Source organism: Heloderma suspectum, chromosome 4 (assembly GCF_057233095.1).
Source record: "Heloderma suspectum isolate Gila_16-S chromosome 4, 16-S_ref, whole genome shotgun sequence".
In the NCBI taxonomy this organism is placed as follows: domain Eukaryota; kingdom Metazoa; phylum Chordata; class Lepidosauria; order Squamata; family Helodermatidae; genus Heloderma; species Heloderma suspectum.
The window spans coordinates 239,697,919-239,841,751 of NC_139461.1; the positions used below are offsets into that span (position 1 = coordinate 239,697,919).

At 44.9% G+C, this 143,833-nt stretch overlaps 5 protein-coding genes across 9 annotated transcripts in view; 2 read left to right on the plus strand and 3 right to left on the minus strand.

Annotated features, from left to right (window-relative positions):
- The window catches only part of AMIGO1 (adhesion molecule with Ig like domain 1), an 8,147-nt gene extending 6,832 nt beyond the window's left edge, over positions 1–1,315 (plus strand). The window contains exon 1 of the mRNA XM_084852870.1: positions 1–1,315. This exon is cut by the window's left edge and continues 6,832 nt beyond it. The gene's annotated coding sequence lies outside the window, so the exon portion shown is untranslated.
- A 19,817-nt stretch (positions 1,316–21,132) lies between these two features.
- Positions 21,133–36,932, minus strand: CYB561D1 (cytochrome b561 family member D1). The gene is made up of 3 exons (XM_084852871.1): positions 36,782–36,932; positions 27,223–27,260; positions 21,133–23,761 (listed from the first exon to the last, which is right to left on the minus strand). The coding sequence occupies exons 1-3, from the start codon at positions 36,909–36,911 to the stop codon at positions 23,258–23,260; spliced, it is 672 nt and encodes a 223-aa protein (XP_084708997.1). The 5' UTR covers positions 36,912–36,932; the 3' UTR covers positions 21,133–23,257.
- Positions 36,933–40,032: 3,100 nt separating this feature from the next.
- Positions 40,033–68,957, minus strand: ATXN7L2 (ataxin 7 like 2). Of its 3 annotated transcripts, XM_084852872.1 has the most exons (11): positions 68,204–68,957; positions 64,558–64,626; positions 61,726–61,830; positions 59,032–59,239; positions 56,113–56,411; positions 54,573–54,655; positions 51,465–51,709; positions 50,809–51,001; positions 49,814–49,935; positions 46,232–47,099; positions 40,033–40,180 (listed from the first exon to the last, which is right to left on the minus strand). In XM_084852872.1, the coding sequence occupies exons 1-11, from the start codon at positions 68,601–68,603 to the stop codon at positions 40,166–40,168; spliced, it is 2,607 nt and encodes an 868-aa protein (XP_084708998.1). In that variant the 5' UTR covers positions 68,604–68,957; the 3' UTR covers positions 40,033–40,165. The 3 variants fall into 3 exon arrangements, with proteins under 3 accessions (XP_084708998.1, XP_084709000.1, XP_084708999.1); XM_084852874.1 differs by lacking the exon at positions 61,726–61,830 and having other exon boundaries at positions 40,044–40,180; positions 68,204–68,388; XM_084852873.1 differs by lacking the exons at positions 40,033–40,180; positions 61,726–61,830 and having other exon boundaries at positions 45,327–47,099; positions 68,204–68,388.
- An 8,992-nt stretch (positions 68,958–77,949) lies between these two features.
- On the minus strand, positions 77,950–105,097 carry SYPL2 (synaptophysin like 2). Of its 2 annotated transcripts, none has more exons than XM_084848302.1 (6): positions 104,791–105,097; positions 96,738–96,809; positions 92,232–92,356; positions 86,652–86,856; positions 84,931–85,122; positions 77,950–82,180 (listed from the first exon to the last, which is right to left on the minus strand). In XM_084848302.1, the coding sequence occupies exons 1-6, from the start codon at positions 104,851–104,853 to the stop codon at positions 82,052–82,054; spliced, it is 786 nt and encodes a 261-aa protein (XP_084704428.1). In that variant the 5' UTR covers positions 104,854–105,097; the 3' UTR covers positions 77,950–82,051. The 2 variants fall into 2 exon arrangements, with proteins under 2 accessions (XP_084704428.1, XP_084704429.1); XM_084848303.1 differs by lacking the exon at positions 104,791–105,097 and adding an exon at positions 96,997–97,338.
- A 19,788-nt stretch (positions 105,098–124,885) lies between these two features.
- PSMA5 (proteasome 20S subunit alpha 5) overlaps positions 124,886–143,833 on the plus strand; it is a 22,241-nt gene continuing 3,293 nt past the window's right edge. Inside the window, exons 1-8 of one of the 2 annotated variants that reach the window (XM_084852879.1) lie at positions 124,886–125,362; positions 128,589–128,655; positions 131,153–131,279; positions 132,806–132,873; positions 134,868–134,975; positions 135,082–135,140; positions 136,682–136,784; positions 137,661–137,747. In XM_084852879.1, coding sequence (XP_084709005.1) covers positions 125,334–125,362; positions 128,589–128,655; positions 131,153–131,279; positions 132,806–132,873; positions 134,868–134,975; positions 135,082–135,140; positions 136,682–136,784; positions 137,661–137,747 — 648 coding nt within the window. In that variant the 5' untranslated portion in view covers positions 124,886–125,333. The remainder of the gene's footprint in view (positions 125,363–128,588; positions 128,656–131,152; positions 131,280–132,805; positions 132,874–134,867; positions 134,976–135,081; positions 135,141–136,681; positions 136,785–137,660; positions 137,748–143,833) is intronic. The other variant, XM_084852878.1, reaches the window with a different exon arrangement.

Sequence of the window (143,833 nt, forward strand, 5' to 3'; positions counted from 1 at the left end):
TGTAAACGAGTGGCCTAAAGGAAGGATCTGCCTGCTCTCCGTGTGGTGCCAGAACCATGCGTCTCTCAGCAAACCACCTGCTTGCACCTGCTGTCTGTGTGCAACATGCTTAGAGTCCCCACTGAGAATCTAAATATGCTTTGACTCCACATTAAGCTGCCAGGAGAGAATTCTCCTCTTTCCCAAGATGGATTAGGCACCCAAAAGGAGCATATATATAATGGAGGTAAGAATAAGGAACACAACTAAAAATAGATCTGTTATGGTTGTAGTTACTGAAGTATTTCCTAGGATCATCCATTGGATCTGCTCTTTGCTTTAGTGCTGATAGAAAATAATCCCTTGCTCCTTTGATTTCACTTCCTAGCTTTTAGAAGGGAGTTCCTCCCACGTCCATAATATGCCATATGATCCTGAAACCAAAATAAATAGTCCTTTGCCCACTTAGTGTGACCTTCTGGCTCACTCATAAATGATTACTGTATTTGTGGGTTTCTAAGGCACATTAATGTTAGGCCATTTTAGAAGGTTCATATATTTCAGTTAAGACATGCAAATGAGCACTATTGATTTTATTTGCTGCTTCTCTGTCAGCAAGCAACTTTCCACATGTGCATCTTGGACAAGAAATCTAGTGGAGACCACCGAGATGGATGCTGAATTTTCAGTGGTCAAATGTGCACCTGACCTGCATGCTTTGTGCTGCCCGAATCTGTCTGCCCTGCTGATGAGATCAAGTGTAGTGTGTCAGCACAGCAGGGAGAAGTTAGGCTGCACAGCACCGCACTGTTCCCATGTTAAAAGGAACCACTGGATGTGCTCCCCATTCCTGATACTTTAGTCAGTGCATGTGCAGGATGACAGTGCAGCTGCAAAGGAGGGAAAGAAGGGGGAGCCACGGGTTCAGACTTTGGAAGCGGGGGTTTCCTTAGGAAATTATTCAGTATCCCCCAGAATCTCGGAGCAAAAGGACAACATGGAGTAGGTCTGTGTGCGTGTGTGTTTATTTTTGTGAGAGGAAGACTAGCATCATGCTCCCACTGTTTCACTGTACCTCTTTGAATCCATACAACCACACAAAGATAGCTCCTCTCGCTCCACCAAGAAAGGTTACGAGGTGCTTATAGTCCAGCATGGCCCCATCTGCCCCTCCCCATTCTGTAATCTGCGGGTCAAGCAAAATGTTACGCTAACCTGCAGAGGATGCATATCTATTCCAGGCAGAGACAACAATCCCAAAGAGCATCTGGGCGACATTTCTCTGTTGAGTAGTTTGTACTCTCCAGCATAGACATAGACATGAAATAAAACATGTTTTACGAATAAACACCCACAGTATCTCTGTCTGTTTTCTTGTTTTCACCGGCAATGTTAAGAATGGCTTGAGTATTTTCAAAGTGGGACCAAATGCCCCACATGTTATAGATGCAGACCATGGCCACATATTGATGCAAGTAAATGTGACCAGGGTAAGATGCTTCAGGACAAGCTCTAGCTCATAGCATAGTGTGCCACTGCAAAACATGATAGAATTGCCAGGTTAAGGATTGTCAGTTTTTCCTGGCTAATCAGCTCCCCACTCCCCATCCCAATTAAAGGGGTGCAGTCAAGACATACATCCTGTGGGTACTAATAAAAGTCAAGTTCCCAGTACTTGCCTGAACACAGTCCCTGTCTCTTTATACACTTTGCAGCACAGATTAAGCTGCTGTTATGCTTCATGTTCCATTGTTCTCTTTGTCCACCCTCCTACCTGCAGCGACCAAAACTGGAGTCATCCTTGCAACAAAGGATGCTTACTCTCTCTGGGTGTGGAGACATAAGAACATAAGAAATGCCATACTGGATCAGACCAAGGGCACATCTAGTCCAGCATTCTGTTCCCACGGTGGCCAACCAGATGCCTATGGGAAGCCCACAAGCAGGACATGGGTGCAATAGCACCATCCCATATGGTGCTGGTGTGATGAGTGTAGTGTGCAATATCCTATTACAATGATATGGGAGCTGCCTTACCAATCCCTTACCTGCCATCTCTAGAGCACTGAGTGAATTTTAGTTTCAAGGTCAAATGTGGGTCTCCTGCTAAATTCTCTCACATATGCCACAAGTACTATACACTAGCCTCTGCTGGAAACCCCAAGCACCAAATACACTCTGGAAGGTGTAATTAATTCATAGAGCAACTCTAGCACAGTGGCAAAGCCCATGCTTTCTGTGTATAAGGTAACAGTTCAATTAACATCATCTCCAGGTAAAAGTCTCCTGAGGGTGAGGCTTGGAAAGACCTCTGCTTGAAATCTGTAAGATCAGCTACTGCTTAGGGTCCATGGTACTGGACACAAACAATCACTGGTAAGCCAGCTCCCATATTTTCGTATAAAGATATGGGACACCACATAGGGACCATAATAGGATTATTGCTGACTACATGGCAAAGCCAGGGTTGCCCCCTATTTTTCTGACAAAGGCCTTGTGCCTTTAAAAGCTGCAGTATGCAGAATTCCAACAGATACAGTTTCCCTTATCATTGCACCTCATGCAACACCATTCCATTTTTCTGCCACACAGGCAGCTGTTAATTGACATGCTCCTGACATGTTACTTATAAACCATCCTGAGAACTTCTGTTATTGGAATGCATGAAAAAATAAAGGCATAAAGGTGGGAGCAAGTAAAAGATGGCAACCTGACCCTAGACATGCAGCACTATAACTGGATGTAAGGCAATGCAACATGGTTTCCCTTGTTCAAAGCACAGGATGCTGGGAGAGCAAAAGGCTCAGACAGTAAAATACACCTGATCTAAAACGAGAGGAACACACACCCAAGGGGTAGTTGCATTTGTTCCTGCATGAAGGCGTACTTCATGGGAAGATTATTGTGCCCGCCTGGGCTTTCCATCGCTAACGTATGATCAGCCACTAATGAGGTGCATCCAGAAAAAGCATTTCCTTTTCCCACTCGGCTTACAGAAGAGATTGATCTGAGCAGACAGTACCCTGGCTCATTCAGTGGGCTGCTCAGGCACTCATGGCTGGGTTTTGCCATGGGCTAAGGGATCAGCATGTTATACGGTATCTTTTGCAGACATTAAGATAAAAAAGACAAGACTGTTGCAGGCAATAATGTGTGTGCTATGAAAATTAACTAAGCTAGGAATTTCCTTTGGAATCTCTCATATTAGAGCTCCCCATTTACTTCACTGTTCTTAACCTTGGTTCAGCTGGGCAATTCTTGCTTCCCCATTATGAGGGCATTTTGGTCACCGGTTACTCAGAATATCAGAGACTATACCTGTGTTTACTTTTTTTGTCTGCCTGCATATGGGTCTATGTAGAATAGATGTAGACCAGTAGTCTTCAACCTTTCCAGACCCAGCACCCACCTTTAGCCCAAAGATGGGACCCACTTCTTCATTTTTAACCATATGTTTGAATGGTGGTAGTGCTGCTGCAGCAACTCATTTTGGGTCAGCCTGTGACTCAGTACTGGATCTAACCCACTGGCTGAAGTCTAATGATACAGACAATAAACTATTCAATAAACTATATGCTACCCACGTATTCATCTCCAAAATCTAACACAGGTTTTCGCCAGCACTTCTAGGTCTGTTGCTGCACCTAAAAGTGAACATTTAAGCTTGGGAAGGGGTATATGCCACACATAAACACATGTACAAAACCACCCTAATTAATACTTATTGTACACTGTCCCAGTAACTGTAAGGATATCTTTTAATAAATAAAACAAATAAAGGTGGCAAGCAACCTTTTTTTCTTACACAGATTGTAGGCATAGTAGATCAAAGCAAAATGAAAGTATATTGTGTGTGCATGTGCGTGCACATGCACGCATGCACACACACACACACACACACACACACACACACGTATGCACATGCAGGGCCAGCCCTACCATTAGGCAGAGTAGGTAATCACCTCAGGCGACAGTTGCCTGGGGGCAGCTATGGCAGCCTCCCAGCTGTTCCTCCTGTACTCCCTGGATGCTCCCCTCTGTTGGGGGACAAAGCTGTGGATGCCACACAACCTGTCCTGGTCCCACTAAATCAGCCTATTGCCTCAGGTGTGGTGAAGGACACTATTCCATCACTATTATTGAAGTAAGGTTCAACAGCCAGTCAGCTGACTTCTGTACATGGAATGGGAATGGGGGTGCTATCTTGTTCTTTGTCTCAGGCACCCAAAATAACCTGGGCCAGCTCTGTGTGTATGTATAGATATATGTACTGGGGAGACGGAGAGAGACAGAGAGAGAATAAATATATACTTCTTCAGTAAATCCACTTTTAGTAGACGATTTTCAGTGATAGAAAGGAACAAAAGCCCATTTATTCATACCTAGCTCTGCAAACCTCACTTTTAACAAAGGGATCTGAAGCTTTAAAAACCAGGCTTCCCCTTCAGGAAACACTTCTTCAGTAAAGTATAATTCCAATATCAAAATGGTTTTCGCAGTACTCGGATAAGATTCTCCCATGATTCATTGCAATTCCCAGCAATTGGCTCCATAGGTAGCAAATTGATAAAGGCCTTGATAAAAATAATAGAGCACTGATATCCACAAATATGATTCTGTCTTTTGTAGGCCATTGCCAACAATTGCACATACTTGCTATACACTACATTCCTATCCCTGTCAGTAGTGCAGCTAGGTCATTTTAGGCCCTGGACTTAGGGCACAATCCAATGCACGTTTAGACAGAAAAAAGTTCTACAACTCCCAGCACCTTCTGGCCAGCCATGCTGGGTCTGCTGGATCCCCTCCTCCTTTAGATGGCCTTGAGCAGTTGTGACGCATGCAACTAACATTTCTTCGCTCCTCCCACTCCACAGCCATTCCATGCTTTACCTCTGCTTCTACATTCCTGATACGTTAGAGCAAAAACAAAACAAAAAAACACTTTTGTCAAGCCAGATAAAAAGAGAAATACCCTGGGCATATATAGTTTTTGGAGGCAAAAGCTTCTAATCTCCTCCACTCATGTGTGAAAGAGGAGAGGGGAGGGGAAATGTGCAAGCCCCAGACTTGCCATAGCTCATTCACATAGCATGGAACCATGGTTTCCCATGTCAGGACCAACCCTACTATTTGGTGGCTGAGGTGGCCACCTCAGGCAGCTGATTTTGAGTCTCATGGAAGGACAGCAAATTGTTAGTTATGTAATTTATTATGGTTGTATTTTTACTGTCAGAGGGAGAGGCATTTGTGAGATTTTCTTCTTAGGTGCCAAAATAACTGAGCCAGCCTTGAGTACTATGTACCCTGATTGGGGAGGGGCACCATTTGCTGTTCCACATCAGGCACCTAAATGTCTTGGTCCAGCCTGGCATCTGAACTGGACCACTAAGTGCAATAATACACATGTTCACTAGATTTGGGGTAGGCGACATGGTGCCCACAGGCACCAATGCGCCACCAGACATATTTCTTGGAACTCGCCAAGGGGCCCTACCTCTCCCACTTTTTTTCGTAATTAACACATTTTCTTGGCAGCTGGGATTGCTGTGAAATAGGTTTCTGTTGGTGCTGAAAATTATGGGATCAAATAAGTTGTTTAGTGTGTTTGGGCTCAGACCCCACCTATGTCTTGTATTCAGTCTTTTGGCCAGGTTATATGTGCTTTGCCACATCTCCGATGGCAGCCATTTTGTGGTGATGCCCATGACAGTTTCTCAAATTGCCAAATGTGCTCATGGCCCAACAAGGTTGCCTATCCCTGGACCAGATATTATCAGGGAGACATGTGGGTCAGCGGCAGCCACATGTTCTCCATAATGTCTTGATAGTCACTACATAGTGTAGCCACTAAGGAATACCACCAATAGTGTTTAGAAGAGGCACAGCAGCTGGTATAGTGTTAAAATAGGCCAGTTGTAGAAGGAAGAGTAAAATGCGGATGTCTTCAGTTAGGGATCCCCACTGTGGCCACTTAATCCATTTCTCCCTTTCACTAGGCCAACTCCCTCATTTCCTAGGAAACGGGACTGACTGAAATCCCTCCTTACCTATGCCCTGCCCCCCCCCTTGGTGCTCAGCCTGCACGAGTGCCTCTCAGCAAGTAGTCCCTGCTCCCATCTCAAAATGTGCAACACTTCCCAGATGTCAGAGGCAGGCTGTGATTTTGCAGTACTGCTTAACATCTTCATTGTCTCTTGAATTTCAGGTGTTCACTGTAGATGGGAGAGATTAAACAGATGCTGTCAGCCAGTGGAAGCATAACATTTAATTCTGAGAGAATATGCAGAAAAGGTGGTGGTTTGGAAGCCCTATTATAAGGAAGCTCCCCTCAGATAGACAAAAAAAGGTGTGCGCCTGGAGGCTTTTCTACATGAGGCATTTATCATGTGCTTGTCATTCCCTACTCACAGTTGTTTATGGGTTCTTTAGGTGATGACGTGACCCTCCAGTTTCACTTCTGTGTCTAACTAGCACTTTCAGCAAGCTTTTTTAGAACAGGGAAAATGCGGCGTTTAATTGTGAAAACAAAAGAAAATGCAATTTCCTCTTCTGTATTTGTGCTATTCCACCATACCACAGTGCCTACTAGAGGTTATGTAGTGGAAAAACAGGAAAGGAAACATTCCTCATGTAGTGCTCGAATCTCAGTTCTGCCAAGAAACCAAAAGTAGATACAGCGGATTAAAAGGGGATTAACAGGATTCTACAGCCTTGTGTAGAAAAGCTCTGTAACTCTCTCAGAATACTGGCATGACCTGAGGCCATCTCTTTCACTCTTGCCAAATGTCTCCTCAAAACTACCAGGGTTGTAGCCACAGCCTGCCCCCTTCAAGAATGTTCCATTTTTAGCTTTCATTAAAAAACAATATTGGCATGTTTTTCTGAACTAGAGTTTACTCCCGCAGTTGCATGAACTGTTATCCTCCGTTGATTATATAACACATACATACATAAATACATGCACTGGAACCTCTGGGTTATAGTATATATAGATAATACAGTATTATCACAATCACTGCTGGTGGTTATTGTGACTGGGCCATTCTTTTATTATCCTGTATGCATTTGTGCTCTGCATAGAAATGTTACACCCCTTGCATTGCATGGCCTTTTGGCCCCAATGTTTACAATCCTTCTCTGCTTTGTTTGTATCCATGTGTATAAATCTTCCAGCTGATGATAACATCTGACAACATGCACTCTAGTTCACAAAGGTTTATGCCACAATGAATCTGGTAGTATTTAAGCTGCCACAGGATTCTTTGTTGAATTTTCAATTTCTACAAAGATTTATATTGTATGAAATTCCCACCATCTCCACTAAAAGGGCCCTTCATCATCCCTTCAGCAAAACATATCTTCCCGCCTGCCCTCAGTATATGTCAGTTTTAAGGATTAAATAAAAGTCAGCTAGGTGTTTTTTTTAGTCCACCCTTCCTCCAAAGACCTCAAGACCGCATACCTATTCCCGCACTCACAACAACCCTGTGAGGTATGTTAGACTGATAGTTGATAGCCCAAGATCTCCCAACAGCCTTTACAGGTGAGGTGGGCTTTGAACTCAGCTCTCCCTGGCCCTTCGAAACATTTTATTCACAATAATGTTGTGGCTTCTGTGCTACACTCCTTCAGGCACATACCGATATGGAGCAATTGTTTTACTACCCTGTCATATAAGAGTGGTAGCACATTTCCTTATCCACCTGCCACTCACAATCATTCACTGAAAACCATGCACAACAAGCAAAAGTGTAGTTCTTGCATATTGCAGGAACTGTAATGAGCTAATGTACAATGGGAAAGTAAGAAAACTTGATTTCTGTCTTCCCAATTTTAGTTGCTCCATAGAAGCAAAATAAGTAAATGAGTAAAGCATGCATGCAAGCTTCCATAACACATACAATTCACAGAAATAAACGGGCTTTTAGTAGTACTTCAAGGTAAGATACCCTGACTTTCCTCTGGGTGGCATTGGTACTCCAAAATCCCCACCCACAATGTTATGTTTCACAGTGGTTCTTAGATGGCAAAAACATTGAGCAAGAAAGTCACAGGTGATCTGTCAATCAAAAGAGACCTACTTCCACAAAATAAGATACACCAGGATGCAGATCAACAAAGCAAGAGCTTGAAATGACAAATGGACCTGTTTAGAGTTTGCATTGCACTCCTTCCCAGTGAAAATGCCCACCTTCTCTGGTTTCGGCAGAAGTAGGCTTCTTCAAAAGCTTGCAAGAGGGAGGTGGCGAAAAGGGCCACTATAGCAAGCAAAACACAGGTGAAGCTTCTCAAGATGGAATAACACCCTCTGCCTCTGACTGGAATGTACAAACACACAATCTTCCCCTTCCCAAGGAAACCGGTTTGATGGAAATGGATTGGAAGATGCCATAGTGAGGCCCTTCGGCTTGTGCCAGGCCAGAAATAGGTTGATGACAGCCAGTTCAGAGCCCACACAGCGGCCTGTGGCACTTACCAATCCCCCTTATTATCACTGCTGTGATCCTGGGGCAAATGCTTCTTGCCTTGACTTGTATATAGTTCCCCCATAAGGGACAAACTTATGTTTTGTACTGTAAAGTACTCTATACTTGACCAAACACCATTATCTTGCAGACATAACATATTTGCATACACTGGTGAAATATGTTATTATGACAAATGAGGAAAGGATTCTAGGGACTCCTGTGGGCAACACACACCCCTCTACCATTTTATTTATTTGAAGTATGTAAATCCAGCCTCTTCTGTGCCCAAGGCCGCTCACAATGATAGTTTAAACCGTAATTCATCAATAAAGCAAGAAACAACACACACTTGGACCTCCCTTGTAGAGTTTCTGTGAGCAGGGGCTGGGCTGGGCTGAGCTGTCCTATGACAGGATATGGGGACATGCTGTTTTCAGTTTCCCAGAGTACACCTGATTACTTTCTCCCACAGAAGTGAATAGCAGCTTGTGGGGAGTGGTGGGGAGGAAGAAACATGTTCCCTATCTTCCCCTCTGTAGTCCCTCACACACACACAAACAAATGCACATGAACCGTCCCTAACCTGCTTATTTTCTCTCACAGAATTAAATGACAACCACTGACTTCTATGGGAGAAAGTAAATGACATTGCTTCGCATTTGTTTGTTATATTTATATCATGCCTTTCCTCAAAGAAGCCAAAGGCAGTGTACATGATCCTCCTCCTCTCCCTTCTCTTGGGGTGCTTCCAGGCAAGGCTTTTATGATGCCGTCGCCCTGCCTTATTCACAGAATTGTATTGGGGTTTGGCGGGGTGTCCAGACGTTGCTGTCTTCCACTCATAACCTTCCCATGTTTTCCAACCACTTCTTCCATCTTTTTTTTGTTTTTTACTGCAGAAAATCTGTTAAGGAAAAACGACGGAATTGCCACACAATGCCTTCCAGTTGGTAGCACTGGGAGGCTTCTGTGCGAAAGCACCCTTGGTTTGGCAGTGTTTGCCCGGGGGAGTGAGGGGCCTTTGGGGCCTAGAGAACAGGAGGGCACAGCACATCAGAATCCTTGTGACACTAAGGTTCAGAAGCCAACAGCTGGCTTATTAATAAGATGTATGCACCTCAAGTGGGGAAGAACTTTTAAACAAGGCCTGAATACCCCCTTTACCCAAAGCTTTTACCATTTGAAATATATGCTTTACTTGCCTGTGTTTTCCATTGCAATCACCCCCTGCCACTGTTATTCCCACTTAACAGTGGTTTGCCCACAGCCTAAGAAATCCTCAGCAGAAGTAGGACTTGAACCAATGTATTCCATAGGCCTACTGACTGGCTTTCTGCATGAGAGCTCCTGTTTCAAAGCCACAAGAGCCAAAAGGCTGAGAGAGAGCATCAAGAAAGGTCTCCTCTCTGACCTCTCTTGAACAAGAGACAATAAGGTGGTCTTGGACAGGAATTATCTCATTAGGATAGAGAGCAGAGGGGCTCCATCACAGTCTCCAGCCAGGAAATGGGGTGCTTGTGTCCAGAATGCCATTTGAAAGAACCGCAAAGTAATGCATACAGCCAGCGAGATATCTCCCCACACACACACGCCGCCCCCTGCTGCCGCCGCCTTTCCGTGCAGAGATGAAAGTGATTTAGAACTTCCCGATGAAACAGTAAATGCCTTCAAGTACCACTCAGGAGTCTACAGGTCTGATGAAAGACAGCCAGCACATACAAGAGGGAGTAAAAGATCAAAAACACAGTGGCCTCCCCAGCATCACGGCTTTAATTCAAGGCTGAAAAGAAGCTAATGGGCAAGCACCAGTCACTTATGGGAAAGGCCCTGCTGAGCACCATTGTCTGGCCATCTGTCACTGCATGCATCCAGGGTAACTTGTCAGCCAGCGCAGCTGAATTCCCACCTGACATCATGCTGTGTGAGGCAGCTGCAAGGCAGTCTGGTTCCATGGATGCTGGGAGAGGGAAAATAGCAGCGCATTGTAGGGTTGTGTGTGCAGGGAAACAGAGATCTTTGTGAACGGGTGTGAAGAAAGAATAATCTAAAACTGTAAAGCTGCAACCTTATACACACTTACCTGGAAGTAAGTCTCACTGAACTCAATGGGGCTTACTTCTGATCCGGTGGCCATGTGTCCTCTTTTACAGAGGACAGTCTTCTGTTTGAAAGTCTGTCAGAGGACTGTCTTCTACTTTGAAGGTGTCCTCTATCTGAAGGGCTGTCCAGTCTGAGTCTGGTTTAAAGTCAAAGAACCCTTGGAAGTAAAAGCTAGGCCTTGAAGGTGTCAGTCAATAGCACCTGGAAAGCAGACTTTAAACCACAGGTACACAGGACATCTGGTCAGTCTACCACACTACGGTGATATGTACTGTACTCCTATTTAAATCATAAGAATTATTTCTAAATTTGCATCTATACATATAAATTAGCATATCCACATTTTATGCAAATTGGTGTCCTCTTTTTGGCAATGCATTTCCTCATTTTTGCAATTCATAAGTGGCCATCAAAATTGCCCTGTAAATGTACCAGGTATAATATCTACTCAGTACTTGTTACCCATCTTCAAATTCCTGTATAAACCAAAGGCTCTTACAACCTGTCTTTTAAAACAACAAACAAAGCCAAAAAAAAAAAGAGAGAGAACGTTGGTATCACCATCCTCTGCAAACCTTTTAAACCACTACAAAAAGTGCAAAAATCTGTTAAATTACCTTCTTTTTTAATGTTTTGATTGGTAATAATTTTGTAGATCCTGGTGGACTATTAAATAGTGGCAGATTGTTGGTATGATGACCTGCTTTTTTATTTTACAAGTGTGGGCTTGACACTGAGACATTATCTATTCCTGTGTTTTATATAGGGTTTTTCCCCTTGCTAAGGTCTCTCTTAGCTTTTGGATTTTCTGGCCTTCTCAAATGTGCACACACACACACAGACACACACACACTTAAAATTCCTTTAACAGGCACATCATGGTGGAATTTATTTAATGATTTGGCTCTCCCAGATAATTTTTCAGGGTTAACCACGGAGCAGATTGTGCTTGCTCAGAAACAGATTTCCCCATTTGTTCTTAGATCAGTTTGCTGTCCACATATAAAAGTTAATGCTGAAAATGGGTAATAGTATTTCACCAAACATAAATTGGTCTCTCACCCTATGGTATTGCTGAATTAATCTGAGAGTGATGATACAAATCAGATGGCCTGTTTGGCTGCCAAGGAGATCTGTGTCTATGAGAAGGGTTCAAAGCTCAGTGGTAAGGGACATGCTTTGCATGCAAAAGGTCCCTGGTTCAATCTGTGGCATCTCCAGGTAGGGTTAGGAGAGAATCCTGCCTGAAACTCTGGAGAGCTGCTGTCAGGCAGTGTTGACAAAACTGGGCTAGAAGACCAAGGGTCTGACTCAGTATAAGGCAGCTTCGTACGTTCCTTTCTATGTTCCTAAGAGAATAGCTTGATGGCACAATCCTATACATGTCTATTCAGAAGCAGGTCCCATTGAGTTCAATGCTTATTCCCTGATACAGGATTGGAGCCTAAAATGATCACCTCCTCAAAAACAAATTCTAGAATACAGACCATTTCTCTTTACATTTATTGGGTAACCACCATCTTCTAATCCAGCCTTCCCTAACCTGTGCCCTCCAGATGTTTTGGACTACAACTCCCAGCTCTCCTAATCATAAGTCATGCTGGCTGGTGATGACTCCTCTTCCAAAGCATCTGTAGGGCACCTGGTTTAGACAAGGTTACAGTATTTGGGGGTTTTTTAGTTTAGAAAGAAGTAAGGGTGGAATGATAGAGGCGTACAAAATTATGCATGGTGTGGAGAAAGTAGATAGAGAGAAGTTTTTCTCCCTCTCTCATAATACTAGAACCTGGGGTCTTCCAATGAAGCTAAATGGTGGGAAAGTCAGGACAAACGTAAGCATAAGCAAACATTAGTTCTTCACATAGTGCATAGTTAAACTATGGAAATCAGTTCCCACAAGAAGTAGTGATAGCTGCCAACTTGGATGGCTTTAAAAGGGGATTAGGGGGGTGTTTCCACCAGTGATTTACTTCAAGCTGGCTGCGTGTTGAGGCCGTTAGGGATACATAATGTTGTGGCCATCCAGCTGCCACCCCGATGCTTATCAGGGAAAAACCAGATTTCCTGAGACTGCTTCAAGACCGATTCTTTTCCTTAAGACGGGTTCTCCTCAGTATAGTTGCTGTGTGCCCCGGCCCCCGCATTTACCTCGGGTGTGCTAGCCCTGCCCAGGGGTGCGCCTTTCACCATGGCCCCTGTCGAGGGGTGTTTCCTGTGTGTTTCCCGTCCCTGTACAAACCCATTAGTGTCTCCTCAGAAGTAACTCCCATTGTGCTGAATGAGGCTTGCCCTCTGAATGCCCACATCAGAACTTACAGAGATCCCCCTCAACTGACATGGCACAGTTTAAAGCCCAATTTCCTAAGTGCGGTAAACCATGATCATTCTCCTTTGTTTGGTTTATTGCCTTACCTTAGGAAGTAACTACTTTGCACCTTTATTATAGAGATCCTGCTGGATAAAATGGGGGCTGGTTTCCCATCTTTGTGTTCTCTCCCCCCACACACACTTTTTCCAGCATAACCATGTGTGTATCTACTCAGAAGTAACTCCCATTGTGCTCGATGAGGCTTGCTCCTGAAATGCCAGTGTATCTGGACTTTCAGGGGAAAGGAGAAAGGGGGGAGGGGGGGAAGCCTCCCTTATTGGTTGAGCAGCCCCTGCTAGTCAGATGACGTTCATTCCAACCCCCAACCCCACCAGGAAGTATGTTCTGTGAAGCAATTTTTACTGGTGCGGAGAACCTGCTCATCGATCCCTGCATGGACCAAAGTGCAGCAAAGCTGATTCCTTTTTTTAAAAAAAATCCGGTTCTCCTTCTTTTGTTGTGGAAACACAGCCCAGATAGGGATGTCAGAGAATTCCGCCACGGATCTCAGTGAGGCGGAATGCCAGTGCATTCGGCCCCCCAAAATCTGTGGCAGAACGAAGCCCCCCACCCCACCATCCCGCGAAAGGCACGCGAAACAGAGCACTTACCTGGTGCCGTTCGCACTGCTTTGCGAATGGCGGCCGCATCTGCGGCCACCATTCGCTCCCCCATTTTTGCCGTGATACGCTACATAAATATTTATGTAGCCTATCACGGCAGAAGACGGGGTGCAAATGGCGGCCGCTACGCCATTTGCACCCCTGTTTTTTTGCCGTGATAGGCTACATAAATATTTACGTAGCCTATCGCAGCAAAAAAACAGGAACACAAATGGCGGCCACCGTAGCCGCCATTTGCATCCACAGGCTCAGCACGCCTGCGAATGCACCTGGCCGGCAGCTCTGCAGAGTTGCCACAGAGTGGAGCCGGCCGGGTTAGGATTTCGGGGGGAGGTGCAGAGCGCCTCCCCCCCACCGCGAATCACCCCCTTCGAAAAGGTAAGTGACTTTCGCACATCCCTAAGCCTAGAGGAATTCGTGGAAGATAAGGCTATCTGTGGTTAATAGCCATGATGGCTATATATTGCCTCCAAGATCAGAGGCGGTATGCCTCTGAATACCAGTTGCTGGGGAACACAAGCCAGAGAGTGCTACTGCACTCAGGTCCTGGTTGTGGTCTTTCCATAGACATCTGGCTGGCCAACATAGGAACAGAATGCTGGACTAGATAGGCCTTTGGTCTGATCCAGCACAGCTCTTCTTATCCATTCTCCCAGGCAAGTTTAGAGTAAGGCTTGCTACTAACTGAAGCATAACCAGTCAAGGACAACTCTACAACACAAGAAAGTACTAATATTGGAGAAGGATCAAATAATGTGTCTATTCAGACCTCTACAATAGTAGCTTTAACAAGAGCCAGCATTGTTGAAATTGAGAAGACAGACCATTCAGAACACGGTGGGATTAGTAATCATTAGGATGAAACTAAAAGGACTCTGCAGAAGTTTAGTTCTAAGGGTGCTTTCAGATGGAGGACTCTTAGCACTAGCAAAAGGCACTGTGGAGCTATTCTGTTCTTTTCTCCTTAACAGATTATCTGCATTGAGAAAAAAGATGGGAGATGCAATGAGAAAACACTGGAGGGTTACAAGTGGAAGATGACAATGTCTGCCCCCCCCCCCAAACTTCCACGAATGAGGCAGGGCGATGGCACCATCAAAGCTAGTTGGGAAAAAGTCCTACATTCCCCAGCCAGCCATGCTGACTGGAGAATGTGGGAAGTTGTAGAACTTTTTTTCCATCTAAACATGCATAGGATTGTGCCTTAAGCCAAGCTGTTAGAACCACTGTACATATTCATGCAGCTCTGGCTGAATAGTCATGGCCAGAAGTACTTCTCCCCTCTGTCAATGTGCTTTTTTGACCTTCCATAATATCCTCAGGAAGGATTGTGAGAAGCCAGTTAAGTTACCAGAGGATATCTATATTACCATTAAGAAATAGGATGAGCTACTCTTCTTACTTAGGATGATTTCACATATTAGGATATCCTCTTTAGCCTGTACTACAGGGAGTGGAAAGGTAGGAATTAAGAGAAGCCAGAATCACGACTACTATTCAGAGACAACCCCCACCCTCCGAGTACAAAAGGTGAATATTATAACAGAGCCTGGATCTTTTCTCACTTTAACAAAGCCCCGCAGCAGCACTGGGACATCAATCCTGACCTCATGTCATGATCTTTGGCTGCCTATAACTCACTCCAGTGCAGAGAAACTAGTTGGGCAGTTGGCTCCTAATAAAGCTCTGGACAAGGATGGAATACCTAGCAAGATCCATCGAGAATAACCTATGCTGATGGGTCCCTGTGATAGCTCAGCTGCTTGATTTTATTAATTTTATTGGCTGTATCCCCTTTAGATGGAATATAAACCCAGCTCCTAGCCATAAAAAGATTGATGGGAATTCCTTTCCAGTACTAGTCCTATTCATTTGATTGACATTCTGGGTAAATTTTATGCTAAACTTTTACTATCTAAAGTAAAGCAATGGGTCCTAATAAAAAAAAATGGATTAGAAGTTTGGAGTTAACAAAAATGATCCACTGGAATGGAAATTTTCCAGAATAAAAATTATATTCTACAAACAGGGCCCTGCAAGTAAATATTGCAGTATGCATGTCTGTTACCTGAGCCTGTGGTAGGGACTGCAAAAACAAAAGTTGGCATGAAAGATAGGAGTCTTACCTCATGTACAAAAAATATTTACTTTTAAAAAAATGTTGACCATTTAAAAATTGCAACCAGTCTGCATGCAAGTCAATGGAGCATGAGATGTCTCCAGGCAATTAAGTGTTTGATTTGGCCTGGGAGGTCTGAGGGGGGATCAATCAATTGCATATCTAAGATTGCTCCATCATATGCCATGATAAAGTCTAACCATGGGAGTGAATACTATTTAATAGAATCTCTATGAACTTCTCAGGAGGAAAATCTTTACTTCACTCAAATATTGAATAATAATAGTCAAACATTGAATAATAGAAGTATTGTTCTATTCTGGTAAAATATTTATTTTAATCTCTCTGCCACTGTATTTGCAGAGTGTTCTAACAGATACCCCATACTGAATCTTTCATTGCTTCAATTCCAAAGTAGTGAGATAAAGTGTTTCCTGATTACTGCTGGGGCAAGCTCATTGGTCGATTAAAAAAAAAAGGGTATTTACTTGCAGTACAAATAGAGAACAAATGGTTATTTTGCTGTGGCAGCAGCAAAATGTCACCAAAGCTACTTCAGTGCAACATGTAAAGCAAACTGTAAATTGGACAAGTAAATTCTCTCTAGTCCTGGTATTGCAGCTGCTTCACAGGCACACCTAAGCTATATGAATATTCAGGTCTGGGGAAGGCTTTATATCACCCATGTTATATGGAGTGTGTGTGTGCATGTGCGCGTCTGTGTCAGCAATTCCACTAGGATATAGTAGAAACAGAATTTCCAGTTTCCAGGCTGTGGACTGTTCTGACTGAGATTTTGACTTCTATCTACAGGAAGCCTTTGCAAGTTGCCCCCCCCCCCTTGTGGATTTCTTTTAATGAGTATAATGCACCCGGTGGTTCTTCTAATCCCAGGTATTTGGGTGTTAAAATGGTGAGCACATTCAGAGGCACCCACACATTGAAGCGATGCTGCCAGCCCTTGTGGCAGGTGGGGAGCACAATACATCATGTCGCAGAGCCACAGAGTCAGACTTGCATAGTTGGATAACAACATCAATGACATAGCAATAACACAATATGCCATGCCTTGGCTGTAAGCAGATCTATTTGACACAGGACCCCCCCCCCAATGGTTTGTGAGGGGCAGATGCTGCTTTTCCTAGAGCTGTTTCAGCATAACTCAGTTTCATAAGATTTCACGTGCGATAAATTTTCACTAGCAAAGTTTTTAAAAGTGAGCCCTGATATACTAGAAAAGCAAAGCATCATTTAGCTTTGTGTACATCCCCACTGGCTGTCGGGAGGTCGCCCCTGCTGCCTTCTGAAATCCTCAGGTAGCCAGAATCAACACGCAGACAATAGGGCTCTTTTCCAAGGCTTTATTTCCATTCAGCCTAATGACACTTACAGATGCTAACTGCTTGATCCTACAAGTGAGACTTAAGAGAGCTGCCTACTCAAGGGTTCTAACTTTAGGAATCAGTTGATCTCCGTTTGGAGGGGAAGGCGGGAAACCTCTGAACTTATGGGCTAGGAGGAGAGAGTCCACCCCTTTCCCGTGGGGCATCAGGGCGCCACTGTTGCCGTCGCGCCAAGCAGGCTGAGTGCCTCCTCTCAGCGCTCACCATCTCCCGCTTGATGCTGCGCTGGTGCCTAGCATCCAGAAACTGCTGTTGTGCCTCCCTCTCCCTGCCAGGGTCACTATCACTCTCAGGAATGTGTACCAGGAGGGGCTATCCCCCTGGCTGTGCCTCTGAACAGCACATGGGTTCCTCTCCCATAGTTTCTACCTCTTCCTCAGAATCAGAACTGCTTTGGGGCTCTCTGGGCTCTGATCCAACCCTGACATCGGCACATTCAGCTCACCAGTACAGGCTGGCAGCTCCAATGTCAGTGGGGCAGTGAATCCACTCTGGTTTCAGTCAGAACTCTAAAGGAGCTATCCGAGGTGCTGAACAGATGCACTGCCCCATGACATTGGAGCCACCAGCCTCCACTGCAGCTCAGTTAAGAGGGATGCCATTTTGTTCTTGTTGTGGAGCATTGACTATTTTGGGTCCTACTTCTAATTATCTCCAGAGCACCCACATGTAATTCAGGAGCTGGTTAATTGCCAAGGGGTGTGATCGGCAAGTGACAGTTACCCACTGCTGCATTATGTCACTTGGTTTTTCTGCCCACGCTTCGCCTTAACTTGCACCATGGAAATAGTCAGTGATATGGAGGTCTGCTGACATTCCTTTATTTATTGAAATGGCCCATCTTCATACCAAAGTAAACACATTACCAAGTTTGCTTCTCAAGCATCTCAGGGAAGTAAACAGCCATTGCTATCAACACATGTTTCTTGGGATGAGGATACTCTGCCATTTCAGACATGATTTTTTAAATCACTCCACCTAATCTTAACAAAGCATGCAATTGCTCAATCTCAAACTCACTGTAGCTCCCAATGTTTATTCTCAACATTCTGGAGCCCTTTTTAGGCATCACTCATGTGTTCGGGGAGAATTTCTGCAGCGGACAGCCTTTTCTATTCCTCCCTGTGCGATTCAGATTTCTAAAGGAGAGACTTCACTCAGGGAACCTCCCCTGCTACAGAAGACTCCCAGTGGCAGAAATAACTCAGATGTGGGCTAATTATGCAGCCCTGCAGCCCCGTGTACACAAAGAACGCCTGACCAGGGCTTAGGCCTTAGGGGGTCTTATCTTTCAGTCTCTAGTTTGTTTCTTATTAATGAGCTTTTTGTCTCAGACCCACAGCTATTGGTATCTAGCAAATTATTTTCATAGAGCTGTTTTCTCCCTCCCTCTAGTTTCTTAGCAAACTCTCTCTCATGCACCCAACCTGGACTCTTTGCTATTTTCAGCCCCCTTCTGCTTCAGTTCTCCACCAGTGGCCGAGAAATGAAGGATACCCTAGCCTGGAAAGCATTTCCTCTCCACAGAGGAGGAATATTCATCTCCCCTGCCTCCCCCCCTTCATACTGCCTTCTTTGTATCCTCATTTGAAACTCATTCCTCCACAGTGGCTCCATCTAGAATGGGGGACTTCACAGTGCAATCCTATATGTGTCTACTCAAGAGTAAGATCCATGAGCACATAGGATGGCAGCCTTAGCTTCAGAGTCTCATTTCTACAGAGATATCTGTGCTAACATAAATCCTCTTCATTAAACTTGAACAAGTGCGTGCGCACACACCCACACACCATCTGCATGCTCAACAAGAACACACATGGGGCAGCAGAGCTGGTACTGAGTAGGCTTTCATTGTTAAGATGTGAGAACTCTGTGGCCAACTCATTTGTTTCAGAGCTGTTTTCTCTAAATCAAACACAAAAGCATAACAATGACAGGCCAAGAATGCGGATATGAGCAAATGGTAGAACATTCTTTCTCTAAGAACAGCCAAACAACTAAGTGAATGCGGGAAGCAGGGAAAGCAAAGAGATGTATGAGAAGCAGCAGACCTGGGGCAATCCAGAGAGCTAGGAAAAGAGCCCTTGGTATGAGAAATAAGATACCTGGTATCAACATCCTACACAGTGTGATCAGAAGCTTCCGCGGGAATGAGTACATGGAAAGTTTGCTCGTTCTGCTCTAGTTCACCTGTAATCCTCACCCAATGTGGTGATTGTTTCTAAAGGAAAGTGAATTAGCTTTTAGTCCTCTCTTCAAACATCAGTAACCAGATGGCCAACTCCTTTTTCCATTTTCAGAATCCTACCAGTCTGATGCTGATGCTTATCAGAAATTTCCTCTGGTTCAGAACAGTGCAGGAAGCCTCAGCATTGTTCATCACCAGTAGAGATGTACACTGACCACAGAATTTGACTCGGACCCCCTTTTGGTGCTTTGGAAAATGGCCAAATTCTGCTCTGACTGATTTGGAGGCAATCCACTTCAACTCTGGTACTGAACCCAAACTGAAATTTGGAAATCCAAGGCTTCATGCCTCCTATTGCCTATCATGGGAAATTGTAAAAATGGCTATACCTTTTTTCTGTTATTCAAAAGTTGTTGATACATGCATAGTATCCCCTTATGAGGAGATTAAGCCTACCAATTATCAGAAAAGTACATGCAGTGGTTTTTGCGCTACACACCTTTATATTTTGATCTTTTTAAAGGGAACTGATAAGCTTTTTATTGCTTGGCAGAACTGGATGAAATCTGCAGGGATAGTTTCTCCTTCTGATGGGACTGAGGCTGCCAAACTTCAGATGAACAAGCACAGGTGCTTTTGTGCAACATCAGCCTTGACATTTTGAGGGTATCTCAAAAGGGACACACTTATCCCCCAATGTTCCTTGTGGAACATTCTTCTGAAAATGACAGACAGCGTAAAGGTGTCCCTAAATAAGAAAAATGCAACGTTTTAGATAGGTGTCACAATTTATGTGAAAGGCGAGTCCTCAAATCTGGAGGGATTCACTTCCCCTTCCCTCACCCTGGGTGGGTTTGGGCAGGCAATTTGTATGAAAATGGCACGTATAATAAAGGTGTCTCCAGGCAAGAACCCTGAACAATTTCAGAAGGATAGCTGCAGGGGTTAGGGAACTGTGATTGAAAACCAATTTAAGGCTTTTTACATAGGGAAGCTTGGTAGTGCTGGAAGAATGTCCATCTCACAGACCCACCCTTACTCTCTCCCAAAAGCACAGGGATTGGAGAGCCACTGGTAAAATGTGCCCCATGATTAGAAGGTCGGTCATTGGTCACTCAGTCAGCAAGCCGTTTGTCCCTCCTTTCCCTCATCAGTGTTTCGAGAAACCAAAGCAAAATACACTATTTTTGGAGACAAACTGTTTACCAAAGCCAAATTGCTTACAAAGTCTTGTGCAGGCTCCAGCTTCTGTTCTGGTCACTTTGGAGGGTAGCCCACTTTGGCTCTGGAAGCACCAAAAACTGTTTAAAGGGACCCAATTCAGCTTGAACTTCATCCAAATCCAGTGCACATCCCTAACAGTGTTACAGACACTACCCAGCAGAGACCCATACCTTTCATGCAATGGTATTCTACACAGCAAAGGCTACATTATCTGGTGAAACAATTTGATTTCCCCAGTCACAAATCATTGCTGTTTCAGGGCTGAGAAAGCAGACTATCCCTGCAACAGATGTGCAATAACCTTAAGGAAAGACATCTGGATCCTATTCAACAAGTGAGAAGAATGTGTCTTTATTGTGCAAGATACTGATCATGTAATATGGAAATATGGTAGCTGTAGGATGTGTATGATTTTGAGTTTTACTCAAGTCTTCTGTTTCTACCCAACTTGCCTATTTCTCAGCTGGAAATGCTTTGCATGACACAGACCACCCTAATAAGGATTTCTTCCTGGCTAAAGGAGCTTAACTACCTAATTGACATGATCCTAACCTCTAATCACAGGAATGTGCCTTTCATTTAATCCGGTGAAAATAAATACAAAGGAATCCCATTCGTTGTTATTAGATACAAATTAAAATGGATCCAAACTCATTCCAAATTACAATTTTATTCTTTGAGATTTATTTCATAATTATTTTCATTTGGAATTATTTGCTTGAATGTCATAGATTGTTTCAGCTTCCCAGCTGCCAAGCAATGCAACGTGTCAAAATTTCAGTGGGAGGGGGGAAGACACACAGCCAACTCTGAAAGCAACAAGGAATTTCTCCAATGTCCTCTGAGAAGGCATTTGTCTCCTTTTCATCCCCAGATATCCAGATTGGTATTTCCCACATCACCCCACCACAGAATGTTTTCCTTTGCCTCATCATTAAGACATGAGCTAGATAAAGAGAGCTGGGTCTCTCATTAAATGTAGGGGTTTTGTTTTGCTTCTAAATGAGAACTTTTTTTCCTTTGCCCATAAAATGCCAGGGACCTCCTGCATGCAAAACATGTGCTCTACCACTAATCTGTGCAGCCTGCCCATCCTGCTTCTTGATGCTAAGTGAATGGGGAGGCAGTTGTTGTTGTTGTTCAGTCGTTAAGTCGTGTCCGACTCTTCGTGACCCCATGGACCATAGCACGCCAGGCCTTCCTGTCCTCCACTCTCTCCTGGAGTGTGCTCAAGTTCATATTCATTGCATCGGTGATGCTGTCTAGCCATCTCATCCTCTGCCGTCCCCTTCTCCTTTTGCCTTCAATCTTTCCCAGCATCAGGGTCTTTTCCAGTGAGTTTTCTCTTCGCATTAGGTAGACAGAGAAATGATCTGCATATGCTCAGGCACACTCAAAATATGTCTGATTAAGAATTCTCCACCATTGATTCACTGACTGATCTTGAGAACTTCAATATTCAATGCTCTCTAGTTTCCTTGTTACTCTTCTCCAGAATGGTATGCATGTGCGTGGCAGGGGGAGAAAACCTCCTGGATCAGAGTGGCAAAGCTTGCCTACTTCGGGAAAAGATCCTACATGTGTACAAGAGACACATATATGTATGTAGGCTTATCTGGCTGAATTTTTTCAAGGTTCCTGCTCATGCACACACATGGCAGAATTTATTACCCATCATACACAGACCCGAATCTAGATGGTAGGAGCACGGGTACTCTGTTTGGATCAGGTCGCCCTTTTTAAGCAGGTGGAAAGGGCATGTCTTACCTCACACAGGGTGGCCCTGTAACCTCTTTTGCAGTCTTCTATTTTGAAGGGCTGCCAGAAGACTGTCCTCTATTTTGGAGGCATCCTCATCCAGTCCAAATCTGGTATAAAGAACCATCAGGAGGAGGAATTGGGCCTTAACGTTGCCCATCAGCAGTTGCCACCTGGACAGCAGACTGAGCAGGCACACTGGTCACCTGCTCAGTCTTCCACACGATGGTGAGATGTACTGTATTTCTATTTAAATCATAATTATTTCTAAATTTGCATCTATACATATACATTAGCCTACGCACATTTTATGCAACTCAGCACCTTCTTTTAGGTTTAGGCAATAGGTTTCCTCTTGTTTGGTGATTCACAAGCGGCTACCCTATACCTCAGTATGGAGATGAGATAAAATGGCAAGATGGTGGAGGCAGAGCTGGGGAAAGGAGTGATGAAGAAGGAGAATAGGAACTGATGGGGAAGTGAAGCAAGCAGGGCTTCACTATAGGAGCTACGAGCTGGGCAGGTGAGGAAGAAGCAGTGCCAGTCATAGAAGCCAAGTGAGTATACCCTATAAAGGTTCTAGCTTGTGGATGGATGCAGGCCTAATTACTGAAGGGAGTTTACCATTTCAGAATGCCGTAAACATTGCTCTAAACCCCTACGCTTCTTTGCCTCTATTAAAGATGACAGCAAATTGGTGATCCTTTTTTCTGCATCTAGAAAGCATTGCAGATCCAATCATGAGGACCAGCTAAGCATCTGTGTTTACCTGTTCAATGAGCTGGAAAACAGAATCTGCATATTTTCAGAATGTTGAAGTACATGCATTAGCATGTGCTAGAAACTCAAAACAAGGAGAGAGACCATTTTCCCAAATCACACACAATACAGAGCTATAGAACAAAAGAAGTAGAGTACACAGGAGATCAAACTTGATTGTAATAAAGACCTCCCAAGAGTGGGGAGAGAGAACAAACAATGGAGATGAAATTTTGATTCCTGAGGATCCCAATGGGACCAAAGTTCAAACATGCTGCCTCTTCTTTGGCAAACAAGTTCTAGTAATCTGGTTCACGATAACCAAGGCTGGACAGAAGGGCAAACCTAGGCAGAAATACCAAGCCGCCCCTTTAATCTGGGCCTGAAACCAGTCAGAATAAATGCCCAGTACCACAGTGAAGGTGGCTAAGAGGTAAACAATCAGTCCATACATAGTGTGGTACAATCGGATCCGAGCCACAGATGAAATCCTCAACAGCTGTGGAAAGCGTAGGCAAAGTCCGCACAAGACCTGCCCACAAGTTGCCAGAAGTGTCAGGAGACCCAGAACACTGTGCCAGGAGGTAAAGTGTGGAAGCTCACTCCGGTTCTTGCTAGAGACAATGAAGGCCAAGCCCAGGGTTGCAGCCACAAGCGTCAGCATCTGTGCAGTCCAGTGCAGTCGCACTTTCACTTTGTGGGAGCAGGAGCAGAAGAGGGAGCCCTCCAGTGAGAAGATCAGGATGCCCTCCATCAGGCAGAGGCAGAACTGAGAACACAGGAACCCATTAGCAACATGGCAGCTGTTCACTGGCGAGCTTGACTGCCGCATCATCTCGGGTCCTACCCCAAGTAACAAGCAAAGCCAAAGCCTTGGGACCACTTTTTATGCACAGCCAAACCAAGTGTTAAAGCCTTTCCTGGACTGTACCACTTCAGACAGGTGATTTTTTAAAAACATACATGGATTTACACCCTGCCCCTTTCATTCCTGATAGGTTCTTCAGGGCAGCTGTCAAATAGCAGCAATGCTCTGACTTCTAGTAAACTTCCTGCACATATATAACTAGCATGTCAGGGGGAAAAGCTCAGCCTAGACTTCTTCCTCACATGTTTTTCTACATGCAAGGAGGGGTTTGTTGGGGGCAGGTTGTTTTGGAAGAGCATTCAAACGTATAGCTGCACATTTGCAGCCTGACGTGACATAGGCCCAGGGAAAAATTATCATAATTCCATTGAATTGAATTGGCTATGCTAGCTAACGCTGATGGAAGTTGCAGTCCAACAACATTCAGGGGTGGGGAGGGAAGACATTCCCCACCCTGGGTCTACAGTCATGAGCTTCCACCGAAGCTCATCCACATGATAAATGGGGGGACAGCACTAGACGTACAGCCTGCACAGGTGGCTTCTCTTGAGACAGATGAGCACAGGCATAGGTAACCTCAAGTCTGGATGACTATAATGCACACTATGTGGGGCTACCCTCGGGTTTGGTCCGGAAGCTGCGGCTGGCGCAGAATGCAGTAGCAAGGCTGCTAACTGGGGCCTCTTTCCAACAGCAAACAACACCCTTGCGAAAAGAACTGTACTGGCTGCCAATAAGCTGCAGGGCCAAGTTTAAGGTGTTGTTGTTAACATATAATGCTCCAAACAACTTGGGACCAGGTTACTTTAGGGAGCCCCTCACCCCTTACTTTCCTGCCTGATTGCTCCGATCATCAGAGGGAGCACTTCTGAGGGTGCCACACGCACCCAAAGCTCACCTCGGGAGCACCTGCAGCAGAGCATTTCATGCTGCAGCACCCCCCCGCAGAACACTTTACCAATTGACAGTAGACAGGCCCCTGCAGTTCTGATGTTTAGCCGTCTTCCTGAAACTCATCTCTTCACACAGGCTTTCCTTGCAGTGTGACCCAGCCAGTTATGGTTGGTATCACACAGCAGAGCCTGTGATTGTAATGCTGATCAATTTGTATTGTGTTGTTTTTATGATTATATTTGTTGTTTTGATGCCATTGTATTTTATGTTAATTTTTGTGAACCGCCCAGAGAGCTTTGGCTATTGGGCGGTATAGGAATGGAATGAATGAATGAATAAATAAATAAATATGTTCACTGCTTTGATACCTCTGTGGAAAGTGGCATACACACTTAAATAAAATAAACATAGATAAGCATCCCATGGAAAAAAGAACCTGCGTTTGTCGCCTCGACTTTTTCTGAACTTCAAATTTAGTCCTAAAGTGCACAAGCAGGAGTACACGCAGAAGTCATACAGACCTGGCCTTATCAATCCCTAGCTCTTTTAAAAAGCTACCATTCTTGGGATTCTTTGATAATATTTCAAACTTCCTCCCATCAGAACAAGCCATGAGTAGCCCCCACTCCCCAACATATGGCTCTCATTTGACACGAAACCTTATTGGTTCCTGGCTAAGAGCAGAACATCTACAGGGCAGCTTTGATAACAGTAGAACACTTCCTTTCCATCTTGGCAACAAAAGACATCTTTGAATCTACAGGCACAGCATATCTGCTGAAGCAAAACTAAAGGGGCCAAGCTGGGAGGTGCCATTTTGCAACAAAAGATAGAGGTTATTTATTGCAAATGTGCACAGCATACTAGTGTCAAGTCTTGCTCCAGTCCAAGGTTCATTTATTTATAAAACTATTTTTATCCCGCCTTTCAGCTCCAAAAAAAGAACCCCTCAAGGCAGCTTATATCAAATAAAATATAAATATAGAAACAATAATTTAATACACATTTTACAGAGTTTCATATTAAGAGAAAAGAGACTATCTGCTAGCGAAGTAATGGAAGCAACCAATCTGTTCAGAGGCTAAGAACAGATAATCATTTTTCAGGGGAATGGGAGTATTTTTCTTTGCTCTGCAGCGGCACAAGACTCAGTAAAATGGGGTGCTTCCAGATGAGGCATTTATGATGCAATTGCCCTGCTTCCCTTCACAGCATTTTATGGGGGTCCAGGCATCACTGTCTTCCATTTGTGATCCTCCTGTGTTTTCCCACTGCTGCTGCTTTTTTCTTACCACAGAAAATCCATGGGGAGAGCAATCCTATGGCCCTTAGACAGCATCTGGGGGGCCATAGGATAGTTTGGATTCCTGGATCCAAGGCAGCAACAGTGCTCCAACCTCAGACCCAGGAGTCCGAGCCCCCTGCCCCTCCCCTTCACAGCTGTCATGGAGAGAACCGTGCAGGCGGCCTGGGAGAGGGCAGGAGAAAGGGGTAGTTCTGTGGGTGGGGGTAGGGGGACTGGGGAAATAAGCTATCCCCAGTCTTCTTCCCTGCCCCTTGGGAGCCCTAGCTAGGTGGGCAAGAACGCCCGTCCGCGCTCCCACTCTGCATAGGATGCCTATCAGCCACTGAGTTTGGAGGCTGAATGCATCCAGATAGGACTACACCCTAAAGAAGGAAAGACAAAACAGCTGTACAATGCCTTGGTAGCATCAGGAGCCCTTTGTCCAGAAATACCCCTGATGTTACCACTGTAGAAAGGCAATAGGGGAGGGGAAGAGAAGCTTTGACACTTATTTGGTTCTTTTGTTGGAGGAGGGGAATCCTCGCAGATGTCCACTTTAGTCCTAGTCAAGGGACATACATTTTATTACACACACATAATGTAATACATAAAATAATGTATTTTACATTATTTAATATGTTTTATAATATATTATTTAAAATATATTTTAAAAGATGGATCTTGAAACAGCAGATAGAAAAAAGCTCAAAGCTTTATTTTCATTAAAAAGGAGCAAGACACACACACACACACACACACACACACACAAACACAGTGTTCACCCTTTATAGAACAAAAAAGGGTTTAAAGCTCTGGGTGTGTGGGGGAAGTATGTTGGTCACTGTGAGTCATGTCACAAGTATTACCCAGTTAGCACTTGGAATATTGGCGCAATGAAAACACACATCTGTTTAGCAATGTTGACTGTGTTCCTGGAGACTGTTTTGGGTTTTAGTTGCTATCTCCTGAGGCACCACAAACACCTGTTTGACCATGACAGGAACACTGGGGGGGGGGAGGTGTACTGCTGCCAGCTGCAAAAGGAAGAAAAAAGCACTTCCACCTCTCTAAGATGTGAATGTCTGTACATAGCCCTAATCTTTATGTTACACTCTCCATAAGCAAAGCCTAGTAAAAACAGACAACATTCCTGGATTCACTGAATAAGCAGAAAATAACTTACTGCTATTGACATGAACACAGGGTGCCAGGAAAATAAACCTAGAAGAGAGAAAACAGAACATCACTCAGCTTTGGCTAAGCAAACTAAAAATAAACATGGCTTCAATAACCAATTTGATGGCAGCAGACCATAACAAAGGAAGTCTGATCTAAGACAAAACTGTGACTGCAGTTAGAGGCAGTCCTATGAGAGCAAGGAGAATGTTACTATCACCAGCTATGGAATGGGAAAGAGGCCCATGACTTCCACAGCAGACAATGAGAATAGCATGCACATGAAGGATTCTGGAGAATAGCCTGTGCATAGTCATTAATATTTTCCATTTCAGGAGTGAAATGAAAAACGCTGTGCTTTAAATGCGATTCTCACACAGCCTACTTTCTATGGCAATGCCCCTCTCCAAAAGTTCTGTATAATAGTAGATATATGCTATGTCATTTGCTCCAATGGCAGAGTTTTTCATATTTTGGCAAGGACAGAGATGATGCTAGGCTACATTAAGCATGATGTCTTAGAGATTCCAGGAGGCCTTGGGCAGGACCAAGGGTTATGCAGCGTTCCCATCTCCCTACATTTAGAACCCACACCTAGACTGCCTCTACTTTTCATGACCCTTTTAGCAAACTCTTATCCTCACATTTACAAGGTTCTTTCCACAAATATTTATCTTATTTATTTAAATATGTAAGTGCTAGCATCATTCTTTCTTTAAAGAAACCTGAAAATGCAACCCAATTCCATACTGTAAGAATTTCACACTACATTTTTATGGGCTTGGAAAATTACCAAAGATTTTACACCTACCTTTCTACTCCTTATTTCCTATATTTCAGGTGTAGTCTGCATTTCATGTATAGACCCCAAAACTCAAGTCTTCAAACAAAATCCAAGAAGGTTTCATGCTTTTTTGTATTTGAACAAGAATAAGATTGGCTTGCCAGAGAACATGCTGGCTCAGGAATGTTGGGAATTGTAGGACTTATTTCTGTCCAAACATGCTTAGGATTGCACCCTAAATCTATTTCCTACAACATGTGGCATTTGATTCTTCCACAGAACACTAAAAGCTGAAAGCCAAATATCTCACAACCAGTTCTAACAGACAGGCACTTTTTTTTCCAGTCGATATCAAAGCATGTCACCAGGGCTGACCCAAGACATTTTGCTGCCTAAGACAAAATGGTGCCCTCCCTTTTGATGTACAGACACCAACTGGACTGGCAGTTGAATCTGACTTCAACACCAACGATGGAAGAACATCCTTCACCATACCCAAGTACAGCAGGCTAGCTTACGAGTGCAGGGTCAGCTGTGTGACACACAGAGCATCTACTGTCTGAGGCGGCCGCCTCACTCTGCCTAATGATAAGGCTGGCCCTGCATATCACTCAGCAAAGGGTTGTCCCAATCATTTGCTCACTACTGCAAGCCTTAACATAGGCTGAATCATAGGAAGCAAAAATCTGGACGCTTCCAGATGAGGCTTTTCTTGCACCATCACCCTGCCTCGTTCACAGAATGGGGGGGAGGGGCATGGGCAGATGGTGTTATCTTCCACTAATAACCCTCTCATTCTTTTTCACCCCCTCTTCTGTCTTTTTTCTTACTGTGGAAAATCTGTTAAGGAAGAAAAGATGGAATAGCTGCACAATATCTTCTGTTAGTGTTAGGACCCCTATGTTTGAAAGCACCCTGTAACTTAGAGCTTTTCTACATGAGGCTGTTAATCCACTGTATCTACTTTTGGTTTCATCACAGAATTGAGATCTGAGCACTACACAACAAGCAGTTCCTTTCCTGCTTTTCTGCTACATGACCTCTAGGCAGCACTATGGTATAGCAGAATAGCACAATTACATAAGTGGAAAGTTTTTTCTTCCACTCTCACAAATAATTCTGCATTTTCCCTGCTCTAAAAAAACTGACTGAAAGTGCTGTTTAAAAACAGATATGAAACTGGAGGATCACAACGTTGTCTAAAAAACCCACAAACAACCATGAGTAGGGAATGATGAGTGCACAATAAATGCCTTGTGTAGAAAAAGCTTTTACTCTTATTACTAATGAGTCAGATTATGTTTTCTGTTAGCTTGGGCCATTCTGGGCAGCCATCAGGAGCTCCTCAATGGAAGTCAGTAGTGGTAAACAAGCTTTTCTGAAAGGCAGCTTGCCCACCACTGCTGCCCTCCTCCTGCTTTAAACAGACACGGAGGATGCACTTTCAGTTTAAAGAATCCAGCTTAACTCATCCTTGACTTGGGTTCCCCCAAGCCCAGTGATACCTCCCACTTGCACTGCGCATGGAGGGTGCCATTTTGGCTGCATCCTAAGGACCATCACTCTGAGAACTGAGATTGCTCTTAAAACATATAATACCCAAGAATCAACAGTCAGGGGTTATATAGCAGAAGTGTGGTGTTTCCTAAGCAGTCAAATGAACATAGAAAGCGTTCCCCAAGGATAGGAAGTTTTACAATGTCCACTCTGTTAGCGTAAGAAAACCTCTCCCCCAAACCATACACACCGGCTAAGAAGATCACAATCACTTCTAAGCACTGGCATCAATGTAATGGTATAGACAGATACTGCCATATTTGGTAGGAATGCAAGGAGAGCCAAAGTTTCTGGTTATAAGCTTTTACGGCATGTAATAAAATTACTAAAGCTAAGATAAAAATGGACCTGAAACTTGCTTTACTCTCCATATTTTCAAATGGCAATTTGTCCCTTCACGTAAAGAAATAATTACATTCATGATGGTAGCAGCTTGACAAGTAATTGGATGGAAAAAAGAGACACTGCTGTCAATGGACCAACGGTACCAATACCTGTGGAACAGAAAACTCACAGTTAAGGATATGAAGAAATCAGGAAGATACTGACTCATTTGCCATCACCTGGTTTTGTTTCATCAGCTATGTACACCATAATGGGTGTACATAGCTGTCACACAGAAGGATATGGGTGGACATCTTTAACTTTCAGAATACATGATCTATTGGTTTATACCACTGCAATGAAATTACATAGATACTCAAGCATTTGATCTTCAATAACGCAATAATGAACCGGCTGTTACCTAAATTATTGTTCTGGTTTTAATGTTTATTATTTGTCTGTTACAACAAAAATTAATTGAAAATATTTTCAACCCCCACCCCCAAGAATCAATTTTAGACATAGGACTAGAGGGAAGATGCTGTAATTCAAACGGCTGAGGGAGGATCACAGTTAAAGGTCATTTTCCCTTTGCAAAGTAACAAATCAATCTATTCTCAGCCCAGTCTCTGTGCAAGCCTGAGCTAGTCCTTTCTAACTTTCAACTAGTGTTCAAGCAGAAGAACCAGTCCTTAAGAGTCACCCAGTACAAATTGATGGTTGACTGCATTTTAATTGCAACGAACTCACTAAGCACAAGCCAACTCCAGCAATTTTAAGCCCTGTTGATTTCAGTGGAAGAGTTAAGCACATGGTTTAATTCACTGAAATCATGCCCAGTTATTAGAAGCATTAAAAAAAGCTTTCATACTGAAAGCAGTTCTAAACAATGAAACACAGGCAGACATAATCAGACTGCCAGATCAACATTTCAAAAATAGAAGACTTCAGAGATCTGGTGTCCATCCTACAAAGTTCACTGAAGCTGCTGGATTCTGAAATAAGAAACATTCATTGTGTACTACACAGCTGTCACAGTCTAAAGAATTCCAGCAGCCATAGCAGAATATAAAAACCATTCCAGACTAGATAAGATATACAAAACTACCCTTACTGGCTATTATTACATTATAAGAGGAAACTGTGGTGTTTAAATCAGGAGTTTTGATCTGCAGGATCTACTTTATTTTCCACTAGAACACTGAAGTCCATCAGCCAGAGCCAGGTGCAAAATAGTGGCTCAGGAAGATGGACATAGATTTGCAGCAAGGTGCTCCTGAGCACATGCTCAGCCCAGGAATATGCTTTCAGTACCAGGATTGGAGCTCTGGCACAAACCCTTTCACACAGAGATCCACTCCTGATCCTTCTCCCCCGCCCCCTGCTCCAAGTGTCTTGATTTCAGCAGCCCAATTTAGGAGGTAAAATACTTTTTGCTTTCTTTGTTATACCACTGAGAGTCAGGAATCCTTGATGATCTACAGCAAATCTCCCAGAGATCTGCCAGTAGATCCCAATCTACCTTACGTTCACCCTGGTTTAAATGATTGAAGGGTGTGCTGCATTGAAATATATGGGAACAAACCTGAGTAGCAGTATTGTATTATGCAAATATGTCTGGCAAGAGTAGAAAATCTGAAAATACCCTATCCGTTATTTTAACTTCCCACTGAAACAAATGGAACTAAACTGGAGACTTAAATACTTAAGTATTATACTTCTCACACTGGGTTATTGCAAGCATTGATTTTATAAAGCCAAAACATGCCATCAGACCCTTACATGACCCTACAAAACAAAACCTAGATTAGTTTCCTTTCTCAACCATACATACCCACATCACAGTAGTCCAAAATCCTGTGTTTCCACGAAGGAAAAAGCATGCAAAGCCATATGCATATTGTCATATGCAACAGGTAAGTAGCACCTGACTTTTTCCTGCATGCCTAATGCAATCAGAAACCACAACTGGCATCAGCTTCTCAGCACATGTACAGAACACAAAGTGAAAGATGCAACCCTACTTCATTGTAGTGCTTTTCACACAGGAAGTTAATAACATTTGAAGCAGCTCCAAGAAGTAACTCCATAAAGCGTGACAGGCATACATAGTCTCTCAATATAGAGCTTTCCAAATAGATGTGAAAAATGCTCTTCAATCTAACAACTAAACGTTGCATCACAGAAAGTATGTAACTACTCTAAAGCAAGCTACTAAGGCTTTGGGCAAGTGATTGCTTCATGGAAATTACTAGGCAGCACTCAACTTAGAATTACCTCTGCATTATTTAGATGTGGATACAGTCAAGTTCCCAGAGAAGGTTGTGTCTGTGGCTCTGCGTGCATTCAAGAGTGTAAAATCACAAATGAAACAAAGAATGAGGCATTCCAGGATAACCACTATAAATATGCCAATGCTATTTGATTTTTTTAATTCCTTTTGTGTGATTCTGAGGGTCTCTCTTTTCCATCATCCATCTTGTGTAGTGTAGCGCAGCTCACCTGTTTGCACCATCCTGTCACACATTCCTTTCCCTGGATGAACGTCTGGCATGACAGACCTTGCAGTTTCCAGTTGTCTGCTTGTGTTATACAGTGACATAGATGTGGCAGTCATCTGTTAAGGTGTTTCATCTATTAAACTGTTTGACTACATTACTGTCAGGTAACTTCCAGACAAGATACACAATCAATCATCTTCATTGTATATAAAAATACGGTAGCGTAAGGCTTATTACTACAAGACTGATTTTGCTCATTTTTAAAAAACTGAAGCTTGAGCAGTGTAGATGTGCAGAAAATGTTAAAAGTTTGAAAAAGTTCAAAGCTGGAGTTTTAATAGCCAAACAGTATGTTTCTGGGCCCTGGCCAGGAGTCTTAGGTAGTTGGGGAACTACAACTCCCACGCAGCTCCAAGCCATGCAGGGAGAAAAACACAAAGACAGGGACCGAGGAAGGGCCTCGGGCTTTGTGAGTCGAGCACACTCTCAAAGTGGCCTTAATGGCGGCAGAAATGGTGGCAGAGGCAGCGGTGAACGCTCTGAGAAGGTGGAAGAGGAGGAAAAGAAGTAGTCCTAGAAAAAGCCAGGTTTTAAAATGTGGGGGAAGAGGGAAGAAGGCAGGCTTGAGGCCTGAGGGGAAGAAGTGATTGTCAGCAACGAGGGATATGAGGAAGCAAGGGCCAAAAGTCCTTGGGTGTATTGAAGGAAAGTAACCTCCATGCAGCTTCTGGAGGACTGACACAGCGGGAATCAAGGAACAGTATGTTTCGCCCTCAGACTACTAGTGACATGGCAACATGGGCTTTACACTAATTTAACAAAGAATAATTCTTCTTCGTGGTCTCTGTGCATCACACATATGGGGCTCTGCACCTGCGACGAGTCTCATTCAGGAAGATTCTATAGCTGAGGAACATTTTGGCAGGAACCCTCCCCCACCATCCACTGTGCATGTCCAGAGGGTTCCCACCCGTTCCCTCAGTTCTCTTTTGTCTGCCATAGTGGACAGTTTTGTTCAGAGCTTACTCTCTGTTAAGAAAGAGAATCGCAGCAATTTTTCCCTCTTTGCTGCCACTGAGGACTTGTGTTTTTTTGTGTTTTGGCAGACACCCTAAGTCGGGTGTACCAGTTGCCTCAGAAGTGGCAGATGTCGGCTTCCGTTCTGGATTGTCTCATTCTGAACTGGGGCCATCCCTCAACAGACCTGCTTGTGACCCCAGTGAATGCCATGTGCCCTCACTTCTGCACGAGAGCAGGGATTGGCCGATCGTCTTTGGGCGATGCATTCCAGATAAATTGGTGAGGGGAACTTTTTTTATCTGTTCCCGCCATTTCCTCTTCTCTCCATGGTACTCCAAAAGATAGCACACAAGACGGAGTGCATTCTAATTGCTCCTTGGTGGCCTAGAAAGCCATGGTTTCTGATTCTACTGCCTCTGTCAGGATGACAGTTCTAGTGCCTCCCGCAGGTTCCAGACCTGATTTTTTGAGACTGAGGCAAGATTTGTCACCCTGATCTCGACACTCTGAAGTTAACGGCTTGGAGGATTCAACAATAAATATTTTTCCTCAAGGTCCACCTGGGGTTCAGGCAATCCTGGATGCTGCTAGGAAACCGGCTACCCATCAGTCCTATGCTGCAAAGTGGTCTTCTGTTGTGGATTTTGCAAATCTTCATGTGTTCGATCTGCTTCATACATTGGTTGAGAATGTTCTTTTCTTTCTGTACAGTTTGTTTCAAAAAGGTTTAAAACTTTAGTCCATACGAGTTTATTTGGTGGCTCTTTCTTCTCTCAGAGGGCCAGTTCAGGGTTTCTCCTTTTTTACTTGCCCTACTGCTCATCAGTTCCTGCGGGGTCTAAAGAACTTGACTCCTCCGGTTCAAACTTTGGTCCCACAATGAAGTCCTCCTGGTGTCTTCCATGCCCTTCTCTTGAAGCCCTTTGAGCCACTGGCCATGACAGACCTGCACCTGTTATTGTGGAAAGTTGCCTTCTTGGTCGCTATCACATCCTCCCAATGTGTAAGTGAAATCTCTGCCTTGTGAGTGGACCATTCCTACATGATCTTCCATAAGCACAAGGTTGACCTGAGACCGGACATTGACTTTCTCCTGAAAGTGGACTCTGATTTCCACATCAACCAAACCATCTTATTACCAGCTTTCTTCCCAGACCGCTCTTCTGCCCTGGAGAGGAAGTGCATGCTCTTGATGTCAGGACAGCATTGGCTTTTTATTAAATCCAGGACAGCACCATTCCGTACCATGCAGCACCTTTTCGTTTGCTATGGGGCTCCAAGAAAGATTCTCTTGTCTCCTCCCAAAGATTAGCTTCATGGATTGTGCAAACCATTGGGCTGGCTTATGAGTTATCTGGGTTGGAGCACTCATTGTACATCAGAGCACACTCTACTCGAGGAGTAGCCACATTGACAGCCTTCACAAAAGGCTTACCACTGTCGGACTTATGCAGGGCAGCAACTTGGTCAAAACCATCTACGTTTGTGAAGCACTATAAAGAAGATGTGAAAGCACATTCCGACTGTGCGTTTGGGGAGCCGTTCTCTCTTCAGTCTTAGCGTAAGACACCTACCCACCACCGGTAAGTGAGCTTGTTAATCACCCATATGTGTGATGCACACAGACCATGAAGAAGAAATGCAGGTTGCTTACCTGTAACTGTAGTTCTTCGAGTGGTCATCTGTGCATTCACATAACCCTCCCACCGTCCCCGCTTCGGTGTCAGTGTCGAATTCGTTGTTGGTACCAAGGCGTGATTGGTTTCCCTCAGGTCCGAGGTCTTGTTAGGCAGTCTCAAGGAACTGAGGGAATGGGTGGGAACCTCCTGGACATGTGCAGTGGAAGGTGGGGGAGGGTTCCTGCCAAAATGTTCCTTAGCTATAGAAGCTTCCCAAATGGAAGCTCTGCAGGTGCAGAGACCCATATGCGTGCATGCACAGATGACCACTCAAAGAACTACAGTTACAGGTAAGCAACCTGCATTTATCCTGTAACACCATTTGGGCATCATGTCATATCACTTGTACACTGCTAATTATAGCATCTCTAGTTCTTCCAAAGATTCGAATTTCCACCACTCATATGCAGATTGGAATGTCAGGGAAAATCCATCCTTTTAACACTGTTTAGGTTCCTTGAGAGAACAAAGTACTTAAGAGCACCTTAACACTTAATAAGTGTTACATCCACTTGAGAAATGTGCCATACTTACAACTAGAGGAGTGACAGAGTGCTGAAATGTGATAGTACCTTTTTGACACATGAAGTTATCGCCAGGGAAGAAATACTGCATGTATCTATATAACTGGATACAGTCTTTCTAAACATCCATGTGAACATCACCTCCTGTACATTTGCAAGAATGGTTTCTTTCCATTTCTCACATCACTGTTTGCTTACATTGTACATAAAAGTCAATATCCTATAAACGATATTAACTTTGTTTTTTAAAGCTGCAGTTTCCTTACGATCCAAGCACAGGGTGACAGGAGAAGCAGCTGAAGTGTACTTTATTTGCACGGCTGTATAGAATGATCCCTCTCTCTTCTTTCCATCCATTTGCATCCTCCATGTCATTCATTCCAGCCTCTTTTTGTCACAGTGTAAAGGAAGAAAATAGACAAATTAAAGAGTTGAATTGGAACCCGGAGATGAGGAATGAACCATGAACCAGAAGAAGGGTTCAGGCATAAGCCCTCTCACACTTATTTTTACACTGCGGTAGGAAGATTTCCATAGGATTTGTCCTTTATTAGGTTCCTGAATAGTCTCATATTCTAAAACAACAACTTCCCCACACATCCTGAGAGCCCTCTAGTTTACACTCTAATTTGCTCCCTGTTTTATGGTCTTGTCCTTACTGGCTCCTGGTTTGTTACACTAATTTTAGGACAACTACCGCCATTTTTATAACTGCTTATTGTCTACCCGAATGCACTTGTTCGCTGCCTTGTAACCCACGTAACCTCCCCGCCCCCAGGCTGTATATAAATAACGTCGTTGCTCAGGTGCAGACAGTCAAGTCTGTTGTGCGCCTCAGACGCTTCATCCGGATGGCGAGCTCCCCCTTCCCAGGCAATAACAACATGCCTGCTTTAAAACCTAAAGGCAGGCCGGTTACTGAGTGGTGAAGAGCTACAGAAGGTGGCGGCGGTAGCTGCGCCAGCACAATTAAGACGCACAACAAAAGCTCGTCCTTGTGCAACCGAGGAATCGAGATCGCCTAAAAACGTGGCTCTGGGCACCTGCCGCCTCTCTGTTCTGCAAGGAGCCCACCGGCCGGGCGGAGGAGCCCCGCGGGGCCCTTCCCGAGCACCACCTCCCCCCGCCCCGGCGGGTCTCCCGTGGAGCTGGAAGGGGAGGCGGGAGCGTCACTCACTCGTGCCAGGCCTGGAGAGCAGCAGCAGGAGACCCGTCAGGCCCAGCGCCGCCAGGTGCGCCAGGGCCCCCCAGCCGCGTCGCAGCCAGCGCAGCGCGCAGCGGCCCGCGCCGGCGGGGGCGTCCGACATTGCCCACGTCGCCGCCGCCTCGGGCTCTTACTGTCGGAGGGGAAGGGCTGGAAACGGCGTGCGGCCGGCGGCAGCGCCCACACCTGGCGGGGAGGGGGCGGAGCCGGGCCAAGGGGCAGGGCGGGCCCCTCGGGGGGAGCGAGGCCAGGGCGGAGAGAACTTCGCGGGGGACGCGGCGTTCCTTGGCTCCTTTCCAACTCGGAGGCAGCCAGCAAGCCGGTCCTCTAACACCAGACTTCCGATGTGGGAGGGGGAGGCCGGAACCAGTTTTCGGTCCTGGAGCTTGTGTGAAGAAATGGTCGAGAACAGAGCGACTTTGACCATGTGCAGAGTGCCTCCCCCCGAATAAACACGACCCGTCAGACTTCGAGGAATGCGGCGTTCAGGAAAGGGGGCGCGGCAGGTTCCAACGCCGGCATTTCTCATCTCACGTTAGCGATGGAAGCGCTGGTTCTACAGCGGGGAGAAAAAGGGACGCCCTGCCCTGCGGGCCTGTGTAAGTCCCGTTTCACCCCCGTGGGACTGGGGCTCATATTCAGGTAATCAGGCGTAGGACCGGGCTGTTAACGTGATGTGAGCTTCAGCCCTATAACTTCCCAGTTCACACGTGCAAAACAGCTGCGTGCCTAGCCCCTTGAAATGCAACCAAAGGGAAGCTCGCCGAAGTGCTTATGCAATGGCTTCCCTGGCAGTTTCAGCATTTCCCACTATGCAGTCTCAACCTGATTTTTATTTTAATTACGTGGCTTTGGCGGAAATGGCTAAGATCATGTGGGCAGGTGTGGCCTTGGGCTGAATTTGCCATCTGGAGCAGTCTCTGCCCATCACTGCATTTCAAGCAGCCACCCCCTTCTAGCCTGCTCTGTGAAGCAAGCAGCTGATGTTCCTTTCTGTGTCTTTAAAATGGGAATAAGGTCACACAGGAAGGGCCCATTCACACTTTCCTCTGTCAGCTTCCTTACAACAGGTACCAGAGACACACATAGCATCCTCAGTTGTGAATGGCAGATGGAGATTTCAGTGGCTGTTTCCACTCAGAATAAATACAGACGCGTGGTTGCCATTTTTTGTCGGTTGCCATTTCCATGTTTACAGCAGCAACATTAGCAATTTAATGCCATTCGCAAGTGACACCACCACACATGTAGTTTGTGATTTAAACAAATCTTGTACAGGAGTTCAATATGCAAAGTGAGATGTATGAATTGGCTTTAAATCGGGGGCGGGGGGCTGTGCACTTTGGCATGTAATGGAGGCTGCAAGCAGAGGCGTATTTCTCTAGGGGGAAAAAATGGACAGGATTGGGCTAGAAGGACCTTGTACTTCCTCCCACCCCATGCTACGCAGAGAATACAGACAACAACTTACATATAGATGTAGCCACGTGGTAAACTAGTCAATTGTATCATCCTGCTGCTTGGTGAGAATCATTTCTTGCTTCCACACCTGATTAGCAAAGCAGGGCACTCGGATGGTTCTCCTAACCAAGGGGTAGGGAAATCTATTTGGACCTGAGGGCCACATTGCCACCTTGGAAATCGCCCAGGGCCTACTCTTTAATCCCCCCCATACCATTCGTACATGTGCACTAACCCTGTGTACATACACACCCACACACCTCCCAGGAGCTCCTCAGGACTGAAGAAGCCTTGTGGGCCCAAGGCTCCCCATGTAGTGCACAGCCCTGGTGCTACACTAGAGAGTCTGCTTCTCTCCCAGCCTCAAGGATGAGCGTCACTTGCACGCTAAAGGTCAAAAGAGGGGGCGGTCATGCGTAGAATCATAGTGATGGTGGGGTAGCAGAGGAAAAACAGGGCAGTCGTGTGGAGCAGTAAAGTGGGAAGCCACCACACAGTCATTATTTGCAAGTCTGTTTAATCCCCACTAATAGAATCATAGAATAGTAGGGTTGGAAGGGGCCTTTTAAGACCATCGAGTCCGACCCCCTGCTCAGTGCAGGAATCTTCAGTCAAAGAATCCCTGACAGATGGCTGTCCAGCCTCCTCTTGAATGCCTCCAGTGTGGGGGAGCCCACCACCTCCCTAGGTGATTGGTTCTGTTGTATTGCTTTAACAGTCAGGAGGTTTTTCCTGATGTTCAGCTGGAATCTGGCTTCCTGTAACTTGAGCCCATTATTCCGAGTCCTGCACTCTGGGATGATGGAGAAGAGATCCTGGCCTTCCTCTCTGTGACACCCTTTCAAGTACTTGAAGACTGCTACCATATCTCCCCTCAGTCTTCTCTTCTCAAGGCTAACCATGCCCAGTTCTTTCAGTCTCTCTGCATAGGGCTTTGTTTCCAGGCCCCTGATCATCTTAGAATCATAGAATAGTAGGGTTGGAAGGGGCCTACAAGGCCATCTTCACTGCCTTCCTCTGAACCCTCTCCAGTTTGTCTGCATCCTTCTTAAACTGTGGTGCCTAGAACTGGACACAGTACTCCAGATGAGGCCTAACCCGTGCTGAGTAGAGGGGAACTAGTACTTCAAGGGATTTGGAAGCGATGCTTCTATGAATGCAGCCCAAAAGAGCATTTGCCTTTTTTGCAGCCACATCATGTTGCTGGCTCATATTCAGCTTGTGATCTACAACAGTTCCAAGGTGCCTTGTAGTACTGTTGAGCCAAGTATCCCCCGTCTTGTAACTGTGCATTTGGTTTCTTTTTCCTAGGTGCAGAACTTGGCATTTATCCCTATTAAATTTCATGGTGTTGTTTTCTGCCCAGTGCCCCAGCCTATCAAGATCACTTTGAATTCTGTTTCTGTCTTCTAGGGTATTAGCTATATCACCCAATTTTGTGTCATCTGCAAATGCTCTCACTCGGATAGATATAAAGGTGTTGGCATCACTTCACAAAGCTTTTCAGTGTTAGGGTCCCTCTTCCCTATCCCCTGGAACATGCACACACTTTGTTTTAGAACACACCGCAAAAATTCTTTTAAAAGATCATCCCAGTCTCATTATAGGTTTCTGGCTCTTCCATCTGCAACCAAATCCACCAGCTGGAGATTTGTTGCATTTATATCAGTGTTTCTTGTAGCCAGGTTCTCTCTCTCCTGCCCACCCCACCCCACCCCACCTTTAAAAAAAAAAAATAAGCAGAAAAAGAACACTAGGAGTCTTGAGGTATTTTAGAGGATTTTTTTTCTTTAAAAAAATACTATAAAGTTATAAAAAGCAAAGAGGCTTTGAATCGGGCCCAAGGGCAGAGTTCTCAGACTGTCAGCTCCTTCTGCAGAATGCAGGCACTTGCCATTAATGCGCTTTTGACTGTGAAAGAAAAGAGAGAACAGGGTGTCAATGAGAAGATGACAGTTTACGTAGCACCATTCACAGAAAAAGGTGACTATTACAGCCAGTGCTGCAACCCCCATTATTTGAAATGACAAAAGAACACACAGCCATGTTTGTTATTTGAGAAGGATTATTATTATTATTATTATTATTATTATTATGACAACTGTTTATTAATCTGAACTGGACTTGGTATAAGATTGCATAGTACCATGTAAACAATTATTTGTAAGCGCAAGTTAGATGTACGAAGGTTCTAATAAGAATAGTTGAAAGTTACACGCTCCCACACACCTCCCTGCGCAAAGTGAACAGATGAGGCCATCCCATGATAAATAGTGCATAGCCCCCTGCTGCCCTTCTTTTGTCTGGGGTTGGACAACTTGTGGCCCTGGAGATGTTTTGGTCTTTATCTCCCATTATCCCTCACCACTGGTTATGCTGGCTAGGGCTGATGGGAGCTGTAGGCCAAAACATCTCCAGGGCCGCAAGTTGCCCTGCCCTGCTTTAGAAGTACATAGTGATCTGTAAGTGACCCAAAAGAGAACCCCTTTTATAAGTTACCACAGAGGCGTACAAACAACTTCCATGTACCTTCTCCCCATACAGCTGCAGGAACATTTGAAACCTGGAACCACATGGGTGGCACCAACAGATCCTTCCTGACTAATTGTTGCTCAGTTAGGAGAGGAACACCAAATTGGATGGGAAGGATCCAAAAAATTCTGGTGTTTACAGTTTTAATTACAGCAGTTTAGGGAGGCACCCCAAAGTCTGCAAGGAGCCTGTAACATTTGTGTAGAAAGGGTGTGTCATCCTGAGATGAAAAATCCTGAATTCACCACCTCCTCCAAGTTGGCTACGCACCCAAAGCATGGATCAGTGGTTGAAACCCTGCTCCTGACAACATCCGGAGTGACCTCTCTTTTATTATGGGATCACTGATCATGACAGCAGCAGTGCTGTTACCTCCCATGGATGTAGTATGTACTTCCATAGACAAATACAATGAGCTGATCCAACCTAGTCTGGAAGGGAAGACTATTCCAGAGTAGTCAAGATATATTCTAAAATTTCCTTTTTGCATTGACAGAAGGTGGCCGTTTCATGATAGCCACCCTCCTCTGCCCAAACTCTATATCCTTGATTAGTTGAAGGCACAGAGACCAGTTCCCTCTCCTTAAGACTTGGGAAGATAGCCACTTTGAATATAAGCGACAGAAAAGCAGTTTACAAATATATCAAAGTAAATAAATCAGATGGCAAGAAGAGCAAAAAGAAGTGAGATTTAGATACGAAACTGACACTGTCTTTGGACACAAAACAGGGGTGTGGAACTGTCCAGCCCACTGACCTCTCCTTTGAGGCCCTGTGACCTGGTATGGTTTACTGTTGCTCCCATGCAATCAACACTACCAGCCATCCTTGAGCAGCTCCACTGGTCCACCCACATGTTCCTGTGCACCACCACTCCTGCTCAGAAGTGGTCATGCATTTCCAGAAACACTTGGTTCAATTAAGTGCTCTTCCCAGAGACAGAGAAAGAATAGAGAGAGAGCATTGGAGGCAGGCAGGCAGGCAGGCATATGAAGTCAGAGGGAGACAAAAGCCCAGAACTAAGTACTGAGCCATGTATTAGGGACAAGAACACATGTGAAAAGGAGGAAGCAGGATAGTGGAGGTGGTACCTGGTAAACTGCAATATTCATGGTTTATTATGCCTATATATTAATACACCAAGTATGGAAAACAAAACAGGAGGAACCTGAAACCCTAATATGGGAAGGTAAGTACAATCTGATAGGCATCCTCGAGACTTGATGGAATGAGACTCAAAATTAGAATATAGCAATTGAAAGGTATGCCTTGTTCAAAAGGAAAAGAAAGGGAGGGGGAGCCATGTTATATGTAAAGAATGTACACATCAGCAAGGAAATCAATGAATCTGAGAGTGGGAGCCCTGTCGAAAGCATCTTGGTAAGGATAGGAGAGAGAAATAGAAGTGATATTGTTGTGGCACAATGCTACAAACCATCCAGCCAACTAGAAGACATGAACGAAGCTTTCCTGAAACAGACGATAAAACTTTCACAGAAGCAAGCCATAGTACTAGTGGGGATTTCAACTCTGCTGATATGAGGGAAGTCTAACTGTGCTTGGAATGAAACATCCAATAAGTGCCTTGCTGACAACTTAATCTCTTAGAAGGTGGAGGAAGGAACAAGGGGATTTGCTACCATGAGCTTAATCCTGACCAACTGGGAAGAACTGGTTGATAAAGTGAAAGTGGCAAAAATTCTGGGAAAACATGATTGTGTCATCTTGGAATTTGTTATAATGAGGGATATGAGCATAGTCTGATGTATTCTCTGGAAAGCCAATTCGAAAGCAATCAGAGAAAAGTTGGGTAGGATCCCACGGCAAGAAATTCTGAAGGAGAAAAGAATTCAAGAGGGATGGAGGAGTCTGAAAAGTGAAAAACTGAAGGCACAATTGCTAACTATTCCAATGAGAAGGAGAAATTGGAGACATCTAAAGAAGCCACTGTGGCTGCACAGGGAGCTCTCTGGTGAACTGAGACCTAGGAGATGGAAGGAGGTGTGTATAACTAGGGAGGAGTACTAGAGTGTAGCCCAAGGCTGTAATGATAGCGCCAGGAAGGCTAAGGCCCAGAATGAGCTGAGCATTACGAGGGATGCTAAAAGCAACACAATGGACTTCTTTGGCTATGTCCGGAGCAAGAAGAACAAGGAAGGGGTTCATCTGCTGCTTGGGGAAGATGGTGAAGTGTTAACAGGTAATGGGGAGAAGGTGGAACTACTGAATTTATTTTGCCTCAGGCTTCTCCTGCAAGAGGAACTGTGTTTGACCTGAGAAATGTAGAACAAATTATATGACGAATTTGCAACCCAGGATCAGAAAGGAGATTATTGGAAAACACCTGGATTCTTTAAATGAGTTCAGGTCTCCAGAGTCAGATGAATTACATCCCACTGAGCTGAAGAAGGCTGTGGACATTATTTCAGAGCCACTGACTGTAATGTTAAAAGAATTCTTGGAGAACGGGTGAGGTGTTGGAAGCAGTGGAGGCTGGTGGCTCCAATGTCAGTGGGACGGTAAATCTGCGCTGGGTTTTGGTCAGAACTCTAAAGAAGCACCTTGGATAGCCTCTTTAGAGTTCTGAGTGGTTCCACCTGAAACCTGGAACAGATTCACCACCCCACTGAGCTCGGAGCTACCAGCCTCCACTGCTGGGCTCTCCACTGGAAGTATTTAAGGAGAGACTGGTTGGTAATCCGTCAGCGATCCTGTTGTTGCAACCTGCATTGCAGATCCTGCATTAAGGAGAAAACTTGAACTAGACAACCTCCAAGGTCACTTCCAGCTATGGTTCTACTGATATGGATCTTACAGACCCTTCATACTTGCAAATCAAGACTGACATTTCCCCAGATCAGAAGTGTGTGTCCAACGCAGCTAAGATTAATCTAGGAGATCACTGCCAGGTTGACCTCCTGTCACCCACCTTCTGTTTGGTCTTCTGTAACATTGTTCTAGAAGCGCCAACTACTTTTCGTTACATTTGGGAGAACCAAGCAGGATATATAGCTCACACCCAGCCCTAAAGCCTCTGTAATGGTGCCTGCCTGAATTCAACTACCTTGGATTCCCCGCTTCATTTTCTTAAAAGTAAGCTCTTAGCTCTTTGGGTTTCAGAAAAGAACATACAAACAAGTTAGCAGTGCCTGGTGAAACCAGAAAAGCAAGAGGGCAGAAAGTCAGAGGGCTGCTGGCAGTAAGGTGGGGCTTCATCTCCTTTCTAGATAAATCTGACCAATTCACAAGGGTCTATCAACAGTCCTCAGTCATGAAAGCTCAGTGGAACACCCACATTCAGAGTCACGCTCCCTCACTGGTTACTGGATGCTGGGGACAAAACAACAACAACCAAGGGATGGTAATCTTGACTGTGCTCTGCTTGTGAGCTTCCTGGAGCATCATTATAGGATCTTTTTAAAATGGATTATTTCATCACTTCTCAAAAATAAAAAAGTAACCAAAATGGAGTTAAATGATACCAATGGTTTGCAGCCAGATTCACTATTGTTATCAATTAATCACAACTGTCTCTTCCACATCGCAATGCAGATCGAGCATTTTTCACTGCAGTACTTATAAACAACATTTTACATTTGACACACACACAACACCCCCCGCCCCCCCCCCCCAGAATAACTAAGAGCAACATTACAACACACTGTGTTAACACAAAACCTTATTGCATGCCACCCTGGGAGGAGTTGTTTTTTTTTGTATTGCTAGGCGACATAGAAATATTTTAAATAAATATCACACATTACCATTCCCACTCTTTCATGGCTGCAAGCAGAGTGAACAGGGAAGCATCATCCTAAATTTACCCTGAAAGCAGTTCCATCTCATTCAAATCAGCTCTTTACCTTACCTAAGCTTTGCTGATGAACCAGATTTTGCCTTACCTCCTTCTCTACATGAGACCTGACTAATACTGGAGACAGAAATATGGTCTGTAATAATTCTAGAGTTTGTTTGCAATATATATTGTGCAATCCTCTCCCCTCAGTTTTATTTATGGGGATTTGTGCAAACTGGTCCCTCTGAGCAATACCTGACTGTCTTCAATATAATTAACATAGCTCCTGCTTAAACATTTCTGCTCCTGCATCATCAAATAACCCTTAGCTAAGATTGCTATCTTTCTCCTGCTGAGGATCTGTGTCTAACAGCTGCTTTATGGAAGATATTCAGCAGGTGAAGCTATTTTCCTATGACTGCACCTTCAGGCCAGGAAAAATCTGCTTGTGAATTTATGCCTGTTATGCAGCTCTTAAAGGCAGACAACCTCTGCCAAGAAAAAGGATGGGGTCGTTCGCATTGCTCTTTAAGACTGAAGAAGCAGAAAAAGAAAGGTGGGAACACTAGCTTATACATGGTTTCTTTTTCCCCACTCCCTCTGAAAACATGCAGGAATGGAAAAGTGTTCTTTGTCGATTGGAAGCTTGATTCTAGCATTTTAAATATTAGTTCAATAAAAGCATCAACTCACTTACCCTGCCTTTTTTTTTTTTTTTTTTTTACACAAGTAGTCCCACTCCTATGGCTGTGATAAAAAGTAGAGCTGTCCAGTAGAAATAATCTATGTAGTGGATTATTTGACTTTTCATTGATTGCAAATGTATTTAAATTGAATAACATTGGCAAAATGTCTATACTAGATGCATTTTAAATAAAATTGATAGCCACATCAGGAGACATTTGCTACTGAGTGGTATAGAACTTTAATAAATACTTTATAATGTAATAAAACAAAGCTCAAACATATTGTTAGGGAAGCCCATCCTTAAAATCTTGTTTTTCATTCACTATTACACCACACCAGAATCAAAATAGCCTCAAATAGCGCCCCCCCCCCACACACACACACAAACACGTGTGTGTCCTTAGCTCTCTGACCACAGATGAAAACTGGCCCCACAAATTAATCAATCCAAGGTTTAGTAGACAAATCCACTGAATAAAGCTTACCAACCTAATAAAAAGTATGCAGCTTTAGAAATTAGTGAGAGTTAAGGAGGAGTTCCACAGCATTCTCCTTTCTTGTTGTTTTCCTTTGCAAACATGTTACAAAAGCAAGCATGTCTAGCAAAACACCGCAGTTGAACACAGATGACCAAAAGTATTTTAAATGTCACTTGAACACTGTCTGAAACTCTTCCTACAGGCTGCACAGTTTACACATATATCCCACCACACAGTGGGATGTATGTGTGGTGATGTAAATCTTAACTTTTAATTTGTTAGATCTCGGGGGCGGTATATTACGGAAAGTCACAGTTAAGAAGCAGCCAGCCTTGTGACAGCCAGCGCTAGAAGGCAGACTTTGTGGCCCAAGGCTGGTGAGGGAGAAGCAGCAGCCGACACAAATCCCTTGGTGGTGGGAGAAAAAGGTGAGCTGTACACTCGGGACTGCACAAGACAACAACTTACCTTCATTGTGTTCTGCTTCTCCTCAAAGCCCAAGGAAACCACTGGCTTCTTCCTTCTGACAGAGCCACCTAAATCAGACGAGGAAGAGGAAGGCAAGGGAGAGGGAGAGTGCTTGGCCTTCACCGGCCTACAGTAGGTGGCTGTGTTCTTGCGTCTCTTGGCCTCCTCATCGGAGATGCAGTTGGCCTGCAGTGCTTTTGGCCCGTTCAGCGAGGAGCCCCGGTTCTCCAGCTGTGACGCTTTGACTGGTGCATGGCTAGGAGCCCTGCAGTCCAGGTGGCTGACCCGCTTGATTCTGGCACCCACAGAGACGGTTCCGTTCAGGGAAAGCACGGAGGAAGAGATCACAGATGGCTTGGCCTTGGCAGGGGGGTGGGAGACCTGGCAGCCGGCTGCCTTGCTCTTGCCAAGATCCAGAAAGCAGGTCTGTTTGTACGGTGGGCTAGCGGGGGCACTGGGAGACAGCTTGCGCTTGCGGGCCAAAGCCTCTGGCTCCAGGTTGCCAGCTGTCTCCTTGGCTTTGGAGGATTTGCTGGCCTTGGTCAAAGGCAACCTGCTGAACGACGGTGAAGGGGTGTTGGCTGGGAGCGGGGAGGTGATGGACTGGCTCCCCCCCAGGCAGTCAGACTGGCTGCAGGCGGCCGCTGCGTGGGGAGAGCCCACTGCATAGTTCAGGCTGTGGTGACTGCGGCTGTCCCGGGAGGCCACCGTTGCTGACGCCGCACAAGACACAGAGGCCCTGCCTGGGAGGCCATGGGGGAGGCTGCAAACCAGGGAGGAGCTGCAATTCTGGGAAGTGCTGGAGAAGCCCAGAAGCACAGGAGGTGGCGTGGAGAGAATCTGGTGATCAGCAGCTGGAGGGATCCTTCTGGTGGGGCCAATAAAGGGGGAAGAAAGAGTTAAGAAGTGGATCCTGCCTCCCTCTCTCCCCATACTTTTTAGATCCAAAGCCATCCTCTTTGCCCTAGTCTGCTCTCAGGTCCAAATACCTTTACAAACACACGTCTGAAAATACAGCCCCCCCCCCCCCCTTCATCTCCCTCTGGGTGTTTGCCTTCCCTTTGTTCAGATGTGTGTTCCTTGTCCCTCAATGAAGGAGGCATCATCAAACCCTGGAGTCCAGTGCCACCTACTGGAGAGAGTGAGGCTAAAAAGCCCAGCAAAACATCAGGGACTAACAGGTCAACTGAAGGAATAAGAGGGTTTTACCAGCCATGGCTGGAGCAAAATGATAACAAAGCTGTAAAAGGAGAGCTTCACTGCATGGTCTGCTCCCTTCATCCAAGCACTTAACAAGTGCTAAACATATATCTACATACAAGTTAACATTTATTTGTACATGTCTTTAAAACATTGATTTTGGCTGTAAATCCTAGGCACACTTACTTTGGAGTAAGTCCCAATGAACTCAGTTGATCTGCTCTTATGCATACTTGCATCTGAGTAAGTGTGCATAGGATCTGGATGTTGGGGCCTTTCTAGACTTCTCCCCTCCCCCCGCCCCCACATGATAAATGTGTAGTTGATCTTCAATGAGTGCCAAGGATCCAGATGTGTTCTCCGGATACCACTTCTGTGGAAGAGATGGCCTTTTTAGTACCAACTGAAGACCTTTCTATTTTCACAGGCATTTTAGGAACTGTTTTTTAGTGTTTTTAGATCTTTGCACTGTTTTATCGCTGCTGCTTTCATTTTATTACATGTATCGCTGCTACTTTCGTTTTATTATGTGCTGCTGGTGGTTTTATTTTCCTTTTAACTGACCTGCTTTATTGTCATCATTTTATGGTCATCTTGTATTTTATGTTTCTAATTTGTACACCAACCAAAGAACTTCAGTTACTGAGTGGCTTAAACAAGTGGTTAATAATTAATTAACCACTTGTTTAATTAATTAATTAATTAATACTGCTGGAGTTTCCAAGGACCCTGGTAGGTGGAGGTGTCAGTTTTACATTGATTTTGCATTTTCGACTTGCCTAGCCCCTGGGCTGAGCACATGATGAATACACGGGCTCTTCTCGTGGTGTAGCAGTACCGTACCTTTGGTCCCAGCAGAACACAAGGAGACAGGGTAGGCTGCTCTACCCATTAACAACTTACAATCTAAGCTTGCTTACTCACAAAGAAATCCCACTGAATTTCATGGAGCCAGAGTGGTATAGTGGTTAGAATGTTGGACTGGGACTGGGGAGAGTCCCCATTCAGCCATGAACCTCACTAGGTGACTTTGGGACAGTCACTGACCCTCAGCCTAACCTACCTCACAGGGTTGTTGTAAGGATAAAACAGAGAGGAGAAGGAGGATCTTGTATGCTCCTCCTTGGAGGAAAGGTGGGATATAAATATAACAAATAAATCAGTATTTTCATATAAGTGATCATGACCTCAATAATTTTTCTAACGTGTCTATCTTGATGAAAGACTCCTAGATAGGGAAAAAGAGAAATTCTCCTGGACTTTGAGCACACATTATATCTTTGTGGTATTTTCCCCAGGATAGTTGCCAACTGTTTCCAAGTAAGATTACTAGTTGGTTCCCCACCCATTCACTACCCTCTCAGTTCTCCTGTCACTGCTTAGAGCAGGGGTGGGCAACTTTGGGAACTCCATGGGCCATTTTTGTCCCATCCTCCCCCATGGGCCACACTCCTGCTGCCACCAGCCTGCAGAATTTGGTGGCAGCAAAAAAAAAAAAAAAGCCTATTTGCCATCAAGTTTTGGCATGTCCCCATTCAGTTATTTGGGGTGGAGGGACTGCAAACAGGGGCAAATGCATCTGCAATGTGGCAGGAGCCCTCCTCTCTGAACTGGCTTTAGGTGTTGTGATCGTCACATTGGTCTGATCACATTGCCATCACGAAGAAAATTGCACTGAAGCAGTTGAAAGGCTCAATGAACTGGCCCCAAACTGTAGCTATTTGTTTTCAGGGAGCATTTCCAGACTCTAATAAGCCTCTTTTAAAATCCAAAATCATCGTTCTGCAGCTCCAGTAGAGAGCAGCAGTTACCTCTTGGTACAGAAACCAATAGGTAAGAATGTATGCACAACTGCTTGTTTATTTTTTATTATTTATTTTATTTATTGCATTTATATCCTGCCCTTTTTCCTCTTGCAAGGAACCCAAGGTGGCCTACATGATCCTCCTCCTCTCTGTTTCATCCTTACAACAACAACCCTGTGAGGTGGGTTGGGCTGAGAGTCTGTGACGGGCCCAAAGCCACCCAGTGAGCTTCCATGGCTGAGTGGGGACTAGAACCCGGATCTCCCGGCTCCCAGTCCAACACTCTTGCCATTACACCACACTGGCTTGTTGTTTCTGGTGTCCATTTTCTACCCACTAGACAAACAAGAGCTGCAGCACAGAGTGGGGCCAGGAGTTGCTCGATCACGATCTGTGTCCAACATGCACTTGAGACTACATAATTCTGTGATCTGGGAATGACATCTTCCTACATACAGATAGTATGGTCATCTCCCAGGGCATATGCACAGGCATGTATGCAACTGTGCGCAAGAGCATTAACACACCCCACCAATTAATGCCGGAATTTGATCTGTGTTCCCCTAGGATAACTTACTTCCACATGTGTGAGCTGAGATGTCTCTCCAGCATAGAACTGAGTGCAGAGCAGAATCGATCCAGCCGTCGACTGAACACATAGCACCCTGGGCTCACCAACCTGCTTCCAAAAGTGCAGAACTGTTTGGAGGAGGTGGGGGGAAGGGAGGATGAAAGCGTTAGGAATACAAGCAGCATGCAAGAAGCACGTTCTGTAGTCTTACCCAGGGGTGGGTGGGAAGCTGCTAATACAAAGGAAGTTATCCATTCTGTCTACTTTATCTTCCCAGCTCCAAATGCAAAAAGTTATCAAAATACTCATAGGGCTGAAACCAGGCTAAGTTAGTTGCACTTGTCCTATTGTTTTCAGTGGGAAATTAACAGTCTGGATCCAACCCATAGGTCAGCAATAGAGCATATGCTTTGCATATACATAAGGCTACAGGTCCAATCCCTGCCAGTGGAGGCTGGTGGCTCCAGCGTCAGTGGGGTGGCGCATCTGTTCCAGGGTTCTGTCAGAACCAGTCAGAACGCAAGAGGAGCTGTCCAAGGTGTGACGCTCCTTTAGGCTTCTGACTGGCTTGGACTGAAACCCGGAGCAGGTGCACTGCCCCACTGACATTGGAGCCACCAGCCTCCACTGTTCCCTGGCGTATCTACTTAAAGGGATCTCAAGGTGGGGAGAAGACCTCCTCCTGGGGCCTTGAAGAGCTACCATCAGAGCAGACAACCCTGGCCTAAGTGCACCAATGGTCTGACTCGGTAGATGACAGCTTCCTATGTTCTGGGGTCCTACATCCCACTCCCCCATGGCGTTCCTTTTGTGGCATTTGGCGTACGTATCTCACCTCAAAGACATAAAGGACCAAGTCTGTACAGCAGCCTTCCCCAACTCGCTGGCCTGCAATCGCCATGCTGGCTGGGGATGATGGGACCTGTAGTCCAACACAATCAGCAGGTGCTCGTTTGGGGAAGGCTTCTAGAGAGCAGCCCCGGTGCCAGTCTGCTGCTTACCGCCTGGGGGCGTGGCGACCGTGTTGCATAATGGCAATCCAGCTTGCGGGACTCCTCTGCTCCGTCATCCTCACTCTCCTCGCTCGAAACCCGGCCGGTGTTCTTGGGTGCTGGGAAAGAGTAGAACCGGTGGTCGACTTCGCGAGAGGTGGTAGGCAGGTCGTCGGGGTCACTCTCTGAGGAAACCCAAGACCTAGAAGCAACAGAGGAGGATAATGGGGTCAGGAGCTCCAAGAACAGGATTTCTTCAAACTGTGGTAGATATATTATTGGCTCCACGACTAGGACATTTAATATCTCTATAAAAATACTCACACATATGCATATATATACACACTCACTCCAGCGGTGGGCAATTTGTGGTCCTCCAGATGTTTTGGTCTACAACTCCAACCATGCTGCACCACTGGCTATGCTGGCTGAGGCGAATTGGAGGCCTAAACATCTGCCCATCCCTGCTCTGTACTATGTATCTGTGGACAAAGCCCACTCCTGAAAAATCACCAAAGAAGCATCACCCTCCTTCAAGGCCTTGTCACGTTTGTGGTTGAGCAAGGAATCTCTAGGCCGCTTGAATTCAAAACGCACAGGCTCAACTTCCTCCTAGGCCGCTTGAATTCAAGACGCACAGGCTCAACTTCCTCCCCCTGCTTTACCTTGAAAGCGCACAGTGGGAATAGGGTTGCTTTATGCAGCAAGGAGAAGTGCTGGGCAGGACCAATGATGTCTGCGACAGTGAAGAGGAGTCCTGCGAGAGTCGTTCAGAGGCTGCTTCCTTCCTCACTGGGCTCTTATCTTTGGGAGACTCCCCTTTCCTGGCATTGGCCTTCAGCTCAGCCACTAAGACATCAAAGTCCTTTGCACGCCCCTGCACCTCGCGCCGCTGATGTACAGAATGGATCTAGGGCACAGGCAAAAGAGATGGGTTAGATGCAACAGCCGAAACACGTTCACCACCACCCTGCACAGGATTTCGCAGGACCTGCTCACGCGTACATGCCAAGAGTGTGACAAAATCTACCATCTCAGAGAGAAGGTTCATTCTCAAGCCTGCTTTATGAGAAGGTTCATTCTCAAGCCTGCTTTATGAGAAGGCAAGCTTCAGTAGGGGATGTGATTTTCACATGGTGGAGGCTTTCAAATAAGGAATTCTCCACATGAAAAACTAGGGTGGTATGGTCCTGTGAGAAGATGGCAACATTCTCAATTCGTGAACGTGTTAATAAATCTGAGTGGCTGATTGTCAAACAAGTGTCGGATGGACAGCTGGGCAGAACACTATTTGCACCAACATTAAACAGGATTTTAAAAAGAGGTGCATCTGGACTAAAACTAACTTATTGTTAAAAGAGAGAGAAAAGCTTTCATCAACATGGATGCTTTACTTGCAGCGGCTGCAGCTGAAGTACATGGTGAAATTATCCAACGTGGTGTCATGGGGATCTGTTCATGCAGCGTGTTTGGCTTGCTTATACTCTGTTGTCCTGACTGTGACTTTTGTTCTGTGATGCTTAGATTCGACTAGTAGTGTTTTTTTTGTGGCAAGTCTCTTAAACCATCAATACACTTTCCCCCTCCCATTAATTCCCTTTGACTAAACTTCAGACTTCTGAGTTAGACATGCATAGAACTGAGCTGTGCTTTTTATGCTTGGCAGGAAAATGTCCAAACTGGTAAGAATTATATTCCTGTACATGTGGGTGCATGTGCAGCTCCCAGCCACCCCAGGTCCCCCAGATGTGGGGCCAAAAAGATTGCACATCCAGCAAGTATCTTGAATGTTTGGAGCAGAGCTGCTTTTCCCAGTCTTCACCTGCGTGTACACTTAGCTGTATAAACACAAAACTGTTTTAATATGGAGCCCTGAAGCCACCTCGGGACATGTTAACTTGAAGCCTCAGTTCATTAACCACCTACAGATGATGCTTGGTTCAGAAAAAAGATAAGAGGCATGATGCCTGGGAAAAGTTATCCTGCACAAGCTGCACTGAAATCAGTGAGCTTGCACAGAAGAACTCCCCAGTGGATTATGCCCTAGGGCAGTTGAGGGCCATATTCCTTCATGGGTAATCTGTTGGAGGCCACATGTTGGTGGCAAGCAGGGCCAAAACCATTGGTGGGCAAGGCCAGATCCAAAAGTGGGTGGGTCACCCCTTTTCTGCCACCTCCTTTTTATTATGCCGACCCCCTTTCTCCCTGTCCCTTTTTTTCCTGCTCAGTAGGTTGTCAAGGAAGGGGAAGATTGCTTTTGCCAAAAGTCTAAACTGATCACATGCAGAGGCCTTTATAATTAAGCAACATTAACTTGCCATCATCATGGAACACACCACAACGTGACAATGCGAAGGAATTCGGTCTCCCCGGTCCAATTCAGGTGCTATATTTTGGCTGTACCAGGAAAGATGAGGGGGAGTTTCCTCATTCCTTTAGCCTCTTTCCTATTGTGCTAAACATTGGAAGTGTCTTGCAAACCACAGGCCCAAAGGTGGGCAGGACCTGTACACTTATTGGTAAAATTCGCAAAGCATGCTGGACATGCTGGCTGGGGATGATGGGAGTTGTAGCCCAATATATCTGGAGGGCGCCAGGCTGGGGAAGGCTGCTATAGCCTTTCCTCATAGGAACGGTGCTCCACCCTGTACCTGCTTGCAGAATGGTGGCTTTAGTGGCACTGAATTAGTGTGTACTATTTATCGCAAAATCTTTTCCCCCTGAATTTTACTATGGAGGCTGTGCAACTTCCTCAAGGTAGGGCTGCCACTTTTTCCTCTCTCTCTCTCTCCCCCCCTCTCCCTCCCCCCTCCTCTCTCTGTAACTGGCCCTGCTCTTATGCCTTTAACACAGCAGCCTGACACTCAACTATTGAGCAGGCAGGCACATTACTGTTAATAGGCAATATTATGACATTTAAAAGAGAACAAAGACTTTGTTGCCCTAGAGGGCAGCATTAGATCTAATGGGTTTGTCACAGGAGAGCAGATTTGGGTTGAACATTAGGAGACAACACCTTAATGGTAAAAGTGCTTCGAAAACGGAACCAATGACTTGGGGAGGAAGGTTCTCCTTCATCGGAAGCCTTTGAGCAGAGAGCTGAGAGCCATCTTTTGGGAATGCTGTAGCTCTGGATTTCATGCATCGAGCCCAGGGTTAGACTAGAAGGCCTTCAAAGCACCCCTGGACTCTTATGATGCTATGGCACAGATGTGGCAAAGCCATATTGCAGCACACAGTAGTCTGGTTGCCAATGCAGGAGTACTCTTTCATCAGGGACTTGTTCCCCATCATTCTAACCGTCTTTTAAAAGGAAGCTCCGGAGCATGAATAAAGCTGGTAGACCAGCCTTCCCCAGGCAGGGGCCGTCCATGTGTTTTGGACTCCCAATTTTGGACTGGGGTGAAATTCCACAGCTCTGCAGAAAGGCCTGCTGAACACTTGAGAACCACGGACGCTCCAGCAAGATCTGTTTAACAGTGAAGGGAACACCACAGGACATGCACATGGGTGGAGCCTCGCTCCACTCTTGAGCGGACGAAGCCTTTCCTAGCACAGAGGTAACTGATGGGGAAAACTGGGGCTGCTAAATTTCCACATGTCAGGCTACCATTGAAGGCAAAGGAGCAGGGGCGATGAAAAGAAATGGAAAGGATACCACCAGGGCTGTGAAAGCAGAAGTGGGCAAGGTCTCCTGGTCGTATTGCATTATTCTCTTGTCCCCCATTTCCCCCCAATTTCTACAGGCAGCTGGCTCAAATGCAGCACCGTACCTTGCAGGTCAGTAACCGAGTGCAAACCTTCTTGGTTTCAGGGTTCACCACCCCACATTGCCTGTTTAAGTCGCATTCTTTCCCTGTGAGGACAAACACATAATGAGATGCAGAAGGGAAAACTGAATTTCCAACAAGCTCATCCCTCCATGCCTCCTGGTGCCTGACTACATGCGAAGCTTCCCTCCCAGTGCCTCAGTTTCCCTTTTCTCCTTTAAGGCAGCCCTCTCTGAAAAATTCTACATTTCAAGAAACTCCCAGTCTTGCAGTCAAAGTTGCAGAAACATGTTAAACAGACTTACAAAATGATCTGAGCAATTAGTTTTGTATAACAACATTTCTTTTCTTGCAACATTTTGTTGTATGTTATTGGGCAGCCTGCATACACAGGTTCTTGTCTTTAGGGACCACAACATAGATTTGTGTGGTGGCCTTCTTGTTCTGGCCCAGAACCGTGACCAAAATAGTGTTTATTGTGCTGAGAAGACAAATGCTTTGGGGTTGAAAGAGCAAAGGAAAAAGGAGACATCAGGAAACCTTTGCTTGTCACCCTAGCTTAAGTGAGCCTGAAGTAACAGACTACTTCCATGGCTCCCTTGAATCCACTTCCTCTTGTGGCTGAGTGTCTCATACCAAGCCTGATTCTCATATGGTATCCTACCATCTCTTGGTCCAATGCAAGAAACTGTGGTGACACACACAGTATGCCCTTCCTGCTCATCCATCCAGTGGTCGGTGCTCAAACCAGATAAATGCCCAGCCACATGGGGTGGATTCCTAACTGGTTGGGAACATATGGCCCCTTGATTCCTAACTGGCTGGGAACATATGGCCCCTTGAGTCCTAACTGGTTGGGAACATATGGCCCCTTGAGTCCTAACTGGTTGGGAACATATGGCCCCTTGAGTCCTAATTGGCTGAGATATATGGCTGCTTCTCTTTCCCACTGTACATTGCCAAGGAAGTACAGGGTAGCACAGGGCTTCCACCCAACTTTGTCTTAGCCCACTGGCAGACACACCCAAAGATTCCAGGGCAATAAGTCCAGAACACTGAGTCTGATGCACTTTGGAATCCATTGCCCTAAAGCTACAAGAAACATTTATCCTGGTGCCTCAGATAGGGATGGATTGCTGCTTGGATAACTATCTCTCAGGTGAAGCTTGGAACAACCCATATTTTGGAGAGAGGTATGCCTCGGCAGTATAACCCTTGACACTCCACTTTTCCAGAATCTGGGAAACAAAACAATGCTGTGTGCAGAAATACTACCAAATCAGATTTTACCCTTATGAAACCAAAAGCTGGGAAGGCACCAGTATGAAAGGGAATAAATCAGCCTTCCCCAACCTGGTGCCCTCCGGATGTGTCGGACTGCAACTCCCATCATTCCCACCAGCATGGCCATTTGGCTGGGAATGATGGGAGCTGCAATCTAACACATCTGCAGGGCACCAGGGTTGGGGAAGGCTGGAATAAAGCACGTGCCCCCCCATGGCTTGAGTAAATAAAAGGTGATATACAGTAAGGCAGGACTCACGTGCCATCTTTTTCAGAGATTTCACAGTGCCCGGCTCCTTCTCTCCCAAGGTAGAAGCATTCTCCAGTTTCCTGCTGAAGCCATCAGCAGGTATAACAGAGCTGCCCCCTGCCTTGGCCGATGTTAGGGCTTCTTTTGGCGACACCACCAAGGAGGGCTTGCCCAGGACCTCTTTTGAGCTGGCAGAGGACTGTCGGGGGATGGTGGAGTGGGAAGACTTTGGGGGGGCTTTGATTCCATCTCCGTCTGGCTTCGGAAGGCTCGAGATCTTCTCTAGGTTCACGACAGGCATAAACAAACTGGGAGAAGAGAAGAAGCATAAAGTCGGAAACCTTGAAAGAATGCAGGATCTCCCACTTCAGTTGACCAAGGCTACACTCTTGTCGCTCTGTTGTACTGGGTTTTATATCATCCAAAGCCTTAGAGGAAGGTATCTGGAGGCCTTTGTCAACAGGGTAGCTGAGTCCCAATGGAGAGATACCTTGGACAACTTTGCAAACAGTGTCCATAGACCCCTAACAGGAGGTTGGGCCAGTGCTCCAAATGTGTGCACCCAAAGGCCATCCCAAAAAGAAAGAACCAAGAAGGGATAGGAAAACAAGAGGAAGACATGACAATCAGGCACAGTGCCCATATGTTGTATAACAGGTGTGGGGAACCTCTTTTGACCTGGGAACCAAGCTCTATTTTGGAGACGCTCTCCGGGGCCACATTCCAGTGGTGGGTGTGGCTGAAGGCAAAAGGGGCATGGCCCAAATTACAAGCATATTGTAGCTTAAAGCTGTTATGGCCAGGGACTCAGCCTTAGGAGAGGCATTTCAAGCTTTTAGAATGGGGAAAAACTGCACAAAAGCTGGTAAACCATGAAACAACTGGCGGTCAGGGAAAGGGGCGAGGCCATGAGGTGAGGTCAAGGAACCTAGAAAAGCAGAGGGCCTTCACAGCTACATGCCACACGTCCTCCCGGTGCTTAACAACAAGCTCCCAGCTCAGCTTCAGTCATCAGCAGTAGGTCAAGGTGAAGGAAGGAACCTCTCAAGTGCCTTCAGATCACCTTCCGCTAGTACTCCAGTAACTACCACAGGATGTAGTGATGGCCACCAATTTGGATGGCTTTAAAAGAGGGGTGGATACATTCCTGGAGGAGAAGGCTATCAGCGGCTACTAGTCTTGATGGCCATGTGCTACCTCCAGTACCAGAGGCAGTGAACCTATGTACACCAGTTGCTGGGGAACATGGGTGGGAGGGTGCTGTTGCGCTCATGCCTGGCTTGTGGGTCCTTGGTTGACAGCTGGTTGGCCACTGTGTGAACAGAATGCTGGACTAAATGGACCCTTGGTCTGATCCAGCATGGCTCGTCTTATGTTCTTATGCCCCATTAGTAGCCACAATAGGGCTGGCATGATCCCAGGATAATACCCATCTGTCCCTCATGAGACTCTAGAAATAGTTGCAGTAACATAATCTAATGCTAGCCATTACATAAACTAGTAGGTACTGTATATACCTGCCTGGACCCTAGGAACTTCTTCAGGGATCCTTCTCTAAGAGCCCCTGCCAAAGGAAGTGAGGCAGGTGGCTACCAGGAAGAGCGCCTTTTATGCTGTGGCACCCCAGCTGTGGAATAAGCTCCCTAGAGAGGTTCGCCCAGCACCTATGTTGTACTCCTTTTGCTGCCAGGTGAAGACCTTTTTATTTTCCTAGCATTTTAGCACTCTAGTCTTTTAGCGCTGCTATTTTAAATCTGCATTTTAAATTTCTGAATTGCTGCTAGGTTTTATTCTGGTTATACTTTTATATTGTAGTTTTAAGCTTTCATATTTTATATTGTTTTATGCTGTACTTTGTGTTTTTAATTTCTGTAAACTGCCCAGAGACCTTCGGCTATTGGGCAGTATAGAAATGGAATAAATAAATAAATGGATGGATGGATGGATGTTTATTTAATATTTTCCCTACTTTCATCTACAACATGAGAGGGCCAAAGTGACTAACAGAAAGAGGTCATAAAACCATCAAAAATCATATCATGATGGGATCAGATTGTATTCCTTAAATAGCTTAGAATTTTTATGGTTAATTTCTTACTACTCATTGTTGGATTACAACTACAGTAGAAATCACATCTTGAAGGAAGAAAGGCAGAATACACGTTTTAAAAATAAATCAAATCTAATAATATATCAAAAGCCAATGCTTTAAGAATCATACCTAACTGTCCCCTCATAAAAATAAGATCTACCATTCAGTTGATTATGTAAATTCGTTGTATTTTGTGTTATTAGTATTGTACACTGCCTAGAGTGGTTGGGTAGCCGGCCAGATGGGTGGCTAATAAATCTAATGAATACCATGAAATAAATATATAAATATAAAACCATCTCAAAAGCAATACCCTATCCATTGCTAGGTCTGTAGCAATCTAGAGGTAAATTTAGCACTTATCTTTCTATACAGAGAAAAAAAATGAAAAGAAAATGTATATGCATTCCCTAGAACTTCATGCAGATTCCCTACTATGTCAGAAAATAGTGAATTTCACGTGGTTACACCTCATGCCCTGAAGGGGATTACTTTTCCCAATCTTTCCTCCACTCCAACCAGTCAGAATATAGTTGGGATGCTTCCCCCAAATGGGGGGGGGGGACGGGACGAGAGAGAGAGAGAGAGAGATTCTGTCCAGTCCAAGAAGGAGTGCTTGAGCTGTCCAGAAAGATCCTTATCCAACAAGGGTCTCAAGGACATGATCTGAAGGCACGTGAGGTAACCACCTTACTGACGCTAAGCAGGTCTGGATCCAGTCAGTGCTTGGAAGGGAGACCACCTGGAAACTGCATGTAGCCATCTTGAGTTCCACAATGGAAGAAAGGTGGGATTTAAATGTAATAAATAAATAAATGAACCCAAACCCCTCTTACCACAGGTTGTCCTTCGGCATCTTGTCTGTCCTCTCCAGCATGTGCTGGGCTTGACTGCAGGAGCTCTGGGATTTCTCACGCCAGGACCTGGAGGATCCATGCCCCCCACTGACAAGGGATCGGCCATTGACTGCTGCATGGCACTTCTGTGAGTCGGAAGACGCCTGCACCCGGCCGTAGAGCTTGCCGAGAGGTCCATGCCGTCTCTCTAAGTGGGAAATAAAGATCCTGTTCACCCAAAAGCTCACGACTGGCTAGCCAATGCAGGAATCTCTAAGATGGCAGCCCCATTGCCAATTGCAGGAAATGGCCCCGAGTACAGAACTGAGTAGTTCCGACAGCAACCCAGTAATCGGGGGGTGCAGTTTCTTCTTTAAGCACATTTCCCACTCCATCACCGGTCCAAGCCATTCTGCATCTAAACCCCTGCTGCCCACAAACGTTTTGTGAATCCCAATCCTCCATTATCAGTCAGGGACAAAATATTGGAAAGAAACAAGCAAAAAATATTCAGGAACAAAAACATTGCAAGCAACGACAAGAAATTCTAATGTACTGCCTTGTCAGGCCTGCCTCCCAGTCCCATATCTAAATTGCACTTCTGGAACCCAGCACACCAGTCATGTTGAAACCACTTCTGCACAAGCACCCAATTTCTGCATTTTAATCAAGAGAAGAATCTGGGGTTTACAGTCATGTATTTAGATATTCTTAAATGAGAAATTCGAGACACCCTCCCCATGTGCAATGCTCCAGGAATCCTGTCTTGTGATTTGACTGCAAAACAACACATTCAAGACGAGGCTGGACAGCCATCTGTCGGGGATGCTCTGACTTGGATTCCTGCGTTGAGCAGGGGGTTCGACTTCATGGCCCTGTAGGCCCCTTCCAGCCCGACTATTCTATGATTCTATGAACACCCCATTCTTCCTTTTCCATTGGAACCTACTTAACGAATGTTAGTGGCACCATCCAGAACAGAACTCAGATCTTCCCAGTTCCACAGGCACACACTCTCCCAGTTTATCAAGCCACAGATTCTAGAACTAACCCTTTCGGCTCCAAGCACTGCATTGTGCTAGGTGCGTCTAAAGCACATCCTCCAAAATCTGTCCCAAATAGCTGTGCCAGAACCAGAAGACAGCCGAGGAGTCACCCTCCCTCTCATCTATCTTTTTCCCCACTTAATGAGGCCATCACCTGTTCATAGCCAGGCATGAGGGTGGAGGCATAGGGCCGGCAGGACCAGCTGGAATCTGTTGCACTTAGCTGCCGCCGCCACCAGCAACGTGTGCGTATGGCTATTCAGTTCCCAAAAGCATGATTCATAAAGCCCAGAAGAAGCCTTGCAGGAAATAAACACATCTTTGTATCCCATCTTTCTCCTACGATGGAATCCAAGGCGCTGTACATTGGGTTCCCATCCAGGCACTGACCAAACTCAGACCTGCTTCACTTCAGCAAGGCTGCTGCATCATGCACCTTCAGACCATGCCCTGGAACCACTAGGTCAGCCTGCCACCCCCCACCCCCCCTTGCATCTCTTTGCCAAAAAGCCAAATGGCAACTTGTAAAGGCAGCCCAACCCAAGCCCCTCCACTCCTCTCGCTTCTGCTCAGCAACCCCTTTGGATGGCAGGTGGGTGGACTTTTGAAAAACCCAGTGAAATGCTGTCATCCCCCAAGGGAACCAGGCCAGAGGAAAAAGTTTGGATGCAGATACATTATTCACAGGTAGTTGTGAATGGAGGTTTCCTACATTAGATTTCCTTAGCTGCATTTCAAGAGCACATGAGGAGAAGCAGCTAGAAAATGGCCAAACGCAGCAGTCGTCTTTGTAAGGTCTGAATGGGAAAGGGCAGGGGGGAGAGAGAGACACACACACTCATACACATCCAGATCAGACCACTGGTTCATCTAGACCAGAAATGCTTACTCTGAATGGCAATGGTTCTCAGGCAGAAGTGTTTGGATTGTATCCAATGTTAGCCCTACTTAGAGTCGACCCACTGAAATGAATGGGACTTAAGTTAGACAAATGTTGGATACAACCTTTTGCCAGCTCTTCTACCAGGCATCCTTTAACTCAGGGATGGGGAAACGTGTCGCCCTCCACATGTTGTTGGACTGCAGATCCCATCATCCCTCACCATTGGCTGTGCTGGCTAGGGCTGATGGCAGCTGCAGTCTGCCAACATGTGGAAGGCCACACATTTCCCCACCCTGCTTTAACTAGACATTCAATTGGGGATCTTCTTCATGCATAGCATGCGCTTTACCACCACGTTGGGGCCCCTCTCCTACTGAGATGCATGTCACCGCCATCCGTGGGTCTTGCCATTCAGGTGTGACACAGGCGCACAGCCTTGGCCGTTTTCTAGCTGCCTCCCTTCCTCCATTCATTGCCTAAACACGAGTCGCAAAACGTAACATCAGGAGGGAGCCTGACATGACCAGAGTTTGCCTTTTGTTTTGCCGGCTGCCACTTCCCCAGCAGTTTTCTCACTTGCTGCAGGAGAAGCAATTCAAGGGAAGGCCACGTTCCCCTGATTTTCGGGAGGAAGCCACACGAAAGGGCCTGTCACACAGGCACCTCTGACGGGCTGGTGCCTGAGGCAGCAGCAAGCAGCCCTTTCTCACAGCTCTCCCTGAGAGGCTACAGACATTCAATTGGCAAGATGGCTGCCTAGCTTACCGCAGTGCTTCTGAAAGGCTTGAGGTTTGACCACTTGGCCACAGTGGTTACACACCACCAGGTAGAACTCATCATGAGCTGGGCAGTGACCAAAGATAGACATGTCTGAAAGGACAAGAGATGCGAATGATGAGAGCGCACCCTGGGAAGAGTCCTGCGTAACCATGTCATTTCTTCAGGCTAAGAAACACTTATTTAATTTAATTTAATTATTTTTCCTTTAAAACCCATTTATTCGAACAAAGATGAAATGAAAGGCACAGCCCAGGTTGGCAACAGAGCTTAAAAGGACAGAGAATGGGATGTAGAGGCTGAGAAGCATGTCTTGTATTCTGCCGTGATTACTCGGTGGCACAGAACAGGTCTCACCCTTTTCAGACTCAGTTTCCCAACTGTGAACAGGGAATACTACCAAGCTGCCTGCCTTGCAGGGATGCAAGAGCAAGGAGATGGTGGTTGGAAATGGTGTTGTTTGTAATGATATCAGGTGTTGCTTGTATTGAGTTTGACGATTGGTCCATCTAGCCAAATACATTCTGCCCTGATTGGTTACTCAAGATCCTTCAACCAGAGATGCCAGGAGTTGAATCTGGGCCCTTATATGTACAGAGCAGGTGCTCTATTATTGAGCTAAAGGAGCACTTCCTTGGAGGACCACTTGATTGGCAGTCCAATGCTCTGCCACTGAGCTAAACACTCAAAGATGCATGCCATTATTTTGCATGTTACTAACATCAAGACGCCTCTTCACAAATGGCTGCCACGTTTACAGAACAACCACTGGGTGATGCAGCCTCCCACAACCAGATTATGGGTTCAGAGACAGCCCCATTCCTGCTGGGCCCAAGACATGGGCTCACATTTTAAAAAACAAAAAGGTGCTGGAATAATTGCTTAGCCTCCGGAGGTGGGGGCTGTCGCATGCTGTCCTAAGCTCTCTAACTTTGGCAGCAGGCAGCCCCACCTCCTATAGCACAGCTGGGGTGGCAGAAAAGGAAAACAAAGAGACACAGATATGCTGGGAAGCAATGAAAAGACCTAGGGCTGCAGGGCAGGGAGGAGAGGAGAGCTGCCAAGGAGTAGGGAGGGACAGGGCTCCAATAACTACAGACTGAAGGTCTGACTGGTTAGGAGTAAGTGCAAAAGCAGGAGGAAAGCACAGCAGAAGTGCCTCACATTTCCACAGGCTCTGCTAGAGAAGCACAAGGAGGCCACAGGAAGAGTTTATGAAGTGACTGATTTGATTTAGGAAAAAATACCGGCCACCATACAGAAATCTACAAGAGACTCCCATTCCCGACATCTGTGCAGACTTCAACACTTCCTACGTGCCAGCCCAAGTAGGACTTCCATCTGTGTCTGCATCCCTGTCTCCACCCCCCACAAGAAGGGGGCTTGCCTCAGAACACACGCGGAAGGGGCGAGGGGGGAACCTTCTGATTTTTTACCGAGTATAGCCAGATGGTGACTCCGGGGATATTTTCCTAACCAAGAAAGATTGGAGTGGGGAGAGTGAGCACAGCAGCCTTCCCCAACCTGGTGCCCTTCAGATGTGTTGGACTACAGCTCCCGTCATGGCAAGTTGCTGGGGATGATGCAAGTTGTAGTCCAACCCACCTAGAGGGCACCCGACGGGGGAAGACTGAAGTGCAGGCGTATGCATATTCTGGCATACTTTCATCTTGGAGTGGCACTCAGTAACACTTCCTTGGGATAACTTGGTAAAAACATTTTTGCCAGCAGTCAGGGTATGACTGATATTTGAGGTCAGCAAAGAATTCCTCTAGTTCAGAATAGACATGACCTTGTTTGGCCCTCCCCTGCAGCTTGACTCATTTGCATGAGTCATCTGGAGCTATGGCTGCACAAGGCTGGTTCATGCTCCCCATTTGAGACACACTGTGGATGATCCAGAAGGTAGCCATGGGCAGATGGTCTTTGGGCAGGTTGTGGTGGGAGGACAATGGTTTTTTGGTTTGGACCCTTCCAACATCAGGTTATTAGCAATCATGGAGACAGAACCATAATGGGAGGGCCTTCAAAGCAAAGAAGGCACATGCATGCAAGCTGTACAGATTTTAGTTATCCCCAAATCTCTTGCTAAATCCTGCAAGTGTTTGGTCTGTGGAAAAGCTACAGAGGACCATGCCAGGTCTCAAGACAAAAGCTCACAAACCCATCCATGTGTCAAGGGAGATACAAGTTATTCAATGCTAAGCTTGGCAAATTTCCTAATGCACTATGGCAGTCTCTTCCACTGTACCTCAAGACATGGGCCAGGCTCATGCCCTAGTAAGAAATAGTCAGAGCAGCTCTTAGCGCCTTCAAAAGGGACAGAGCATGAATCCCCACTGATATAGGAGAATGCAACTTCAAAACAGGTGACTCCTGCCACAGCTATCACCCACTGCGTAGCACAGCAGAACATGCCACCATCAGACCACAGAGAGCCCGTCCCTGCATTTGTTCTATCCACTCCAATCCTACCCTTCCCAACCAATCCCACAGCACGGGGAAAGGGTAGCTGGCCATCATAGTGAAGCAAACTGCACTACGACTGTCACTCTCCACCACTATGGACATCTCACTGTTGCAGTGGCAAGAGAAATAGCTGCCTCCTTTTGGGCAGAAATAAGAAATCTGTATGGTCTCAGCTAAGGATCACCTGCTGTGTGAGAATGCAACGAGTGCCACCCCAGACGGACAGACACAATGCTCCCAGCTGCCTTTGTGCCTCCCCTTCTGCAGGGCAACTCACAAACACAGAGCAGTCAATTCAGAGCAAGGGTCTCTACAGCTCATGTCAGACCAGACGGCTTACTCCATTCTTACCTTCTTTAATGAGAGTCATTGCATCCAGCTTCTTGCTCCCATTCCTACTGTTTTCTTCCAGCTCAGACCCTAGTAGATAAAAAAGTGTTCCCATCAGCAACACTAATAATCCTCTGCAGATCCATCATCCACCAAAGCTGAGGAGAACCCATGACACTGAGACACATTAAGATGAACCCATTCCCCGCTACAGCAGAATTCCAAGCATGCTTACTTAGAAGTACTTCACACTGAGCACACAATGAGATTTACTACGGAGTAAGTGCGACTACGATTGCAGCCTTAATAGACTCACAGTGTCCTTCAAATGAGCTTACTAGCAGAAGAAGCTTCTATCCCATTCACTTATCACACCTTTCCCAAACTTGCCACATGGTGCTATGCAGGGTTCACTGTGAACCAATACTGAAAAGATCCATCTGCACGCCACAGTGGACAACCAGTAAATCTGCAGATCAAGACGGGGGTTGTTGTTTTTCCTTTGAACCCGCTCCCCCGGCAGTACACACAGCATACGTAAAACTGACCTCTCAGCGAACATGATTACATTTGCATCCTGCCCTTCCTCCTAACGCGCTTGGGAGGGAGCATGTGTGGGGGCTACCCTCACAACAGACCTGTGAAAAGGGTTAGGCTCAGTGTGTGACTTGCCCAAGGTCACCCAGGGATCTGCCTAGAAGAGCAGGGGGTAGATTAGCAGCAATCATTTCCATAGCACTAGAACTGCAGTTCTTAAAGTCACCAAGAGAACGAGGATCCCCAGGAATCAGCTCCGCTAATATGGCAGATGTTCCAGAGCTCCTGAAAACACAGAGTAGCGGACTTGCTGAATCTCAGACTCTACTGCCTGCTGCTTCAGCAGAATTGCTCTGCCAATCCGTATCAATCAAGAGGTGTTTGGAAGACAACGACAGGCATACAGCACCATCCACAGACTGCTTTGCAAATTATGAAGATGTGGCCAGAGGATAGAAACGTGGCTCTCCCTCTCAACTCCTCTTGAGAGGAACCACTTCAAAATTCCTCTTCTTCATTACAAAAGGAAGCATTCAAATACCCATGACCCACCAAAATTCTGTACGCACACATGTACGTACGGATGCACAAGACAGTACACTTGTATGGCAGGGGATAAGTCAGCTCGCTCTCTCTATTCGATACACCTTTTACATGAGCGTCTCTGCTCTGCTAGTTGTAAACACAACGCTTCAAATATACATGCCCCAAGATGGACTTCAAAATGGAAGCCCTAAATTCCAAGTTAAACAGAAGCCACTGGATTTCAGCTCCTACAACGAAAACCTTGCTCGTACTAAATTATCACTAGTGTCATGATCTCAACCAGAATAGCTTGCCCTGGAAACATGTTAATATTTATATGCTTTTCATTACAGAAGGACCCTTTTCTTATTGTGTTGTATGTGTGTAAGCAATGGCCTAGAATAATGTGGCTTCTAACGTAATCCCAACATGTACAGAAGAAATCAACACATGGGTTTCAGAGCTAATCTTCCCCTAACTCCTTCCACCAGCGCATCTCTTTGCACCACACAGTTATTCACTAGGTCCTGGTGATGCAGGTCAAATGCTAAAAATGGAGGAAATAAGGCATGAGGGGCTGATTCGACTAAAATTAACAGTGTGAGCAAGCAGCAGTCCTGGTCCCCAAAGTCTTGACTCCCCTGCTTTAACCATGACATGACACTCTGCTGGCATCTAATAGATTTCACACCACATGGTGCCCTCACAAAGACAGAATGTACCTGTTACAATGCATCAACTGTTTCAGCGTCAAGACGCAAAGCAGAAATCCAAAGTAGTTGATTTTTTTTAATGCATTGACAGAATTATTCATTTCTCTCTCTTTCTCTCTCTCTCTCTCTCTCTCACACACACACACACAATAATCCCACACTGCAACCTGACAGGGACAGGGTGGGGGCAAAAGGTGGGAACAAAGCAAGCTTTCCCCATCTATAGAATGCTATGGATTTCACATCTATAAGCAACAAAATAAATAAAATGACCCATTTAGACTGCAATAGGAAGCCGTTTGCAAAGGAAAATTTACAACCCGCTTCTAAATCCCTGAAAACACGGGAGTCATTATGCAAACTCTGCTGGAGCTGGAAGTAGATCAGGAAACATATGAAGCACTAACTATATCAAGTGCAACGGGAAGATAATGGAGGGGGAAGGGAGACGCTCAACAATATGAAAAGCATCACCAGGGACAGCTCCGTTGAGTCTCACCGCCCCTTCTGGAGTCAGCAGTCAGGCTGCACTTGAGAAAGTCAAACATTCTAGGGAGGTGCTCCTGAATGATTTCTGGGATTCCAAGGACAATCACCACAAGGGGCCAATACTGCCACCCACTCCCCATACACACACATCCCCCTCTTAGTAAGGGAGGGCAAGCTGAGCAAGGGACAATGCAGAACAGCGGGGAAAAGAGCATAGAGATGCCGAATCAGGATGCAAGGGATGGGGGTAGGCAGTTCTGTAGGGGAAAGTAGGCAATTATCGTGGGTGGGAAATTTAGTGGCCAGGTCAAGAGTACAAAAAGAGCTTTGTACACAGGACAGAAGAAAAGGTGCAAGGAATTCGAAGCAGACAGATGAGTGGGGACCAGTTTCAGTGGCCTAGGGAAAGATCTGAATAGAAGGGAACAACTCGAAGAAGAAGAGGAAATCGTACCGTACAGGTGGGAGAGCACAGCAAACACAGATTGCTGAAAACACTTTAAAGGAATTGGTTGAGGAAAAAACTGTGGTGGCATTTAAAGATCAAGCCCAATGGGAAAATGTAGGTGGCTAGAGTTTAAAGGGCAAATGCAAGAATCAGGGGGAGAGAAAAGGAAAGTGGCCAAGGGTCATCTAGAAGATGATCAAGGGGGTCAGGGGTTTCAAGATATCCAGAGAATCACCGAAGATCAAGCAGGTTTGTGATCTACAAGTATCACAATGGTATCTCAAAAACATGGGACTACTGTGTACATTATTTACAGAATATTGGAAAAGCAAACATCTACAGATAAGAAAGGAGAGGGAACACTCAGGTGAAATGGTGGCAGGCAATATGGACTCAAGGATCACATGAGGTCAAGGAACAGACATCAGGAATCCTGGTGAGAATAAATAATAATAATAACAATACAGATTTATATAGCACGTTTCAGAAATAATTGTGGGTTCTCCACAAGACAGAAGAGATGAAAAGTCACTGAATCTTGTGAATTTGGCTTAATAAACGAAGCTCATGTGATAACGGATCAAAGTAGGGGAGAATAGGAAGTGGAATATGCGTGGAATCCCCTGAGGGCAAAGATCCTGACCCGGGTTATGGATGATCACAGTATACCCCCCGGTTAGATCAGGCTGGGAAGAGGGGATCCAATCAGAGGGCTCGAGAGATCCCAGGGAAACCTGGCGTAGCAGCAGGAAGAAGCCATCAGGCAGGAAGCTCGGCGGCGCTAGGGCCCGGCGGCTCCTTTGTTTGGGGCGGGAGGGGCGAGGGAGGGGGCGAGGGAGGAAGCGCGGCGGCGGCGGCGGCGGCGGCGGCAGCAGAAACGGCGACGGAGTGTCCCCCGCTTCCCCCCGCCGCCTCCGGCCGCCTCCGGGCTACCGAGCGGGGCAGGCGCGCTCACCTGTCTCGGCAGCGGGCGGCCCAGCCCTCTCCACCCAGGCACTCCAGCTCTGCCCCGCGAAGTCATCGAGACTCGGCAGCCGCCGATCCACAGCAGCCATTGCTACTGCTGCTACCGCCGCCGCGCGTCCACGCACCGCCATCACCGCACGGGAACGCGCAGCCCTCCCCGCCGCCGGCGGCCTCTTGCGCAGGCGCGCCGCGCCTGGTGCACCACGGGAAGTGGAGTCCTCGGCCGAGGGCGCCTTCGCCCTGCGCATGCCGGGGAGAAGAGGTGGGCGCGAGAGTGCCATGTCCGCGCCCGGCCCTCGCAATTCCTCCTCGCGGTCGCCGTCCGGAGGAGGCATCTTGCGTGAATGTCTCTTCTGCGCGTCCACCGAAGTCCCAAGAAACCCGCACATAAGCTGCACTGCATCCCCGAGAAAGACGTGCGGAAGAAGGAGAACCCTGACGGATCGGACCGAGGACGCATCCGCGTAGTCTAGCCTTGTTTCCCGCAGTGCCAGCCAGGTGGCTCTACGGCCGTCTTCCCCGGTCTGGTGCCCTCCAGGTGTCTGGGACTTCAGTTTCCATCAGCCCCAGCCACCATGGCCAAGGGTCAGGAATCTTGGGGGTTGTAGTCCAACACATCTGGAGGGCGCCGTGGAGGCTGGTGGCTCCGACGTCCGTGGGGCAGAGCATCCACTCCGGGTTTCAGGCGGAACCAGTCAGAGCCCTAAAAGAGCTATCCAAGGCGCAAAGCTCCGTTAGAGTTCAGACTGAAACCCGGAGCGAACCAACCACGTTAGGGCAGGCTGCTCTAGGATGTGTAGGCAACAGTCACTCCTTCCCTCGCTGGTCATTGCTGCAGAGGTAGGCTACTGCTGAGCACGGAGTTTCCATTTAGAGCAGGGGCAGGCAACCTTTTTGGCACCAAGGGCCGCATGCGATGCCAGGAGGTAGGCCGAGGGGCACGTGCATGTATGCACCCGCACCCACAGAGGAATGAGATTGCGGGGGAAGGGGAGGTCAAGCTGCTTTCCCGTGACCGAGACCGCTACTTCCTGGCCACCATGAGTGGTGCGGAAGCAGCCAGGCTGGCTGCTTTGGGATCGCTGAGGGAGGGGGAGGCTAAAAGCTCTACTCCCTGCACCAGAGACCCTGATTAGGATTGCTGTGCTGGTGCTATTAATAGGCTTCACTGCTCAGTATGGTCTCCACAGCTTACTCCTCTCCACTGCAAGAAAGGGATGTTGGCTGGAGCTAGGTTGGTTGTGATGGATGCCAGAAAGTAACTGATTTCTCCTTGCTCCCAAATTTCTCTAATGCCACAAGCCTGTGCACATTCACGGCAGGAGAATGAAAATATCTACAGTGTGCGTGTGTGTGTGTGTGTGTGTACACACACAGAGTTCTGTTGCTGCCAGTGCTACACAGTACATGCTAGTGTAAAAGTCTCTGCACATGGCAAGACAGAGCATATTAGGATAGGAGACTATGTTGTTGGGAGGTGGAGGGTAGGGTGGCTTGAGTAACCGTAACGACCCCAGTTCAAGGCACTTATTAACACCCCAACCCCAAGTACATTTCCTTCCAAGTCAGTCTCATGCATTTATATGGAGCTTACTTCAGCATCAATTACGGGGGATTGTAGCCTGAGTGTCTGCCAAGCAAGGCGTGCGAGTGCTGGAACCGCTGTTCCTCCTCACCTACGGCTGGAGGAGAAAGCTCTGCAGGGAAACAGCCCAGGCATTCTTCTCTTCCTGAGAGCACTGGGCCAGCTCAGCTGGTCTGGATCTTCTGCCACGGTAACAGAAGGCTCCCTCGGGTTTGGGAAGGATTGCAAACTGGGGAGCCCTCTGCATCCCTGAAAGCTTTTCTGCTGCTCCACAGACGCCCTCCTCCACGTGTAGATCAATATCTTGCATGCCAGCCAGCATCCTCCCGTCCAGCCTGCACAATGAATTCATCCATCACTTTGCTCTTTTCCTAATGAATATTTTCTCCCTTGTAAGAGCTGTTGCTAAAGTCTCCGAACAGCAATATTTCTCCTTCAAGATGTCACTCCCCGTAGCAAGCTGTGGTGGAGTTTAATAACAGGGTTTGTTTCTACCTCTGCTCAGAGAAACCTTCCTCTCCCAAACGCACTCTCCATTACCCCCTACAGGGCCCATGTCAACACAGATTTAAAATAATAATAAATTATTATTATTATAATTTAAAAATACAGTTCCCCTATGATATTTTCTGCTGCTAAGAAGATATAGTGGATCAAAATATTCTTCAAAATGATGTGAAATGCCAGAATTACATTATGCAAAACGCTTTCTTGTTACATGCCTTGGTTGGTTCATCTGTTCACCCAAGGAGCTACTCTGGATCTGTACCATTTTGTCTTACTGATACATAGTTCTGTATTTTGTGTTACTCCATGAAATTCAGAAGACAACACTGCTCAGTATAGATGTCTCATTTCATTTACCTGTAGACGTGATTGCTGTGCTGAGCCTACAGTTAGGCCTCTGAAACAGCAGTGGAAGGGAGGGCTCACTGAGTTGCCTTAGGACAGGGGTGTTGACCTTCCTTCAGCCTGAAGGCCGAATTCAATTTCGGAGAAGCTCTTGGGGGCCACAGGCAAAAGTTCAAAACACCCAAAATGGCATATTTTGGCTTAAAGCCCTTACTGCCAGTAACTAAGCTTTAGGAGAGGCACGCCACCTTTTTAGAATTTGGGGGGGGGGGACTCACAAACACTGGGAAACCACCAAACAGTCAGCAGTTGGGGGAAAGAGGCTGGAGCCAGGGAAAGGGGGTGGGGCCATCTGGGAGGGCTGATTGGGACCCCAGATGGACTGGATTTGGCCATGGGGCTGAGGTTCTGCACAGCTCCCTTAGGACACACTCCAGCTGTCAACCACACATCAAGAAAGAACAAATTGTTGAAAGCCAATCCTAAAACGAATCCACGTAGTAAGCAATGACATCTGAAGCTGCACTGATACCTAAGCTGCCAATTCAGAAAGGAAAAATAATTTGGGGCTTCTTAGTTTAGAAAAAAAAAGATTAGGGAGTGATATAATAATGGTTTATAAAATTATGGATGGAGTACAGGAAGTGGGCAGAAAACCATCACCCCAATTCATATAAAAATCCATGGTTACCTAATGGAGTTGATTATCACTAGATTCAGAACTGAATAGAAAGTACTTCCCTTCGTACAATGTGTAAATACCTTTGTGGGATTTCCTGCCATAAGGTGCAGTGACGCCCAATGGCTTTAAAAGGCAATGAGATAAATTCATGACTGATATAAGCATAAAAACATAAGAAGAGCCATGCTGGATCAAACCAAGAGTCCATCTAGTCCAGCATTCTGTTCATACAGTGGCCAACCAGATGCCCATGGAAAACCCACAAACAGGGCATGAGCGCAACAGCACCCTCCCACTCATGTTCCCCAGCAACTGGTGCGCATAGGCATACTGCCTCTGATACTGGAGGCAGCATATAGCCATCAGAACTAGTAGCCATCTATAGCCTTATCCTCCAGGAATTTGTCCAATCCCCTTTTAAAGCCATCCATATTGGTGGCCATCACTACACCTTGTGGTAGCAAATTCCAGAGTTTAACTATGCACTGTATGAAGAAGTCCTTTTATTGGTCCTGAATCTCCCACCAATCAGCTTCATGGGATGACCCCAGGCTCTAGTACTATGAGAACAAGAAAAGTGTCTCCCTATCCACTTTCTCCATACCATGCCACCCACATTAAATGGAGCCTCCATGTTCAGAGGCAGCATATTACCTCAATACCAGTTGCTGGGGGGAGGGGAGAACTGTTGTTCTGCTTATGGGCTTCGTGGAAGCATCAGTACAATCACTGTTGGAAAAAGAATGCTGGCTTGATACACCCAGGTTCTTCTTTTGTTCTTATGCAATGCCCCATGAGTGTGACAGACACATTGGTCTTCTCCACAGAAGGCTTTTATCTTTACACTGAGATTGGTTACTCGTGGAAGTTTGTGGGTCCTTTACGTGACATTGTCAGCCTCCAGCACCTTCTGAACTTTCCAACCATTTCTGTGGCTTTGTTTGAAACAGAGATAATGAGGTAATTAAATAAACAAATTGAATTTGTCCGTATAAAGAGGGAGTTGCGCTATAACAGCAGCACCATCTAGTGGCTGTGTAATGAAACATACAGAATTCGCAGCCCCCGGAAAAAAGAGGAAGCGTATGTGAAGGAGCCAACCTTAATCCCACAAAGAACCCGGAAGCAGAAGCCCTGGTAAAGCTGTGGGATAAAAAGCCTGGTGTGGAGAAGGTCACTGACTGCGCTTCCTACCAAACAATAGGGTAGGTGAGAGTTTCAGATTAAATTACTATTATGTGCTCTACATGGGGCTGCCTTTGAAGACAGTTTGGAAACTCCAATCGGTACAAAATACAGCTGCCAGGGTTTCGACTCAAGTATGTAGGCTGGCACATATTATCCAATGCTTGGCCATCTATATTATTTCCCAACTTGTTACAGAGCTCAGTTCAAGTTGGTCTTGAACTTCAGGCCTGTGGGCCAAAGATAGCTAACCTGGTGTCCCAATCTAATTCCCAGAAGTTCCCTAGATGGCCATGCTCCCTTCCCCTGCCCCACTACCTTTTCCCTGACCACCAATCGTTTGGTGATCTGCTGGCTTTTGCGCAGTTTTTTACCCATTCTAAAAGGTTGGAATGCCTCTCCCAAGGCTCGGTCACTGGCAGTAAGAGCTTATGCTACGACGTGGTTTTTTGGCCCCACCCCTTTTGACTTTGGCCTCACCCACCCCTGGAATGCGGTCCGTGAAAGTGTCTCTGAAATTCAGTTCAGCCCTTGGGCTGAAAGAGGTTCAGCACCACTGGTCTTGATCTTTAAAGACCTAGAAGCCTGAGACCAGAGTAGCTCAACTCCACACACCCCACAGCCCGCCACGCACACCCATATAAGCATGCCCTGGGAACGACAGTTCACTTTTGAGGCCTTTCTCCAACTCCCCTTTCTACTGAATGCATGGTGGATGGGCATAAGAGATAGGACATGTTTGGTGGTCACAACCCGAACTTGGAATACCCTCCCAAAAGAGGTCTGCCTGGTCTCATCACTGCTTACCTTTCAGCAAGTGGCAAAGAGGAATTTCAGTGAGCCTTTCTGGATGCTGTTTTTAAATATGTTTTGACCGCTACTGTTTTTGGTTTGTAGATTTTCATGGTCACTTTAAACCGTATTTTATTAGTATACTCATTGATTATTCAATGTTGTTAGTTGCCCTGATTATATCTTGCCTTTCTATAATAAATAAATGTAGAAAATACATAAATGAATAAATGCAACGATGAGAAATCCAGAGCAACCTGAGAGTTTCCTAGCATGGGAAAAGGCAGTTATTAAGAAAGGGACTGATACTGGGGAAAAAAACTGCAGTGTTGTAATGCCTTTATACAAATCTATCCTGCAGCTACAGTTAAAATACTGGATACAGTTCCAGTCATCCCTTCAGAAAAAGTACCCCTACCTACACACACACACACACACACATTTCATTCTGCTGGAACAGAAAATTGCAATCCAAAATGATCAGGGGTTTTAACTGGGCGGGTTGGAGTTTTATGTCAGGTTGTTACATTTTTATATAAAGAAATAGATCTTCCCTATTAGGAAATGCTAATGTGTTTTGAGCTTTCTTATAGAAAAAAATATAACTTGCAGCGCAATCCTAAACCCTTGTTTTTGATGGCAGGAGGGTGTTAGGATGTAGCAGAGGTGGCTCTCTGCTGCTTCCACCAGGAGGGAGAAGCTCCGATGGGGGGAATCTGCTGCATCTAGGAGTACCAGCAGTTTTGGATCTGCCCCCATCCACACTTGCTGCCCTGGCTGGCATGATCCAGCAGGGCTTAGAAGAAATAGAAGAGTGGATCTGACACTCTGGTTCTCTCTGCCCTCACATTGGGTAGTTCTGTACGTGGCATAATAGAGGTTTATAAAATTATTCAAGGACTGGAAAATGTGTAATAGAGAAACTTTTCTCCTCCTCTCATACTAGAACTCAGGGTCATCCATCCACTGAAGTTGGCAGCAGGTTTCAGGAGAAACAAAAGTACTTCACACAATGAAAAATTACTGTATGGAATTTGGTATCACAGGATGTGATGGCTGCTGGTGTAGACAGCGTCAAACAGGGATTAGACAAATCCATGGAGATGTCTTCCAGCAGCTATTAGTCATGATGGGTGGGGCCTGCAACACAATGTTGCAGTGTAAAGTGCTCCTGTTCCAGCCAGGCATGCCCGTTTTCAGAATATTCCATCCTGGTTTTCTGTTCCACCCCAACCAACATATTCAGTGTTCTCTGGACACTGAGCATGCTCAGTCCTCATTGGACTGTTTGAGCTCTCCCCTCTGTCCTTAGGGTTTTGTATTAAATATGTTCTTTGTACTTCTGCAAACCTTTGGGCTCCTCCAAGCCTGCTGATATCTTCCTCCTGTATGTGGATGGTGCCATTTTGGCTACATAAAGATCACCAATCAGATACTGGGTTTGCTATCAGCATATAGCAGCCTTCCCCAGCACTTGCAGTGTAATACATCTGGAGTGCCACAGGTTGGGGAAGGCGGACATATAGTATGGCTAGATGGAACCAATGACAGCCAGTGTGGTGTAGTGGCAAGAGTGTTGGACTAGGAGCTGGGAGATCCAGGTTCTAGTCCCCACTTGGCCATGGAAGCTCACTGGGTGACTTTGGGCCAGTCACAGACTCTCAGCCCAACCCACCTCACAGGGTTGTTGTTGTGAGGATAAAATGGAGAGGAGGAGGATAATGTAAGCCGCCTTGGGTTCCTTGCAAGAGGAAAAAAGGCAGGGTATAAATGCAATAAACAAACAAACACCCATGTTCAGAGACAACGGTATGACTCTGAATGCTAGCTGCTAGAGAGAAACAACAGGAAAGAGCTATTGCCATCAGGCCTTGCTCGGGGGCTTCCCAAAAGCATGTGGCTGCAGCTGTAGGAAGTCAGATGCTGGACTAAATGGATCCTGGGTCTGATTCGGTAGCACCCTTCTCATGTTTTGTGCTTCGTTGTACACCAGAAATGTAGAAGCCTTTACCTTTTTGGACGGATATTATTTTAATTTGGGTTTTCTGAATCCTTCCCTCAGGATGCATTCTGCCACTCTCTCCAGCCATTATCTGCTCAATAGAGTTTGGGAAGCTTATACGTCTTGGGTACAAAGTTAGCATACCCACTACCCCAGAGGTGGGGAACAAGTCAGCCGTTCAGATGCTGTTGGACTGTAGCTCCCATCATCCCTCACCACTGGTTTTGCTGACTAGGGCTAATGGAAACTGCAGTCCAACAACGGGAAGGCCACACGTTCCCCACCCCTGCCCTACCCCATGTAGGCATTACCTTGACGTCGCTCAAGCACATGAAAACAATAGGAAACCACTTGCCTTGGCGTTGTTCCTCCAATTTCTGATTTCCTGATACTGTCATTTTAATCTGCTTTTTCAAATATTAATACACTATTGACTTACTATTGTTGGCACACACGCTCATGAAACAGATTTTAAACCAATTAGAAAAAAATGCAGAGGTACACACATCTCAGCCGCCTTACAAGGACTGGTTTTAACTGTTGAGACACTTGCATTTGGCAATGTTTTCCCTCGGGTTAACATAGGCAGGAAGAGAGATAGGTATCAGCACACAGGATGTCACAAACCCACGTACTTCATGCATTAAGTAGGTAGAAAAAAATATGGTGACACTCTCCTTCCCCTTAGTCTGCCCTCTCTTCTTCTTCTTCTTCTTCTTGAAGGATGGTATGAAATTGTGATATGCTATAAATCTATTAAAAACAGCAACAGAAAAGAAATGGAAACAGGATAACCTTCACAATGAGGATCACTCAAGAATCATGGTTGATGTTGTAGGAGTTCCTCACCAGCCCTCAAATTTCCTTATGCATTGGTCCTCTACAAGGAGTACAATGGCAACAGTGCTCTAAATATTCTAGAGCAATAAGGACATAGCGACATATTCATCCTTTAGGTCAAGGATGATACCTTCAAAGGCCACATCCGCTTACTCGAGGGGTGCTGGCAGCTGTATAAGCAAAGCCAATGTCCCTCTAAATATTATCATGACCCTTGTAGAATCACATGTTTAAGATTACAACTGAAAAACCTGTAGTTCTTTTTATTTGCCTCCTAGCTTCTGGGTGTGGTAGGTACTCCCAGGCATACTGTTACCAAGACCTTCTTCACAGGCTTAAAGACTATTTATTTCTTTTATTTATTACACCGATTTATGCTAAACAAAAGAGCTCCAAAAGCTCAAGCTGTCATGTTGTTTATAACAAATGCTTGAGGTGAGCAATATTGTTTCCCAAGTTAATTGTTATCAATAATTCTTGGGATGAAGGTGATGGGACAAATTATAAGTGAACATCCTAAAAATAGATACAGCCCACCCCAACAGAGTACTGTACTGATAAGAGATTGATCTAGTGATAATGCATAATCTAATCAACTCTTTCATACGATGTCCATATACAAGCATACATTTGAATCTGTACAAACCTATAGCATCAATGAAAAATTCCAAATATAAATATTAAGCTCTCCCATTTAATTCCGATCTTTTTATACTTTAGCCTGAAGGTTCCAGTATTTTGCTGCATGGGAGCAGCAAAATTTTCTTTAGTGAAGGAAGAAGTGACTATACACATCCTTCATAACTATACACTGAAGATTATGAAGTCCTATATGTTGTACAGTAGCTGCTGATGGACACAGGAGTTGAAATATATTGTGCAGTTCTAATTGAACCAAGCTCATTTCAAAGACTGAATTTGGTATTGTTTGATTTGTGAATTATTGCTGCAATGATTGTTTACATTTGGATTTTTCCACTGACGATAGGGTTTATCCAGTTACAGTTGTATGTTTGTATATGGATCAAATTAAAAATGATTAGACAATTTGTGTATATTATCAGTTGCCTTTTGTGAGTACAGTACAAGTTATGTGACCTCCTTCTGAGGCAGCAATGCTGCTCTGAAGCAGTGTAATTTATTAAAATTGAATGTGAGGATTTGAGCAGGGAAACCTGGGCTTAAGGCCTAGCTGTGACACAATCCCCCAAAAGATCACCACCTCAGCCCTGGCTCCCAAATGGGAACAAAGCTGAGCTAACCCAATACAATCAGAATGTGTCTCTTGTCTGTATGCTAGGGACACCCTTTGTGTCCTCATGATTCAACAGTGATTCCCCTTGATGCCCTTGGCATTACCAAAACAGAATTATCCTGGGTAGGGAAAATTTTCAGATTTCTCTGAAAAACAGCAGCAGATAAGAGAAAGCAGTAGGATATACCAGTTCTGAACCTACTGAATGCACAGAAGTTCTGCATGACAACTTATTTATGCCTCAAGTGATGGAATCTGGCATCTACAGTAGCACCTGTAAAATTCTTGAGGATCCTGAAAATTTCAGCTTAAAAAAAAAACAACAAGCAAGTTTCTTGTCCTCATTAGGGAGTATACAAACTCTTTCCTGCCTCTGTGAACACATGTATTATTCTCTAGTAGCTCTGAATCCCTATTATCTTTTCCTATTATATATTCAACAAGGGGAAAAGGACACACACACGCACAAATAAAATGGGTTTAAACCTATTTTTAATAAAATCAGCATAATTTATTTATTTTAGTGTTTTAGGTTTTTATTTAGTTCAATTTTCTTTTGTGTACTGCAGAATCTGAAGACCTGGGTTCAAATTCCCCACTAAGCTATGAAGCTCACTGGGTGATCTTGGCCTGGTCTCCCCACCTATTTTTTTTTTTAAAATCTTGGGCACTATTCAGTAAGCATCCCTGCCAGTCCACCAACATACACACATCTATTGCAGCAATAGTGGTCACACCTCCGGGCATTTCTGACCTATCAGCCCTTTCACTTTATAACTCAAAGTACTATACCAACCTACTAAACAAGTTTGACCAGAGACCATGACTGAACACAAACTGAATGTGTATACCATAGGCAATGGTACGTCTACAATATCACTTCCAAGCCTTTGGCAAAAGTAGTTATTGCCTAATATCTGTACACAGCCTTAGAAAGTCAGAAATCATCCCTCATCAAGATGCCAAACTTCAGTACATGTATGTGATTATCTTTGTGATAGTGCACTGTATACCATGCCAACTGTGGATGATACAGCAGATAAAAGGGCTCCAAAACACTACTCGTGTCAGCTGATGCTGTGCTAAGGATAGCCGGTATAGCAATAAAATTCTTGACAAGTTACTGAATTTTCTGAACTGGGTTGGACAGAGATCAAAGTGGAAATGGAAATGGAAACAGTGGGCAAGCACAAAGAAGACCTGCCCAAAGGCAGCAATCCTTCAGAGCAAACTCTCAAGACACTTTATTAGAGCCACACTAGCAATCACCAGGAGGGACAAAAAACATGCAACGTACTGCCTCTAGAAGAGTGAATAGCTGAGAAAGTAGACAGAGCTGACAGACCACACCCAGGAACATTCAGTAACAGCTGTTGGTTTTTGCTCCACTTTCAGTAAAAATTGTGGCTTTTTTAGAACATTGCAGAGCAGGTGGATATTCTGGGTACTGTCTCTTTGTGCGTCACTAACCACACTGTTTCCTATATTGAACACTTGTACAGATGCCAAGCCTGGACCCTCCTCTCACCCCTATTCAAAACAAACAAACAAACAAACAAATTCGGCCACAAAATACAAAGCTAGTACAAGCCAAGGTTGGCCCTTCCCCCTCTCCAATAGATATTCTGCCTGTCCCCAGGCATCTGCTTGAAGTCTGTCTTGTGGGGCTCCATCACAGAGGAGGGTTGTGTCATGCCTAATGTACAGCTTGAAGTCAGCAAGCTAGTCATATAGGATGACTGTGGTTTCAGTGCAATGGGTATATCCAAAAAGGAAGAAAACCCACAAGAGTCTTAAGCATCCTGCACCTGCTGCCCGTTCAGCTGCTGTGCATAGGGGAAATGCCAAATGTAATGCTACTTGGCCAAACTATATATTATCTTTCTTTTCCCTAAAAAAATACAGAGACAAGCAAATTCACAAGAACTTGGGCCATGTGGAAAGTAACTTGCAGAATCTGCAGCATGATCAATGGTATGCACTTACTATCTGCTTTTCCTGGAACCATTCCTGCCAACTGGGTAACAACCCTCAGCAATTTATTCCTGCTTCTGTTTGCACTAGACACATCCAATGTTTGAAGCAGCATCGCTGAGGCAGCCTATGGCTTATGCACAAAGGTCAGATCCTCAGCTGGTATCAAGTGGCAGCACTCAATTGTGGCATTCATTTATTCTAGCTGAGGACCTCAGACAAGAAGTTAGCATATAGAAGAAGGAATCAGGCATGTGTACAAGATGAAAGGTTTGTGTATCCAACTAGACTCATGGAGGGTTGATCTACTTTCTCAGGGTTCCAGGATATCTGTATTCAAGTGCTTCAGAGAGAGACTATAGGACTCCCTGTAATGAGCAACCACAGAACACACTCACGCAAAAAGCTGCTTCCACAAAGATGCAGTAAAAAAACAACACACAATTTGTTTGTTTCTCAGATTACCAGGAAATGTCATTCTAAATGACGGTCTGGAAGCTTGAGAGAAGCCTCTTTCCTACTACCTAGGCAGTTTTCTTTTTTGTTTATACTACCCCTTATGTTGCACGAAATGTGGACACTGCAGCACCACATGGATGACTGTTTGTTTCAGCCTTTGTAGTTTCACTGCAGAGATGTCACAGGATTCCATAAAGGCTGCTGCGCTGTGATATAGAAGCAATCGCAGTAATCAAAACTAGGGAAGAAGAGGGAAATTTACAAAAAGTACAAAGGCAGTATGCTTAACACAGAGGTCCCACACCTAACAAAGCACCATTATATTTCTCCTCCTGTAAGATAAGATTTCCTCTCTACCAGCATGGAAAGGAGGAAGAGAAGGAGGAAATAAGAGAAAGACCAAGACCAGACAAGGTCTGATGTGAAAGGTTTAATACAGCAGAGAAAGAACTTGCATCCCCATCCTACTGCATCCCCACCTCCTGAAAAGCCATTTTCCTCCTCCAAGACTAGACATATGGAAGTACAGGGATTTAAGGATTTGGGGGAGCTTCTTCTCTATAGGATTCAGAAAGTGGGCAACAAGAAGAGTTCAGAGAAAACTCACAGTCATGCTCCAGACCCTTGCTTGTGTCAATGGCATGATCAGTAGAGGGAAGAAGTGAACATGAGAAGTGAACAGTTCCCCTCTCCTGAACTACCTGCTTCATATATGCAAGAGGAAGTTGTTTCTATGATTAAGAAGATGCAGAGAAAGAGGACAGATTTAATGCTCGCCTAAACTGGGGTTCTGGTGGTCCCATCATCTGCCAGAGAGACATCCAGGGATCCTTGAAACTTCCTTAAAAATGCCCATGTTGCATCAGGCCTCCATCAAATGTTCTATAAAGTTCTACTGCCAACTGTCTACAGCCACAATGGAGTTAAAGGGGTTATGGGTAGATTATAGTGGCACACGCGAGTTCAGTGACAACGCACACCACAAAATTTAGGGCTCAGCAGTTTCTAACTGACCGTTGAACTAGTGGGTTCAAGGGTCAGTACTAAAGTCACTAGCCATGAAGATTCTCAATAACATAACAAGTTGTACAGAATTCCATCCCCTTTCTGCATGTTTGTCAGCCAGGAAATGAATTCCCTAGGCCTCCGGGGCCATAGTTTTATAACCAACTATCCTAGAAGTTGAGCGAAATTACTCAAGGAAGGCCTTTATTTTGTTTTATTTAAAAGTAAAACAAAAAGTCAGAAAGATACTGAAACAGATGTCTAAGGTTTTCATCAAGGGAGTGACAAAAATACTCCACTGACTCTACTTCTGTGTAGTGAAGGAAGGGTTTGCCTCCACTATATGTATAAGAGACAGTGCAGAGATGCAGAGGCCAACAGCTGTTAAACAGCTCACACTGGCAGAAGTCAGCTCTTGTGGCTCAGCATAGACACAGTGTACATCTTTGTACATCCAGAAATAAAAGAGAAGAACCACCAGATCTTTGCCATGCAAAGATGAACTAGCCACCTGCTGGCAAACAGTATCTTAAACTTTAATCCAATTGAGTTTAAGCGGGAGAGAGAGAGAGAGAGAGAGAGAGAGAGAGCGATGTCAGCATGTTCTTACTCCATAACTTAACACAATTGCTTCAAGTCTATCGAAAGTAAAAAATATTCCCTTAATTTTTCTCCTTTATTTTGGTGCTAAGCCAGATAGTATGTTGCTGTTTCTGCTTTTATTATGGCTGCAGAATAGGAAGTGTACTTACTCTCAAAGGTGCCTAGATGCTCCAGGTCCTGTGGCACTAATGTCCGAGTTCTCTCTATGCTCTTATCTGACTCTACCTGCTTTTTTGCCTTTATAAACTGGTCAAATCAGCTCTGAAGAAACAATGCCACACAACCTAGGACTGGTGACCAAAGTTACAATATACCAGAACATACAGTTATATTTTTTAAAAATCCAAATGAAGAAGAGTTTTGTTATAACCTTGTACAGTCTGTATATCTAGGACCACAAGAGGACCTCTGATTTCAGCTGGAGGAAGGCATCCCATAATAGCCACAGAGGGAAGCCAGGATGACTGTTGGACAGCAGCAAAGATGACAGAGAAGGCACATTTCCTGCCCTGCTGTGAAATGGGATGAGCAAGTAGGCAAGACAAGGCACTGTCTGTTCTTGGTGGGGGAAGAGGAGGCTTCAGGAGTGAGGGGGAAGGTTCCTTATTGCTTATCAACAGCTCCTTGTTCAGCAGAGCTCTCCTTGTTGGTGGTTTGTGCGTGCCAAGGGGTCTCTTTAAAAACAAACCAGCAGTTTCCAGCCCACAGTATAAAGTTGACAAAGCCAAACAGCTGAGAAAAAAGAGAGAAGCGCATAGTTAATAAAGCACTTAGTCAAGATCTCTCAGAACAGCGTTTATGTACTCAAAGCTCATGCCAGACCAGCCACGTTCCTCCTTAATGCCCTTTGTTCAAGTCATCACCATAATAGAAGAACAGTAAAATGGCAAATTTCTTCCAGTTTTCAATGCACATTCATGCATAGTGGTGATTATGACCCATATTTGTGAATCCAAAAACTGAATAATTTAAAACCAATTAATCCATGACAAAATAATGTGGCCTTCGGCGAAATGCCCCGTCTGTTTGCCTGTTTTCCAGCTGCTGATCTCCAACTACTGAAGTACGTAGTCAGGTCACCACTAAGTAGGTAGTATTGCATATATTAGAGCAGCCTTCACCAACCCAATGCTGGCTGGGAATGCTGGGAGTTGCAATCCAACCCATCTGGAGGGCAGGAGCTTGGGGAAGCTATATTAAATTTCCTTGTGTACAGCTTAAACCAGCAGCACTGTATTAAGCAGTACATAAGCCCTACATAGTTTGGGGCCAGATTGTTTGAACGACTGCCTATGTCCATAAGAACCCTTCTGTGCTTTGAAATCAACACTGGAGGCCCTGCCCATTGAGCCACCTTTTATTATTTATTAAAGCCACAATCCTATGCATGTTTAGACAGATAGAAGGCCTACAACTCCCAACATGACCCAGTCAACTCCCAGCATGCCCCATTGCTGGCTAGCTGCTAGTTGTAGGCCTTTTTCTTTCTGTCTAAACAGGCATAGCATCAAACCCTAAAAGTATTTCTGTACTGGCTTTTAGTCAAAGACTGTCAAGGTGTGTGCAATACAAACACTTAAAACACTTCAACCCACAGAACTTAAAAGCAGAGCAATGCAATTAGGCACAAGAGCAATAAGATCTGTGGTGGACGCTACTATACAGAAATCCCTCCCAAAGGATGTACACTGGTCCCTTCTGTCTTGGTATTCAAAAAGCCTTTTAGGGTGCAATCCTACCCAGCTGGATGGCAGCCTCCAGAGTGGGAGCCTGACAAGTATCCAGTGCAGGGCAGCAGGAGAGTGGTGGCTCTGCACTCCAGCCACCCTCCATTTCTGCTAGATGGGAGATTTCACCCGTCTAGCAGCAGCGCCTCAGAGGGGGAGGGAAGGAGGCTGGGGCAGCCACAGGAAATGGCATAATACAGCTGCCCTGGTCTCCTGCCCTCCCCACCCCCGGAAACGCCCCCTTTTCCCTGTCTCCGCACTCTGTTTCCAAACACGGAGAGGTAGCCAGCATGGTTCTCTCTGCACCATCTATGAAGGGGAGGGGGAGGGAGCATGATTTCCTGGTTCCAGGATCAGAGCCAGAAAACCGAACTATCCTATGCTCCCACAGACACTGTTTGGTGGACATAGGATTGCCCACCTAAAAATCTACCTGTAGCTTTTAATGTATGTGTTTTTACTGGACATGCTGCTGTTTTATTGCTGTGGCTTTGGAAATCATTTTGTACTGTCTGAATTATATTTTGAAATGTACTATTTTTCTGTGGTTTTTAAATTTCAAAAGTCATTTTTGGGAATTGCAAAGTTTTAAATATAATGTTACATTATATAATTTTATATTTCTATTGTTGTTTGCTGCCTTGGGCGGCCTATAAATATTTAAAAACAACCAAAACAAACATTTGTTATAGAGGCAGTGTGATGTAGTGGTTAGAGTGTTGGACTGGGACTCAGGGGATCTGGATTCTAGTCCCCAATAGACTGGGTCACTTTGGGCCAGTCACTGACTCTCAGCCTAACCTACCTCACAGGGTTGTTGTGAGCATAAATGGAGAGGACAACCACCATGCAAATCGCCTTGGGTTCCTCGCAAGAGGAAAGAAGTTGGGATGATTAATAACAATAATAATAATGATAATAATAATAATAAAATAAAAATATGTCACCAATCCTCTAAGAAAACTGAAGATGGAAAAAAGGAGTCAGATCTTTTCTACTCAGTACAAGTGGGTAAAATGTTTTCACTGCTGAACAGATGAAAAAGGGCAAGACTTTTTTTTTGCTCAGCATGCACTTAGGAAATAGAAACACAAATTGCACTGAGGTTTTTTTAATGTTAGCATTCAGGTAGGTCTCTATTGTCAGCAGCTGTTTTTTGTGGCAAACATACACTGTGGACACTATTTGGAAAGACTACAATGCCTTTATCACTATCTTTAGCATCAGTATCTTTAGCTTTAAATTATCATTTGCTTTTACTTTGGTCCAGGGGTAGGCAATGTGGTGCTCATGGGCATCAATGTGCCCCAGGGACCTTTCCTGGTGCCCATCAAGGTGCCCTACTGCTCCCTCTTTTTTTTTTAATTAACACATTTTCTTAATGACAGCTGGGATCACTTCAAAGCAAAGTGAGGTGTTCCAGCAGCTGCTATCTTCATTTCCTGTTGATAATGCCTCTGGGCTACACAGTGACTAGGCATACCTCCCATAGCAGCCATTTTGTCGTGGTGCCCAGGACAGTTTATCAAATTTCCAAATGTGCCCATGGACCCACAGAGGTTACCTACCCCTGCTTCAGACCTTCTTATTCTGACTGAAGCTTAAAAAGCTTAAATGCTTTCATGGGTCTCAGGTGTCAAAATGACTGAGCTCCATTAAAGTACATGGAGCTATATCACATCTGGTCCAATGCAACTGAATCCCCACCATTTTCTCCACCGAACTACATAATCTTAGGCCCTGGATCACTCTTACCACAGAGACGTTGGCCAGACCCATAGAAGGTGTGGCCCCAGCATTGCACACGGCTGTTTTGAGTTGACACACTGACATGGCCGCAATGAGGCTGGAAGGGCGTGTAGCTCCTTTCACATCTGACAGGCCCTTGCCCCAAGCTGAGAATGCCACTAACCAGAAAAAGGTAAATGAGACGGTCACACAGAAGTCCTGCAGGGAAGAAAAACAGACAAGACCACAATAGCTCCATCTCAGAACACAACTGCTTATGTCTCTTAAGAAAGTTAAGGAAACTTATACGTCAACACAGGAGAGACATTTAGGGGTTGTGATTGAAGAAAGGGCTTGGCAAAAGGTATTTGATATAAACAATTTTCATTTTTTTTAGTGTATACTAAATTAAAAGAAGCCCAATTAAAAATAATTTTTCAGTGGTGGTATATGACCCTGAAAAGACAACAGAATTTCCGGGACTAATAATTTTGGCTGCTGGAAGTTGGAGAATTAGGTGTGAGAATTAGTTGAAGGTTTGGCTCATATTTTATGGATTTTCCCTATGCTACAAGACTATTGGGCTCATATTTTAAACAACACTGAGTAAATAACTAGGGTGAGATTGAGGCTGAATCCATTAGTTATCTTGTTTAATCATATAATTGATGTCTCAAATATAAATCAGGTTTTGCTTATTGTTAATTTACTAACTGCGGCCAAGATTGTTTTGGCAGGATACTGCAGAGTGGCCAAAACTTCCAAGTATAAGAGAATGGAAGTCTGGAGTTAATGGTATGGATAGGTTGACTGATTTGGTCTACAGAAGAAATGGGAAAATTACTTTTTCTAGTCTTACATTAAGGTGGTTCCCCTTTATTGTATTTTGGACTAATACATTCCAGTTGAGTAAGCTGGATTTGTTTATTTTTAAAGGCCCGTAATTGGATTTGATTCTGTATTATTTATTGCATGTGTTTTGTTATTTGATCTTGATTACATTTTTAAAACATTAAAAAAAGACCACAATCCATCTCAAAGCACGACTGCTCTCCCTGTTCTGTCCAAAACAGCAGGCATTGAGGGCTCTGGATGCTGGGCTATCCCTCCATCTAATTACTTGGGCCCTTTACACAGCGATTTAAGTGTTCCAAAATATCCATGTCCAGCTACCCAATATACTCTGGCAGGATATACAAGTGATACAGAATCATCACAATTCAAGTGGCTGTACATGTCCCTCAAGAGAGGAGTTTAATGATATTTCACTTTAGCATGGATAGTCTGCAGTTTCAACTAGCCTTTGCCACCTAATTCAGAGTACTCCTCCTATTAACAAGGCCCAGAGATTTCACCCTAGATGAGGGATGACCAAGATGAGGGACCTACGTATTTAATAGTTGGGTAGAAGCAGCAATTTCAGCAGACGCAACTTATCATGTCACATTATTGCAGGGCAAGATTCATAGGATGGATACAGCCCAGATCCACTCAACACATAGTTTGGTTGTGTAAGTTCATCTTTGGGGCAGTATCCAATGATAGTCCTATGTAAACTAGGCCCATTTGAATTAAGAATTGCCTCTAATCTCAAAGGCACTTAATAGTGCAATCCTATACATGTTTACTCAGAAGCTAGTCTAATTGTTTTCAATTGAACTTACTCTATGGTTTACATAGGATTGCAGCCTTAGACGCTGTTTTTTTCACACAGGGCTTGAATCTCAAAGAGCAAATGGAGATCTTACCGCAAAGGGTAGCCTCTTATTCTCTTTGTAGAGGGAGTGAAATCGTAAATAGATTACAAGAGCTGCCATGGCATACAGGAAAGAAAAAACGGCCAAGGTCACAAAGAATTCAGCAGGTGCTGAAAAGTCTCCCATGAGATGCAGCGCCCGTTTGCCAGTAGATCCTTCAGCACAGTCTGGCATATCAAATGGGACCTTGTACAACCTGATCAAGATTAAAAGGAGAGGCAAACAAACAAAATGTTTAGTACAGTTTAAATATCTGGTACAGGGGAATTAGGCCACAAGGCACCTCTGACAAACAGGAATCAGGCTGGAGACAAACAATAATTTTTTAGGCAAGATGAAAGTGGTTTCAAAAAGGCATTGAAAGGCATTCAACACCACTAGTCCGCTTATGCTACTGATGTACCACTAGTACAAGCTACCTCTAGCAGTATACCAATAGCGTAAGGCGGCACGAGTTTCCCCTGAAAACTTGTTGCACCAGCTTATGCTACTGGCAAAGCACTAGCGTCACCTGCACTATGTGTATGTCAGTAGCATAAGCGGACCAGCAGTGTTGGATACTGCCCCATGGACTCCCAGGACGCATACACTTTTTTTTTGTGCCACTCCCACCTCAGATCAAACAGATTTTAAAACCTGATTTATCAGAAATGAAAGTTAGATGAACATATATAGCCTGCTTTTTCAAACTGCCTCCAGCTCTCTGAAAAAGGGTCTCTGAACTATAGTCTGGCTCCTGCCTATGTCACTCTTCCCATGGAAGAGAGCAATCTGGGCCTCCACTTAACCTCAGCAGTACATTTATCTCAGAGCCTGGTGATAAGTTGAGCCTTCCCTATCCATCCAGCTTTGATAGCACATCTCACTCTGATCCTGAAGGATCAACCCTCTTTTGCAATGATATAACTTTAAAAAGATACGTGAGTAGAACAAATGTTTTTCCATGCCCTATGTGACTCTTTTCCTTAAAACCAGGAGATACTGCTTTTCTGTTTCCAGTGAATACTTCAGTTTTGGAGTACAGGCAGCCTATACTTCTTTAAGAACACTTGTTGCCATGGTATTCAATTAGCTTGCTACCAAGATTGCCAGCATATTAGTCTATGACAGATGTCGCTATCCTGGCAATTTACTGCTGTGTTTGCACAGATCGGTAAGCCAGGATTTTATCAATACCTATCTGGTGAATCCTGATATCCAAACCCTGAATCCTGGTTTGTTGCTCCTAAATGAGCTAGGACTCATAAGCTAAGAACAAACCCTGGTTTACAATCCTGTCTTCTCAATGGCGCAACAAACCAGGAACCCAGGTTGGAACATCATGGTAAGCTTTTGTTTTCAGGTTAGTTTAGCCAGCCATGCCAGCAGGAGCAAACAGGCTGGGTGCACCAGGATGCAGCTCATTCACAAATCCTGGCTTACTCTTCTGTGCAAACAAAGCCACCAAGTCTGCTCAAGCAGCTACCACCTAGTAGGATCAGTTTTTCACCTTACACTACCAGCTCCCCAAAGCAATTACTATGATGTTGCATAGAATTGCAGTAGCCATATTATGGAGAAAATTGGCTTAGCTAGGGCTCTATAAAAGTGTGACTTAAGTGTATGTATCTGTCTGCAAAGAGACCAGGGATATCAAGTGGATGACAGAAATTGGATAAATATTAGCTGTATGGATATAGTTTTTGGTTACTAAGAAGAGTTATCACAGCTCTCCACCTAGCTGCCATCAGGTTGTATAACACCAGTAGTTCTCTGCATATAAATAGCCTACAGCGTCTTCCCACTAGTGCCATTTGAACCAGGCTGGTATTACCATCAGACATTCTGTAGTTTGAGCCCTACCTTCCAATATAAAACTGAGCATTTACTGACCTTAAAGTCAGAAGGTTTCCCTCCCATTGCAGTAAAGAACTATAAAGCCAATCTGCCTAGGTGTGCCAGATCAAATCCTTTGTAGGTTATATGAAACTGTACCACTGGTTTTAATACACCTGAATCCACAGAAACCAGCAGAGAATTTAGCAGGAAAATAAAAAGGTGGCTAAGCTTCAATTGAAAAATGTAAATGTAATACTTGGCTTCAACAGATAATAGTTAAAATTTCCATTTCTGTTTCTACATTATCTTTTAATGAACTGTATGTTGAACACACCTCTTGGAAAAGTTATAAGGAAGACATACTTAAGCTCATAGTTTACAATTTAAAGCAGGAATCTAAGGGTTTGTCTAGATAATAATTTAATCAACACCACTGCACAGGGTTCCATGCAATGAAGACATGACCAGGAGGGAAACAGTTGCAGGGTGCAGTGATTTGCCAAAGTACACATTATCTGTCCATACCCTTATATAATCTAGATATCAAGAGTGTCTCAAAGGATGGGAGCAAAGACCTCCTCCATCTAAAGAGCTTCTCAACCAATACACAACAATTCATTATTTCAAGAGAATATTCACCAGATATTTTGTTCTGTGCTGCCACTGACAGCACCACAACCACCCCTCCCAATTTGTTCTCCTTCTCGCCAAAGGCATTTCAACAGACTTCACAGACATGCCTCTATTTATAGCTATCAGATGTTGGCAGCGAGGCAAAGATGCACAGAGATATAACCATGTTCACATCTTTCATACACTGAGCATAAAATTGATTTCATTCCAACTTTGGTCTCGTTTCTGCACATCCAACAAGTCACTGACGTACAGTGCCTTGACTACTGTTGATAACTTGCTCTCAAGTAAAGGTAATCTCCTGATCCAGCATGCCAAAAAGGACCTAGGAATGCCACCCACGATCTAACTCAGTCTCTTATTTTTGGCAGTAGCAAGTGCTGAAAGCTGCAAACATTTGTCTCCAGTATACTGATCACTAAGACTTGGAGAGAGACAGAGAGTGTGCAGCAAAAAAAGATAACTTTTCTAATGTATTTCATCTGTTTATACGTCTCTCAACTGATGACAGATGTGTCAGGTCAGCTGCTGCTTTTAAGTTTGCAGCGAAGGACATTCCCCGTCCTCACAAAGCAAGTCAGAGAGCATTCAGAATTCACAGGTGCATTACTGGCCTGAGAGCAAGCACCCTTATGCATTTGGGGAGGGGGAGTGGAAATGACCACCAGGGGTTTTGTGCTATAATTCACTGTTTGGGATCAGTTCGGATGACGCATTTCTGCTATCTCTTGGTCTGCTATTTCAAATAGCAGTAATCAGGGCAGGGACCTAGTTCTAGATCTTTATGGCTGTTTTATCGATACCTGTACTGTTTGTTGCTTAGCATAGCATTGTATTTTATTCTTCTAAGTATTTCTATTATATTGTATATTTTTAACTGTTTTTATGGCATTTTAGACTCTTATCTGTTTGTAATCCACCCAGACAACATTGATTATTGGGCGGTTTTAAAAAATATAATAAAGAAACAGTGCACCGATCTAGTTGACATGTGCTAAACTCGCCAGTGGAACTGCCCTTAGAAAGCTCAGCTCTTCACAGTTTTAACTACATTATATTATTTTTACCTTGCCTTTCAGCCCTACATGAGGTTGCCACCACTCCAAGTGCCATTTGAAATACAACATCATGCATTCAAACCAGAAAAGCTGGGGGGGGGGGGAGGAGATAAAACTCAATTCAAACACCAGGGCTCCTAGTGAAACAGAAGTCCAAGGCAGATGGAAACCCCCAAGAAGGTGGTGCTATTGCCTTGGGAAGTGAGGTACTGTAGCTGGCAACAACAAACCCCCCCTCCCCTCAGGCTGTCTGTGGAGGTGCTGATGCAGCAATGTTGCCTCCAACCAAGGACTTCCATGCCCCTGTCCATTTGAAATAACTGCAAGTTGGGGAAGCTGGAGAATGTGATGCTTCACTTTAAGGGCTCCAAGTCTGGGGGAATGCCTGAGGCAGAGAGACTCCCCTAGGAGGTTCTGGTGTCTTGGGGGAGGGGAAGGGTGGTTGCCAGTTGTCAAAGCAGAACTGAAGAGATCTGCCCAACAGGAAATAAAGAAAAGCTTAAATATGAGGGCACATTTCTACAAATGCATTGCCCAGAAACACCAACATTTGAATTAGCATTTGGGTCACCCATGAGGTTCTCTGTAGATCACAAAAGAACTGCATGTCAGCACATTTCCTAACTCATCCCATGCAATGTGACAAGAATTTTCTCATGCTGGGTTGCTTCCTTATGCGTTGTATTTGAAACATTTATCTACATTGCTTATGTGGCTGAGAACAGATTTTGTCAAAAGCATACGTTCAGAAAAGGAATGTAAAATATACAAGTATATGGTAACACGTTAAAATGTTGACAGCAGACAGCAGCTGAGCCTTATGTATCTAAGATGGGTGGGCAACTTGTGGCACTCCAGATGTTTTGGCCTAAAACTCCCAGCAGCCCTAGCTAGCATAGCCAATGGGGAGAGATGATGGGAATTGTAGGTCAAAACATCTGGAGAGTCACAATTTGCCCATCCCTGATCTAAGAGATTGCCTTCTTTCCTACATCCCATTGTGACCTCTGGGTTACATTGTATCCTCTTGACAGCAACGTCTATTCAACCTATGATGCATACATAGCCTTTCACAGCTAAAGGTATCAGAAATGCTAACAGCTCCTCTGTCTGGTTATCCTAAATAGTTCACCCCTCCTGTGAACTTGCAAGGAATTGACCTGATGTGTGCTGTAACTACCATCATTCTGTACAAATTTGTCTAATGACTGCTTCACCCATCTGGGATCCAATGATCACTTTTCTTTTTGCTAGCTCCAGAACAATAGCTGAGATATAGTTCATATTATGGCAAATAATAGCTTGCCTCTTAGCTGAACTATATTCCTCTGTGGCAACATTCCTAAACTTCTTTGTGCTAGGAGGCAGTGGAAGTATCCAAAGAACCATGTCTCTAGTTCCATGAACCCAAGGGGACTTTGGGCTTGTGTTTCTTGATCAGCAGCTCTTCATGCTGCATGTCAAAACACTTTTGAAACCAAAAGCAGTTTAAAGTATGGTGTGTGCATGTGCATGCGCTGTTCAAATCAGAAATCCTACTAAGCATGTCCAAGCCCTTTGACATGCCTAAAGGGGTTCTCTGCATCTCAGCCAGTACGAGGAAGATTCTAGCAGTCACTCCAGTAAGTTGTGCCATTCTTTCATCCGTAAATCCAATATATTTTGAGTCAATAGTTAAAACCTTCAGGTCAGTCCTATAGGAATGTCTTGAAAAACAGCCTGCAGTAATGAGCACCTCAAGTTAAAGTAGTGCATAGCACTGAACATTTTTTTATTTAAATAAATTTAAAATGAAGTAGTCAAAAAGAAGCACAATAAAGGGTTAGAAATAGAATCCTAGCTATTTTTTTTATTAGTTACATCAGCTTTCATCAACCTGGTGTCCTCCAGATGTTTTGGACTGCAACACCCATCATTACCAGCCAACATGGCCAATGGTCAGGAATGCTGGGAGTTGTAGTCCAAAACACCAGGAGGGCATCAGGCTGTGGGAAGGCTAAGCTCCAATATCTAGCTTCACATAGTATGGCCTAAGTTAGCACTCAGCAAGACTCCCATTTACCTGAAAGGATATCCGAACTGCACAATGATAGCAGTCGTCTCTTTAGGCTCCGCACTGCATTTCACAGTAGCCCCTGTTTCTGCACTGAAAGAACCACAGGCTCCAAATGCAAAAATGGCAAACAGCTGGAGAAAAAAGCAGAGGAGTTTAGAACCAAATGTGTTCCAGTTGTTAACAAGCTGTGGCACAGACACTCCATGCAAGACAACGTATCTGGCTTCACCAACTACTATGAACTAAGACCTCAGAAATCATACACAACCACCCAGATTTATCTTGGGAATCATAAAGACCCAGCACTGCATTAATAAGAACACTTTGCATGAAAGCCATAATATCAATGTCCCAATGCACATCCATGTCAAGTGATGTACAAATCTGGCAGCTTAAATCAAGAAAAAACTGCAGATGACAAGTGAGTTTTCCTGGACCCACGATTTTATTCCGAATAAATCACCCCCTCAAGAGAATGAAAAATAGTTTTGTTTTGTTTTTTTGAAAAAGCTTGTCACCTAGATTTTTTTTGGTTATGAAGGCCAACTTTCTCAGAGGTAACCTCAGAACTACCTCTCAACTATGAGAGAAAATGCATCAAATAAAGAACGCAAGCTGGAGTTTCTTCTCTGCAGCGAACCAGGCAGTGCTGGGACCCTTAGATATAACAAAGATTCGTTGTTGAATCTCCGGAGTTCATTCAGTTCTTTGATTCACCAGTAAGACAACTGAAAGAGGTCCATCAGCATTAAACATTAAAAAATGATTTGGCCTACATTCACCACCTATTATAGGCCAAAGAACAGTTGTTCCATCAGTCTCAATAGCTTTTAGTCTCAGTACCAGTGACCCAAAGCTACATAGAATTAATCCCAAAGCAAAAGCCACTTTATCACAAACAGATGTCCAAAACGTTCCATCTCCCTAAATTAGGGTTATTCAAGTTTAGCATATTGTTCTGACCGAGAGCTCTGCATGCACCTCTACTCAACAAGGCCCAAGAAAAACTGCAGGGACTCAAGAATGATAGGTACATAAACACAGGTGTTGTTTGTGGTAGAGAACCAAAACTGAACTTCAGTCTAATGTCATTATGATAAGCTTCATCATTACTATATACAATTTGCTTGGATTACCTGCCTTTGCACAATATAAGAGAAAACAAGAAGGGGCGTGAGAAATGTCTTTTTGAGAATCACAAAACAAGAAAGGGCTTTCTGAGAATCACAAAAAGGCAGTTAATGATAAATGAGAGAATGGGACAGAAGTGTTTTGGCTCCAACAATGCACCCTCAAAACAGGCATCAGACACCAAAAGCCTCCTATAAACTGTATCAAGAAGATTTTCCTCACCACCACAGTGGGTCAGCAGATAACTTCAAACAAACAAACAAGAACTTTGGCTATTGTTTGATACAAAAATGTAACAATTAAGAGCAGACGAACCGAGATCAGTGTTCTGTTTTCCCATTAGGCTCAACTCAGATATGAATACATACCAACACAGGGGCCGCATAGAACTAGATATAGGTCTCCTAAGCTGGTTCAGCATTATATATGACAACGTGACAGCAGAAGGAAAGCCTAGACCAGGCACTTGCTCCAGCTTTAGTAAATCAGCACTGCATTACAGTACCTGGACGGCACAGGTGAACAGCAAAAAACAGGTCCAGCCACAGCTCAGCTATTAGAATCAAAGGTGGTGCACCACTGCCTATAGCTTTCCTGACTGTGAGATGCTCAAATGTGAAAGGCGGCACTAGTAGGGCAAGGGATGCAGCTTTAGCACAAGTCACTGTTTGCACCACTGCAACTGGAGAACTTCAGAACTGGGCTGTCCAAATAAAAGTGCAGAAAAAAGAAAAAGCTACGTGAACGATGCATACAACGAGGCAGGGGTTGATCATACTATCTGGGACAACAGTGAAGATGAAAGTAAAAATTACTACAAGATGCTAATACACACAATTAGTCCGACAAGGGAGCAACCACTCTGCAAGATCATGACCTCTCTTTCTACTGAAATCTCACTTGTTCCTACCTCCTAACAAGTCAGCAGCCCTGATCTAGCATAGCATGTCCAGATATATTTACAAGCAGCCAATGCTTTGCCATCCTACATTGCTAGAAGAATTGGAACACAGCATTATGCCAAAAGCTTCTTCTTATGGTCTCTTCATTAGCCAGTCAAGTCACCTGTCTCCTCTCTCATGAACTATGCAGTTCTGTCTACACTCCATGAGGTTTGCATTCATTTAGTAGCTAATGATAGCACCATAGCTCTCCCATTATTCCCTATCTCCGAAGGGTGGAAAGAACCCAACAAGATGAAATTGCAAGCATCACTACCTGATCTTTCAAAACAAAGGGGCAAAGGGTCCAAGTGCTGACCTGATGAATATACACACTTGAACTGTGCAAATTTAGGGCCAAGTCTGTAGAAGAACTGTGAAGGAAAGAGGGGACTGGAAGGCCATGACATAGAGATCCTGGCCCTTGGCCCTCCAAGTCTGTACAGGGAAGAAAAAGCTTTTACACAGGAAGGAAAATGCTGTGTTAGAGCAACATACCATCATCATAATCCCATCACCACAACAGATGGCCTAGACAAGCCATGCACCACCACAAATAGTTCTCCGTACTCAAGATACGAAAACATGCAAAAAGAGGATCTAACATGGTATGGGAGAATTGAAACTACCACTGCTTCTTTCTCTTTTTTTACCATGCCTTTTCAGTAGTTATTTTTACTACAATCAAGCATTGTCATTCATTCTACCAAAGCTTCTATTAAAAGACCTCAAACCCCAGTTCAGGACCCAGAGCCTATGGGGTTAGTGTTTCCCATAATTTTTACTAAAAAGGCCAACAATGGATGTTTCTCTCTGTTTGACACACACATAAATGTTTGCTTATGCCCCAAAATAAAAATCTCTTGGGGCGCAATCCTAAGGGGATAGGCGGCCGCCTCCAAACTTGGAGGCGACCACCTATCCAATGCAGGGCAGGAGAAGCATGGACGGCATCATCTCCTCCACACTTCTCCTGCCCTGCATTTGAGGCTAGACAGCCAATTTCGGCTGTCTAGCTGTGGGAAGTCAGAGCAGGGGCGGCGGCAGCCGGATGACACATAGGATGCGTCCTACTAGCATTTCCGCCCGCCCTGCCTCCAGGAACGCCCCTTTTACACCACTCCGTGCTGCTCTTACAAGAGCAGAGCACGGGGCTGTTCCGTGCTGCCTAAGAGGCAGCACAGGAGTGGGAGGAAGGTCGGTTCCCGGAAACCAATGTGTCCTATGGCCATCTAACCGCTGACTAGCGGCCATAGGATTGCTCCCTCCAGGTGATTCATACAACCATTTTGTCACCAAGAGGAAGCTAGGCTAAAAATCTAAAGTGGTTTGAATTTTTGCCAGACAGCAACATAACAGAATGTAAAATACAGAGTGTGGTTTATAGGTAGTGAAAGTCTTATGCTACCCAATTTTTGCAATGTGTTCACACTGAAGCCTAAACCTATCGAAGCCTGCTGCGCAATTCTATGAAATAGAATGCTGGCTCAGCTCTGTATTTTTATCTGTCCTCAAGTCCCTTCCTGATTCTTCTCAACGTTTTAGTACGTACCGTTGGTGTTTGCTTTGTGCAACTGCACAAATCAAAGTCATCAGCTGCATGTCCCTCAAGAGATGCTATCTGCTTTTGGCAAAGTGTCTTCCTCTCTAAAGAACTGTCAAATTGTGCCAAAATTGGCTAAAGACAAAGTAAATGCTGGTACAATGTGTTACCAGAGTGCTGCAGGATTAAAATCATAGGACAGCTCCTAGAGCTTTTCCTCAGTGGTGAAAATGTGAGTTTGTTCCCTTTTCAGAATAATAGAGTACATTCAGGTCTAATAAGGCTCATTGATTTCTCCACTTTGCTAAAAAAAATTGTAAACTTAACTTCTGCAATGGACAGAAATGGGATTTTCATGGCAACCAACTGCTCCTAGGTGCATGTTCCCATGGGGAATACGTAGAAAGCCTAGCCCTGGAGCCTCTCCACGCTTGCTGGGGATAAATAAGTCCAAGGTTTCTAATCTCCCCTCGGGAAGCTTGAGAAGAGAGAGAATTCGAGAGCTCAGGGACAAGTTGAGGCGCGCGGTATGTGCAGGATCAGAGCTCCAGAAAGGTTAAACCCGCCAGAGTGAAATGTGAGCACTGCTGATGCCGGCTCCATACATACCCCAGCCCCAAACCCTAGACTCCTTGCACATAGAAGGGCTGCCTTAGAGGGCACTCCCTCCCTCCTTCCCTCCCTGGCTATTCCTCCATGGTGCCCGGGCCCCACAGCCAGAAAGTCAACCTCCTCTCCCCCAGTAAACCCACACACCCCATGTGGCCCCTTCCCTTCCTTTCCTGCAACTTCCAGAGCAGCATCTCGGGGCATTTCTGTGTAGGAGCATCATCCCCCCTGCCCCGGGTTCTGAAATAGAGCGCGCCTGTAAAAAGTTGCATGGGATGGCAAACTTACCCACTCCAGCACCTTAATGAATCCCAGGGGCTCCTCCAGGCGGCCCCAACGCAGCCCGCAAAGCAGCTGGGCCTGGCGAGGAAAGCAAAAAAGGGAGGGGGAGTGAGAAACAAGGGCAGGGAGGAGGTCAGCCAGGAAGGAAAGCAAAAAAACGAGAGTGGGGGGGACTGGGAAGGGGCGTCAGAGAGAGAGACAGAGAGAGAGAACAATGCGGAGGAGGGTAGAGAATGAGAGGGAGCTGCAAGGAACGCGGCCCTACCACCGGGTTTCGCGACTCCTTGTCCGCCGCCGCCGTCTGGGCGCTGGGCTCCGACATGCTCGGAGGGGTGCCAGTCGGTCTCGGTGCGTCTGCGGCTCGGCGGAGCGCGCCTTCCTTGCTTCTCCGGCGCGTGGGTGGCGGGGCAGTCCAGGCGTGGGGAGCCGGAGTCGGCGGCGGCTGCGCCCTCCTCCACGGAGCTGCGGGGGGGAAAGCCCCGTCGGAACTCCTGTCAAACTCGCAAGGGGGAGCGAGCGCGTCGCGGGGCGGCACAGTCCGGGGCTCGCGCACATGGATCTGGGCTCCGGGAGCCGGCGGGGGGGGGGGGGGGGCCGGCGGCGCCTCCTCCCCCTCCCCCCGCCCGCGGCTCCGCCTTCCCTTCGAAGGGGCGGACGGTAAGACCCAGTGTATCGCTTTGGCCTCGGTTCTTACTTAGGGCGGCAGATGTGTACGCGCGCGCTGTGGCGTTTGGGTTGATCCGTGGGGATGGGTTCGATGCTGGACGCCACAATTTTCTGAACGCTGGATCTACACTAGTGCTTTTTAGCGGTACTGAAGTACAGTGATAAGTGGTGGGGCACGTTACGCATTCGGTATACCGCTTTCCTAGCGTTGTTTCCCGAGTTTTATTCCATCTTATCCAAAATGCTGCCACAGATGTCATTGCCTGCGCAGTGAGGCATAAATGCGCAAGAGGGATATAGCGTCACCATGATGGAATCGCATGACGGTGTAGATCTAAGTGCCCCTAATGGTGTGCACTGAATTTTGAAACCTTGAACATTTGAGAGGCGGCAGTGGAAGATACTAAAAAATAAAAAGATACCTATGATACTAAATAATAATAATAATAATAATGGTGTTGCTATTTAAAGAAATCCAAATGCATACTGGAATTAAGGTTGAAAGGAAGCAGACTTTTCAAAGCGAATGTTTCACAAATTCTTTTGCCATGGTATGTTTGGAAAGTTGCAAAACAACTTAAAAAACAATGATTCTTGGATGGAAATGGTTCAATATATGTGGCCTGCTCAGTTTATTTGCTGATTGGCATACACATTCCCCTTGATCACTTTAATGGAAGGCAAAAGTGCCACAGGGCCTGTTGTTCTCTGTCAGAGGGTACATATTTAATGGCGCAATCCTATGCATGTTTAGACAGAGAAAAGGCCTACAACTCCCAGCATTCCCCAGCTGCTTGTTTTCAAGCTTTTGAAAACAAGATTTCAAGTTTTATAAGTCACCAAAAATAAATTCAGTCGCACTATAAAACAGCGCTATCTGCTGGCGGTATAGATGAAAACATATGGGAAGGACCCAGCAAAAAAAGAGGGGGGGGGAGAAGCACATGTATTGTACTGATTGTATATCTGCAAAGACTCCAAAAGACAAAGCTGCAGAATTTTTGCTTAATGTAAAGAAGCTCTTTCTTAGCAAGTTCTCAACAAGTTCTATAGGTTTCATTTTACAGCCACTAGAGGGTGCTGTGGTTATAGTGCAACTCAGTCATTACACGCTGCTGATATATTGGATTAACGTTCCATATTGGGTTATCTCCAATCTTTTAAAAAGCGGAATAAAGGTCAGAAAGCGCAGGAGACACTCTGGAAGTTCACGATGTTGTGTAAAGGACCCACAAACTTCCATGAGTGGCCAATCATGAGCATGCAGTAAAAGCCTCATGTAGAAATGCTCTGAGTTATAGGGCTAAGCAATACACTACATTAGTACTTATCATGCAGCTGATCCGCACCTATTTCTTTACCGCTAATGAAGTAAGCACATGTCAGACCTATCTGGATCAGGATCCACACCGGATCAGGATCTGCACCTCTGATCCGCACCTTTTTCTTTACCTCTAATGAAGTAAGCACATGTGAGATCTATCTGGATCAGGACCACTATGCACAGGTTGGGGAAGTTTAAACCTTTCCACCTAGCCATTTTTGTCCCCTAAATCCCCCCTCCTTTGTGGGGGACAAAAAACAACAATGCCCCATTGGTGCCAATGGAGGCTTTCCCCTCTTTTTAGCCCTCCCCCCCGCCCCCGGGAGGGAAGCACATTTAGGAGAAACAGTGGCTGGGTGGGAAGGTTTAAACTTTCCCTACCTGTGCACTGTGGGCCCAATCCAGAGGAAGGCCCCAAATGATTACTCAGAGGTAAAGAAAAAAGGTGAGGATCAGCTGCATGTTTTGTATTGAACATAGCTTATAGATCGGCCCATGGTCTCTTATAAACTGGTGGTGGTGTGCTGTGATTGGGTGTTATTACTCTGTATCCTATGTTCTGTTGTGGCAATGCTGGTGATGTGGGGGTGGCTTTTTAAAACAATCCTCCCACTGAAGTCAATGTGAGTAAAATTTCTTGGTCCAGAGCAGTGTAAAGGTGCACTGTCAACTGGGGTGTGCTGTGGTCTAGAGCAGAATAGGATAATGCGTAAGCACACACTTCTGCCACCTTCCTGCCCACAATTCCACCCTGTTTTATCTGTTTCACTGGCAGAACGGGCCTGCCAGTGGAGTGTTCCGCTGGTGTATCTGAGTTGCTCCGCCAACACATCCTTCATGTTGGCGGCGTATCTTATGTTGCGCTGGTGAAATGAGGCTTCTGCCAAATCCTAGAGTTCCTTACAGCACAATCGCATGGCTGGCTGGGGCATGCTGGGAACTGTAGGTCTTTTTTCTGGCCAAACATGCATAGGATGAATAAACAGACCCTTAGTTAATGAATCTTGAGTACACGATTGTGCGCTAACGTGGCTTTCAGTAATTATCAGAATCGTTAAAACCAGACCACATTCAACTCCTAATCTCAATTAAAGCGGTTCCAAAAAATCAGAGCCACAACTGGAAAGGCCCTGCTCCGGGCCTTTGCTGATACAGCTTCACAGGGAGTTGGCACTCAAAGCATGGCCTTGCCTTTTGATCTCTATAAGCAGTGGGCTCCACATTGGTATTCCACATTGGACCTATGTAACGCTGGACCTTGTCCATTCAGGGCTTTAACGGTTAAAACCAGCAGCATGAATTATGACTGAACGCTAATTTATAGCCTGCACAATTACCTCCAAATAGGCAAGCTATTGTATTTTGTGCCAGCTGTAGTTCCTAAACATTTTGGGGGCAGCCTCATGTACCCATCCTCATGATATCTGTGGAACTACCCTGCAGACTGCAATCATAAAGTCACTGTATACATTTAGACACCAGGTTAAGACCTTCCTCTTCCAGCAGGTATTTAATCTTGAATCGCTTGCTCTGATTATTAACTTTACTACCAGCTCTTTAATATTTTTAATTTCTTTAGGGCACAATCCTATGCGTGCTTGGACAGAAAAAAAGTCCTACAACTCTGAGCATTCCCCAGCCAGCATGGCTGGCTGGCAAATGCTGGGAATTGTAGGACTTTTTTTCTGTCTAAACATGCATAGGATTGTGCCGTTAATGTTTTAATATTTTGTTATGTTGATATTGTTTTGGTTGCTATTTTATTGTTCTTTAGGGCGGGGGGGTTATGACTGTAAACAGCCCCAAGGACATTTGCCAGTTGGGCAGGATATAAATTTAACAAATAAATAAACTACCTAAAATAAACATTATGCTTTCTGAGATACAAAGTGTTTATTGGCGAATGATAGTAAAATGGGACACCCTGCAATAGAATGTAACCAAAGGAGAGGAGGGCCTTCTTGGTTGTGGTACAACTGGAAGTTGGAACTCTCTCCCACGGGAAGCTCACCTGGCATTCAGTCTGACGTCTTTTTGGTGCCAAGTCGAGATATTTCCTTTGCCTAGGCCTTTTACATACTGACTCTATTGTGTGTTAACCAGCTATTTTATCTCTTCTGCTGCTAATTTTTAATGATTTTTAAAATATTGTTCTTAGTGTTTTATTGTATTTATTGTGGTTGTGGTTTTAAACTTATTGTTAGCTACTCTGGGAGGCTTTTGAAGAGTAGGATAAAAATCTCCTAAATAACAAAATAACTTGAAGACAAGACATGTGGTCTCTGCACAACAGATGGAAAGCTAATCTACATTAATTGCTGTGATGATACTCTAAGCAGTATGAGTTTAAAACATGTTCACAAGATCAATGGGAATATGCTCCACCCACACCGTTCTGGTTGAGGTCTCATGCATGGAATGCACATCTAGAAGTACACCTGCATCCTCTCTGTGTTCATCCATACATTCAGCATGGCACATCTGGTTTCTAATCCGGCATCGGGAACCATAGTCCCAATTGCTAGCTGTGGGCATTCAGCTGGAAGACCAGTGCACATGGCTATTCCTTATGTGGATCCTGAGCCAGGAAGGGGATCAGTGTACTAAAGCCTATTTCCAACATGGATCTTGCTTGATTGAGGTGGCTGAGCTTTTCATTATCACAACTCCTTTTCTTTCAACTAGAAGCCTCATGCCACTGAATAAGGAGCTGTGAAGTACTGCAGCTGTCTCCTATCACAACTGATAGGATGACAATGCCAGTGTGACATACTCCCAAGGTAAAGCTATTTAAATGAAAGCATAATACTTAGGTGTGCAAGCTTCTGATGTGTACTGAGTCCGTATCCAACACACTAGTGTTTGGCTGATGTAATGTCATCTGTGTGTCTAGGGTAGTCACCTTTTTTCTGGCAGGCCCCCTGAACGGTTGTGCTTGTTGTACATGGGAACTAGATTTTGCTAATAAAATGAAATTCTGACAACATTTGGAGAAATGTGCATTTTGATTGTGATGCAACAATTCATGGTGCCTAAATGTGAAAGTATGTGTTCCAAGCATGTTGATGTTTAGATTCCCATAATACTTTTGCAGAGCACATCACCAGATTCACAACGATGCTGTGAATCTTTGTTCATTTTTAAACACAAGCATAGCTAAATAAAATAAAATAGAAGGTTTTCTGGGAGGCCTAAAAAAATAACATCTAGAATCAAAGAAAATCCTAAATTTGGCTACACAACCTTGCTCATCCTTATACAGTTGGGAGATTTTGCAAAACTGTAAGATATGGAAGCACATTCAAAATGTAGTGGATGAGAATGAAGCTACCAGGGCTATCTCGTCATTTAGCAGGAGCCAACCAGGCTGCCAATCTGGTCTCTCTCCAAGTAGTTAATTATTTTCTCCCTAGTACCAGCTCACGTCTTTCTATTAATAAAATAATAACTTCATGCCAGGATTTGATTCATCGATTTGTTTGGACCTCCTTTCAGAGGTACTAAGCTGATGCTTGTGTTAGCTATGGATTGTCCCCCACACATGTAAAAATAAAACCCTACTTTTCAAATTGTGCTCACAAAATTGTGCTCACCCAGCCTGCGATTATTTAACATCAGTGTTTAAAATACAGAGTGCCCAACTTGCCTTTACTGATGGATACTTATTCAGTTTAGAAAATTGTTGCATTCCATCTTGTTAAGAGAAGCGATGCCAGAGAAACAGAGAAGGCACTGAGTCGAGGGGACATCCAAAAAGTCAGAGGAAGTGGAATTTAGTCATTTCTGTAATGGCTTTGAACAAAGGTGCAAAACAGGAAGTTGCTATCTGTCTCCTAGTGGAGAGTTGCTGCTAATGAACAAGGCAGGCTTTTCAACGCAGTTCTCCCTTAGGTCTTCTGCAGACACACACGTGTACAACAAAGCCCTTCATTTCCTTTCATAATTAACAGAACAACACTTCTGGTTAAGCCAAAACCATTTTACTGTTAAATGAGATACTCTGAAAACCACACTTATCCTTGTCTAAGCAGGGTTTGAGGTAGGCATGTTAGCAAGATCACTACTAGGAAAAACACCCTGCTCTGTTTACAGGCCTATGCAACTCTCCTACACACACGCTCAGCTCTCATTGTGTTATTTCTCTGTGGATTTCCCTGGAGAAACATCGTTGGCTTCAGTTAGGATGTAATCTTATACTCTCCTGGGCGTAAGGTCCATAGAGCTCAATGGGATTGTATAGGATTGCATGGTTAGAGACACAAGCATTCTTCAGGTTGATTTTCAGACATTACTCAAAACTCCCCTGAATTATTTGCAAGTTCCTCACTAAACATGGAGCTGTTCTGGATCAGTTTTCAGATGCACAAACTTTAGGCAACTATAGAGTGCCAAGGGAGTAACAGCTCCACGTTTATCAAAGAAGAAAATTCCTTATCCACTGTTAGCTGAAAACAGCTTGCTGTGAGATTAGAATATTCCCTAAGTTTCTTTACAGATACAGAATTGGACAAATAGTCTTCAACTTCCTGGGGACCACATACGTATATGTTTTTGCTTTCAATCAACTAGATCCTTGAAAAGGGTGTGTTAATTATGATCCTAGGGTAACTGCGTTACAGCTGCAATTTCTGAGTCATTTTGCCAAGGGTGAAAGCACCATCCGATAAAAGCTCTAGAAGTAAAATAGTCTTTGTCTGCAAAATTCCACTTCTCCCTCTGTCCTTGCCCCACAAACAGAAAATGATGGCTGACCTCATACCTATCACACTTTAAATGGATAACTATGCTCCAGTTTACTCATGCATTCTGCTCCGCTTTAATTATATCAAGCACTACGATTCACACATACCCACTTGCCTAGATTGTTTCATTACTTTTCCCCACCATGTGTGCTGTGCTATGGGGAAATTGTGCATATACTAAACTTCCTTGCAAGCCTGCTCCCATGTTGGACCTGGGACAGGAAAACCTGTCTTCAAATCCCCACTCACCCATGCATCTCACCACATCACAACCTAAACTATTCACAGAGTTCTTATGAAGATACAGTGAGGGGAAACCTCATGAGTTCTATCCTTGGAGGAAAGACAAGATACAAATGTAATATGGAGAAAGGGAGGATCTGTCTTCCCATAATTTTCTACAGGAGGATACGTGTTGTCACACCCTAGCAAAGAAGGGTTTGCACAACTATTTTGCATATGATACTGAGCAGTGCCACTGTCATGTGCAAATGCTACTGTGAAGTGCCATTCACAGCCATGTTACAGTAGAAGACTAGCACAAGCACAGCTAAACAATGATAAAATGGTTGGGGACAAAGCCGAGAAATACAGCAGAAATCTGCATAGTCTTCTCCTTTGGCTCTGCTGTTCCATTTTTCCTCTTCCATCAACTCCCATTAACCTTATTTTCCAAAAGATGTTCCATCCAACTTCAGTAAGCCCCCCATCTTCTACTTCTCTTCCCACTTCAGAATCGCAAAGCTAATTTGAAACATCAGGTCATTTCAAATGACAATTTGTGGCATGAAGGCCTCCTAATTGGTGACCAAACGGCAGCACTAACCACAGGTTGTCTATAGGCTCTGTCCATTAAATATGACATTTATCATCATTACAGACATCACCTGGGATTCTGAGTGGTTATGTGGATGATAGCTGCTGCTAATGGTTGCATTATTATGTGCTGAAGCAGCCTTCTCCCACTTGGTGCCTTCTATGTGTTTTGGACTACAGCTGCCATAATTCCTGAACATTGGTCATGTTAGCTGAGGCTGATGGGAATTGTAATATAAAATGTCTGGCGGACACAAGACTGGGGAACACTGCGCTGAAGTACAGAGATGACCAGCTCATCACCCAGGGAAAGGTATCTTCTGGTGAGTTTTTAAGGGCAACCATCATATTTCAAATGGTTACCTGAAGCCACCACCAAGTTCTTCTCAGCATACCTCTCACCAACACTACATACACACTGTTTTCATTTGCCCCACAATCTCAGCCCCTGCTTGCTTTATTCCCAATGTCACTCATGTTCTGATTATCTTGCCAAGCCTTACGAACTCACATTTTGTCCCATCCATATTAGGCTGTTCCTTCTGAGAGATGGAAACGGTAGCTGCTGCCCCATGCGTTATCACAGCACTGCCCTCTCCTTGTGGGGATCCGTGGGCATTCGCAGCTTTCCCTAATCCCAGAGGATAATCCATCTTCACAGACAGGCATGGGCACCCTGCACCCAAGCAGCCTTTTCAAAGTTAGGGCCAATGTCATCTCTGGAAGCCAGGGTCTCTCCCCAGAGGCAGATTTAGGCCCAAATGAAGCCGCAAAGGGTCCACACTACCTTCACTATAGACTGTGCCTGGCATAGGCCTGCCTTGGTGAGAGGAGTTTCCTTTGGGGAGGCCTTTTTGCCATATATGGCATGGTGCTACTACCATAATTACCCTAGCTTTGGAGAAAGCTCAGTCAAATTTGTTGTTGTTGTTGTTGTTGTTGTTGTTATTATTATTATTAACACTAAGGAATAGTGAGCATCCTAGCTCTCCAGTATTATATTATAGAATTATAATAATGTCCAACCCATTTGGATACAGAGATGCTTCACTTGCTGCATCAGAATGACAATTTGCTTTACTCTTCCAAGGATTCTTAGCCCAATTTTAAGGTTGTCACTTTTTTCTGGACAGAGGCTCTGTGCCTTTAATAGTTACATGATCAACAGGTTCTACCTTCTGATCACTTCATCACCAAGCTGAGAATGGCTGCTTCAGTTGAATTTATGCCTGCCACTGGCACAGAGTATCGGTCGGGGAGGAGGCGGAGGGATGGCATTGTAGTTTTGTGCTAGGTTTTGCTGGTTTCCATAGTAGAATCTGGTGAAAAATAAAATTGCCAGCTCCAGAAAATATATTTTTTCATCCAGAAAGGCAAAGACCCTAAAACCAAAACCTTCAGCTCTGAAAGAGGTGCTAGTTTCATAGTTCTTCTGCACTATGTATAATATCTTCAGCTTGTGAGAAATGGAAAATTTACCAATAGCTGTTTACCTGACTGAGCAGCACTAGACATAAGTAGCTAGTCTTAAACGTCACTGAAATGTGAGGACAACAGGGCAAACCATGTTTGTGTCCTCTTATTTCAGCCCCTGGTTCATATGCTACCACAGAGATAAGACAACTGATTTTCAAATCATGCATTAATTACAGCATCTTGCCTGCTTTGCTCTCAGAATAAATTCTGGCAGAAGAGCTGTGCTACAGCAAAAAGACAGGATGTTGTGTCACCTGGTTTGCTGTGTAATTAAATAACAGGAAAAATCATTATACGATAACTCAGAGTCACACACACTAGCTAGCTTGAATCTAGGAATTCTTAATAAGAACATGCTTACAAACTTGGATTAGTAGCTGGGGATTCTTAAGGGCCTCTTGCTCTCAAAGCTATTGGCCTGATTCACACGTAATCACAAGCCAGTTTATGTGTTGAGTATGGGTTGTCATTAAATTGTGTGTTGTCATTACATGTGAACCCTTCACTATGGTTTAACTCTGGGTTGTTAACCACAAACAACCCAGAAAGAGAACTCATGGTTTGTTGTTGGGTTGTGAACTTTGGGTTGCATAGCAGCTCATTTCTACTTTTGTTCCCCAGCAACTGGTATTCAGAGGCATATTGCCTCTGATACTAGAGGTAATACATAGCCATCAGGACTAGAAGCCATTGATAACCTTATGTAACCCTTGGGGTAGCAACCAGGGCCAGGTTCTGTGTCTAGGGGTTATTCTCCTTCTTTTATATTAAGTTCAGGTTTAAGCCCACACTCAGGAAAATGTGGGACCCCAATTTGGATGTTTATTTTATTTACTTATTTATTTCATTTCTATACCGCCCAATAGCCGAAGCCCTCTGGGCGGTTCACAAAAACTAAAACCAAACAACACACAATAAAACAATTTAAAATATATAGAACATTAAAACCACAATATAACAATACAACCACAATAAAACCTAGCAGCAGTACAGGAGTTTAAAATACAGATTTAAAACAGCAAAGATAAAAATTTAGAAAGCTAAAATGCCTGGGAAAATAAAAAGGTCTTCACCTGGCGCCGAAAGGAGTACAATGTAGGTGCCAGGCGAACCTCACTAGGGAGCTCATTCCAGAGCCGGGGTGCCACAGCAGAAAAAGCCCTCCTCCTAGTAGCCACCCGCCTCACTTCCTTTGGCAGGGGCTCACGGAGAAGGGCCTCTGATGATGACCTTAAGGTCCGGGCAGGCACATATGGGAGGAGGCGATCCTTCAGGTAACCTGGCCCCAAGCCGTTAAGGGCTTTGAATGTTAACACCAGCACTTTGAATCGGGCCCGGAAATGGACTGGCAGCCAGTGCAGCTGGAAAAGTACTGGCGTAATATGAGCTCGCAGGCTAGTCCCTGTTAACAATCTTGCTGCCCTATTTTGGACCAGCTGAAGTTTCTGGACCATTTTCAAAGGCAGCCCCACGTATAACGCATTGCAGTAATCCAGACGAGAAGTTATCAGAGCATGGATAACTGTAGCTAGGCTATCTCTGTCCAGATAAGGGCGTAGTTGGTATACCAGCCTAAGCTGATTAAAAGTGCTCCGTGCCACTGAGTTCACCTGTACCTCAAGTGACAGTTCTGGATCCAAGAGCACCCCCAAACTACGAACCTGATCCTTTAGGGGGAGTGCAACCCCCTCCAGAACAGGTTGAATATCACCTAGCCGGGCAGACGAACCACCCACTAACAGTACCTCCGTCTTGTCTGGACTGAGTTTCAGTTTATTAGCCCTCATCCAGTCCATTACCATGCCCAGGCACTGGTTCAGAACAGCCACTGCCTCACCTGGTTTTGATGAGAAAGAGAGGTAGAGCTGGGTGTCATCTGCATATTGATGGCACCTCAGCCCACACCTCCGGATAACCTCCCCCAGCGGTTTCATGTAGATGTTAAACAGCATGGGGGATAAAATAGAGCCCTGTGGAACCCCATAGCATAATTGCCATGGCACAGAGCAATAATCCCCCAGCACCACCTTCTGGAATCGGCCATCCAAGTAGGAGCGGAACCACTGTAGTGCAGTGCCTCCAACTCCCAACCCAGACAACCTATCCAGAAGGATACCATGGTCGATGGTATCGAAAGCCACTGAGAGGTCCAAGAGAATCAACAGGGTCACACTCCCCCTGTCCCTCTCCCGGCAGAGGTCATCCCACAGGGCGACCAAGGCAGTTTCCGTTCCAAAACCAGGCCTGAAGCCCGATTGAAATGGATCTAGATAATCCGTTTCATTCAAGAGTGCCTGGAGCTGTCCTACAACCACCCGCTCAAGCACCTTGCCCAGGAAGGGGATGTTGGCCACTGGCCTATAATTATTAACATCCTCTGAGTCCAGTTTAGGCTTTTTCAGGAGTGGTCTAATTACTGCCTCTTTTAAAGCAGCAGGCACCACTCCCTCTCTCAAGGAGGAATTTACAACCTCCTGGACCCAGCCGGACAACCCCTCCTTGTTTGATTTAATAAGCCATGAAGGGCAAGGGTCAAGCACACAAGTGGTCGATCGGACTTGGCCAAGCACCTTGTCTGCATCCTCAGGCCTCAGTAACTGAAACTCATCCAATAAAACTGGACCAGACGGTGCTCTGAACGCCTCTACCAATGGAACTGCATTAATGTTGGTGTCCAATTCATGACGAATCTGAGCGACTTTATCCTCAAAGTGCCGCACAAACTTGTCACAGCATGCTACCGAGGGTTCCACCATCTCTCTCCCTGGCCCAGAATGTAACAGGCCGCGAACCACTCGGAAAAACTCCGCTGGACGACACTGAGAAGATGCAATGCTGGTGGAAAAGAACTGCCTTTTTGCCACCCTCACCGCCAGAGTAGGCTCGATAGTGGGCTCTTACCTGTGTTCGGTCAGACTCAGCACAAGTTTTCCTCCACCTGCGTTCTAGCCGTCTCCCCTCTTGCTTCATTGCCCTCAGCTCAGGTGTATACCAAGGAGCTGGCTGGGCTCTGCTCAGAGGGAGAGGGCGCTTGGGCGCGATCGTGTCAACTGCCCGAGTCATCTCTGCATTCCACAGAGCGACCTGGGCTTCGACAGGAGCACCAGCCATACCAGCAGGAAAATCCCCCAGAGCCCTCTGGAATCCATTAATCTCCGGGAGCGGACCATTTTAATAGGTCCCCCACCCTTGCAGAGGGGAAAGGCCGCCAGAAGTCTAAACCTCAGCAGGAAGTGATCTGACCATGACAAAGGGACAGATGCTAATTCCTCCACTTTCAGATCACCATCCACCTGTCCAGTCGAGAAAACCAGATCAAGCGTGTGTCCTTTTATATGCACTGGGCCGATGACATGTTGGGACAGCCCCATGGTTGTCATGGCGGCCATGAAGTCCTGAGCCGCCCCGGATACAGCGGCCTCGGCATGGAAGTTGAGATCCCCCAGGACCATCATCCTGGGGGTCCTCAACACCAAGTCCGAGACCACCTCCGTCAGCTCAGGCAGGGAGTCTGATGGGCAGCGGGGTGGGCGGTACACCAACAGAATCCCTAATCTGTCCCGGGTACCCAACACAAGGTACAAACACTCAAGATCTGCACTCGAATGAGCAGGAAGCCTGGAGAGGGAGATTGAATTCCTATAGACCACGGCAACCCCTCCTCCCCGACCCTCAAGTCGGTGTTGGTGCTGCACTAAGTACCCAGGAGGGCACAGCTGGGAGAGAGTGACCCCTCCCAGTTCCCCCACCCAGGTCTCAGTAATACATGCCAGGTCAGCCCCCTCATCCACAATCAAATCATGGATGAGGGAGGTCTTATTTTGGGCCGACCTGGCATTCAGCAGCAGTACCACCAGACCCGAGGGCAGACTGGTAAGGCTGCTGTTTGGGTAGCAGTCTTCTGTCAAATTCCTTTGTCCTCTCCCTCTTCAGGATCAACACACTCCAAGATATCAGGCTTCAGGCTCACTATTTGTATTAGTTAAGGACCAGGTTAATTACAGATGCAAATTCTAGGAAACTCTCAGGCTACAAAGGAAACAGCTACTCCACACAATTATGAATAACAATAGAGGAGCTGAAGTGGAAGTTAGAGAAGTTGCTGGCAGTTTGAACAAGAAATTTCCGGACAGACTAGCTTAGGGGGGACACCTCTCCCTTACAGTTGCTCCCCCCTACGTAGGCTATCACACATAGCCAACCTGGTGGAGTGTCTGAGCTCCGCCTCTAAGTTTTCCCACTTCGCTCTGCAATGGACCCTAGCATCCCTCAAGTCACGCCCCTCAGGGGAGTCCTTCAGGTTGAACCATCTGTGTGCCAAGGTCTTGAGAAGAATACCTTGCTATATCTGAGCTGACTAGGGAGGGAGCGTCCCCCAGTTCTGGCTGTTCCCATTCTGAGTCTGAGCTACTAACTATCTCCACATGCTCAGATTCATACCTGACATCTCCTCCCACACATGTAGACATACACATAAGATATGGGCAAACATCAATATTTATTCAAGTTAACAAACAGCGCATCAGCAAGAGATTAGCAGCATAGAAAACCAGAACAATATCCCAAAGTCCAAAACCTCCAACTTCCTCCCAAGCTCTAGATACTCCAATGGAAGTCTATGACCTTTGGCTTTAAGGTTAGTTCAAGGATACAGTAATGAGTAGGGGTCTGCTGCATGATCCAAAAAGATGTAGAAATTTGAGAGTGTTGTAATATATCTTGCTTCAGCAAGAGACAAGAGCAAATTGAATGCGTTGCAACATATCATGTTCCAGCAGCAGAAAGTGGAATACATTGAAATATAGACTCCAACCAGCTGGTGGCCCCAGAAAGGTTCCTGTAGCTCCTTTTGGTCTCTGCGGCACTGCAGCTGCAAACCAACAGGAATGGCTAAGCCAGATCCAAGCTGTTAGTGTAGCTCAAAAACTCCTGTTCCAACAGTGGTTTCAGCCAGGAAGGATTTCAGCCTGGAAGGATCAGTGATTTATGATTTCAGATGATAGGAATTACAGCATAGGATCTACATGGCAAAGTTTAGCAATTCTCTATGTCAAGCATGAGGATGGTTCAGCTCTTATAGATCCTGCAACAAGCAGATCTAGCAGCAACCAGTCAGCTCTTTAATCTTCACTCCATAAAGTGAAAGAGTGGTTCCCAGTCTCAAATGGTTTTCCAGACCAGATCTGCACCCCCTGTTCTTCCAGGGCCATTTCTGCTCGTGGTGACCTGAGCACATTTACCTAAGAAGGCTGGCTGATAAGAAGGCCTAAGTGTCTCAAACACGCACTTGTTCTTCAACATATTCCAACTTTCCCCAAGAGGTGCTCTTCAGATTTGTAGGACTCCAACTCTCATAATTCCCAGCCAGCAGGGCCAATGGGCCAGGGAACCCCAGAAGGCCACATTGGGACCACAGGACTGAGCTTCTGCAGCCCTGCTCCAAAACATCTAAATATGCCTCCTCTTTAGGGAGATACAGTGAGACAGCAAGGTAGAATCAGGTCTGAGTACTGTGACTAGATGGAAAAAGGATCCCTGGGGGGCTTTAAGTAGACCAAACTTCCTCCAACCTGGTGCCTTCCAGATGGTTTGAAATTCAACTCCCACCAACCCCAGCCAGCACGACCAGTGCTCAGAAATGCTGGACGTTGTGGTCTAAAACATTCATGGGATTATTTAGTAATTATGCCTCCTGTTAGAAAGGCAACTAGCAGAGAAAAAACAAAAGGCGGAACAGAATGAGCGTTTACCAGTCCCACATGCACACAGGCTATCTTAACACTGTTGCACAAGGGGCAGTTCGGCTTCCCTTGGAGGCAGTCAATTTCCCCAAGAAAACGAGTCACGCTCAGGCTTGGTCCAACATAGTTTATTGTTGGCAAACAGTCCAGCAAGCGGCTAACGGCTAATGCCGAAAACAAAGCTGGCCCCGGGCAACTCCCGAGGCAATATTTTTATAAGCTATGCAGACAAAGCCCCTTTCTCGGATTGGCTAATGCACTTCATGGTATACTGCTTCTCTTATGTACAAATAAGACAATAGGTGCTCACTCAAAACTTTGCTCCTTCCCCTTAGCAACCAAATCTAAGAATGTACTAGAATGAGTAAAAGCATTTCCTTGTGACCAAGGGTCTAAGAATATGCTAGGATAAACAAAAGTGATTCTTGCTGACCCAGTGTCTAGGACTGTGCTAGCAAACCAATCCTTGCTGACCTATTCAGTTGATTGTGGTTTTAATGTTCTATATATTTTAAATTGTTTTATTGTGTGTTGTTTGGTTTTAATTTTTGTGAACCGCCCAGAGAGCTTCGGCTATTGGGCGGTATAGAAATGAAATAAATAAATAAATAAATAAATAAATAATTCCCAGCTCAGCTAATGCATCAATTCCCCCCTCAAGATGTTTTCTTACTCAACCTCCTCAGTATCCTTAACCTGCTCCAACAACTGATACTGGGCACGCATCTCATGGTGCACCACCCCCTCTGTTATATTTCTTATCAAGGCCATAAGGCAAGGAAGTAAGCATGGAAGCAGACAAAGAATCAAGATTGCAAGACATAAAATCATAAAACCACCTTTCAGCCAGCCGAAGTTAGGAAGCCAGGAAGTAAGCCAGTTACCCACAACCCACCCTGACCATTTTTGCACTGGAACATGGGCTATTTTTACCATGTGATCTGCCAGGGATACCATTATGTTCTGCTCATCAGCCTGGAGTCTTACTGGGGGGGGGGGGGGATATCGTATAACACAGAACTGGGAGCATCATTATTCACCACATCTTAGCTTTGTGTGTTAGTCCTACGTAATTTTAACTTTAGCTCAGAAAGGGGGTGGCTTTGCCAATAGTCCTTTTTTCCTTGCTTGTTGGCCTCTTCCTCCGAGGGAAAGTCAGCTTCCGGGGTGACCTTCTCCTGGGAGCTGTTGAACTTCTTTACCCGGGAGCAATGTATCTACTTCTCGATTCCAGCAACCTTAACAGCGGTGTGGGTAGTCAACAGTATATCAAATGGGCCACTCCACTTTTTTGTTAGTGGGTCCTTTTTCTACTTTTGGATCAACACTCGGTCTCCTGGTTGGAAGTTGTGGATCGGAGCATCCAATGACAGGCTCTGGAAGGAGGCAGCAAATCTGTGGAGGGACGACAGAATGAACTGCAGGGCAATGACATGTTTTTTAATTTGCGTTTTCCTAGTTTTATAGTGACTTGTTCCCTCCACCCAGCTGGAAGGACTCTTGGAAGCATGCCAAACATCAGCTCAAAGGGTGTCCATTTTAATATCTTGTGTGGTGTATTCCTGACTCAAGTTAGGACCAGGGGAAGTGCCTGAGGCCATTTCAAATGAGTGTCTATGCAAATTCGAGTCAGGGATTTCTTTAGAGTCCTATTCATTCACTCCACCTGGCCTGAACTCTGAGGGCGCAATGGAGTATGCAGGCGCCACTTTATATTTAGAGCTTTTGACACCTCTTGGGTGACTTTTTCCACAAAGTGACTCCCCTGATCCGATTCTATAGTCTCAGGTAAACAAAACCATGGGATTATTTCCTGAAGCAAAACTCAAGCCATGGTAGAAGCTGTGGTGGCCTTAGCCGGGAAGGCCTCTACCCAGCCCGTCAGTTGGTCTACCAGCACCAGAAGATATTTATATCTTGCACTCCTTGGTAACTCAGCAAAGTCGATCTGCCATGCCTGGCCAGGGTATTGGGCCCATGGTCTCCCTGTGATATCTCATACCCCAAGAAAGTCACCTTGGCCTGACAAATCTGAGCCTTTTCGTGCGACATCTTATATCCCTTCGCGCCCAACACGTTCAGGAGGGATATTGTGGTGCGTTTCCCAGCCTCAAGGTTAGGGCTGGCCACAAGTAAATTATCCATATATTGCAACAAGGCAACTTCAGGGTTGGCTCCCCTCCACTCGTCTAAGTCCTTTTGAAGGGCAGACCCCAAAATATGGGGAACGGAGATGAACCCCTGGGGCAAGACAGTCCAAAGGAGCTGGGTCTTGTAGTGGGTATCAGGGTCTTCCCACTCAAAGGCAAACAACGTTTGACTATCTTCATGCAGGGGAATTGAGAAGAAAGCATCTTTCAAATCTAACACCGTAAATATAGCAGCTTCTCCATGTACTTGTGTGAGGATCGTGTGTGGATTTGGCACTGTAGGATGTTCAGTTAGGACCTTCTGGTTTATGGCCCGTAAGTCTTGGACCAGATGAAAAGAGTTCCCATTTGCCTTCGGAATTCCGATTATGGGGGTGTTGAAGGGGGATGATCCTTCTATTAGCCAGCCATACCCCTTAAATTTTTCAATCAAAGGCTTCAAACCTCAGCGGGTGGAGAGTTTGAGGGGATATTGTTGAACACGCATGGGTGTCTCGCCTTTCTTCAACTTGATCTGCACAGGTTCCACTTCCTTCGCTCTGGCAGGCGTCCCATTTGCCCAAACTACTGAATCCATGCCTTCTAGGCACAGCTGGGTCTTGTTGGGGTGACTCTTTTCCCCCTATAATGTCATTGATAGTTGGATCGTTGCTTCGCTGGCAATTTCACAGCAATCTGATCTCCTTGAAAATAAATTTCAGCTTGGAGCTTGGTTAACAAGTCATGTCTAATCAAGGCAATGGGGCAAGATGGGGAGACAACAAAGGTGTGTTTCAAATAATTTCTTTTAACCTTTGAGAGGAGAGGCTTACACACTAGCAGTTTGACCTTTTTTTCCTCTGTTCCTTCTATAGTCACATGTTTTTCGCTACTTGTAGCAGAAAGAGATGTTTCGGGGATCATGGAAAATGTAGCTCCAGTGTCCACCAGAGCTTCGTAGTCCCTGCCACCAACCCCCATTTTAACCACAGGATCCTTCTGGGTGTTTGCCCATACGGCGGTGGCCTTAGATCCCGGTCTTCTTCAGCTAGAATCTTCTCCGGAGGTTTCCGTCCTCATCTGGCATCCTCCTGAGCCTTCCTTCAGCTTGGGGCAATCCTTCTTCTAATGTCCTTTTTCTCTGCAATAGGCACATTCATCTATTTGGGACCACCCCCTTTTTTTCCTCATCTTTCTTCTGATCAAGTCTTCTTCCCTCTAGGGCAGCTGCCAAGAGAGCCATTTGTTTCGCCCCCCTCTTTTCTTCCCATTTCTCTAGACGTTTCTCCTGGGCTTTTTCCCGATGGTTATAGACCTTGTAAGCAATCTCAACCAGCTCAGACAGGGGCTTTCCCTGGGTGCCATCAATCTTTTGGAGTTTGCAACGGATATCCTCTCTTGACTGGCCAATAAACATCACATTCACCATTCGTTGATTCTCCACCACCTCAGGATTCATATAGCTAACCTTCTTAAAGGCTTCAAACAATCTTTCTAAAAATGCGGAGGAGCTTTTATCCTTCTCTTGCTTTACATCATACAATTTGGACAGATTGTGGGTACAAGGTACTGCCTTACCCATGGCTTCTATGATGATATTTAAGTAGTCTCTGTGTCGGTCTCTTCCTTGGTCTGACCGGGGGTCCCACAATCCTGATAGCCTCGCTAGATCTTCCCTCGGGACCAGATCTTCCACCCCTTGTCCCTGTCTAACCTGCTTCTCCGCAATCATATTGGCCGCTCCAACTACCAGGCGCCTTTCTTCGGCTGTCAAAAAGGTGTGTAGCATCATCTGGACATCTGCCCAAGTGGGGCGGTGGGTCTGGCCAATAGTTTTTAAAAGATTCTGCATCTTTTCAGGGTCATCTCTAAAGGAGGGATTCTGGTTCTTCCAATTAAACAAATCTGAAGTGGTGAAGGGGGCATATACAAACATAGTTCCTCCTTCAGAATTAGGAGCCTCTCTCATGGGACACTGATAATTCGGATCTGGGGTCCGAGGTTCCATCCTCTTGGGCTCCTTCCATGTAAAGACGGGAGGCTCTAAGCCTGAGCCAGGACGTAGTGGGGCATATGGTGGTGGACCCACTTGGGGGCTAAGTTGGGGAGGCGATGACGGGACCGAGGCAGTGGCATTAGATGTCTCCTCTTCTGCTTCATCCGGGCTCTCTGGACTCTCTGGCTCATCAAGCAGGCGTGGCCGGGACCAAGTAGGATTTGGTGCCTCTTCTAGGCATTCTAACACAGGGGCCTTTTTGGACTTACTGCCTCCGGGTTCCCTTTGTAACATAAGTTTCCTTACACACATTCCCTTGTTGCACTTCAGGACCCAAGGTTTTAGCAGGCTCTGCACTGCCCCTAACCAACAATCTATGTATGGAAACTGGTCCCAATGATCATCCCTCGTCACAACAATGTGAACAGAGGCAACCAGTGCAGGATCAAACGATCCTACATCTGGCCACTCTACACCAAATGTAGGCCATTCAAGTTGACAAAAAGTTATCAGTTTCTCTTTTTATCATTTTCACTCCATATTCACCTTTAAACTTGCTAAAATTCCTTAACATACATCTTAATGGAGTTGGTGAGTTTTCTACTTGGGAGCTATCCGAACCCATGATGAATCACCACCCAGACCTATGTGCCGGGATACTAACAGGGAGGCGTGTGATCTCCGGCCCACTTGCGTTCAGGAGGTCGACGGTCACAGGGTTTCCCCTCGTGTCAGTCCCGGGGTGTCTTGACCGGAGGCACGCCTATTCCCACCCAACAGTGATTCTAATTTCAATATAGTATACTCACTCCTTCCACAACTCCTTGGGCGCCTTTCAGAAGACTGTCACCGGCGTGACTCAAATCACAGGAGAGAGCCTTTAACCTCCCGGGTGTCCTGACTCACAGCTCCAACACCATGACGGACTCCAGTGTGGTCCGGTGCGCACTTCACGAAAGCCTTGCCGGTCTTGTCGTCTGACCCCAGGGTGGTCCAAGGGTCCTCCTGACTAGCTCGCCAGTAAATTGTTGCACAAGGGGCAGTTCGGCTTCCCTTGGAGGCAGTCAATTTCCCCAAGAAAACGAGTCACGCTCAGGCTTGGTCCAACATAGTTTATTGTTGGCAAACAGTCCAGCAAGCAGCTAATGCTGAAAACAAAGCTGGCCCCGGGCAACTCCCGAGGCAATATTTTTATAAGCTATGCAGACAAAGCCCCTTTCTCTGATTGGCTAATGCACTTCATGGTATACTGCTTCTCTTATGTACAAATAAGGCAATAGGTGCTCACTCAAAACTTTGCTCCTTCCCCTTAGCAACCAAATCTAAGAATGTACTAGAATGAGTAAAAGCAGTTCCTTGTGACCAAGGGTCTAAGAATATGCTAGGATAAACAAAAGTGATTCTTGCTGACCCAGTGTCTAGGACTGTGCTAGCAAACCAATCCTTGCTGACCTATTCAGTTGATATATTTAATTCCCAGCTCAGCTAAAGCATCAGCACAATAAAGGAGACCACACCTTTCTTCAGTGAAGGAAAGAAAACAGTTTTACTCAGAAATATTTTTGCATATACAATACAGGAGTTTCCAAAGAGTTTGTTCAGTCCATTTTGTGTTCTATTACATTGGCAGGACCGAGAGAGCAAACACATGCACTCCCAGCAATGGAGGAGGTCAGAGAGGGAGAGAGGGAGGGAGAGAGGAAAGGGGGAAGGAAGGGGAGGAGCAAAAAAGAAGAAATCACAGGAAATTCCATTGTAGGTTATAGAGCTCCTAAGGATAGCTGTGTTCAACATTTCCATGAACTAACTAACCGCAACGCTGTCCCCATTCTAGTAACTTGCAGATGAGGTTGTAGTATTCCCAACAAACACTTGAGGGCACCAGGATAGAGAAGGCTAAAGTAGACATTGCTTGCTTCTGAGGGAACAGATACTGCTTTACAGACTATATTTGATTTGACTGTTTTAACGTTGCTGTGGGTCCATCTTTGATGAAGAAAAGTGGCATACAAATGATAAAATACAAATAAAATAATAATGCTGTTGGGCTGCCTGTCTGCTTTTCTTTGCTTATTGTTTATATTTATAGACACTGGATACAGTACCGGCTCCAGGTTTTGCAGGAACCTTGGGGAAAATACCCTCAGTGGGCCCCCTCTCCCTCACCATTGTCACCACTGCCCTCTTTTTCTGAGCCCAGCCTGCAACACTGCCCAGAACAAGAAGGCAGCCTTCTTTCCCTTACTCTTATCACTGTTCACATGCTGGGAGAAGGTAGGTGAAGAGGCAGAGACATCAAGGAAGAGGAGGAGCAGGGCCAGAGAGCTGGCAGTGGGACCCCTGTTGGAGTGTGGGCCTCAGCACATGTCCGACCATGCCGACCCCCTGACACTTTCCCAGCTGCACTGGCTGCCAGTCCATTTCCAGGCCCGATTCAAAGTGCTGGTATTAACATTCAAAGCCCTTAACGGCTTGTAGCCAGGTTATCTGAAGGATCGCCTCCTCCCATATGTGCCTGCCTAGACCTTAAGATCATCCTCAGTGGCCCTTCTCCATGAGCCCCTGATAAAGGAAGTGAGGCAAGTGGCTACTAGGAGGAGGGCTTTTTCTGCTGTTGCACCCCGGCTGTGGAATGAGCTCCCTAGCAAGGTTCGCCTGGCACCTACATTGTATTCCTTCCGGACCTTTTTATTTTCCCAGGCATTTTAGCTTTCTAGACTTTTAGCTTTGCTGTTTTAAATCTTTATTTTAAATTTCTGCATTGCTACTAGGTTTTATTCTGGTTGTATTGTTATACTGTGGTTCTAATGTTTCTATATTTTAATGTTTTTATATTTTATATTGTTTTATTATGCACTTTTTGGTTTTAATTTTTTTGAACCACCCAGAGAGCTTCGGCTATTGGGTGGTATAGAAATGAAATAAATAAATAAATAAATAAATAACATAAACTTTCTACAAAATCAGCAAATGTGTGATTGAAACAGCAGCAATTGCAGTATTGGCTCCAGGTTTGTGAGGGCCCTTGGGCAAGGGACTTTCAGTGGGTACCTCACCCAGTGACTTTACCTTCTCACCACCATTGTCACCTCCTCTTCCTCCTCACTGCTTTCACTTGCCTGCTTGACAGGCAGACAGCAAGTAGGGTGTGGGTGTTTGGGTACTTGGCAGTTGCCCAACCAGGCCTACCCTTGATGCCCTGAGTGATTACAGCTCTGACCATCACTCCCATAGGATGGCTGTGAACCATGAGCCGTTTGATTTTAACTATTTGAATCTGTCCTCTAACAGTACAGTCCTATGCAGGTCTACTCAGACATAAGTCCCACTGAGTTCAATGGGACTTACTCCCAGGTAAATATGTATAGGACTACAGCTTAAATTAGCCTAAAGAGAGCCAGTGTGGTGTAGTGGCTAGAGTGTTGGACTGGGAGTCAGGAGATCTGGGTTCCAGACCTTACTTGGCCATGGAAGCTCGTGACTTTGGGCCAGTCATGGATTCTCAGCCCAACCACCTCACAGGGTTGTTGTGAGGATAAAATGGAGGAGGATTATGTACACCGTGTTGGGTTCCTTAAGGGGGGAAAAGGCAGTATATAAATGTACTTAAATCAATCAATCAATCAATAAAATTATATGCTAAGGATCCTAGAACTAGATTGTTGGTGCAAAGGCACAAAGTAAATTAGAATTTTGTACCCTTGGTGTAGATTCATACATAATATAATGCATATCCAAAGGTCAGAAACAGTGACTCTGGATATGTCAATGAGAGTCTCTTTGACTTAAGTAACTATTCTAGAGCACAGCATGTTAAGGAATCCTCATGAAAAAAAAGTTTGAGTCTGTGCAAAAAAAAAGTTTTTATTTTAAAAAGCACATTTGAGAATTAAAACAGATTTGCACAAAAGTAGCTGTGTTAGATTTGTTGAAGCAATCAGAGTCCTGTGTTAGTTTTAAGATGACTAACCAATTTATTATGGAGGGGATTTTACTGACTTTTTTTAAATAACAGGAAAGGTATCACAGCAATTAGAAGTGTACCATTTTAATCTTTCAAATTCTTCAGAGGCTAGAATTTAATGCTTTTTTTCCTTCATTGTGCCCCCTCCCTTAAAAATCTGAGGCACAAAGACAATTGCTTTCTTTATTGAATTACAGCCCAAGGAGGAAATGAACTTATTTGTTGTTTTTTTATTTTTTTATTATTATTATTATTATTATTATAGCAGGAGCAATAATAGTAATAATAATAGTTGTTGTTGTTATGCAAGTTAAGCAGGTGCTTGCTAGAAGGTTCTAGCAAGTTTAGCAGAAAGACAACCCAGAATCCACATATTCCCTGTTGGGGTATTTCTTCCATTTGCTGATTTGTAACATGAGGAACCAGGAATTTTGAAGAAATCATAAAGAAGTGTGATGAAAAATAATAAAGAAGTGTAGTTCAGACTCACATCCTTCTGTGCTCAAAGACTGTGAGTACAGAAAGAGCAAGTCTATCTATAGCTGTTTCTAGGGCAGTTGCTGCACTGTCTTAGAACTGGGTGGTGTGCTTAAATTCCACTTCATTTCCAGGAAGTCGGGCGACCCTAACCTGATTTCACCCAAGGAAAATTGGTATAGGATACAGAAAGTCAGCTACGCACATTCATCACTCCTGTTCCTTGCCCAACACTTCACCTCTTTCTGCAAAAGCAGCTACAGTTTTGGCACCACTTTAATACAGTAAATTAAACGTTTGGCAGATGCTCGGACAGCATAAGGTTTTATTATAGGCTTGGATGTAATGCAACCTGAAACTCACATGTGAGCCTCCTTCTCTTGAATTGCTATTTAAGCCTTGGACTTTACACCTCCAGCATATCTCCTTATGTGATAGAACAGAGTCCTCTTCCTGCCCTGCACCACTTATGGCTGGCTCAGCATTCCTCCTATATTTAGGGAACTTGGGCCATGAAATTAGTGCTTGGCATAAAAATAGTATATTTCAATGTTTTTAAATAGTCTAGTCATTTTGAAATGTAGTCCATTTAGAAAGATGACAAATGCAAAAAATGACCCACTTTGCTGCTGAGAAATGGTGTAATGTGCCTTGTTCTGGGATGTTTGCCTAGCTTACGTATGCCTCGTATGCCTATGAGGGAGATCTGGGTGCATTGTAAATCTGAGCTTGAAGATTGGTGGTTAGGTTTCAAGACAGTGTTATTAGTGGAAAGGGGTGGAGAAGGAAGACTGTCTTCTCTGGCTGTCCAGCTCCAGACAGAGCATGAAAGGTGTCTATGCCTGCAATCCTATGCACACGTCCCTGGGAGTAAGTCACATCGAACTTACTGGGTTTTACTACCAAATAACCATGCATAGTATCAGACTACAAAGCAGTCATTTCCAAATGGTAGCTTGGGATTCTATAATCTGAGGGTAGGCAACGTGCAGCCCATGACACCAGTCTTCCCCTGAACACCTTTCTTGGCACCTGCCAAGATGCCCTATCCCTCCCACTTTTCATTTTTCTTAAAAAAAAAAAAAAGAAAAAAGAATAGGAATAGGTTTCTGTTGGCACTGAAGACTGTGGGTTCAAAGGAGTTAATTACTGTGTTGGGACTCAGCTCAGCCCCCACCTCTGCCTTGGACTCAGTCTTTGGGGCAGGTTACTTGCCCTTTGTGACTGGCCATGCCTCCCATGGCAGCCAATTTGTGTTGGTGTCCAGGATAGTTTTTCAAATTGCCAAATGTGCTCATGGGTCCAAAAACGATGCCTACCCCTGCCGTAATGGGTTGGTGGCAAATTGCCAACCAGGCAGGTTGCCAGCAGCAGGCATTGGAGCAATGTGGTACAAGAGACTTTGAGCTTCAATAGGTGGCTTCCAAACAGAGGCAAAATTCCATATGTGAGTTCTCATGAGTAGGACAGTGTGCTCTACACATACACAGATTAAGGGTGCAATTTAGAATTAGCACAATCCTAAACTTGTAGGATTCCTGGAGGCATCAATGACAGGATCCTGGACGAGATGGACTTTGGGGTTGATCCAGCAGGACTTTTCTTCTCTTCTTAATGTGTAAGTCCCACTATGCTTAGCAGAGCTTACTGCTTGGTATGTGTGCAAAGAACTGCAACTTCAATTGATAAAGCTACCTCCTGATTTAGATCTTTGGGTTTTCCTTGGTTAAGAGAAAGGGGGTGGTTCATGAGGCAAAGTACTAACTAGTGGAGGCTGGTGGCTCCTATGTCAGTAGGGCAGTGCAGATAGCTCCTTTAGAGTTCTGCCTTGTTCTGACTGAAACACGGAGCGGATTCACAGCCTCACTGAGCAGAGCCTCCAGCCTCCACTGGTACTAACTAGGTGGAGAATAGATAACAGGCACCATGGGTTTCAAAACCTAGACCACTGCACCAATTCCCTAACCTCCACACCCAGGTCCGGCTCCAGGTTTGTGAGGGGCCTTGGGCAAGGCACCCTTAATGGGCCCCCTTCCCTCAGTGAATCTACCTTCTCACCACCACTGTCACCAGCTGCTATTGCTCCTTGTCCTCTTTCTCACCATTTCTAGCACTTCCTTGCCTGACAGGCAGAGAGCCAGTGAGCAAGTAGGCAGTGGCATCTACTGCTCTCCTCGCCGCCGCCGCCACCACTACCACCACCACTGTCTGGGCCAGAGCAAGAGGCAGGTTGCAATGGTGAAGAGGAGGAACACCTCCAGGAGGCTCTTCTCAGGAGGCCCGTGCTGGGGTGTGGGCCTTCAGCAGGTGCCTGGCCATGCCTACCCTTGACTCCAGCCTTGCCTACACCATCACAACAGCTGGTCATAGAGGAGAAGTGTAGGTATTTTAGTCCATCAAGAAGCTGCATCTGGAAGCCAAGAAATGGATTTGCTAATGGCCTACAAGCTCTAATGACACCCCTCTCCTCCTTCATATATAATTATTTGGACCTCTCGTGTACTCCTTTTTGAGTAAGCTGTTGTGAATTATTTAGATCAAGTCACTGCTGTGCCCTAGTGCACTGCTATAAAACATAAGGCCCTTTGTGTGGCCCACAGCACCCCTATCACACTCTGTACAAATTATTGAACCTTCCTTCCAGCTAAGAAGCAATTTCCTTAGTATAGCAGGAGGCTGGCTTAACAACAACTGCTATTCCATGCAGCCCCCTCCATTTGAACTAGCAGCACAGGTGTCAAAGTGGAATTTACCATTTGCCAGTACGAGTGGGTCAGGAAACTAGAATTATGGGAATGGTTAGTGGTGCTGAGGAAATCTGTTTTGGCATGTGTGGAGATTTTGGAAAGCAAGCAGTAGCACTTGGGAAGGGAAAGGACCAGGAGTTGGGAGCTGCCAGGGTGTGCCCAGGCCTGGAGGCTGATGAGTGGGCCCAGTTGTCATGTAGGTGAAGGGATTTAGCGCAGCTAACAATATATGATATGATGGCATATGGGGATAGGATGGTTACGGGCCTTTTTTATGTTAGCCACATATCTTACTACTTGCCTTCTTTCCCCATCAAACCTAGTGATTATTCAATGAACTATGGGCATGGGTCTTGCATTTGATAGCCCTGCTCTAGAACACACCTTCCCTGCTTCCCAAGTATCTCTTCTGCCTTTCCAGTGTCCTCACTCTTGCTTGCCTCCCACTTGCCTTTTGTCCTACACTATGCAGCCTAGATCGCCAAATACTGCTTGTCTCTTTGTTGTGATCGTTGCCTGCCTGAGATTGGGCTTTTAGCTCAATATACAAACATGTGGATCCTTGCACTGCCTCAGAATCCCTGTTTCACGATCCACAACACAGGATGATTGTGTGTTTGTGTGTGCTACTGTAGCTGGGGAGGGGTGTGCGTGAGAGAGGGGGCATCCTAGAGTTAGTGGACTATCATAGCTCGGTAACAACGTGCCTGAACAAGTAGAGCATCCCTCCCCAACCTGATGCCCTCCAGATGTGTTAGACTGCAACTTCCATCATTCCCACAGCAAATGGATAAAGTCCCAGTTTCACTCTTTGGCATCAGAGGTGGGAAAGACCTCTGGCTGGGAAACTAGAGAGCCACTGCCAATTGAAATTATCCGTTCAGGGATGGATGAGTTTATTGATTTGCCCCAGTACTAGGCAGCTCCTTGTAAGTGCCACTAGCTGGATATTGGTTTTTAATACTTTCCCACAAAGGCCTTATTCCAGACATGTTAGTATGGTAATTGGGGTGTGCAGTGGTGAAGCTAGAGCAAGGACCTCAGGGCCAAAGTCCAGGGACACCCCCCCCCCCCGCAATGATCACCCAGACAGTGGCAGGTGATAGAAGTGGCAAACATACCTGGTGTCAGCACCTGGGTTGGCGTGGGTATACCAGAGCCCACTTGGGGCTGATGCTGTTTACTACAGCATCATTTTTTCTTATTTTAAAAAACATCTTCTTGTGGTCTGGGGGCAGCCAGCTGCCCATGTACATAAAGTTGCTCATTTGATTATTTTTACTTTTAAATAATCAAATGAGAAAAAGATTATGCTTTTTCTACACCAAAATGGTGCTAATTCCCAAGTAGATGCGTTTAGTGTGAGTGCAGCAGAAGCAAACTGCTATTTTGTTCCATAGCCTCGTGATGGTGCTATGATTTGAGTTTAAAAGATAGTAAGACTGCATATGCGCAGAGTATTTTTTTTTCCTAGCAAATGGGGTTGGTGTTTTGTCATTTTATTTTTTGCTCTACTATATCAGGAATGCAGAAGCAGTTGTAAAGCGTGAAATGGTGGTTGGAGTCGAAGAGAAAAGTTAATTATATGAGCCTAATGCCCCTCCCCGCTTAAGACTATTATGGGCGCAATCCTATGCCTGTGTAGACAAAAAAAGTCCTACAACTCCCAGCATGCCCCTGGTAGCCATGTTGGCTGAGGCATGCTGGGAATTGTAGGACATTTTTCTGTCTACACATGCATAGGATTGAACCCTAAATCTAATTCTAAAATTACCTAGCTGCACCACCGGGGTGGGGAAAATACTCTGATTAACCCCCGGGCAAACCAGCACACATGACCCATACATTGCTCCCGTTGCGCCTTCCTGCAATCTGCTACCCCTCCTTCTCCTGTTCTTTCAGCTACAGGGAAAGGCGGGACGGATGCCCCCCAGCGAGCACGGCAACTGTTAGCCAATCAGTGCTGGGTACGAGCGTCGGCCCAGGACCAATTGCACGATGGCGTTGCAAGATCCCGCTTCGGAGCCGTATTGGTCGGTGGGACGCAACGCGTACGGCGCGGAGGTCCACGCATGCGCGGTTCACCGTGGTGTGGGAAACCGGGTGCTGCGCTGACAGGGCCGCAGCCATCCCGGCCTAAAGTGGTGGCTCGAACTCGGCCCCGCGGCCTCCGCGTCCACTCCATTCTCTTCCGGTGCTCCAGCCGCTGCCACCAACATGTTCCTCACTCGCTCCGAGTACGACAGGTGAGTGCGGCCAGAATAAAAGGGAACGCGGCCTGGTCCTAGTCTGGGGCTGAGTCACTGCGGGCGGCCTGCTCGCCTGACTCGCTCTTCAGATGCTTGCGGAAGCAGCAGCAGCAGCAGCAGCAGCAGGCAGATCCTCCCCGCCGCCTTTGCTCAAGCTAACCGCCTCGTGCTGCGGGGGCCCGGGAAGGGGCGTGCAGGCACCTTTTTCTTTCTCTCCGTCTCTTTCCTTGAGACTGAGGCGCTTCGCCTTGACTTCCTGCATAAGTGCCTGAGAAATGGTGAAGAATATCTCAGCTGTAAAAAGGTGATCAGTGAAGATGTTTGGACTTGTGCTGTGAAGTCTTGGGGACAAATTCACTCACTTGAGGACAAGTCTCATTAAAATCGGCGAGGTTTAACTTCTAAGTAGATGTGGTTAGAATTGGGGTGCCGACTTTGTGCTCTTCAGCAGGAGCCTATTGCAGCAGCAAGTCATAGGCTGAGGGACACCTCCCCCCCATTTTCTGTTTTCTGGCAGTCTTTGCTTCCTCTTCCTCAGCAAGGTGGAAAAAAAGAGAGCTTTGTGAAGGTTAAACTGCAAAAGTTAGTTGTCCAAGAGTAATGCAGTGGCCACTTGAGTATGTCCCCCCCCCCCATTACTTAACCATACTGTGCAAAAGTTACAGATTATTTTTATTCATAATGTAGATCGGTCACAACAGCAGGCTACAGTTTGCCTTCAGTATGTATGCTCACTGTTGGGGAGAGCACCTGTGTTGTAGTGGCCACGCTTGTACCCTGTTCTCAAGTTCTGTGCTATACATACATTCATAAACAAGACCTGCTTGATACTTAGTGATAGTTTTAAACCTGGCAAAGTTTTAAATAGTTCCTGTTCATGGCAGATGTGGCTGAACTGTATTGTAAAATGGTAATATAGCCTAGTATTATCTGAACTACTGTGTAGTCAAGGCCTCAGCCAGTTTCCTTAGTCATTGTGATGAGTCTTCAAGCTTTCGCTTTTGTTTTCAGTGACACTGAGTTGGGAAGAGGTTATGAATGATTCATCCTACTTGCTCAACTGAAGCTAAATAACACTTCATTGTTGAATCTGTCAACGCAGAACTATTTTGCCCACAAGGTGATAACCAGACAAGCTAATTCACTTATACAGAAAGTCTCAAATGTATTTGTAGAGTCCCAGGTAACATTAAATGGACAAATAAGAGCGCAACCCAATTGGGTTGCTGCCCATTAGAAGGAAGCTTCTGATCTTGGAGGCTTCCAAGTATCCTGTGTCCTGCAGGAGTCCTACTGGCAGGGTGGGAGGAACAATGGAGGTGATTTTCACCTCTCCATCCTCCTTTTTTTTACACTTTCCTCTAGATGGGCTGTCAGGGGTGAGGTTGGAGAAGCCACAGGATTTTGCATGTCCTGGCCTCTCCTCTCTGCCCACCAGAACACTCACGTTTTGATCTCTCTGGCCACTTTGATGACGTTAGAAAGCAGGTACGCAGTTATTTCTGCGGTGGCTGTAAGGGGGCAGATCTTGGAGTCTCCCTTCCAAAGTCGTGGCAGTGTCTGGGTTTGGATGATCAGTGGGGGAAACAACGCAGCGTTTGTTGTTTCCCCTGCATGTGTCAGTCACGCGTCAGGGATTACCCTAATTACCTATGCCGCACCACGGATTACTGTGTTGTCTGAACTTGCCACGCGGTGCAGGCCTAGTACATTTTCACCCACCCTACAACCCATGGCTTGCAGTAGGGGTTGTGGGGTAGGTGAAAATGCACTACGCCCGCACCGGGTTTAGACAACATGGCAACCCCCAGCGCAGTAATTAGGGTAATCCTGGTTGCTCGACCAGCATGGTCTCCCAACCGATGCTTTGTTGTTTCACCTGCTGATCATCTGAACAGCTCCTGTGTCCAAAGCTTCCATAGTGGAAATCCGAAAAATCCTATGGTCCCTGGGACGCTCTCCAGAGACCATAGGATTGCACCTTTAATGTATTCAATTATTTATTACATTTCTGTACCTCCCAGTAGCTGAAGCTTTCTGGGCAGTTCACAAAAATTAAAAACGTAAAATACAATGTGATAAGATATAATATAAAAGTTTAAAACTACAGTATAAAATAAAAACCAAGTATTAACTACCAAACCAACATTGCCAAGTACCCTGGGATACTTGTGGGAAAGACAATTCCAGTATCTTATTGGGAGGTCCACTTTACAAATTTGCTTCACAGATCTAGCTTTGCTTCATATTTTGCCTGTCCCAAGGCTTTCAGCTACTAAATGCTAGCCTACCCCAGATGATCGTCATGTTGCTTCTGGAAAATCGTTGGGATTTGAAAAACCTCCCAGAGAGTGTTTGCCAGGAGCTCTTTAGCTAGTCTTGGTGTTCATGGGGGATGGTAAGGAGGATTTCTTTTTATTCATCAGGGTAGCTCTGGGCGGCTCTGTACCACAAATGTATATGGCTATAGAAAAGCTGACTTCGTAGGACTTGCTCTGCCATTAAATCCCATGTAGTTCAATGACCTTAGTAGTTTTCATTGCAGCTGCATGGGTATCACTTACATTTTTATTCACAACGAAGTGAATATCTGAATTTGGAGTGAGTTCCTAAAGTTACATGGGATATTGACTAATGACATCTGTTAACGGTGTCATTCTAGAAAACCTTCCTGTGGAATTCGTATTGTGATTCTTCCTGATGAATGAGGATGTACCTTTTTCTCACTGTACACCTGATTTTTTCCAACTTGTAATTCCTTACATTATAAATTAGAAGTAAACAAGCCACTTCCTTAGTCAAAACTAAGAAACAAGAATTGCGGATTCATAAACTATGGTACAAGCACTAGCAGTGCATTGCTTCATAAACAAAATAATTGATTTTCACTAGATGTTCGTTTGTATTAGTGGTGATAGTACTGCTGAGGAACAGATCTTCATGCATCCACATACCTGCCCACTCACCAAAGAAACATGCTCAGTTTTATTCCATGCTGCTTTGTTATTGTTTTGTATTTTATGTTTTTAATCTATTGTACACCACCCAGGGAAGTGTAAGGGCAGTTTAGAAATGAAAGAAAGAAATTCTTATTTACGGTACTTGGCACCATTAGGCAGTATCAAATGCTGCCCATGCACCAGTGTGACCCACTGCTAGCACAACGGGGAAGCTAGCGCTTCCTAAAGCAACCTCACAAATTAGCTGAGCCACTCATTTCCTGAACGAGGCAGGTAAGTGGAGCTCACAGAAAGGAACTCCACTGACCTGTCTCTTTCCTGAAACTAGCATTTTGGCTAGTTTCCGGGGTTGCCTTAGGAAGCATTAGCTTTCAGTTTTGCTAGTAGTGCCCCCCCCCGGCGCAAAAGAATGAGCAGAAGCACAGGGGCAGTATTGGATACTACTCATTAGTTATTGAATAAGTAATCTCCTTTTGACTTGTTTTGTAAGTCTGTAATTCTAGGAATAGAATTCCAAGGAAGTATACATAGGATTAGGTTGTGAGTTTGACTTTTTTCTTTCAATTTTAGGGGTGTGAACACTTTTTCTCCAGAGGGAAGACTATTCCAGGTGGAATATGCTATTGAAGCTATAAAGGTACAGTAAGCATTTGAAACTATTTTATAAACAGCCTCAGGCTGTTCCACAAGGCTGGATGGATTGGAATGGGAAATCTCAAAACAGTGGGAAGATTGTGGTGTACAGTTCGAACAACGTTATCCTAAACATGTGCTCTCTGTCTGGCGCACAGAAGATGGCACAGGCTAGGAGCAGCTAATATTGGTTTTCCTGCTTGGGAGTGGCCTGTTGCTCTTTAACTGTACCCAGCTGCATACCGCTCGAACGCCTGTAAAACATTTAGGCTAAACAATTGAGTTAACGTCTGTACACGGTATGTGTACAATACACCTGTATTAAATGGTTATATGGATTTTTTTCTCCCTAACATGCTCTGCATCCATCTCTGCAAAAATAGCAGTTACTAAGGTCAACAGTGTGAGTTGAAGAGCAGGCACCGTTAGACATTCTTTGTAAGCTAGATGTGGTAACTGGGTGGAGACAGTGGCAGCATAAGCACTAATGCATATTATGCTGTGCTAGTGTGAGGGATTACTTGTACAATGCCAATAGCATGCGACAGGTTTCCCCAGAAAACCTGTCGTGCCAGTTAATGCTGTTGGCATTGCTCTGGAGGTCCCTTAAAGTAACCCAACATAATTTATGTTGCACTGAATACTGCAGAGTAGCTGCTCTTGAGTCCATAAGTCCCCATGGTACAGGGCTGTGAGTTTTGTGTTCTGAGCCTTGGCGTAAGTACACAGTGAATATTAATATCTTTGTGAGGGTGTGATGAGGACACTGCAGTTGTGTGTTCACCAAGTTACTAAGTATCCTTGTTTTATTCTTCAGTCATCACGCTCCCATGATCAAGGAGAAAAACTTTACAATATTATGGTAGTGATTGCTAGAGGCTTTGAGATGCCCATCAGGGACGCCATGTGGCCAGAGTAAATGTCAGCTTTTGCCATACACCTGCTTTCCCTACAAACACCATTCCCAGTTCATCTTTGCTTATTGTGCACCTAAGTATTCCTTAAGTACTGCTTCTTAGTATTATTTTGCAGTTAGGGCATAAAAAACTTTGTCACCATCAGTAGAGAGCTTACCTCAGATAAACTTTTTTGTAACTAAAACTTGATTGTATCAAATATTTGCATACTTTGTGTAATTATAATAATCTGTTTCTCTTAGTGGATTTGCAGAATTGGGATTTGCAGGGTGCAAATCAGTTGTTTTTTAACCGTATAGTAAGGCCATTTCACATTAACTTTTCTCCAGTAAGTGAGGAGAATGGAGAACTGTAGTTGTGAGAACTGGATGTCTTTGATATAGCAATTTGCATGATGTTGAAGGTACATTTCAGAGCCTAGGAGTAGCTACTGCAGTTGAAATCCCGACTCACCTGTTACATTGGTCATATGAGTAGGTGACAAATACGTGCAGGCTTTGACATTTTCAGCCACCATGCTTGCCATGGTGACTGTGCTGCCACCCTGTGGCCAATGTGACAAGTGTCCAGCTTAGTTCACAACTTTGAAGCTGCAGAGGTGGATGGGGATTATCCTGACCTCCAGCATACCTTGGAGGAGTAAACCCTACAAGCTCCCCACCACTGGCATACCTCACGTCCAAGTGCTCAAAGTCAGCATACTACCTACCTGCCGTTTCGACAGGAAATGCTGGTAGGGGAGCTGTCTTGGAAGCACTGGGGGCACCTCTACCCAGCACCAGCCAAGCTGGCACACTCCCTGCCTCCCTTTCCTGTTGGAAAGTGTGGATGGGAGCGGGGGGGGGACACGCGGAAGGAACTTGACAATCACAATTTTCTGGGCAGAACAGTGTTTCTCTATGACATTTGATTGGCAGACAAAACATAATTTGTACAATAATAAACTGATCTAATGTTTCATATTTATAATGATTGACCTCAGAAGATGCACCTTTTGCTCATGAGTAAATTCCTCTTTTTATAAACTATTATTTTTTAAAAAAGCATTAGTTTTTGTCTACTATGGAAGAAAGCTGTCAAAAGCGAATATGTAACTAGACCCAAGTTCCATATGCTATGAAGTCTGATCTCTTATAAATTGCCCTTCAACTAATACCCTCAAGTTGGAGTAGAGCTATTAATGGGAGTAGCTGATTTGTGGATATAGCAGGGCAAACTACAGTGAAATAAGTCTCTCCAATGTGTGTGTATTTAAGGGCTTTTAACACTTTCCAATTACTTTGCAGAGCAATATGGTAAACTGACAGGTTTAAACTTCTTCAGAAGTTCAAACTGCAAATGCATAACTGAAGAATTAGTGCTTTGAAAGGCAGTATTACAAAATGCTTCAACAATATGAGGGGTATGGTTTTAACTCAGGCCTCTATTCAGGGGTAGTGTATAGTTTTCTTCTAATATTCTGGTTTTGGTAATCACAAATGATATGGGTTAAGATGTGTATATAGACCATATACATAGTTCTGTGTAATGTTAAAAGTGATTTGGAAGTGATGGTCTTTTCCTCTTCCTTTCATTTTTGTAAAGCTTGGTTCCACAGCAATTGGAATTCAGACATCAGAAGGGGTTTGCCTGGCTGTGGAGAAAAGGATCACCTCCCCGCTTATGGAACCCAGCAGTATTGAGAAAATTGTAGAAATAGATTCTCACATAGGTAAGAGTAATGAAAGCTTTTTTTATTCCTATAGTAAATTGCAGCATGTACATGAATAAAAGTTGTCCTCTGCAGGTCTAATGAGACATTATCCTGTAGTACAGACCACAGAGCTATGTGTAGGCTTTATTTGGTGGGGAATTAATGTTTAATGGTAGTGGTCACTGGTTTTCCAGGCTCTAGGCCAGCAGGACATAGTTGCAGGAGTAGGAAGCAGCAGCTGTAACTCACTTCTGTTTGACCTCACTAGTGAAAGCTTGCCCCAAATTTAGAACTTGGAGGGCAGGGAGTTGCAATGTAAACGCTTGATTCCCAGCCAGTTTTTGTGCTGGAAGCTCACTGATTGGACTACTAATGTTAGTGTGTCCTCTGTGCTCAAGACAGTGTCTTGCATAGGCACGCACACCAATTGAAAACTGGGGCTTGTTCGTGATAACTTTTATTTTCTATATACTTTCCTTTCCCTTTATTTTAGGGGCGTACAACCTTTTTGGCCCCAAGGGCCACATGTGATCTTGGCACACACATATACTCATATACACACACTTCAGTGATCTTGATGCAGTTTTCTTTTTCCTCACTGCTAGCAGTGCTAGGGAAAGAGCAAACTATATGAGGATCTCTGGTGGAGGGAGTATGGAAATTGTCAGGGTGGATTTGATGATGGTGGTGGTAGGGGGTCAGGGCACTCTTGTGGGAACAAAGTAAAGGCCTTGAGGGCCTGCAAGTTGTGCACCTGTGCTTTATTTAATATTAATCTCATTACTTCAGTACTGATTTGTCACTAGGACAGTATTAACTTTTCTCTGGATACAGGTAGAAGACATTTCTTAGGCTATCTTAGTTTTTTACAGTCATCTCTAAGCATGTAACATGGATATTCTCATATTTCTCTGACACATGAAGACCACTGTCAAACTTCTTTGTGCAGCATCTGTGCTTGTAGCCATTTTACTTCTAGCACTCCCACCTCATGGGTATGCTTGGAGCGCAATCCTAGTTTAAAATGGGTCCTGCTTCATGCTCCTGAGATGCTAATGAGGTATTTTAACTTAATGCCACTTTTTCAGGAAGTTGAGTGGTTTCCACAGAGTGTGACTTGTCATCTCAATCTCTTACTGTGTTTCTGCCAGCTAATCCATAAAAATAGCAGTGCCCATGCAGAGGAATATGGATGTGTTTTACCCAGCAGATTCTGTGGGCTCTGGCCTCTTGCCTAGACTTAACAGGAATGAAAAGAATTGGCACTTTTTGACTGAAAATGGAGGGGAGTGATTAAGAGTCTAGCTTACTTGCTGCTTTGATCTGTGTGGAAAATCCCTAGTATCGGTCAAGTATAATTTTTTGCAGGATGGCATTTGATTTCACAGTTTATCTGAACTCTGTTTTCTTTTGTCTTCCAGCTGTTGGAACATATGTTTTGTGTAGTGTAGCTGCTGTTTGATTCATGGGAAGTTGACACTTTCTGATTGGTTAGTGCTCTGAAAGCTGATGAATAATGCTTGTGTATCTTCATTTTTCTCTAGGTTGTGCAATGAGTGGTTTAATAGCTGATGCAAAGACATTAATTGACAAAGCAAGAGTTGAGACACAGGTAACACTTAAATGCTGGTCTAGAGTGAGTCTTTCTCCCTTCCTGCCTCTCATTTCTTTTGTTACCATATCAGTAATTTGTTTGGTCTAATAAACATGGCAATATAGTTTAATAGAAAGCAACCTGACACTTTGTCTGCAGAAGGAATGTGTGAAATTCAAGGTTGCTTTGCAAAGGTGAGGATAAGATTCTTCTTGGCTCAGCATCCACTTATCTATTTACCTGAATATACGAAGAGCCTATGATGTAACAGGGTACCCTCCCATTGTGCTTTTTAGAAGGATCTTCAATTTTGAAAGCATTTTGATGCTCTATCAGGTAAAGAAAAATCAAATTAAAGATATAGGAAACAGGAACACTCTGAAAAAATGCTAGTTGAGTGGCCTCAGGTTAACAGGAACTGAACATAAGTCTTCCAGTGCAAGCACAGTCCATCTCTCCTCCTTACCCTCATCATAACTTTGAGGACCCTGCTTGCTGAGAAAGTATGTTAAATAGAGTAATCTGTTCCAGCCAATGTGCTCAATAATCTTTCTAGGCTGATCATACAAATGCTTTCCTTGGACATTTTCAGGAAAGATTGAGGGGCCCTTTAAAGTCATCCTAACTGTTTATGAGTCCCTGCTCTGTGACTGGGTTCGATTGCAACAGGCAAAGAAACCATCGTGACTTCTTCTGTTGAGCGTGCACCCACCATTTGCATAATCCCTGCGATGCAGTGCAGGTTGGCATGTTGATTGAACCCAGCATGTGGTGGGACTTGCAGTAGGGTGGGTACAAAGTCACCCCTGCCCTGCCGCGGGTTGGGTTTGAACAACAAGCATTGTGGGGGATTACGCAGATGGCAGTCGCGCACACGGCAGGAGAAGCCACAATCGTTTTTCCTACCGCAATCATCCAAACAGGCTCAATTAGTGGATTCTGTGCACTGGGCCAATGTTTAAATGATCCAACCACAAGATTCTGGTTCTATGGTTGGGATCTGTGCAATCAGTTTCCTTCCATGTGGTTAAGTCATTTTAAATTACAGCCTGCGTAAAAGCTGCTCATGGAAATGTGGCTTCCATCTGGCTAGAGGCATTTAAAAGGACTGTAGGTAAGCATGCATTGGAAATGCTGTAGAGTATCTTGTCTTGGTCAGATGGCTGGGATTTATGACATGTAGCTATTCTAAGGGGAATGACCAACTGGTGGCCCATGAACCACATTAAGCTCTTGCCCCAATTCCTTCCTGCTTCCTCTTGGAACCACAGTGATTTTGGTGTGTGAATCTGTTGTGCAGTTCCTCCTATCTAGCAGCCCCCACCCCCCATGGAAGTTATTTCATTTTGCTTGGGGATGGGGCTTATGCCAAGTTGGAGATGACACAACATGGGTTGCTTCTAACTTGCATAAGACCATTTACCAAATGTTGCTTTGGGAAAGGTGCTGTCTAGGCCACAAGGCAGTATATGAGGCACTGTACTAGGGGCCTCTAGTAGTGCACAATTTGAGGATGCCACACTGAATCCGCGTGTGTCCTCTCATTTTATACTGAGGTGCGGCGCCTAGCAGGCTTTTCAGCTGGGCCGCGCTGGACTCCCTCTAGCCAAACTGCTTGAATAGTATGGGGCCAGTAACATCATGGCTGATGAGGATCTGTGTTAGAGATGTGAATGCTTGGAAAAAACCTGTAAAAATAGAGGGGGCAGGGATGGGGTTTTTTTTAATTTAAAAACCCAGGATTTCTTTTTTCCCCTAAGGATTTTTGGGGAAATTGGAAAACTTTTCCCAAATTTTTCTGGGGTTTCTCCCCATGTTTTTCAAGCCTTCACATCTCAAGCTGAAGAAATTTACCATTGCTCATTATTGAAGTAAGATGATAATTCATTTGTTTTGTCAGAACTTTGGCTCAAATGTTCTCCCAAAGTGTGTGTGTGTTTTAAAAGAAAAGGGGAAAAATTGCCATAGGAAGAGGAATACATAGATCAAGCTCTTCTTTTTTTCTGTTTCAGAATCACTGGTTTACGTACAATGAAACCATGACTGTAGAGAGTGTGACACAGGCAGTGTCCAACTTAGCATTACAGTTTGGAGAAGAAGATGCCGATCCAGGTGCTATGGTGAGTAGACAGTTTGCTGATTATATTCTGAATATACATTTTTGGCAGTTGCCTAACTCAGTTACTCAGTCATGAAACTTTTGATCCTTCTGTGTTTTTGTTCCAGTCAAGGCCATTTGGTGTGGCACTACTCTTTGGAGGAGTTGATGAAAAGGGACCTCAGCTGTAAGTTTGACCTTTGCTTCTTCACTCTGGTTCATGTGTGTTCAGGTGCAGAGTGTATTTCTACAGTACCACTGCTTGGTCAGGAAATAGAGCACCCTAGAATTCTGCAAAAAGCTCTGTGCAAATCAAGGGGGCTAACTGACATGCTCTGAACCAGGTGTCAGGAAATAAGGATTGGATTGGTGATATGAGCTGATGCAGCATCCACAGTCTCTTTTGCTAGTGTCTGTCACCATCATTAAAAGTGGAATAGCGGCAAATGCAAAGCTATTATCCAGCATAGAAATTGTCAGAAGCAATAAAGTTGAGGCAGTGCTGGAAACTACTTACCTGTAAACCACTCTAAAGTTTCTTGATCGTTGCGGAGTGAACTATAGTGGTGCAACTTAATGTTCCTGATATGCTGCAGTAATTTGTTATGATGGAAATATAGTTGCGAGGCAGCATAACATGATAGATTTGCCTTTGGTATATTCCTCTCTAGCTATGCTGGCATGAGCAACTGTATGCTGTTGCAGTTATGCTTGTCTATAAGATTAGGGTGCAAGGAAGTCCACTCTCTTTCCTTAGATACGTGCTCAAGAGCTGTTTGAGTGTCATACAGAATATGACACTTGCATTCATCCCAAATGTTTGCTTAAGCAAAAGTTCAGAGTGAACAGGAAAAGGTGCAAATATTCCTTAATCTTTTCATAAGGACTAGCAGAGCCACTAGTAACATAATATACGTTGTCTGCTTTGGCATGCCTTAGGTGGAGTTGAGAGCGCATTTGTAACCAGAAGCTCTCTGCACTTCAAAGTTCCAAGCTGTCTTTAAAGAAGCAAGCCTTGCTGAATTTCATAGGAGAGACAGCTCCATTAAAATGGTATGAGGGAGGGAGAGTGGATGAGAAAAACAAAGAACTACATCCACCCCAAAACAAGATAAGGGGGGAAAGAAGGTTAAAATGTTCACCCAGCAGCAGCGGTGAGGACTGGGGTAGGCAGTGTATGAGTAGCCACGGCAGGCTTGTGTGTTGCCCATCCCTGCTTTAAAGGGATAAAAGGCAACTTGAGCTCCCTGGCATCTTCCCTGGATACATCTGTTTGGATCCAGAAAACCCCATGTGTGAGCAAAAGGCATTTCTACTCACCTGGCTGTGTAGATGAGATGCTGTTCTGGAGGATTCCCTGACTGAGAAGTATCTATTTAGGGGAATGTTATGTGCTGCAGCAGTGCCAGGACTGCCCAATTCACATGCGGAGCACCATGCAAAATTCTCTAGATCTAGGCCATGTAATATACCTGCGGCCAATTCTACTAGTCTTCTTGTAGTGTTGGATGTAATACTTTGGCTGACGCACATGTGCGCCTGCGCTCTCATGCTGTGTTCCTACCACAAAAGGTGAAGCTGGCAACACCCCCCCCCCCCCCCGCTGCTTAATCTCACACTGAGCTTCTCTTGGCTTCCAACTGTAAGCCACAGTGTTTTTTGAAGTACTGAATCTTTTCTAGGGAACTTCCTTGACGAGTGAATCTCCTGTTCATCTTTCTTGTGTAGGTTTCACATGGATCCTTCTGGCACATTCGTACAGTGTGATGCAAGAGCAATTGGATCAGCTTCAGAAGGTGCACAAAGCTCTCTGCAAGAGGTTTATCACAAGGTAATGAGATGAGATCTGAGAAAGCATATCTTAGGTGGTTTATTGGCCCCATAAAACACTTCTTATTGTGGTTCCCTGGTGAGAGAATGGAGTTAAAGGGGACATGAGTGGCATTCATTTTGACATTATCCACATGAAAAACTATTCTTTGAGTGACACTGTCCCTAATCTGTGTTAATATAGTAAAACAACTGTAGCCTCCTCTCGGTGTGTGTGGGGGGGAGTGTTCCCAGGTGAAAAAGTTGTCCCTGATCTGTTTGTAAAATGCATGCTACAGATGTAACACACTCAGTGTGTAACAAGCTCAGGGACATCTAAGAAGCATCATTATAGATATAATTGTCTACTTGAAACTTTCTAAGAAAATGAACCAAATGCTTGTGTACGACTTGTCCATTTTTGGTATTTGGATTCATGTATGAGTACCAGGTTAACCAAAATTGGCTTTGAGTCTGGGAACTTCATTTGTGTAGAACTTGTCTAGAAATATTTGTCATGAGGGAATCTAGTTTTTAGAATATTTAAATAAAAACTTTGTGCCAATATTAGACAATAGCTGCAGTACTTGCCTTCTCTGCAGATGCCCTTCTTAGAAACTAAGAAGCAATTATTAGATTTCTAATCTCAAACATAACAGAGAACCACTATTGACTTACTTTATCTATCCATTAATTTCATATATGGTGGTTCACTAGACGGAACACACAGCTTCTTGAACACTATTGCAGACTGTTCAGCATTGCAGCTCTAGAGATAATTGTCCAGTCCTTGTGATAAGCTTCTGCACACGGAGACAGCCTTCTCATGGAGATTTAAAGCACCCTCTATCTGGCAGCCATATGTACCACCCTTAACTTCCATGACTTCTCTTAACAGTCAATGACACTGAAAGAAGCTATCAAGTCATCCCTTATCATTCTAAAACAAGTTATGGAAGAAAAACTGAATGCAACTAACATTGAGGTATGTATTTTACTCTCTTGATAAAGGCAAATGTTTTCCATTAGCGTCCAGTGTAAGGGAATTTCAGCAGAGGTAATAGTGGCCTAGTTTTGTCATGAGTTGTATGTTATTCCCCTTAGCTAACACCTGGCTCTTCAAATATAGCAATAGCATACAACCTCATATGAAGATCTCCTACCTATCATGGTGGCTTTGCTAGTTACTTGATGTTCTTTAGGCTTGAAATGAGACTTCTGCCCTTCTCTTGCCCAAATGGTAACAGCCTTAATTTACTCCTCAACATTTTGGTGCATATTGAGAAGCTCTTCCCTGTGTTGGTAGCTAGAGGCAATGTAGATGAGTGGCCTATTTAAAGTTTGGTCTTTGCACAGTTGTTGTAGACTCCTGGAAATGTATTTCTTGATTGCTTGTTTAAAAGTAAAACAGATCTCATAGTTAAGATCTCCTGCAAACCCTCACTGCTGGAGTTCCAAACCTTGGAACCTTCAGCAAGAAATCTTAGCAAAAGCCAAATAACTTGTATCGGGCATGCCTGGCTGTCAGTATGGCTTCTTCTTTAAAAATGTGTTTCCCTTGCTCAGCAGTTATTCCTTGGCACTCATGTTAGAGGAAATGAAAATTGCATTACTTTCAGGGTTTCCTTTATTAAGATCAGAAACAATGCCAAATCTCTCTACTTTGGATTGTTAAAGTGTCTGGCATCAGGGAGCAAATGCTATGTACAGTGGAGGAAAATCTTTGCTGCTCACTAGTACACAGTAACTGTCTGTAGCCAAGTCTACTTCAAGCTGCAGCCCTTTTAACTAAGACAGGGATAAGGAACGTAGACTGCAACTCCCATCATCCCTCACTGTTGGATTTGCTGGCTAGGGCTGATGGGAGTTGCAGTCCAACAACATCTGGAAAGCCACATGTTCTCCATCCCTGATCTAAGACAAAGTTTAAACATGGTACCATCATAACGAAAGCCTTGCTGAATTAGAGCAAATATCCATCTAGTTCAAGATCCTGTTTCCCACAGCGGTTAACGGTTTTTTTCCCAAGGAGCCCACAAACAGGGCTTGGAGACAATAGACCTCTTCTACTGTTGTTCAGCAGCAACTTGTATTTGGTGGCATACTACCTCTGAGTCTGGAGATTCCATATAGCCATCGTGACTAATAGCCATTGATATCTCCATCATGAGGGGTTCAGATTTGTTAGGCACCGGGGAACATTTTGGGAGAAGCCGGGCATGTACAAGAGGGACGGGCTCCACTTGAACTAAAATGGAGCCAGACTGCTGGTGCTAAATATAAAAAGGGTGGCAGAGCAGGTTTTAAACTAAATCCTGGGGGAAGGCCAACAGGAGCTGGGAAGCATCTGGTTTGGGTTAAATCATCCCAAAGGGATGAAGATGAAAATGTTTTTGATTGCCCAAATGTAGAAGGGGAGGAAATAGGCCAGGAGCACATGGTAGAACATAATAGCCAGTCAAAGGGGCCAGTGTCCCATAGAAAAAGATGCACACGCCAGAGGCATCTGGGGAAGGATACCATGTATAGATGTTTCTGTGCAAATGCTAGAAGCCTCCGTGCCAAAATGGGTGAATTGGAGTGCTTGATTTTAAAGGAAAGCATGGATATAGTGAGCATTACAGAAACCTGGTGGAGCGGAGAGAACCGGTGGGATACGGTCATCTCTGGATATAAACTCTATAGGAAGGACAGGGAAGGGCGTACTGGGGGAGGTGTTGCCCTGTATGTCAAAGAGGGCGTAGTGTCGAGTGGACTAGAACACCGAAAAGGGATAGGATCTTCGACAGAAGCTCTGTGGCTGACAGTACCGGGCTCCAAAACTAATTTAGTGCTATTGTCCCCCAGACTAGAATGCTTAGAGTGACCTTGAGATGGAAAATAAAATCAGGGAGGCCTCCAAACAAGGAAGCGTTGTAATAATGGGCAACTTCATTACCTTCACATTGAATGGATAAATGCATGTTCCAGCCATGACAAAGAGGTTAAATTTCTTGATGCCCTAAATGATTGTGTCTTAGAACAGTTGGTCATGGAACTGACCAGAGGGAAGGCGACCTTGGATTTAATCCTAAGTGGTGCTGCCCACGACCTAGTACGAGATGTAAATGTTGTTGAACTACTTGGAAACAGTGATCACAGTGCTATCAGATTTAATATATATTTAAATGGAAAATTGCCCAGGAAGTCCAGCACAGTCACATTTGACTTCAAAAGAGGAAACTTCTCTAAAATGAGGGAACTGGTGAAACAGAAGCTAAAAGGGGGAGTCAAAAGGATTAAATCCTTTCAAAATTCTTGGGGATTACTCAAAACCACAATAATAGAAGCCCAGCTAAAATGTATACCACAGGTTAGGAAAGGTAGCACCAAGTCCAGGAGGTTGCCGGCATGGTTAATCAGCAGTGTTAAGGGAGCTATTGGAGAAAAGAGAGCTTCTTCCAGAAAATGGAAGTCTTGCCCAAGTGAGGAAAACACAAGGGAGCACAAGCTTGCACAAAGATGATGCAAGCAGACAATAAGAGATGCAAAAAAGCATTTTGGAGAGCATATCGCTAACATCAACGCCAACAATAAAGAATTCTTTAAATACATCAGAAGCAGAAAACCAGCTAGGGAGGCAGTTGGACCATTGGATGACACTGGAGTCAAAGGAGTACTGAAGGAGGACAAGGAGATTGCAGAGAAGCTGAATGAATTATTTTCATATGTCTTCATTGCAGAAGATAATAGGACATATACCTGTGCCTGAACTGATGTTTTCAGGAAGAGAGTCTGAGGAACTGAGGCAAATAGTGGTGACAAAAGATGAAATTCTCAACCTTATTGATAAATTGAAATGAAATAATTCACCAGGCCCAGATGGTATTTATTTATTTATTTATTGCATTTATACCCCGCCTTTCTCCCTCTCGCAAGGAACTCAAGGCGGCTTACATTATCCTCCTCCTCACCGTTGTATCCTCACAACAACAACCCTGTGAGGTAGGTTGGGCTGAGAGTCTGTGACTGGCCCAAAGTCACCCAGTGAGCTTCCATGGCCAAGTGGGGACTAGAACCCAGATCTCCCAGCTCCCAGTCCGTCACTCTCACCACTACACTACACTGGCTCTCTACACTACACTGGATGGAACATGGTATCCATCCTGGAGTTCTCAAAGAACTCAAATATGAAATTGCTGATCTTCTAACCAAAATATGTAACATGTCCCTGAGATCAGCCTCTGTACCAGAGGACTGGAAGATGGCCAGTGTAACACCAATTTTCAAAAAGGGATCTGGGAAATTATAGGTTGATTAGCTTAACATCTGTTCCGGGTAAATTGGTTGAAGGCATTATTAAGGACAAGCCCTGCTGAAAAAGAGTCAACACGGCTTCCACAAAGGTAAGTCCTGTCTCAGTAACCTTTTAGAGTTTTTTGAGAGTGTCAATAAACATGTAGACAGGGGTGATCTGGTAGACATTGTTTACTTGGACTTCCAAAAGATTTTTGACAAAGCCCCTCACCAAAGACTCATGAGCAAACTTAGCAGTCATGGAATAAGAGGACAGGTCCTCTCATGGATCAGTAACTGCTTAAAGAACAGAAAGCAGAGAGTAGGAGTAAATGGTAAATTCCCCCAATGGAGGGAAGTAAATAGTGGGGTCCCACAGGGATCTGTATTAGGACCAATGCTTTTCAGCCTTTTCATAAATGATCTGGAATTAGGAGCGAGCAGTGAAGTGGCCAAGTTTGCGGATGACACCAACTTATTTAGGGTGGTTAAAACAAAAAAGGATTGTGAAGAACTCCAAAAGGATCTCTCCAAACTGGGAGAGTGGGCATCTAAATGGCAAATGTGGTTCAATGTAAGCAAGTGAAAAGTGGTGCAAGTTGGGGCAAAAAAATCCCAGCTTCACATATAGCCTGATGGGATCTGAGCTAGCGGTGACTGACCAAGAAAGAGATCTTGGGGTTGTGGTGGACAGCTCAATGAAGATGTCAACCCAGTGTGCAGCTGCTGTAAAAAAGGCAAACTCCATGTTAGGCATAATTAGAAAAGGGATTGAGAATAAAACTGCCAACATCATACTGCCCCTATACAAATTTGTGGTGCGGCCACACTTGGAATACTGTGTACAGTTCTGGTCACCACACCTAAAAAAAGATATTGTAGAGCTGGAAAAGGTGCAGAAAAGGGCAACTAAAATGATCAAGGGGCTGGAGCATCTCCCCTCTGAGAGAAGGTTACAACAGCTGGGAGTGTTTAACTTAGAAAAAAGGAGGGTAAGGGGAGACAAGCGAGGTCTACAAAATTATGCATGGTATGGAGAATGTGGATAGGGAGACATTTTTCTCCCTCTCTCAAAATACTAGAACCCGGGGTCATCCTATGAAGCTGATTGGTGGGAGATTCAGGACAGATAAAAGGAAGTACTTCTTCACACAGAGCATAGTTAAGCTATGGAATTTGCTCTCACAGGAAGTAGTGATGGCCACCAGTTTGGATGGCTTTAAAAAGGGGTTAGACAAATTCCTGGAGGAGAAGGCTATCAATGGCTACTAGTCTTGATGGCTGTGTGCTACCACCAGTACCAGAGGCAGTGAGCCTATGTACACCAGTTGCTGGGGAACATGGGTGGGAGGGTGCTGTTGCACTCATGCCATGCTTGTGGGTCCCTAGTCAGTAGCTGGTTGGCCACTGTGTGAACAGAATGCTGGACTAGATGGACCCTTGGTCTGATCCTGCATGGCTCTTCTTATGTTCTCAGCTTATGTGTTTCTTTTTTCTGGATGGCTGGGCACACTTCAAAACAAAGTACTGGGCTGTAGCCACCCCCATTTTTATTTTCAAAGAATGTCTCTGGGCCTCAGAGGCATTCTTGGAAATGAATATGGTGCTGGAGGCCAGTACTTCACTTTGCAACATGCCAGCCTCCAAATTAAAAAAAAATCTAAAATACAAATCAAGAGGGCCAGGGAGCCTGGCAAGTGTCAGGAGAGGTGTTCGTGGGCACCACATTGGAGACCCCAGAGGTATGGTGACTTTGAAGTTGGCAGCAGTATCCTGGGAGACTGAAATGTTCTTCCACTAGCTTTTGAATTTTGCTAGGTTTATGTCAATTTTTTCTCTTCAATAGAGACAGTGTTGATGTAATTGCATGCATCACATTGGAGAATGAGCCTCTGGCTGATCGTACTAGACCCTGTAATAGTGTTGCCCAAGTACATATGGGGAAGTTATCTGAAGATGTTTCCTAGTGTGTATATTACCATATCAGCATCTTGTTAATATTGTGGTGAAATGACATGACTGGCCCTTGCCTCACTATTTTTGTTTATTTGTGTAATGCTTTTCTGCCCCCAAAGCATTGAACAGCATTTTAAAATACAAGATAATCAGTTAACTGTAGCAGAGGAGGGCAGGGGGTTCCCTGCATGCAGAGTTTCCTTTCTAAGCACTACTGTGTTCACATGTAACTTGGATTTTTTGTGTGTGTGCATATTATATGTGCTAGAAGTTCAGGGACCAGAATTTACTAGGGACTGGGGCCATGGCCAAGCCACTAAGTGCTAATCTCCATTAAATTAATTACTGTTTTTATTACGTTACTCCTGCCACATTGTCCAGATTGATCTTAAAGTATCTTACAAATCAGTCAACTAAAAACAGTTTAATTAAGACAAACATTACATCTTCCTAATAAGCATTCAGTTTGCAACCTAATAAAATCACAGTAACCCTAGTAACAAACAAGTAATACTATTGATGATAAAATAATAACGGGATCAGTCTTAAATCCCAAACACCTGCCAATTTTTTTTTTAAAAACCCAGAAAACAGATCCAACAGCAATCACACATTACACATCTGAATCCTCGGATAAGTGTGACACCACCCCTTCCCAGAATGGGATCAGCCAGGCCCCCCGTTATTGATATCTCCGTATTGTCTGGATTCAGCTTCAGTTTCTTCACCATCATCTGTTCCATCACTGCCTGCATGCAAGCCAAACATGCACAGCCTGACCTGACTTCATTAAAAAAAAACAAAACAACCAAAGGGGGAGAGAGAGCTGAGCCTTACTGG

Excerpts from the sequence above, each read along its gene's own strand:
- CYB561D1 (XM_084852871.1), bottom strand. The coding sequence starts at position 36,911 with ATGTCGGACGCCCCCGCCGGCGCGGGCCGCTGCGCGCTGCGCTGGCTG. Across the intron at positions 27,261-36,781 it reads GCTCTCCAGGCCTGGCACGA|GTTTATTTTCCTGGCACCCT; the intron begins GTGAGTGACGCT and ends TCTCTCTTCTAG. Across the intron at positions 23,762-27,222 it reads CTGTGTTCATGTCAATAGCA|TTCTGCCTCTGCCTGATGGA; the intron begins GTAAGTTATTTT and ends CTGTGTTCTCAG.
- ATXN7L2 (XM_084852872.1), bottom strand. The coding sequence starts at position 68,603 with ATGTGCGGGTTTCTTGGGACTTCGGTGGACGCGCAGAAGAGACATTCA. Across the intron at positions 56,412-59,031 it reads ATGCCGAAGGACAACCTGTG|TTTGTTTATGCCTGTCGTGA; the intron begins GTAAGAGGGGTT and ends CTCTTCTCCCAG. Across the intron at positions 51,002-51,464 it reads TCCCACTGTGCGCTTTCAAG|GTCTTGGGTTTCCTCAGAGA; the intron begins GTAAAGCAGGGG and ends TGTTGCTTCTAG.
- SYPL2 (XM_084848302.1), bottom strand. The coding sequence starts at position 104,853 with ATGGGGCAGCAGCTACCGTTTCCATCTCTCAGAAGGAACAGCCTAATA. Across the intron at positions 96,810-104,790 it reads TAATATGGATGGGACAAAAT|GCCCAGCTGCTTTGCGGGCT; the intron begins GTGAGTTCGTAA and ends TTTCCTCGCCAG. Across the intron at positions 82,181-84,930 it reads GTCTGGCCAACGTCTCTGTG|CTGTTTGGCTTTGTCAACTT; the intron begins GTAAGAGTGATC and ends CTTTTTTCTCAG.